Here is a 143162-nt window from a genome sequence, read left to right as displayed (position 1 = left end):
GTTGGGTCAGCAGAGTTAAGGAGTGGAGGCCGCTGGTTAAGAGCCTCTCATGTTATCTGTGTGTTAACGCTGGGTGAGTTGAACTGTTGTAACTCACCTCCTCTGAGCGAGGCTCCCAGGACCCCCTGTGACACGTGTGCATCCAGAGGTGTGAAAAGTCTGCGAGCTGAAGCAGTCTTGATTACATGGGGGGAAGTATGTTGTAAACAGAGAAAGAGGAAGGGGGAAGGAGATCCTGCAGAGCCCCTCCAACCCCCTACTGGGTGCGATGGACAATCACATTCCTGAGTTCTTTTTCATGTCATGGCTGCGTCTCATGACAAATGGAGATTTTTTCTGCCAAAGATTAACAATCCTTCTGTGATCCTGTGAAATCCCAACATTCCCCCTGTGGCCTCAGAAGCAGTGTCGACATATGATTCTGAGGACACACATGTTCAGTCCACAGATAAGAAAGTTCATTTATTAGTTCATTCGTGTGGTATCATCTGGACACCTGGTAAACAGTTAGGCCTTGTCGGTACAATCTATCTCTGCTATGCAATAGTAGTACAAAACAATCCTTCAGGTTATGAAACACAATTCGGAAAAACCACAATAATACTGGCATGATGTTAAATAACTAGCTTGTGTCCCAGTTAATGTTAGTGAGACAGGGTTGGTAGTTAAAATAGGTTGAGGTGAGAAAGAGAAGGGGGGTCACCTCAATGAGCACTGTATGTGAATGTATATATATGACTATGTATAAGTCATACTGAATCCTTACTAGTGTTTCAACGTATCTATGTATCTGACAAAATTGTGCACAAAATTTAATACAAGTGTACTTGTTAAGTGGACAGCGATGTTTTAAGTCCATCTGAGGTTAATAGCAGGGTGTCTTGCTACTACTTGTTTAGGAATCGAATTCCTGCTCTTGCAGCTCAAGTCTGCCTGACTGCAAAAAACAAAGGAGCTATATTACAATACCATTTGTATCAATGTTGACGCGGGGGTGGTCTATGAACAAACCCTGGTTGTTGGAGACAGAGAGACAGTTAGAGGCATTCAAATTCATCACATGCCGCTAAAATGTCCCTCAAATCCATTTCAAATTCTTCACTTTTTCCTTCATTCTCATACAAACTATCCCATCTCTCCACAACACTCATTTCTCTCATTTGCTGGGCTAACTTTTTCTACCTGCCTTGTTCCTTTCTTTCCATAATAGCCAACAAAATAACATAATTTTCCTTCAAAACACACTTCCTCTTCTCCTTCAATATAAATCACATTTCTATTTCTCGTCCTTATACTTAAACCACTTTCTACATGAAGAGGGGGTTTCTGCTTAACTTCTCCCCCTATCCTGTGTCTGTCCCTTAGCTTCCTCCACACAAACAACAGAGCACATGTAGCGTCCATTTTGTTTTTTATTTTATACTTTAAAATGCCACTTTTTCAGTTACAAAGCTGAGAAATGTCTCACTTCAAACTGCCTAAAGATCTCCAATAAAAGGCTGTCTTTACTCCACTAGAATAACCGCACCATAAGGTTTATCAGTCATCTAGTGTTTCAATTCGGACACTTTTCATTCACACAGTCATTCACAGTGTTATTCTCGGATTGAAAACTACTTTTTCCCACTTATGATAAAACAACAACACAACTATATCAACTCACAATATCACCCACACAATTGTGTATTTTACCAGAACATGAGCCTGATGCAAACGCACAATACATACAAACCACTCACACAATCTCTTCATGCTTATAAAATATTAAAAAATGACTGCAGTTTCCCATAATTAGCGCTTTCCTAGTCTAACGCGTCCCGGACGCGGGGCAAAGTTTGCAAGTGATAAAGCTCCAAACTTTGCGGGCCTTTAACCCTGTTATAGTTCCTTCTGAACTTAGACTACAGCGATCTCCAGATCCTTATTTAAAGTTCGAGGAACTTGTATTTATAGTATGAGACTTTAAAATCTCTATTTAACGTACCCAGTACGGTTCTTTGTTTAGGATTTATAGATCCAAAGGTCCCAGACCTTCCTCAGCGTGCTTTGTTATCTCCATGTGCTTGACTAGGGGGAGGAAAAGAAGAAAAAAGGGACAAAGACACAGGATAAGGGGAGAAGTTAAGCAGAAACCCCCTCTTCATGTAGAAAGTGGTTTAAGTATAAGGACGAGAAATAGAAATGTGATTTAGGACTCTAGAAGGTTTGCGTACACTCAATAAAAAAAATGATTCATCATCATCATTCAGGAGTTGATACATCCATGTGGGACGGTTTGGCTGACATGTTTGGTAATTACAAGGTTTTGGTAATGTCTGTGTTGATTTCTATTGCAGTGTTCACAGCTATTCTGACTGTTTGTGGTTGTTGTTGCATTCCATGTAATAGAGAGCTTCTTACTCGTTTGATTAACACTGCCATCTCCCCTGACAAACGGGATGTAGTAAATATGGCATTGTTAACTTCCACAGGTGAACCAGGTCATTTTGATCCAGAAGATGAAACTAATCTGTTCTCTTTTAATGTTTATTTGTGATGTGATAGAATCACATCAAGAGAGCTATTGTTAGAGTTATGACGTTTTCTTTGACCTCCGAACTGTGACGCTTCCTGCATAGACTTACTTAAAACTGTTAAAATGGCGGCGGACTGTTTTGCTATTGAGCTGTAGATGGTGGACAAATACTGAAATGCATCATGGGAAGCGTAGTTTGTTCTGTCTGTGTGAAGGTCTGCCAATAGGAGATTACGTTGCTTACGCCTCTTTCTAGCGGTGGCCAATGAGAAGAGGGGATTGAGCGAAGCGCGGGTTTGAACTCCCGCCTGCTTTGGCTGGCTCCTTCTTCTGGTTTCCGCTCTACGACTGACCTGACGCGCGTTTATCCTCAGCTGCTTTAACGGCTAAGTATAAGGCGATTCTCTGGAAGGCCAGTGTTTCTGTCTTTTGTAATAAATTACTGTGTTAATCCAATCTCAAGGTTTGTGGAACTGTGACTTAATGTTCGCCGCTGCTTCCCTTCATCAAGAGATCTGTCCTCTCTTCTGTGTTGGGAAAAGACACGACAGGACAAAATCGATCGACTGAAACAATTCAATAAAGTGCAAGATCATTCATTAAAGTGCTCTGTTTAGGCTGATAACAGCTTGTGGAAAGAAGCTGCTGGCATATCGAGATGTCCTGCATCTCAGCGAACGATATCTTCTGCCAGATGGAAGAAGCTGGAACAAGGCTTTTCCAGGGTGGCCAGAAGAGTCATTGACGATTCCAAGTGCTCGGTTTAAAAGTCTGGATTTGTAAAGAACTTCCAGAACAGGAAGCTCACAGCCCACAGTCCTCTTTGCAGAGCGGAGCACCTTGTTTAGAGCTCTCCTCTCTTTGTCTGTGGTGTTACCAAACCACACAGTCACAGAGCCAACAAATAAACTTTCAATGGTGCAGCGATAAAAATTATGCAGAATCTTAGAGTTAGTGGTAAATTCTCTAAGTCTACGTAGAAAGTAGAGACGCTGACGAGCTTTTTTAACAACCCGGTTAGTGTTTTTGACCCATTTCAGGTCTTTAGAGAGAGTTAATCCGAGAAACGTGCACTCCTACAATCTGCACCTGGGAGTTATCAATAATTACAGGTGTGTGAGAACTGTTCCGGCTAAAGTCAAAGACCAGTTCACATGTTTTTGATGCGTTCAGCTGGAGGTTGTTAGCTTTACTCCACTGAACCACATTTTGGATCTCTGCTCTATAAGAGGAATCATCATTATCACTGATGAGACCGATGATGGTGGTGTCATCAGCATATTTGATTATCAAGTTAGAGTCAGAGGAAGATACACAGTCGTGAGTGTACAATGTAAAAAGCAAAGGACTCAAAATACATCCCTGAGGAGATCCGGTGCTCACAGAAACAACATCTGAAAAACAGTCATTGATTTTCACTCTCTGAGATCTGTCAGTTAAAAAGCTAAAAATCCACTTACACATGGCAACACTCAAACCGAGAGACATGAGTTTTTCAACCAGTTTACCTGGGACAAGGCAATTAAAAGCAGAGCTATAATCAATGAAAAGCATTCTCGCGACAGATTTGTTATTGTCCAAGTGACTGTACACAGAGTTCAGAGCAAAGGAGATGGCATCCTCAACACTCCTGTTCTGTCTGTAAGCAAACTGGAGCGGGTCAATACTCACAGGGATCTGGCTCTTAATGAAGTCCAACACGAGCCGCTCAAAAGTCTTCATAAGAACAGACGTGAGGGCCACAGGACGATAGTCATTAAGGCAAGACACAGGAGTTTTCTTAGGAACGGGGATGATGGTCGACTCTTTAAAGCTGTTCGGCACAGTACAGTTCCTTAGCGACAGGTTGAAAATGTTTGTTAAAACAGGGGCAAGTTGCTCAGAGCACAGTTTCAGGACACGAGGAGGGATGCCGTCCGGGGCTGGGGCTTTCCGGACTGTGGTCCTGGACAAGACCCGCTTGACTTCCTCCTGAGTCACGGTGAAGGCACCTTGATTGAAACAATCAGGGAATACAGCAGGACAGGCATCCGCAGATTCAAAGCGACAGTAGAACGTGTTAAGCTCATTTGGCAGAGCTTGGCCAACAGATGCAATTTTCCCAGCATTAGGTTTCCAGGACGTGATGGCTTTTATACCGTTCCACATGCGGCGAGGGTCAAAATCAAAATAACCCTTTAATCTGTCCCCGTAACTGCGCTTTGCAGATTTAATCGAACGTTTCAATGAGTAGCAGGATAACTTGTAGGCCACTATATCATTAGATTGAAACGCCAAAGCACGCTCATGAAGTTTCAGTTTCACTTCCGCGTTCATCCATCGGTTCTGACTACAGTGATCCTTAATGACCTTCTGTGGGACACAGCAGTCAATGCAAAAGTGAATGTATCCAGTCACAGCGTCACAGAATTCATTAACATCCTCTGACTGAAATACAGACCAGTCAGTGGCATCAAAGCAGCCCTGTAGCTTCATGTTAGTCTCCTCAGACCAGCACTGCACAGTGCGAGAAGTTGGTTTATGTTCCCTGCTCCTCTGAGTGTACGAAGGAAGAAGGAGAACAGAGGAGTGGTCAGACTTCCCAAAAGGCGGTCTGAGACTGGACCTGTAAGCTCCCTTCACATTGCTATAGCAGTGATCCAGAATTTGTGCTCCTCTTGTAGCTTGAGTCACATGTTGGTGAAAGTGTGGGAGTACAGCTTTTAAATTACACTTATTGAAGTCACCAGCAACAATGATGACTGCATTAGGATGAGCAGCCTCGTGTTTGTGGAGGATCTCGCTCAGATCATGAAGAGCTTCAGTATAGTCCGCTCGTGGGTGGATGTAAACGGCGCATAAAAATATCACCGAGAACTCCCGGGGAAGATAAAAGGGGCGACAGCTTAAAACCAGGCATTCCAGATTGGCAGTACATGTTTGGTTCATGACTCGAGTGTCCGTGCACCAGCTCTGATTAATTAAAAAGCACACACCTCCACCTCTGGATTTCCCCGTGGTTTCCTTTTCTCTGTCCGCGCGGTGAGCGGTAAATCCTGTACGGCTGAGTCCGGGACGTTCGTGTGGAGCCACGTCTCGCTGAGACAGTACACGGCGCAGTCTCGTGCCTCGCGCTGGCTCTGGACCCGACACAGGAGCTCGTCCGTCTTGTTCGGCAGAGACTGGACGTTTGCCAGGTACATGGAGGGCAGAGCGGTCCTGGAAGAGCGGCTTCGAACGAACAGACCGCCTCGTTTACCCCGGTGTCTGCTTGGTTGAAGCTCTCAGTTTTTGACACCTCCGAATCCACACGTGGAACAAAAGGCATTCAGCCAGCCTCCCCACTCTCTTGCAACGAAGACTCCGAGGAGGTGAGTTGCTGCAGGCAGCTCATCCAGCGTTAGCACACAGCTAACACGAGAGGCCTGCAACGAGGGGCCTTCACTCCTCGACTCCTCTGCTGACCACGAGGGTCAGACCTTCCCCTGATCCAGAGACCAGCGCCCAGAGTCTGCTCTCCAGGGCAACCAACCGGTTCCTCCAGGACGGACCAGGGAAACAACGCCTCACAGAACTTCTTTGTGTTTTCCTCCGAGCAGGAAAACCATCACAGACCAAGCGACCAGCTCCTCAGTCTGGACAAAGGGAACAACCAGGAGCTGCAAAGAAGGACTCCTGAAACATCAACTTCATCTTCTTCTCCTCAGCCTGCAGAACCAGCAACCACAGTTAGCAGGAGGTGCTAACTACAGGAGAAGACACCAGCTTCCCTCCAGCAGGACAACAACTGAACTCCTTCAAGGAAGTGGTAACAACTGGGCATTACTTGAGATTAGTTAAACCTGATGCTATGCATAGAACTGTTTAACTTCATGAAGATGTGTTGATTCTATTACAGTGATTGAGTTCTATAGATAATGATATTAGGAGCAGTTATCAACCTGTAAACCAACGTTAGCTCTGCCACAGACACAGGGTCTGCATGCTAATCTTTGCTTTACTAACTTGTTCACTCACAACCCTACACATATCACATCAAAGACAACATCACACCATAACCGAACACCATCTGATGACTACTGACGTTTTACAAGACAAATCACATTCACATCAACTCATTCTAGAAATGGTCCTTTAGCAGAGACACACAGAAGCAGATGCTACGGCTAGCTTCTATTGTTCTTTTGCTATCAGCACATGGTGGAGACCCAGGACAGACTTCCTGCTCTCTGACAACCTCCATTTGTTTGAATGTAGTTTCTTGTGATCCGCCATCTTGTTTTGTAGTTTCATCACACGTCTCTCACATACACACACACTCCCTCCACCTCTCTCTCTCTTTCTCTCTCTCCACACACACACACACCTACACACGCCCAGCTGTATATAGGCAGTTAGAATCTGTGTTTTATTTGTTTTCATTGTGAATAAATGTAATTTTTGGAATCATACTTGTTGTGTTATTAATGAGCACAAAGGTGAATGAAATGTCGACCTCTTCTGTGTCAAGAACTCCAAAATCCTTCAACCTTGACTGTTAATTCTGGCAATTGTAATTAATTTAACTATTAATTAAAATTCCTGATTAACTGTTTAGTATATCTTATGAGAATCATATAACTGAATTGGCTATCATTTCCTGTTTAGACATGTATCTGATACAGATCAGATTAAATTTCAATAACTTTATTAACAACTATCTTGGATAATTATTAATTATCGATAGCCAACCAAACATAAATAGTGATCCATATGAGGTAAGAAATCCCTACAATACCATAAACAACAGTATGCCGGTCAGAGGAGCCGAGGCACAAAAGAGAAGGAACAAACCCAAACAAAGCTGTTTCAGGTTTTGGCAGAAGCGGACAATTACATACATTACATTTCCAAACCAATGAAAATGTTTGTGTCAGAAGTTCTGCAGCTTTGTACAGGTCCAAAATAAATGAGTCAGCCAGCACTCTGCACATTTTACAGCGATCACATAAAAGAGAGGTGGAAGGAAATATTTTATGCAGTATAGTTTTAGAATAGTGGAGTCTATGCAAGACCTTAAATTGAATTAACTGATGCCTTGCATTTATAGAGCAGGATTGAATCTTGCCTCGGCTCTCTTCCCAGACCTCGTTCTCAATCTGCAAGCCCAGCTCCTGCTCCCATACGTTCTAAGTGAAATATTACACCTCAACTGACCAGAAAAGAAATGGACAAATCCAGAAACCAGTTTCTTTGAGTCAGGTGAGCTCAAAAGAAGATTAAAAAAGTGACCTTCTCCTGGGAGAGACTCGAATTTTGGGATATTTTGACAAATAGAGTTCCTGATCCGTAAATATTGGAAAACGTGTCGTGGGGAAAGAGAATATATTTTTTAGTTGAGTGAATGAGGCCAGTTGTCTCCTCTATCCTCTCACCCCAACCGGTCAGCAGAATGCCGCCACATCCGAGTCTGGTTTCTTCAAAGGTTTCTCCCTGTTAGAGGCAGTTTTTCTTTCCACAGTCACAAATAAACCTGCTCGTTCATGTGGATTTGTTGGGCTTTTCTATTTTCTCTGTTTAAAAAAGTAAAAGAATGTCGTCCGCATACAGCAGGACACAGTGATGGATGTTCCTCGACCGGACCGGAGTAATAGATGGCGTATTCCTTATTGCAATGGCTTGAGGCTCAATTGCAATTACAAAAAGTAGTGGCCTGAAGGGGCAGCCCTGGCGTGTGCCTCGATGCTAAAGAAAAGGAGATGACCGTTCTTGGTTGGTTAAGAATGAAGGAAGATGGGTGCTTCTAGAATCAAGTGACCCAGGAAATGAACCGGGGACCAAGACCAAATCTTCCCATGGCTGCTACCATGTGAGCCCATTCCACCTGGTCAAAAGCCTTTTCTGCATCGAGGCTAACAGCTACCTTCTCAGCTTCGCAGTGTTTATGACAGATAATGTTCAGCAATCTTCTGACATTAAAAAAAAAAAAGAAAACAATTTGTGCACAAACCCAGTTTGGTCGTGTTGGACGATTGGGCCAATGTAGTTGTTTAATCCATCCACCAGTAGTGTTGTAAAGAGTTTCATATCTCTGTTTAATAAAGCAATAGGACAATAAGATCAAGGCTCCGTTTCATCTTTTCCCTCCTTTAACAATAATGAAATATTGGCCTCATACAATGTGTGAGGAAATTCTTTTCTTTATTTTTTAAATGACTGGTTAAAGATTCTGAGCAGCAGTGGAGCTATTTTGTCAGTATTTTATTAATATAGTTCCACGCCGAAACCATCCGGGCAGCAGTTTTTCCACTGGAGAAGGATCTATTGATGGATTTTCTGATCAAATATTCACCATCACATGTTACAGTGTTTCTTTACTAACACGTCTGCTTCAGGAGAAGCGATCAATATGACTGATTCACCTGCTGGGCGTCAACTGAGGACCAGGGTTGGGAAGGTTACTTAAAAACTGTGAGCCGTTACAATTAGAAGTTGCTTGTCAAAAAAATGTAATCAGTAACTTACTCCAAGTACTAAAATAAAAAAGTAACGTACCAGAGTACTTTTAGTTACTTTTGGATTACTTCACCAGCAAACAAAAAGTAAAGAGAAGAAGGAATAGAATGTGTGTTGACACGTCTTATACACTAATCACTCTGAACAAGTTTTGAACTAAATCAAAACTCAGGAACCAATCAGGTGTTGAACACTGACTTTATTTGTTTTAAAGAATCAAAACTACAATACAAATAAAGATTTTAATTTCTATTCAAGAAAATGTGCCCATCTTTTCCAAAACTCGACAACCTGCTACTCAGTCAACGAGCAGACTTGGGGGGGGGGTATTGAGTGCTGTTTTCAAAATAAAATGTATTATTATTGTTATTATCTATATTTGCATGATCGAAAAGCAAAAACCTGATTGGCTCCTCCTCAAAGCCTCCTACATCCCAGTCAACCAGCCAGTCAATAAAGTTCTTTAAACTTTAATTTACCACCAACAGTCACCGATGCTAATAAACGCGGCTCCGTTTTGATGCAATATTCAAACCCTCACAACTCTGAACCTCAACAATCAGTCCTTTATATGCTTTTTTTTTTTTTTTTAAACTGAGTTCTACTTGATATTTCTTTGATCTCCATTCTTAATTTTTTTTTCCACAGCTTCACTCCACAGACAGTGACACGAAACTTTTCAGAGTAGCCGGAATAAAAATGTTTGCTGTGGTTCAAATCCCGCCTGGACGTCCAGCTCACTGGCATTTGAAGCTTGTTGTGGCCTAATGGAAGTGGTGAACAGGCTCCTGAGAAAATACCTGGAACCATTGATTCCTTCATTCTGTAACGGTCCTAATGCTCTTTATTATGACTGAGATGTAGAAAACTAGATCACAGGCAGTTTAAATGAAAGATTCATCACTGAGCCTTCATTGAAACAAACATGTGGGCCTCGATCGCAAAACAAGGAAACTAAACAAAGAATCAAACTTCATTTTCCACTGAGACCTCTTTTCTTTTTTTGTAATTTAATTCATTCGTGATTCATTGTTGAACATCTGAAAGTCAATATCACCCACAGAGAAATATCATGTAACTGCACATAATTTGAAATAAAATGTAAAGTCGAGCTTTGATACAAAGAAATGTCACCTTCATCTTTTTGCTTTTTTTTTTTTTTAACTTTGAAAGTAAAAGCTCGCCAGGGTTCACTGCACAAGTTGTCATTTCTACAGGACAGGGACATCCAGACCACAGATCCAGGATCAGTATCAGCATCAGGCCCAGGAAAACCTGGATCAGAGCAGTTTCATGACATGGACTTGTTTTTATGGTGCACCTGACCCTCTGGACTCTCCTGAACTGAACACCAGTGGAACATGGAGCAAAGTTTTATCAACCACATGTTTGAAAAATAGCCAAAGCTGTCCACCGCCGTCTGGTCCGTCCCCTCCGTCCCCTCCGTCCCCTCCGTCCCCTCCGGGAAGCCGTGGGTCTGGTTGCGTGTTGGTTCTGCTTCAGGCAGAGGTTGTTTCCTGTCAGATAACTCGATCTAAAACGCCTCTACTTTTATTTCAAATACATGTGCATGCATGACAGCATGTGTGCAACTTTAGGCTGTTTTTACACTTTTTATGTGCAGAACGTTTGACACGTTCTACAATTTGTATCAGGAAGTCCCTTTTAGTCTACACTTTGACAATATTTGGATTTTGCCCCCCCCCCCATCACTGTCATTGCCAAAACTTAAACAAAATATAAGAATCATTCAATTCATATTTTCCTGATATTAAATGAAAACCATCAGTTGTTCACGTTCTTGGTGTACTTTTGAGACAAAGAGGAGCTGCAGCTTGCCAGGAGGGGTTTCGGTGTGTGTTCTGAGGCTGCTGCTCTGCACAGTAACAAGCGTCCAACGACTGTGATGAGAAAGGAGCAGGATGTTTGAGGAGACGCTGCAGCGCTGCTCTTCTCCGCCGCGGTCAATCACCCACACAGCTTTTGTGTTTCTACCCTTTATTGCACGACAATGACACACGTTGACACTGGACGCCGCCTGGGAGGCGAGAGGAGTCCGGCTGAGGCCCGGCGGGGCTCAGTGGGGGGTCCGGCTCCAGCCCGCCCGCTCCCGCGTGTGCAGCCGGAAGTGCGTGTTGAGGTGCGCCGACTGGTTGAAGCACTTGCCGCAGACGTGGCAGCGGAAGGGCTTCTCCCCGGTGTGGATGCGGTGGTGCCTCTTCAGCATGCTGACGGTGGTGAAGCTCTTGCGGCACACGGCGCAGCTGTAGGGCTTCTCCTTGGTGTGCCAGCGCATGTGCACCTCCAGCTGGCAGGCGAAGCTGAAGCCCTTCCCGCACTCCTTGCAGCTGTGCCACCGCTGCACGGCGGCGCCGGGCAGCGAGGAGCGGGCCAGGGGGGACTTCAGGGACCTCACGTTCTTGATCTGCAGTATGTGCGCGTTCTGCTTGGCGTTGGAGCGCAGCGGCGGCCGCAGCGGGCCCCGAGGGCCCCGGGCCGGCGGGGCCCGGGGGTCGGTGGGCGTGGCTCTGTAGTGTGGGGGCGGGGCCGGGGACGCCTGCTGCTGCTGCCTGCTGCCCTCCGTCTTGATCTGCGGCGCGGCGAGGGGGGGCGAGGACGCGGCGAGGGCCGGGGCCACGCGGCTGCAGGTGCCCTCCTCCGAGTGTGTGGTTTCTGGAGGACGGTCGTGGAGAAGGTCTCCTCTGTCGGGCTCCTCTTTGACGTGAGGGAGCAGCTCCACGCTCCTCCACTCTGACTCACACAGCAGGACGTCATCCTGGGGCGCCGACGGAGGACCTGGAAGAGGACCACACACACACACACACACGCACACACGCACGCACGCACACACACGCACACACACACACAAAAAGAGGAGCACTGCTGGGAGAACATCACTGCATTTACACCTACCAACCACCAGAGGGCGCTGCTGTGATTTAACATACTATCCTCATGCCATGAAGAAGATTAAAGAGGAGGCTGATCAGGAGGAAGTAGAGGAGGAGGAGGAGGAGGAGGAGGAGGAGGAGAGGAAGAGGAGGTGAACTGTCACCAAGGCCTCAGTAATAATAATGGAACAACCTGATCCAGGTGTTCAGTGACGACGTCGGTGGCAAGATTTTGACTCAATCTACCCCCACCTCCTCCATCTACCCCTCCCAATTCCTCCATCTAACCCCACATCTTCCATCTATCCCACATCTTACTTCTACCTCCACCTCCTCCATCTACCCCACAAATTCCTCCATCTACCTCCACATCCTCCATCTATCCCACATCCTCCATCTATCCAACATCCTCCATCTACCCTACAAATTCCTCCATCTACCCCACATCTTACTTCTACCCCCACATCCTCCATCACTCCACATCTTACTTCTACCTCAAATTCCTCCGTCTACCTCCACTTCCTCCATCTACATCCCAAACTCCTCCATCTCCCCCACAAATTCCTCCATCTACCCCACACCCTCCATCTACAGCCCAAACTGCTCCATCTACCCCCACAAATCCCTCCATCTACCTTCACATCCTCCATCTACCTCCACATCCTTCATCTACCTCCACATCCTCCATCTACCTCCACATCCTCCATCTACCCCCACAAATCCCTCCATCTACCTCCGCATCCTCCATCTACCTCCACATCCTCCATCTACCTCCACATCCTCCATCTACCTCCACTTCCTCCATCTACCTTCACATCCTTCATCTACCTCCACTTCCTCCATCTACCTTCACATCCTCCATCTACCTCCACATCCTCCATCTCCCCCACAAATTCCTCCATCTACCCCACACCCTCCATCTACAGCCCAAACTCCTCCATCTACCTTCACATCCTCCATCTACCTCCACATCCTCCATCTACCTCCACATCCTCCATCTACCTCCACTTCCTCCATCTACCTCCACATCCTCCATCTACCTCCACACCCTCCATCTACCTCCACATCCTTCATCTACCTCCACTTCCTCCATCTACCTCCACTTCCTCCATCTACCTCCACATCCTCCATCTACCTCCACATCCTCCATCTACCCCCACAAATCCCTCCATCTACCTTCACATCCTCCATCTACCTCTGCATCCTCCATCTACCCCCACAAATCCCTCCATCTACCTTCACATCCTCCATCTACCTCTGCATCCTCCATCTACCTTCACATCCTCCATCTACCTCTGCATCCTCCATCTACCTCCACATCCTCCATCTACCTCCACATCCTCCATCTACCTCCACTTCCTCCATCTACCTCCACCTACCTCCACATCCTCCATCTCCCCCACAAATTCCTCCATCTACCCCACACCCTCCATCTACAGCTCAAACTCCTCCATCTACCTTCACATCCTCCATCTACCTCCACATCCTCCATCTACCTTCACATCCTCCATCTACCTCCACATCCTCCATCTACCTCCACTTCCTCCATCTACCTCCACATCCTCCATCTACCTCCACTTCCTCCATCTACCTCCACTTCCTCCACATCCTCCATCTACCTTCACATCCTCCATCTACCTCCACTTCCTCCATCTACCTCCACATCCTCCATCTCCCCCACAAATTCCTCCATCTACCCCACACCCTCCATCTACAGCCCAAACTCCTCCATCTACCTCCACTTCCTCCATCTACCTCCACATCCTCCATCTACCTCCACATCCTCCATCTACCTCCACATCCTCCATCTACCTCCACTTCCTCCATCTACCTCCACATCCTCCAACTACCTCCACATCCTCCATCTACCCCACACCCCCCCTCCAGCCCCCAGCTGCCCCCCTCACCCGGCTGCAGCAGGAGTCGCTGCACGGCGACGTTGAGGAGGCGCTTGAGCCGCTCGTTCTCCTCCTTGGAGCGGAGGATTTCACTCTGGTACTCCGCCACCGTGTCTTTGACGGCGCGGAAGATCTCCTCCGCGGCGGCCGTCAGCCGGTCGTTCAGAAACACGTTGAGCAGCTCCAGCTTGGTCATGTTTTCGTCCCGCTGTCTCCAGAGGAGGATCGTCCTCTGTTTACATCCACTCACCCGGAAGAACAGCGCCGGGGCCGGTGGCCGGCTCCCGCTGCGACCCGCTGAGCGCTGGACAGCGACCCCCGGTGGCCCGGAGGCCTACTGCAGGTCTGGAGGTAGTCTGGACAGGGGGACCCCCCCCCCCCAAAAAAAAAGAAAAGACAAAAAGTGGGCAGAAGGCATGTTTTGGAGGGACAAGACGGGGCGGATGCGACCATCTGTAAACCCTGACCGTAGACCACGAGGCCAGTAAAACAAAAATATTGAATATATAGCTTATATATTTTCAGGAAGCACTGAGAATTACGTAACCGATGTCTTTACTTATGTAAGTAAAGCACACATTGAGACATTAACATTAATAGTCCATCTTATTAAAGCACTCAAAAGGCCTAACGTTAAAAAGTAGCCTAACTCCAGACTTTCAAGTATACAGGCCAGTAACCAACAGGCCTATTTGCTCTTCTAACACACCCCATACTGACAGAATTCAACTAGGGCACTGTGTGAAAATCTGAAATAAAATCTTGGCTTAAATAAAATGCCAGTGCCAAAAAAAATATATATATCAACATACTTGGGCATAGGCATGTTTAACTGTAATATAAAAAGGAGAAGAACAAGTCTGTCTTTTCTCTAAATAGCTCAGCTTCTTCCAGCACCGTGGATCAGCCAGAGGGCACGTTTCTGAAACAACAGAAGAAACAACAGCAAGCAAACATTAGCATTATTAGATATATGTACACAATAAAACATGTTTGTTGGACCATTTAAATAAACGAATAAATATATGACTCTCACCTTTGTTCTTCTTGAATGTATACATTTTGTTTGACCTCACAGACTCCAGGAAGGTCCTCTCTTTCACTGCATAGCTGTGGAATGCTGTGCAACTATAGGCAAAGTTGCTGCAGTCATCAAGGAGAACACTCTTTCCACAAATGCATTAGTGACAGGAATGCCGAAGAGAAAGGATCCAAGAGCAGTCAGATCTGAAGTCTTTGTGTCCTTTGAGCAACAATGACCATTTCTCCACAACGGGGACTGTTCCTTTTGCAGTGTCCTGCAGGCGTGGCCGTGTTACACAGTACTATACAGTTCACCCACGTCAAGTTTATCTTGTGTTTGAAGGACATTCACTGCATCACACAGGTGGGAAGATGTGAACTCCGTCTTCAGTTCCAACACTGCCACATGCTTTTGCACATTGCTGTCTGAGAAGTCTTGCCATTTTTGTTGGTAGCTGAGTGCAGCATCATAGAAGGAGCAAAAATCCTCCTTGATTGCTGCTGCGTTACTGTCTGGGAACTGCTGGAGACGTGCATTGGTCTCTGTTCCAAAGAAGGAGTCCACCTGTCTCTGCTGGAGCTTCCTCTGAAGTGTGGACATGATGTCATAGAGCTCACAGACTGTCCTGTCATCACTTTCCAACAGCAGGGTAACATCATGGAAGATCTCCAGTGCATTGTGGAGGAAGGACAGATAGGCTTTTAATTCAAGTGGTTGCCCCTCACTGGCTTCATCCTTCCTAAACAGCTTCCTAAATACCTTTGGGCATCGCTCTCCTCCAAGAGATAAGAAGTATGACTTCCCAGCAGGCCAGCAGCCTTGTGACAGCCGGCCATACACTGAGCCATCTGGTGGACACATGATTCAGTAAGCCGTGGTATTCTTCTTCAACAAATGCAAAGATGTTGTTCAGCTCCTCGGCACGCTTGGATGATGAAGAAAAATGACTGAAAATCTTGTTCACTACACTTTCAATGTCTATGTCCAGTCTGCCTCCAGCGTACTTTGCACAGTTGTCCACTTGTGTGAGCCGTTTATTTGTTATTTGCTTGTGAATGGATCCAGACGCCTCCTTGCTATCCTCATAAAAGTCAAGAACTTTGTTTTATGGACCCAGCTGTGGCGTCCAATATCTTACTGCCAGTGGGTAAAGCTTGTCACTGCCGTGATTTGAGGCATCTGACGCCACTGAGAAAAATGGTGTGAGCCGGGGCTTGTCGTCCGACTGCATCTGAACGTCAATTCACTCAAACTTTTTTTCAACTGACAAATGGGCGAGGCCATTTGTTTTGATGCAGGCACCGTTCGTGCGGCTACATTAAATTTTTAGGGCTATGTCTGAGTCCGGGTAAATGACGGGGGTAGGCTTATTGCTAACCTGTGGACCGGTATGAGTGTGTATGCTTCACTGAGTGATACACGCTGGTAACACCGGCCGCCGTCACCTTATCGGATAAACTGTCCTGATTTGGACCCCAATAGAAACGACTGCATTGATTTAGATGTCTCTCGCTGTCACTGCGGTCAAGCCAGCCGTCCAGTGAGGGGAGGTGAGGTTTATGTCTGGGGAGGCACCGACTCCTCTGGACTCAGACTGACATTGTAAGAAGTGAAAAGAGCTTCTTATTCCACTCTTCATCCAACAGCATCAACTGGTAAAGCTTCATATCATCAGCATTCCCATTGCAGTCACACAAACACAAACATAAACACAAACATAAACACTGGAACATGTTTGTCCAACAAAGAAAGTTTCTTTTAGAGATGGACAGAGCACCTTCTTGTGTCCAAGCAATTCATATTTACTGTAAATAAATGAAAGATGTGTGCAGCACTAATTAAATTTTGACCTTCAGTAATAATTCTGTTATTTTTCAAACTTTAAACTCTTAAACTCTTGCTTTAATCAATTTTAATACAAGTTGTCTATCAAAATGATGAGAAAGAAAGTATTTTAGACCAAAAGTATAGTTATCACATGCTTGAACGTTTTTTCTACTTACTCCTATCTTATTTAAAAAAAACAAAACAAAAAAAACTCTGTCCCAATGGAGACTATGACCAAAGTTCAGTTCACCTGCGCCCCCTTGAGGTGAGGCAGAGTACTGCCGGCCTCACTGGATGTATTTTCTCTGCACTTTATTGTACGATCAGCGAGAACGATTCTCTCACACATACATTAAAGACACTAGAGAGACTGCAGAGAGTCCTGCTGTATAACACATATTTCTGCAAAGTTCATATTGTTGATATGTTGAGGAACAGACACGGGCAGCGTCATGTGACCCAGTGTGTATTGGATCAGTCAGACATGAGGCTCAGCTCTCCACTGCCTCACCCGGGATTTCTGCCTGGATTTGATCCACAAATACTCTAATTCCGCAATTTTTACTCAATAAAATGTCAAAAATGTGGAGAGTCACACTGATACATTAACACAAATTAGTGGAAATATATTTATTTTCTGCACTTTTTTCTACTTTATCATGGTGGCAGGTGAGGCCCCTATTTCTTATTATTTCTGCCTGCATGCTGCCATCTTGTTAAATGTAAAGCCAATGCAGTAGAACATTCAAACTCATGTGTTGACTCTGACTGCAACATTTATTTGTAAAACATGTTTCTATCAGGAAGAAGCAGAGTGAAGGTGTGAAGCCCAGTTCATCCCAAATAAAAGTCAAAGCAGAAGCAGATGTTTGTCAAGAGCATTTTATTTAGACAATCATTCAAACAATTCACTTTAAGATCTTGACCATAAAACCAAGTTCAGCATTCACAATAATAAACACATACGACGACAAAGGAGGAAATGATGTCCTGAACACGACAGTGCTGAAAGAAAATGTTGTTTTCAACCTTTTGAAGGCTCTAGAAACAGGCCAAACAGTCCCTGAGGTGTTGATTAATAAAGACAGCAGATCCCCAGGACAGTCTGAGAACCGCTGGTAACAGTTCCTCTGAGGCGTCTTTTCCTATTCACTCACATTCAAACCGCCTTGCGTTTGCATACACAGTACACAGATACGACCTCTAAAAGCTTTAATTATTCATTATGCTAAGACTCTCCAGATTATCAGACAGTTGGCTTCTCAGAGTTGAGCGGTGGGGCGGTGAGCACAAACACTGGGAATGTTGGAGAGGACATTCGTCCAAAGTGTGAAGAACGATGAGAATGAAGCTGGCTGGTAAGGGTGTAACAATGTACTGGTCCGGTACCATTCGGTCCGGTCCAGAGCTTTACCGCGGTACGGACATTTTAAGAGCAGGGCTGGACATTAAGGCTTGTCCGAACACCCGGGGCAAGTAAAAGCTTTGCTTGAGCAAACGAATTATCCATCCTACTTGCCCCCAACGGGCTCGTGGCTTTTTTTTTTGGTGATAGTTTGACTTTTATTTGGCAAAAATCACTTGTTATTGCAAACGGATCACGCCGTCGCCAGGTGCAGCCATTTCTCACCCCGAGAGCGCCGACGATAGTATGTGAAGACTGCAGCTACGAGTTTCTTCCCGATTCGTTGTTGCCTGTTCAGGTCAGTGACGCACTGCGTCTTACCTGGAGAACATGCACTGTGATTGGACAGCGTCAAGTGATTCCTCGGGAATCCGTCGGGGAAACTCCTCGCCGTTCGCCAAATCTTTCACTCCCGTCAACATTCAGATAGTCCCCAGAACGTTTTAAAACCCACTAGAATTCAACACAAAATCACGTATTTTTCATTATTTTGCCTTTCTAATCCCGAAGTCTCATAACTATTTATGATTCAGAAAAACATTGACTGAGCAGGAAGTGGAGGAGGAACACGATTTGATTTGTTAACATAATAAAGATGCGTGACACACATTTACCATGTCATTAAAAAATGTATATGGATAAAAAGTGACTAACACAATAAATAAGGTGTGGCAGTAGGTAGTAGTGTGGTCGTAGGGTGTGACGGCTCCAATCTTCACACTATCAAATGTATTTCAGACCAACACAACAAACAGCTCAGAAGTCAGCCTCAAATAAACACTGTGGGAGTTCATTCAACTCTGGGCAAAGTTGAAATATATATTATTGTTCCTTCAGATTGAAGAGTATAAAGAGACACACCTTCCCTGAACGTGTCATTGAGATATCTTGATTATTAAACTACAAGTGTTTTTAAAGGTATAGTAGAGGATTTTCTTCTTCCGGGTGGATCATCAAAATAACTGGTCCTCCCAATTGTCAATCATTCTGGTGATATATGACGTAAGCCCGTCGTACGTGCTCGTCCCTGCGCGCAGCTCACTCCACACGGTTCTCATCATGCCGGTGGCCGACCCCACGCATTATTCTCGGACATTTTTACACAGTTTCACCCCCTCTGGTGCAAATCTTCTTGTAAAGTGAGCTTATGTGAGCGATGCCGACTTATGACTTGTAAACAGAGCGTGCACGAGAACAACTGGGCTCGTGCACGTCTCTCGCACGCGTTTTAGTAGGCGTTCCGTCTCGGGAGCAGGTACAGCATTGCGCATGCGCATTTTTTTCAAACGGTGGAGAGGGCGGTTCTTTCCTAAAATTCCTGAAAATCCTCCTGTATACCTTTAAGTAACAAGTTATGTTGGTTGAATTCATACATTGACCAAGATTATATGTTTCCATTAAGCTTTGGGCAAGTACTACTTTTTTTCTTTTCTTTTCATTTTCCCCTTAACTGAGTACCGAACCGAACCGTGACTTCTGTACCGAGGTACATACCGACCTGATGTCTGTGTACCGCTACACCCCTACTGGCTGGAGTCTCAAAGAAGTTGAAGTTTAGAAACCAGAATGAGTCCCGGTGTGACCTTCTGTCAGCCAGCTGGGATTGTCTCTGGACTCTGTGATCCAACGGAGTGATGGATGGAAGGATGAGGGGGGGGGGGGGGGGGGGGGGGGGGGAGGGGGAGGGGCTCCAGGCAGTTCTTAGCTGTCAATCATGTCCGACAGCTCCTGCAGCAGGTCGTCTTCTCCGACGCTGAGGTCCATGTAGCCGTCCATGTGGTCGTCGGTGAACTCGTTGATGAGGTCGTCAAAGTCGTCTACGGCTGAAGAAGAGGAGGCGGCGGTGGAGGCGGAGCGAGACGCTTCTATGGTGGGTCTCCTGGACTTTGGCCGAGTGGGAGACTTGAGGACCGGACTGGAAAAAACACAAAGCCTCTGAGTGACGACGCAGTATGAAAGGAGTCGGAGAGCTTAAAGTATCTTGTTTTTAAAATGGCCCTATGCCTAATGTACAATCTCTCCATCTATCTGTAGGAGTGGTGGGCCGCCATTCCTAAATCCAAAATCTAAGTCAGATTTCCTTTGTATGGCGCAGGTGTTGGACTGGTACCTCTGGGGGACGGCAGCTGGCTGCTTCTCCTGACTCTGACTCTTCCTGCAGATGGAGACGGTCTGGAGCTTCTTCCTCAGCGGGCCGGAGGCGGAGCCAGCCTCCAGCAGGCTGCTGGGACTGCCAGGTACAGCAGAGCTCGGCTGGGCCTCGCCACTGAAGGACTCCACAACCTGACAACACCACAAGAGCGTTTGATGAGAAACCTGCTGCACTGATACACAGGAAAGACAATAAGAAAAGGAAGTGTGTGGCCCGACCTGAGAGTTCCTGCATGCCGTCTCCGTCTCGGTGGAGGAGCTGTTCAGAGGTTTCACTGCAGCCACAGCAGATCGTTTGGCTCCTTTCCTCTTCGGCCCCGGCTTCAGCTGCACCGCAGGCTTCATGACCGACGGCTTCACGTTCAGTTTGGGTCGCACTGGACAATAAAAGCACAGTTGAGCTCATGTTTTTCATTCAGCTGACGATTAGTCGCTACACTGAAAGTGTTGTGTCTTTCTCACAGAAGTGGTAGAAAAGGTTACCTTTGGTTTCTGCAGAGTGCTTGGTCGTGATGTCTGGAGCTCCTGCAGGAGGATCCTGAGGAGCAGGTCTGGGCTGAACACAGTTCCTCGGGGTCTTGCTTTGGGACTTGGCGTCGGGCGTCTGTGGAGAAGACTTGAGCTTCACCGGGACCGAGGCAGCAGCTGCTGACGGCGAAGCGCTCTCTGATTGGACAGCAGGTTGATAAACGGGGCTCTTCTGGGGGGATTCTGGGACCAGAGCTGTAGAGGCTCTTGCTGATGAAACGGGGATTTTAGCAGGAAGCTTCCTCTTGAGAGAAGCAGCAGGAGTCTTGTTCTGAGGAGAGTCCTCACCCGCTGCACCTTCAGTTTGCTCCTTCTGCTTTTTCATGCGTTTCTCTTGCATGATCTCCTCGAAGCTCTTTACCTTCACCATGACAGTGGCCTGAAGGACAGACAATCACATTCTACATTAGTAGGTCAGTACTGAACACGTTTCCTAACTCTGATTGTTTCTGCTGTTTTAAATCTTCCAGCAGGATTTCTACCATGAAAAGGACAAGAGGGGTGAACTTTAGAAGGAGTGAGTAAGATGATTCATGGTGTTATTGACACTGAGACTTTGTGATTTCAGTTAAAACACCAGGAGTGAGGTCACAACATTGAGGATGAACTTTTGACATGATGAACTTCATGTGGCTGAGCTTTTGTCTGATCGTACCTCTAAAGGAGCAGCTGCAGGTTTCACTGGCTTCACCGTCTCTCCAGCAGTCTTCTCTGCTGTCGCCTTGCCTGCTACACAACGAGGAGGATGAAAGTTAAAAAGCTGCACACCAAGTCAGAGTGAGGGTTCTTCAAGTCGACGGCCTCTGCACAGTGACACTTACTTTGGCCTGGCAGCTTGTGGAGGCGCAGTAACAGCGGCTTCTTGACTGGTTCCTCTTTGGAGGCAGAGCTCTTCATGACGTCGAGCTCTGCAGCCTGCTGGACCTGCAGTCTTTCTGCCTTCTCTCTCCGGATCTCCTCCAGAGTCTTGACCCTGATCTCCCCCACGCCTGCGTTCTCCTGAGGTGCTGCTGGTTCCCATGGCTCCTGGTTCTCCGTGGTGCTTTTGGCCTTCTTTGGGCTGGAGCTCTGGTTCGGTTCCTCCTCCTGCCTCTTCCTCTGGGCCAGGCGGGCTTTAGAGACGGTGTTGACGTTGCTGATGGACGAGTCTTTGACGGTGATGGAGCGCTTGTTTAGCTTGGGACCTTTGACCGAGCTGGTTCTGGGTAGAGTGATTTCTGGAGTTGGTAACAACGCAGGAAGCCTCTGATGCTGAGCCTTCTCCTGTCTGATCTCCTCCAGGGTTTTAATGTGAATCTGCTCTGGAGCTTCACTTGTATCAGCTGTAAGACAATAGAGGATGTTTCTGTGAGGGATGTGAGTCCACACGCACGCACACACACACACGCACACACACACACACACTAACGCACACAGTGTAGCTGCTCGGACTCCTTACCTGGCTGAGCAGGAGCAGCGTGAACAGAAAACAGGCCAAGTCTCTCCTTCATAGTTTTCAATACTGAAGACAGAAGAAAAAATACCAAGACACCGTGAGAAAATCATAATGAGTTCAGAGTTAAATCTTGCAGAGTTTGTCCCATCCTCACCTTGCTTAGGAGGCTCTGACGGGAGATCCATGTCCACCACTCCACCCAGTCGCTGTGCCAGACTCCTCTTCAGGGAATGACCTTCTCCGTTCACATCTAAAGCAGAGACACATCATGAGCACCTCATGTCTTCTCCGTTATCACGACAGGGAGCAGTGGAATCAGATCTGGAATCAGACTGTCATGTTACCAGTGGTGGGAATTTTCCGTCCAAGTCTTGCAGTGACGCTGCCTCTTGGTCTCCCGGCTTCTTCCATCGAAAATGATGGGACTGCGTTCAGAGAGAGAAGGAGTTTTAAATGACTTCAACAAGATCAGGGCTGTCAACTCAGCAGTCTGGGGCCAAAACCGGCTGATGTGAGGGTCCACTCAGGACCAGGATGCTAACAAACGTCATTTTTATCATGAAAATGTATTCTCATTGTGGAAAATTGTGACTGAACTACTTAACGGTTCTTTTCATAAAGAGTCATTGGTGCAAGATACGGATTACTACATTAAAAATAAGCTAAACATATTATTTAAAAATTCCCTTTTGAAAAACAGAATCAGAAGTGTTTTTGGCCAGGTCGGTTTAACATGAGGAATTTGACTTTGGTATGAAGAAACAGTGCACGCTCAGTACAAGTGAAAAGCTTAAAAAATAACAACAGACAGAAATATAAACAGTAATTAGAGACTAATATGTACAGGAGCTAAATAAGACAGTGGATGACATTGTTAGTGGATAAGTAGTGCAAGTGATAATGAGCGACATGAGGTAGTGACTATTTACAATATAGAATGGTGTAGCTGGGCATGAACAATAAGTCATATACATAATAGATAAAGCCACAGATTGTTCCACGTGATTCCTGCAGCAGCAGGTCTGACATTCTGTGAAACTCCAAGCTTTAAATGACATTGATACCAATGGATGGATGAATAGGTAGAATGTGAGAGGGATTATTAAGTTGTTCATGAAGATATTCTACCATCTCTGGACTCGTAGAGGGCTGGCCGGAACGACGACTGGACGTTTTCCTTCTCTCCGTTGGCCGGAGCGTCTGCGCTCTGGAAGGAGTAACCAGCTCTCCTCATGCTGGCCTTCAGGGCTCTCCGGAGCCGGATCTCCTCCAGGGTTCTCGCTCCAGAGTTCAGGGAATCATCTGCACACATACAATCATGACTCAGAGGTCCCACACCGACCTGGGGACAGAGAAGTCTCCACTTCAGTGTGTCCTCAGTCTCACCTGACTTGTGGAGCTTTCTGGGAGAAGCACCGAGCCTGCCATCTTCTCCGTCCTCTGAGAACTGATCTGGAACAGAAGCTTCATGAGCATTGAGAGTCCAGGGAACATCCTGCAGGATAAGAGAGACGAAGGAGCTCACCATCTTCATCCTCGTCGTCGTCTGCAGGGTTGATCACCACCGGGGGGTGTGTGGGGCTGGGCACCAGCTCCTGAGTTTCTGCCTTGATGACGCCTCTGAGCTGTGGGTTGGCTGCGGTGGGGAGGGGTGCGGGTGGAGGAGGTGCCGGCTCCTCCTGCTGCTGCTGCTGCTCCTCCATCCAGTTCACACCTGCAACATTACGGCGGTTATTCCTGCTGTTTTTCGCCATTTGGAGCTTCAAGGTGTTTATTCAAAATAAACTCAAGCTTACTTTTACTTGGCGGGTTGAACTCGCCCTCGTTGCAGCGCGGCTTTTGATGAAAGAAGACACAGTGTGGCTTCTGACACCCGGCCGCCTGTTTCTCCCAGTAACACGGGATCTCCTTTCGATTTTTCTGTTGGGAGCAGGGGAGACGGACACGTTGTAAAATAACCTCTACTCGATGTCCGACTGATGTTTGTGTGCAAATGATCTCCAAAAGGCTTACTCGGATCTCCATGTGGCGAAACTTGCACACTTCTCTGAAGCAGCGTCCCTCCAGCCAGAGGCTGCAGACTGTCTCGTTCCCCATCGCTGCCTCACAGTGTCTGAATGGACAGCTGTCTCCCTGCATGATCAACCACAGTTAAGACTCTTCCATTGGCTCACTGACCAACCGCTGAGTGTGTATGAACAGGAAGCTGTCTCACTTTAGTGCAGGTAGAATAGTAGAAGAAGTAGCAGTCGTCTCCGTGGCCCGTCATCGTTCTGCTGGCGTGACTTTAGTGGCGCTGTGAAGAAGTTCTGGACCTTAAACCCAACAGCTGATTTTCTTTAGGACTCTCCCTGATGACAGTAAACAAACACATTTTTCACACATGGAGGCAATTGTACATCTAATTCCAAGAAAACTCAGGAGTACTTTATCAAGGTCAATATGAAAGATTCACAGGCAGGTCAACCTGTACGTTTTAAACCAACACGGAGTAGTGAGTGAAAGTAAACAGGTGAAATGATGCGTCTTTAGTTTGGATCCACTTTTACCTGAGGGGTCTGAAGAGCAGTGTCCCTCCTGCGTGCACTGCTGCTGGGATGTCTCCGTGAAGGTATGGAGTCCTAAAGAACACTTGATCCGTGAGATTAGAGGAAAAGTGGGGTGGGTTTCCCAGAGACACTCGTCTTCCTACGACATCTCTTTTACGAGAGGCCTTTATTCCCAGAAGACCGTTAAATATTACTGATGGCGAAGCAATAAAGTCCTTTGGAAGTTTCCTTTCCTTTCTTTCTTTCTTTTTTTTTTTTTAATGATGGGGCTATCAATTGACATTAATTTCTGAAGGGGACAAGAAACGCCAGACCAAAAAAAAAAAAAAGGTGGGGTGCTCAAATTGATGTGGGAAAAAGTAGACAAAGGTGAAAAAAAGAAGAAAAAAGAAAACTCCTCAGCTTCCTCTTGGGCTCGATGGCCCAAGATTGGACCCGATATTCAGGCTTCAAACAAATTTTCAGCAGAGTGCTGAAGAGAAAAAAAAAAATCTTGTGCCAACGGGGGGAGAGATCCAGGTCCAGACTCCAAAAGAAGGCCAAAGAGATGCTTTTAAACCTACAACAAATCTCAGGGGACTGAAAGGTTTGGTTAAAGACAGACAGACCAAGAGAAACAGCAGACAAACACATTTACAGTGTGGCATTATCCTTTTCTTTTAGTTTCTTAATGTGTCTTAATGAGTTCAACAGCTTCAGTGTTCGTCTTAACAAACAGAAACATTCATTCGTAACTCTAAAACAAGCAGACTGGCAAAAAAACTACTGAAAACCAATGTTACAAACTTCTATTGCATGGATCTGTTGCTGTTTCAATCAGGATCGTTTCTCCTCCTAAATTCTGGAGCAAAAACACTCCTTATCGTCATTCAAATGTACTTCATGACTGCACGAAGAGTCTCTGAAATTGTCTTGGGCAATAAAAAGAACAAAGAAAGTTGTTTTAAGCGTCAGGAGCAACGTCAGGTCACAGACCGGTGCACTGGCTTCACTACAACAGTCACAAATCAAGGAAATATGAAGAAGCAACCTGGTACACGATGAATCTGAACACAATCCTGTCACTAAAGAGTGATGGTGACACACCGGTCTGAGGTTCATGGTGTATTACTGTGAAACCAGCCTGTGGCTCAGCAGTCGATGGAGCCCTGTGGTTCAGGTCACTGCTGCTGGTCCAGTCCCAACTGAAGCACCTCTGCTGGGTGAAACCATGGCCTGCTCACACCAGCAACCACATGCAACCAGTCTACTCTTCATTTTCTCTTTCCAGTCAGTCACCAGTCTGTATGTGAAGCAGCAGCTCTGCGACATTCCCTCCCAGATCACATGAACAAATCGAGTGTTTGGTCAAAGTTTGACACCCAACGAAACAGTCTCATACTTACTGTTCAGAGAAAGTAGCACAATGCTAGGTCGCGGCGACGTAAGGGGGGAAAAAAAATCACAATTCACGTAAGAACCTGACTAATGAGACTCCTTAAAAAAAAAAAAAAACTACTGTTTTGACCGTGTTACTGCTTTAAAAATGACAGTATCAGAGTCTGGAGTTATTTCAGCTCCGACATAACAAAGGCCTACTCGGAGCTCCGCTTCCTCTCGACCAAACTCTGAACCACGGTCGTTACAGTAACTAGCCTTAAATTCAGTTTCACCTCATGACACTACAGCGGAGCGCCTATTATCACGTTAGCGATATATGCAGAGTTCATTACCAGTTTGAAACTTCAAAACGGCACTTGGAAAATAGTAAACACGCGAAACACCGTCCGGAAGGACTTCTTCTTCTTGTTCTTCTGCTGCTGCTGCTGCTTCTTCTTCTTCTTCTGTTTAGGGCGGTTGGGAAACTATGAATTGGTGCGTTACCGCCACCTACTGGTGTGGAGCTGGAAATGGCTTGCAGTTTTTTGCCAGGCTTGATGAGCGTGCCAAATTTGAGCTTGTTTAAAGGGTCAAATATGGGCTCAAAGAGGTGCCAGGAGTAAAAAAAACGAAGAAGAAGAAGAAGAAGAAGAAGAAGAAGAAGAAGAAGAAGAAGAAGAAGAAGAAGAAACATTACAAATACAACAGGGTGCTGCAGGGCCACTGGAAGTAATTTTGAACAAGGGGTGCTGTGAAAAAATAAAATTTTTTTGGGACAAACAACTTATGAGCCTATAGGGCTATTTAAAATACAGTTTAAAAATAAATACATTTATTGAAATTCACTACTTTATTGTCATATACACTTCAGTGCACAGATCCAAGGCGTGTAATGCAAAGTCATCATCAGTTCTCAGATGAATATATGGACTATTAATTAAACTTCCCAATAATGCTATAGCAAGTCAATAGATTTGGTCAGCTGACATGAACCTGAGTCACTGCACCATCTACGTTTACGTCACACCACTCAATTAGCTCTAAAATCCTTTTATGCACACCACAAGGAAACAATCTGACTATTGAAGCACATTATTGAACAGCTCTCCACTTCCATTACGCAAAGAACACATGCACAAAATAAGACTTTCCCTCTCCATCTCCAACCTTTTAATGCAAACCACAAGGAAATAATGTCCGACTAAACGTTATTTAACGACTCTCCGCATCCATTACAGACAGAACACATGATCAAAATAACACACTCCATCTCAATCCCCACCACTTTGTAAAAATATTATAGTGTGACCAGGGGCTGACCGGCCCAAAATATTAGCGCTTGACTGAATGAAGCACTGATTTTTGATTGCAAAGACTAAATCTGACAAAGAGGTCAAAGACACAACATGTGCAGCAGCAGCAGCACAAACCAGCCTGATTTATCAAAGCAAATCAAGGAGACGAGCAAAAACAAATTCAACAATAAACAGCAACACAGTAGCAGCAGATATAAGAATCATAATGGCCCCAATGAACAACATCCCTGTTAACTTACCTCTTCAGGCTCTTCCTTGTTTCCCTGGCTGAGAGTCTTTGATGAGGATGGGAACCCAGCAGACATCAGACCGTTTGTCATTGTCTCTGGCTATCGGACTGGAGTCGAGGGCTTTAATTATGTAAAGAGCACGGCGTACATTGTCCATACCGTATCTTGATTTTACAAATCCGGCCAGATCTGGGTTTATTGTTTTAGGCAGAATGTTTTCCAGCCTCCGAGCCAAGAGCTTTATAATAATTTTATAATCCACATTAAGGACACTGATGGGCCTAAATGAAGAACAGTTTAAGGTTTTTTTTTAATCCTTTGTCAGGATAAGATTAATGGAGGCGTATGCCGCCTCCTCAGATATCGTTAATGGTGGGCATAAGAACTGGGTGAATGTCTGGCCAAAATTTTAGATCAAATTCCAGTGGGAAGCCTTTGGCACCCGGCCACTTCCGGTTTGGCATTGACTTTTGGCATCGATTGAGTTTTGGCCCTAATCGCCCCTCTCTGCACTGTACAAAGATTTATGAAAATCCAAAAATGTACTACTGATAACCACCGGGTCACAAGAGACATCCCCATTCTGTGTTGTTATCATGTTCATTGAGAGATCATCGTCACATTCTTCATCAAAAAGCATTACACACTCTTTATTGTCCACTTGTTTGACCATATTTGAGTTACTGTCTAGCATTTTGGGGAAATACATAATGACGAACATCCAACCATTATTCATAACGCAGGAAAGAGCCTTCAGACTGATACACGACACAGGATACAGAGAACACACTAATGGATTATTCCTAAAAACACCAGGTTTTTTACAGAAAGAAGGGGATTATAATTTAAGAGGAAAACTACATTTCAAGGTGCAATATGCTAGAACAAGACTCAAAAGGATGAGTATAACAATAGCAGGGGTTAAATTACGGAACTGCCTAAAGGATGAAATAAAATAAAGTGCCAACATAAAACAGTTTAATAAACTTTGTAAATCATGTGTCGTTAGTAAGTATAAAAAAGAAGAGCAAAACTTTTACCGAGGACAGCTATAATATATAATATGAATATAATGGGATGCAATTTGTGAATGTGTAATAAACATAATAAAAGGTTTTATTAATCAAGATATTGCCACTGTATATTTAATCAAAATTTGTGTTAACCAGTATAATATTGATGTACATCTCATGTTCATGTGTATGTATATGTGTGTACGTATGTATATCCTTGATTTGAATGTATAAACTGCATATATGAAAGTTGTGCAAAATATATATTGAATGTATATCGTAAAAAAATTGGAATACAAGCTAAATCATTTTCTGTATGTGATATTGTCAAGAACCTTGTTTTGTTGTGATGGGGTAGATAGACTGTACATACGCTTTGCTTCAACCTACACTCTTTCAGCTGAAGAATTACACAATTGATTATTTGTTTTGTATTGTTTTGTTGTGAAGATGGACGAAATAAAAATTCAAAATCAAATTAGGCAGATTGGACATAAGCGACACACTTCAGGTGTCATTGTCTCCCATCGCCCCTCGACGGCACCGTGTCGTTGTAGAGAAACAAGCCCAGGGCTCAGTGATTTGTATTTTTCCTGTACTTTACATTTGTTTTGTGTTGTATCTTATTTTGAAGGCATGTTTAAGTGTTGCATAAAGACCAGAGAGTGTTAGGGGGCAGAGAGGATGTTACACTTGTTTTGTTGTTGGCACATGTCAGGAGTTAGTTACAGTACAAGTAGTGGTTTCATGTTTAGTATTATATTTACAAAATAACAGTTTTTGTGTTGGTCGCATCATTTTATTTTGTTGTATTTGTCCGCCACACCTTAATGGCCGGTCCGTGAAAATATGGTCTGACATTAAACCAAAAAAGGTTGGGGACATACAAGAGATCCAAATAATGAGATTAAAAAAAGGAATAAGTGTGACGGTAGACTGTAACAACAGAGACGAGAGAAGAAAGAAAAAAGGCATAAAGAAGAGAAAGAAAGAGTTGAGTCCCTGGGGAATGTCCCAGGAGCTTCACAGCTTCCGTTTCTTCAGGTCACGTCAGTGATGATAAGAATAAACACTTCTTTATAAAACACATACAAGTTGGGTTTACATTGCAGAAATCTGGTTTTGTGTACAACAAATTCATCACGTTTAACTTTTATCTCCTGAAACACGAGCGGCTCCTTTTAGGTTCAGTCCCACAGTGTAAGAGTGAATTCAGTCTGGACAGGACAGGAAGTGACGACACTCAACGACAGACAAATCTCAATGTTTAATGTGCTCATAGACTAACGTGAACCACAACGACCCTTTAACAACGGGAGATTCACTTTGTACAGAAACAAGAAGAAAACCTGTAAAACCAAACAGTCCATCCTGTTTCTGCCGTCCCGTCCTGTTCCAGTCCTGCTGGTCTGTTCCGGGGCGTCTTCCTGCCGTGACAGCCGAGGGCCTGTCATCTCTTCAGCAGGCTGTTCACTGATCGCAGCTCTTCAGACGACAGCGGAGACAAACTGTATCCTCTTAACTCAGGTTTCCCTACAAAATAAAAAAAAAACACGTCAAGTTGGCTTCTAACGAACCTCCGTCATCATCACAGAACCAGGTTCTAGTTCTGGTCCAGGTCCAGACTTGGCAGCAGTTCTTTGTCTTTCCACCACCAAAGCCTATCAGGGCTAAACGGGTGCTAAACTGGCGTCACGTCGTTACAGAGCCAGAGCGGAGTCTGACACGTCATCAGCTGGGGGCGGAGTTATCTCTGGAGTGATTGTTACCTGCAAGGTGGAAGAGAGGCTGAACCAGCTTTCTGAAACCGACAGTGAACACGGAGCCCCGGAGTGGTTATAGAGAAAATAATAATAACGCCTGGGACCATTTAATAAGTTGCTCCTTGAAGTTAATAAGACGGGAACAAGATCATTTAATCCGCGGCTCTGGAGCTGCAGAGCTCCTCTCGTTTGCTGCGTCGGATAAATAATCTAGATGCAGTTTCCCATTGTTGTTTTTTTTACGGTTTTCATGGTAACATGATTGTGACGAACTTCACTTCCAGGTCTTGTTTCACATTCTGACCACAGGCTGAGGTCTGCATGAGGCTGCGTAGTGAAAAGCTCCACTATTATTTTCTACGCTACAGAACTTTATAATGAAGCGACACTTTTAGTTCATCAGCAACTAAAAAACAAACTACATACTGCTGTAAGTGAAAGCTGGATATTTTAACCATAAAATGAGTCTTTTAATGGCTTCATGTGAAAGAGAACTTTAATCAGTGTGTTTATGTAGGTTTCCATTCTAAACGGCTGTAGAGCTGCGTTCTATCATTCTACACCTCCATTCCTCCTGATGATGAATCATCTGATTCAGACAATCTAGAAATAAAGTGAAAGGAGCAGAAATTCACTATGTAAGGCCCAAATGTTGAAAAATAAGACTCAAGCTCATTCAGGCAGTTTGTTTCTCTCTCTGGCCACTAGGGGCTCCGGACTGAAACAAGACCAATAGAGCGACGAGGAGACTCAATGTTTTCTGTCTCTTTGGTCTGAATCCGAGGTTCAGGACAGACTAGATGACGAGACCTGGACCAGACCATGAATACAGTCCGTCTCCTGGTTCTTCTAGGAGCACTGTCAGTGCTGATCAGTGACGGATCACGTTTTAGAGTGACGTAATGACGTAGCTCTCACTTGACTCTGTTAACGGTGGAAAAAGAACCGGTTCTTTAGCGGTGCTCATTTAAGAACCGGCCCTGAACTAGAACCTGATTCTTTCTGCTGGAAAAGCCCCATGAGAGTCACACCTTGCAGCTGGTTCAGTATATAGCAGTCAGCTGGTTCAGTATTTAGCAGGATGAGTCAGCTGGTTCAGTATTTAGCAGTCAGCTGGTTCAGTATTTAGCAGGATGAGTCAGCTGGTTCAGTATTTAGCAGTCAGCTGGTTCAGTATTTAGCAGGATGTGAGTCAGCTGGTTCAGTATTTAGCAGGATGTGGGTCAGCTGGTTCAGTATTTAGCAGGCAGCTGGTTCAGTATTTAGCAGGATGTGAGTCAGCTGGTTCAGTATTTAGCAGGATGTGGGTCAGCTGGTTCAGTATTTAGCAGGATGTGAGTCAGCTGGTTCAGTATTTAGCAGGCAGCTGGTTCAGTATTTAGCAGTCAGCTGGTTCAGTATTCTGCAGGATGTGAGTCAGCTGGTTCAGTATTTAGCAGGATGTGAGTCAGCTGGTTCAGTATTTAGCAGGCAGCTGGTTCAGTATTTAGCAGTCAGCTGGTTCAGTATTTAGCAGGCAGCTGGTTCAGTATTTAGCAGGATGCGAATCAGCCGGTTCAGTATTTAGCAGTAAGCTGGTTCAGTATTTAGCAGGATGTGAGTCAGCTGGTTCAGTATTTAGCAGTCACCTAGTTCAGTATTTAGCAGGATGAGTCAGCTGGTTCAATATTTAGCAGTCAGCTGGTTCAGTATTTAGCAGGATGCGAATCAGCCGGTTCAGTATTTAGCAGCAAGCTGGTTCAGTATTTAGCAGGATGTGAGTCAGCTGGTTCAGTATTTAGCAGGCAGCTGGTTCAGTATTTAGCAGGATGCGAATCAGCCGGTTCAGTATTTAGCAGTCAGCTGGTTCAGTATTTAGCAAGATGTGAGTCAGCTGGTTCAGTATTTAGCAGGATGTGAGTCAGCTGGTTCAGTATTTAGCAGTCAGCTGGTTCAATATTTAGCAGGATGCGAATCAGCCGGTTCAGTATTTAGCAGTCAGCTGGTTCAGTATTTGGCAGTGAGCTGGTTCAGTATTTAGCAGGATGTGAGTCAGCTGGTTCATTATTTAGCAGGATGTGAGTCAGCTGGTTCAGTATTTAGCAGTCAGCTGGTTCAGTATTTAGCAGTCAGCTGGTCAGTATTTAGCAGTCAGCTGGTTCAGTATTTAGCAGGATGTGAGTCAGCCAATTCAGTATTTAGCAGTCAGCTGGTTCAGTATTTGGCAGTGAGCTGGTTCAGTATTTAGCAGGATGTGAGTCAGCTGGTTCATTATTTAGCAGGATGTGAGTCAGCTGGTTCAGTATTTAGCGGTGAGCTGGTTCAGTATTTAGCAGTCAGCTGGTTCAGTACTTAGCAGTGAGCTGGTCCAGTATTTAGCAGGATGTGAGTCAGACCTTGAAGCTGGTTCAGACGGTTGACTTTGGCCTTCAGCTCTGTGTGCAGGGTGTTGATCTGCTGCTCCAGCTGCTGCTGGTCTACCGGGGAGATCAGAGGACACAGACGTTCAGGAGTCACACAAACATGAAGTAGTTGAAATGTACGAGGTGAAATCTGCACCTTTCTCGATCATCTCTCTTGCTTTGGACTTGGGGAATTTGACGAAGACATTTCCAAAGCAGACCTTCACTTTCTCTGCAAACGTCAGCAGAGGTTGTGTTTATAATTACAGCAGCACCGATCAGACAACAGCACACCCTGGGTCGTGTCAAGGTGTTCCTCACATGAGGGTTTGTCTGGAAGATTGTGTGACAATGTGTGGATTCGTAAACAACGGCAGAGTTGTGAAGTTGTTTGTTGGAGCAGCGCCCCCTGGGAGGTGTTCCTCACCTGAATCTGCCAGCTCCTGTTTCAGTGAGTTCAGAGCCTCGCGGGTCCTGTTTCTCCTGGCGTCCAGGTCCACGATCTGGAACAGCAACACGACATGACCACCTGAGAGGCGTGGCGACGCCGCGGTGTGGTCATGTGGGAACAACATCCCACCAAGACCCGTCACTCTGGCCGTGTTCACACCTTCACCGTGCGCTCTCGTGTGAGTGTTGACATATTCAGCCAATCAGAGTGAGTCCAACTAGGGATGGGCTTTTTTTTTTTTTGGTAATGAAATAACGATTTTATCACGTCTTTTTCCCCATAGATTTTTAAGTTTGTGAACAGTGTGACAAATCATTCCCCGATGTAAAACAGCCCCAACACACAAAATAAGTGTCCAGTTTGTTCTGTTCTGTGGGAAACGGGTCCTCTCACCCTGTCACCCTGAGAGTTTGACGGTCTAACCTCTCACCCTGTCACCCTGACAGTTTGATGGTCTAACCTCTCACCCTGTCACCCTGAGAGTTTGACGGTCTAACCTCTCACCCTGTCACCCTGAGAGTTTGACGGTCTAACCTCTCACCCTGTCACCCTGAGAGTTTGACGGTCTAACCTCTCACCCTGTCACCCTGACAGTTTGACGGTCTAACCTGTCACCCTGTCACCCTGAGAGGTTGACGGTCTAACCTCTCATCCTGTCACTCTGAGAGTTTGACGGTCTAACCTCTCACCCTGTCATTCTGAGAGTTTGACTGTCTCACCTCTCATCCTGTCACCCTGACAGTTTGACGGTCTAACCTGTCACCCTAAGAGTTTGACGGTCAAACCTCTCACCCTGTCACCCTGAGAGTTTGACGGTCTAACCTCTCATCCTGTCATTCTGAGAGTTTGACTGTCTCACCTCTCATCCTGTCACCCTGACAGTTTGACGGTCTAACCTGTCACCCTAAGAGTTTGACGGTCAAACCTCTCACCCTGTCACCCTGAGAGTTTGACGGTCTAACCTCTCATCCTGTCATTCTGAGAGTTTGACTGTCTCACCTCTCATCCTGTCACCCTGACAGTTTGACGGTCAAACCTCTCACCCTGTCACTCTGAGAGTTTAACGGTCTAACCTCTCACCCTGTCACCCTGAAAGGTTGACTGTCTCACCTCTCACCCTGAGAGTTTGACGGTCTAACCTCTCATCCTGTCATTCTGACAGTTTGACTCACTCCGTCACCCCGGAAGTTCACGGTCTCACCTCACCCCTTCACCCCGGAGGTTCACGGTCTCACCTCACCCCGTCACCCCGGAGGTTCACGGTAAATTCATCCTATCAGAGCGACCAGGTGTGACGATGATCAATAAGAGGAGCTGACCTGCTGCTTGGTGGTCAGGACGTCCTCCGCTGCTTCCTCAACCTCCGACAGACGATCCAGCAAGTGCTGAGAGACGGCCGCCATGTCTGCTGTGTCGCTTCAAAACACGTCCGACCGGAAACAACTACTGAAGAATAGTTCCGTTTTCAACACACGGAGGGGGGAAGCCCCTGGCTGCGGGGCTGATCACCCAGATAGATAGATAGATAGATAGATAGATAGATAGATGAAATGACCAATCAATCTGTTTCTTCTTCATTTAATCATTAATTGATAAGCAATACCATCTGTCAGTATTAACGCTTATATTTTTAATGTGTGAAGGTTCGGATAGTGACAATGATGATGATGATGATGATATTTGGATTTTGCCTTCCAGTAGAGACAGAAGTGCTGGAGAAGCAGGGTGACCCGTCCAAAATAGCATAATAATGATATTATAACACTTCCCCTGAAAATAGGAGGGACGTGTTATAAATAGTAGAGTCACTAAGTTTTATAAATAGACAATTTAGATGCATGTGCATCCAAATAGTCCCTCCTATCTCCTTTCCTAGCCACTTCTCCTTAACCCTGAAAGTGTTTACGCTGCAGCCATGATAAGGAGCGTTGGAATTCACACTAGGCTAAGGAAAAGAGGCTCAATGCTTCCTTTAGAGCACATGTGTCGAACTCCGGTCCTCAAGGGCCGCAGCCCTGCACGATTTGTACGTCTCCCTGCTTCCACACAGCTGATTGCAATGAGCAGCTCGTTATCTGGCTTTGTGCTGAATGTGGTGATGAACCATCAGGACATTCAGGGGAGGGAGACGTGGAAAACGTGCAGAGCCTCGGCCCTCGAGGATCTGAGTTTGACACCCCTGCTTTAGAGCCTCCTTTAGCCTAGGAAACATTGATGCTTCCTTTAGCCTAGAAAACACTGATGCTTCCTTTAGCCTAGAAAACACTGATGCTTCCTTTAGAGCCTCCTGTAGCCTAGGGAACACTGATGCTTCCTTTAGCTTAGGAAACACTGATGCTTCCTTTAGAGCCTCCTTTAGCCTAGGAAACACTGATGCTTCCTTTAGAACCTCCTTTAGCCTAGGAAACACTGATGCTTCCTTTACCAAAGGAGACCAGCTCATGCTGCCCCACAATTCCCTGTAGAAACCTGTAGAAACAACATTTAAAGGGCCGGTTCATCCAGATGTTCCGGGAAACTCAGGATGAGTGAAAAGGAGCAGATCATGTCAGTTACCAAAGAAATAATCTGCTGGAACAACTTGAAACACTCTAGAAACCAGATCTCAACTTGTAATGTTCTGGATGTTGTAACACCAACACAGTAAGGTTTTTATGCAGCCTATTCTCACTTTGATTGGTTCTTTACTCACCTGCAGCAGTTTACCTTTAGTTCCTCTTTTCCCTTGATTTACATTCACACCTTGTGATATTTGACATTATATCAGTGGTGAGAGCTGCAGGGGGAAGTGAGACAAATGCACTTTTGTAGTACATTTACGTAAAATTGTAGTTTTTAGTTTTTCATCGCGCAGACGTCACTAACCTTCAGCGCTGTCAGATTATTAATACGCCACCTCATGGAAGTGCGGTATGATTGTCAAAACAATGTGATTGCCTTTCCTTAATTCCGTAAGGAAGCCCCCTAACACCTTTCCTTAACCTCGTGGATGACGTCACGGGTTAAGGAAAAGTGGATAGGAAAGGAAATAGGACCGACTATTGGGACACACCCTGGTCTGGATACGTTCGTGATGAAGTGGGCGGTGCTACAATACATACGGGTGATTCACGCGTATTTAGACTTGAATCAGTATTTGTTCTCCGACGACTGATGTCTCTGGTCAATGGGGGCGGAGCCTGCACCGGAAGCGACCACATAGTGGAGGTCTGCAGCCAGGTCGTCTATTGTGTTGTTGCTGCGCGCAGACGCGCCTCTCGCGCGCACCTCAGCGGCTCACGTCGCGGCGCGTCCTGCAGCATCCCTCCGTGTTTTCACAACCGGTGGTCTTCCGGCCGCTTCGAGGCTCGAGCGCGACTCTGCATGTGAGTCCTGCACCGAAATGGGACGACGGGAGACCCGGAGGAGGACCCCGGACCAGCTGGACCAGCAGACCCGGAGGACGCCGGACCAGCTGGACCAGCTGGACCAGCACACAGTCTGCAGTCCTGATCACATCCCTGACAGGGTGAGGGACTGAGAAAACACACACACACACACACACACACACACACACACACACACACACACACACACACACACACACACACACACACACACACACACACACACACACACACACACACACACACACACACACAGTTGTGATGGAATGTGTTTGAAGCAGTTTTCTTGCAGGATTAGATTTAATCTTCTAAACATTCAGTGAAATAAAGTCCGACGCACAAACGTGAGGATGCGCCAACTGAATGGTTTGTAAAACTGTAGTAACACGTTGTAAAATGTGTGTTTGTAAAAGTGTAATAACCAGGGGCAGGTGGGATTCAGCGCCACCTGGTGTCATCAGAAATGACTGCATGCAAAGTATGTTATTTAAGATTATGTACAATATTTTCTTGTCTGTGAATAAAACGCCCTCCTGAAGTGCACGTGAGGACTGTGAGGACTGTCCTCCCTGGTTCCTGGTCTCATCCTGTCGCTTCAGGTTGTGTTTTCTCCTGATGCAGACTGATGGTTACATGAGCGAGTCGCCCCTCCCTCACCATGTAGTGTGTATTGATGGCACTTAACTGTAAGTGCACACGCTCACGCTGTGGCGGAGTTCCTTTAGATCACGTGACTCTGATGCCAAGTGGAACTTGGAGCCAGAAACCCTAATAACAAAGTCATGTAGAAGCTACGAGCTGATTGGCTGATTGGTCACTAATACCAGCTTGTGAGCAGCAGTTAAGAATTAACATGAACAAGGTCGATTAGTTACTGGAGTTTGAAACTGAAAGTAACTACTAGTAAACTGAGTGACGTGTTGTTAAAAACCTTTCAAGTATCTCATAACAGAGTAACCTTGCTGGCTGGTAGTAGAATGTTCTGATATGCAACAGTAGACACAGGTTCGATTCCCAAACTCAACGTATTTATTTATTTTTTTATTTTCTGATCGGCTATTTCCAGTGCACAACTTTTTCCAAGGGATCAGCACTTTGTCATAATGTTGTGGCTAAAAAGTTGTGCATCAACTTTACTTTGGCATTCAGTGGCCTGAAATAAAATCTTGCCCCGCCAAATATATATATATTATATATATATATGTAGATAAACATCACTGGTAATAACTAATGACATCTTTTGAAACGTGTGTTTACAAAAGTGTAATAACATGCTGTGAAATGTTAAAAATGTGATAAACCTGAGCATAAGCTGGATGATAAACCTGATGATTAACTGGATGATAAACTGGATGATAAACCTGATGTGTCCTTTGTGTAACTGTGTGTTTGTACTTTCAGAAGCAGAGAAGAAAACAAAAGTATCGTTCTTCTTCTCAACAAGGAAAAACTCCTCGTGTCAGGTGACTGTTGTGTTGTGTTGTGGTGGTGTTGTGTTCTGTTTTGGTCATATTGTGATGCGTTGTTGAGTTGTTGCATTGTGGTGTTGTGTCATGTTGTGTTGTATTGTTGTTGTGTTGTGTTTTTGCATTGTTGTGTTGTGTAGCGTTGTGGTCGTGTCCAGAGGTCTGTACTACGACGCTGGATTTCCTCCTAATGAGGTAACTGAGAGGATCAACTCTGGGTTTTCTGTACCATGACGCTCGCTCACTTCTCACCAGGATAAACCACCGTGGTAACTTAGGCTGAATGTGGAACCTGCTCCGGAGCAGGTTGTGTTCAAGATAAACGGTCAGAGCTCCGCCTCCTGGCCAATCAGATCTCTTGGTAAATGACCTGCCCATTCTTTAATGATGGTGTTTGGTGGTCGGGTTCAGCACTGAGCTGCAGCGGAGATAAATCCATTAACAGCGATCTTTTTGACATAATAAGATCAATTATTGTCACTGAGGCTTTGAAGGATGTTTTTGTTCTTGACTCCAGGTCTGTTTATCTCCACGAGGGTTGATCTGTGATGATGAGGTTAATGATCACACCTGACAGAACTGCGTCAACATGGATTTATGAAACCAGAACTACTCTTGTCGTCGAGGTGATGAATTAATGGGGTCTGCTCAATTAATCGAATTTTAATCGTGATTTTGGCTCCCGATGATCTCAGAATTCCTCTGCAGGAGGAAAAAGGATGATGATGTAGAGCCGATGAACGGGAGTCGTTCAGCAAGGAACTCCAAACTTTATCCTCTATTAATCCACACTTCTCAGTTACTCTTCTTTTCTCTCATCTCTCCAACATGAGAGCGCAGTGTAACACCAAAATACTACCGACCGGAAACGCCGCCTCTCTACAAAATAAAGTTCCCCACTGTGGTGATCAGTTAAGGCCATAACTCATCTAGTTACTGTGGGGTGGTGGGGAACTTTATTTTGTAGAGAGGAAGTAGTTTTGTTGTTACACAGTATGTGCTCTGTTGGAGAGATGAGAGACAAAAGAGAGAAAATCAAAAGCGTTTCTGAGAAGTGAGTTTGAATAGAGAATAAATGCCTCCGACTCCCGTTCCTCGGCTCGACACCACCACTATTTTATTTTGGAACAATGTATCAAAGTATTTATGTTGGACTTATTTATCGAAGTACATCTATCTCTTATTGTATTTAATTTATTTCTTGTTTTCAAAAGATTGAGTGCAGTACAACAGTTATTGTTTAACTGCTACATTACAAGATATTTTTATATATTTGACAGGAGTCGTTTTTTTAAACATGTTCAATAAATGCTGTTCCAAATTCAAAGACATAATCATGTAAATAATTGTGATTTCAATATTGCCCAAAATAATCATGAATATGATTTTTTTCCATAATCAAGCAGCCCTAGAATTGATGTTCCAACACAAAAAACTCACGCAAACGAAACTCAGCCTCAAAACAACTGGATGTGAAATCTAACCTAAAAACAGTAAGGAAGTTCATCCCGACACATTTCAGCTGGAATAAAGTGAAACTGACTGATCACTGTGCCGCACGTTTATATCGCAGATTAATTTCTATCACATAATCTGATCAGTCCAACGTTAACAGATCAGGACTGTTGTGGCTTTGGCTGCAGCCGCAGTGTTGCTTTTAGCTGCTGGATGTGTTTTAATTCTTCATTTTATCAGAGAATAATCACTCCTTCAGTCATCTGTAAGCTGCTCTGCAGGAGTTCTCCGTGTGTGACTGGTCAGACGCTGCAAACTCCGCCCCTTTCATGTGACTGTACACGTCGGTCTGGGTTGAACCAGAGAGTTGACAACCTGCTTCGCAGTAACACACATCTGGATAAATCAACCCAGGAAACAGGGAGATCCTGGATATGTTGATCACGCTTTGTAGTACAGGCCAGAGGTCGTGTTGTGTTGTGGCCATATTACGTTGTGGCCATGTTGTGTGGTCATGTTCTGGTGTTGTGTTGTTGTCATGTTGTGTTGTGTTTTTGCATTGTGTTGTTGTGTCATGTGTCGTTCCTCTGCTGCAGCTCTCTGGGCTCCTCGGTGTCTTCGTGTCGTCCGGACGTCCTGACGGAGTCCAGGCCTCGGCTGAAGCTCCACAAACTCTCAGGTGGAAACCATAAGACATCCAACGTCACCCAGTATTATCCAGCGCCATCTAACTTTATCCAACGTCATCCAACATAATCTAACATTATCCAACGTCATCCAACATCTAGTATAATCCAACATCGGCCAACGTCATGTAACATCATCCAATGTCATCCAGTGTCATCCAACATTATCCAATGTCATCCAACATTATCCAATGTCATCCAACATCTAATATAATCCAACATCGGCCAACGTCATGTAACATCATCCACTATCATCCAACATTATCCGATGTCATCCAACATCTAATATAATCCAACATCGGCCAACATCATGTTACATCATCCAACATAATCTAACATTATCCAACGTCATCCAACATCTAATATAATCCAACATCGGCCAACGTCATGTTACATCATCCAACATAATCTAACATTATCCAACGTCATCCAACATCTAATATAATCCAACATCGGCCAACATCATGTAGCATCATCCAATGTCATCCAGTGTCATCCAACATTATCCAATGTCATCCAACGTCACTTCACAATACTTATCTAACGTTATCCAACACTGTCCAGCGTCATTCAGCATTATCCAACATTATCCCAGAGTTATGCAATGTCATCCAACATTATCCAACATCATCCAACATTATCCAAACATTACCCAACGTCATACAATATCTAACATTATCCAACATCATCCAACATTAGGAGGTTTTCCTGAGTGGTAGAGGTCCAGAAGGAAAGGAGGTGAAGCAGCTCCTTCAGTATCAGTGAATCAGAACCGAGTTCAGCTTCGACCTTCTGGTCTCATGATGCGTGAGATGAACTTCCCCAACGTGTTCTCCAGGTTGTGAAGGCAGCAGACACCCAGCAGCTCCTCCTCGCCGCCGCCCGTCCAGCTCCGGTTCTGAGCCGCTGCAGGGACCCTCGGTGGGGACAGAGGCCGGACGACTGAGCCGCCAGGCGGAGGAGGACAGCGGTACCGACCTGTCTGATGGTGAGAAAGGCCCTCCGTCACCCTCCAGCCGTGTTCCTCCACAGCTCCACCTCAGACCAGACGACCCGGAGAACCAGGACCTTCCTTCCCGCAGTCACAGGACCAGAGGGCAGAACCGTCCAGACTTCCTCTTCCCGGACTTTCTCCCTCCGCCTTTTAACTCCTGGAGCCTGAGCCAGCTGGCACTTTTCTACAACGTGGAGGGCCGTGGTTCTCCTGGGCTGCGACCCGTGGGTTCTTTGGAGCGGTACCTGGAAAGGCTCCTGCAGCTGGAGTGGCACCAGGTCCTGACCGTCCAGGAGGAGACCGGCACATCGCTTTCATCCAGCTGCCACCGGCCGGCTGCCGCCGCCTCCTCGCGCCTCAGCTCCCCCAAGTGCATCCTCCAATGTCAGCGCGGCTTCCCACTCTCCTTCCTGTCCGGCCTGGCCGCCGGACACTCGGCCGCCGGCCACAGGGCGCCGCTCTCCGGCGGCGCGTGCGTCCCGTGCCCGAGCCGCCCCTCCTCATGGAGCACGCCGTGCTGCCGCTCTGCGCACGCCCGTCACTGCAGACTGAGCCCCATGCTGGGGGGCAGCAGCGCCATGGTGTCCCTCCCCAGGAGGAGCTACAGCGAGAGCCGGGTTCCCCCCCCCGGCCCGCCGAGGGTCACCAGCCCTGTGAGGACCAGCAGCCACCTGAGGAGGATGCAGGCTTCAGGAAACCAACGTAACCTGGTCCACAGTGCTCCCAGCAGGGCTCCGCCCACTGCCAGGGAGCACAACCACTGCCTGCACCTGCTGGACTTCCAGGCTCCGCCCACTGCCAGGGAGCACAACCACGGCCTGCGCCCGCTGGACTTCCAGGCTCCGCCCACTGCCAGGGAGCACAACCACTGCCTGCACCTGCTGGACTTCCAGGCTCCGCCCACTGCCAGGGAGCACAACCACGGCCTGCGCCCGCTGGACTTCCAGGCTCCGCCCACTGCCAGGGAGCACAACCACTGCCTGCACCCGCTGGACGGCAGGGCGGGGGGGCGCCGGTGGAGGAGCGGCTCCGAGCAGAGGAGGACTGGAGTGGACAGGAAACCAAATGGATCAGGGAGAAGACGAAGCAACTCTGAGTGCAGGACAGGAGGAGGAGGGGGAGGAAGAGGAGGAGGAGGACGAGGAGGAGGAGGAGGAGGAGGAGGAGGAGGACACTGCAGGAGGACAGCTGAGTTCAAGCTCTCAGAAATCAAACCCGATGCCGTTGCTGCAATAAAAGACAATTTGCCCGTTTCCAAACCGGCCCTGGTACCGGTACTGACAGCCAGCAGGGCCAAACATGTGGACTTTGTTACGTAACAGCAGTTCTGTTGTTGTTCTGTAGAATTTGATGCTCATCATGAATGTTCTGTATTTTTTTTTATTTTTAATTGAAATGAGTCTTCAACACTTTGAGCAACATTTTCCATGAACTGTCCTCACTCAGTGATAATTGATCTGAACTGTGGGGATCGGCTGTTTCCATGACGATTCTGTTGAACTGAGCACCAGTGTATGTTCACTATATTCACCATTCAGTGAAAAGACCAACTATTCAAAAGTCTGAATATATGCTTTTCTATTGTTTTAATGAACCTGTGACGTACAAGTGACGAGAGTTAATAATTTGATGTAGTTTCTGAGAAGCATTCAGGCGATGAGCACACTGTCACAATCAAAGAAGCAGAAAATGTTCTAGAAAATAAACACAAAAGGGGATTAATTAATACAAAAAAAAACAAAACCTAAGGACTCTTTCTCAAAGGACTGAGTCCAAACACAACCAGACTGGCTGCCACTGCAACATCTCTCCAGCAGAGGGAGCCACCAGCCAGAACAGCTGCATGCAGGGGGTGTGAGGGCCAGTTCTCTGCTCTGATGTTCTCCGAATACCAGGTGCTGTACTGTCAGTACTTACTGATGCCAGGTACTACTACTGCCAGTACTTACTGATACCAGGTGCTATACTGTCAGTACGTACTGATACCAGGTACTACTACTGCCAGTACTTACTGATACCAGGTACTACTACATCCAGTACTTACTGATACCAGGTACTACTACTGTCAGTACATACTGATACCAGGTACTACTACTGCCAGTACTTACTGATACCAGGTACTACTACATCCAGTACTTACTGATACCAGGTACTACGACTACCAGTACTTACTGATACCAGGTAATACTACTGCCAGAACTTACTGATACCAGGTACTACTACTGCCAGTACTTACTGATACCAGGTACTACTACATCCAGTACTTACTGATACCAGGTACTACTGCTGTCAGTACTGATACCCAGTGTTGTGCTCGGTACTGAAAAATAGTAACTAGTTACAGACAGAAATCCCATCTCCTGTAGTTCTACTCATTTTACTCCATGAGCTCCATCACTTCATGACTCCACCACTGCAACGGCCTCGCTACGTCTTTCTACGTCCTCAATGAACTCCAGAACATCCACAACTCTGCTGCCTGCCTTCTCCCCGAGTCCAACTCCTGTGATCACATCACCCTGTCCTCCAGAACCTCCACCCTGTCCCCCCAAACCTCCACCCTGTCCTCCCAAACCTCCACCCTGTCCTCCAGAACCTCCACCCTGTCCCCCCAAACCTCCACCCTGTCCCCCAAACCCCCACCCTGTCCTCCAGAACCCCCACCCTGTCCCACCAAACCTCCACCCTGTCCCCCAAACCTCCACCCTGCCCTCCAGAACCCCACCCCACCCCCCAAGCCTCCACCCTGTCCCCAAACCCCCACCCTGTCCCCCCAAACCTCCACCCTGTCCTCCCAAACCTCCACCCTGTCCTCCAGAACCTCCACCCTGTCCCCAAACCTCCACCCTGTCCCCCCAAACCTCCACCCTGTCCTCCCAAACCTCCACCCTGTCCTCCAGAACCTCCACCCTGTCCTCCAGAACCTCCACCCTGTCCCCCCAAACCTCCACCCTGTCCCCCAAACCTCCACCCTGTCCTCCAGAACCCCCACCCTGTCCCACCAAACCTCCACCCTGTCCCCCAAACCTCCACCCTGTCCTCCAGAACCCCACCCCACCCCCCCAAGCCTCCATCCTGTCCCCAAACCCCCACCCTGTCCCCCCAAACCGCCACTCTGTCCTCCAGAACCCCCACCCTGTCCCCCCAAACCCTCACCCTGTCCCCCAAACCTCCACCCTGTCCTCCAGAAACCCCACTCTGTCCCCCCAAACCTCCACCCTGTCCTCCAGAACCTCCACCCTGTCCTCCAGAACCCCCACCCTGTCCTAGGGTTGTATGTACAGCAGCATGTACATGAGGCAGTGAGGTGTGGACCGGACCAAACCGTGGGTGTGGTTTGCAGGTGACTGTTTACTGGCGATGGTCAAATGAAGCTTCATGAACCAATGTCTTTATTTAATCACACAGACGGGTTTTGTTTCGGGAGCCGCAGCATGTGCTCTTTACCGGACCACCGTGTGGGAAGATTACATTACATTACAGTGTATTATTTTACAGTAAAGTAGATGAACCTTTATTAGTCACACAAGTGAGAGTTGTCAGTGCGGCAGCAGCAGCATGGTGTACACCAGGGGTCACCAGGTCACCGCCAAGGACCACAGGAGTCGCCCGCAAGACTGTTCTAAAAATAGCACAACAAACAAGAGAACTGCAACTCGTCAGAAGCTTCTGGGTCTGAAAGGAGCCGCCATCGCCTCTCTCCCCCTCCTCACTCATGTCGTCTTTTTCGCATCACTTATTCAGCTGCCGTGGTCCAGTGGTTATGATTCCTACCTGCTGTGTGGCGAGACCAAGGTTCCCACTTTATTTAGATTTGTTTAGTTCATTTTAAACACATTTTTGTTTTGTTTGACCGTATGGTCAGTGGTTGTGGGGGAACACCCGCTAAAATACTTAAGGATGTGGAGATTAAGATTCTTCATTACTTGTTTTAATGTATTTCTTTTATTAATGCATTTCTTTGTAAAGCTGTTTTGTATTTCTTTTATTTCTTTCAAACACAGGCACTGTGAATTGTCTTGTGTTTGAATGGTGCTCTATAAATACATTTGCCTTGCCTTGCCTATTCTTTTTCGATCCACCATTCCTCAGTATTTTTCCACAACACAGAGGTTAAAATCGATATCTGCAGTCTTATCTTCATTTTTATGTCCAGAGGTTTGTGGCTCCAGAATTTCTGCTCAGTGGGAAATGGGGCAAAATGGCTGAGTGTTGAAAGTCGCGACCCCTGGGTGAGTGAAAATGGGACTGTCTTTCTCGAAAACAAATTTTTTTTGCTGAGATTAATAGAAATAAAGTGTTGAATATTGATCTGATCTACTTACCACCTCATTAAGTCATTGTTGATAATTATTGTGAGAAATCATGAATGTGATCGGTGCCTTCACAAAGATGCGTATTAATAATAATAATAATAATGAATGTGTAACTAAAGGAAAACTGAGCAAATGTGTTATTTCAGAGGAGTGTGTCAAACTGGTAGCTCTTCTTATGACTCAGTACCTATGAAGTACAGGGATCGCAAATTGGCAACATTTATTTAGTGGACCCTGGTCCAGTAATCATGCAGTTTTTCCTGGACCGAAGTAACGTTGGATGAAAATATTTATTTTATATGAGGCTGTAATAAACTCCTCTCTAAAGGCAAGTATGAAATGTACAAATGTATGCATGTATTCTCTCAAAAGACAACTTGAGGTTAGTATAAAGGTCAGGAAAGGAAACAGTACAAAGTATTTTTGTTCACTTTGGACAATGTTTGGGTCTGCGTGACGTCATCATCTCATAATAAAGTTGTTCTATCTTTAAAACCTCAGAATCACTGTATTAATTCCTGGAGAAATGATTTATCAAAGCAGCACAAACTGCAGTGTTTCCAGCTCTAAAGCAACACAAATGATTGGGACTATTTCAGGGAGTTTAGGGAGGAGCAGGACTTCACCGAGGTGTGAATCTCCTGCTACAGCCTGGAGGAGCTGCTGTTCATTGTTTTGATGTCAGAGTCGTTCTCCTGGAGAGCTGGAGTTAGTAAAACGGTGACGTCTGGCAGCAGAGCGCCACCTGGCTGTACAGCGGCTTTGCAAACATCCACATCAATGCTTTTCTGGTGTTTTGAGTGTAAAATATGTCCAAACAGCAACATGTTGTCATGAAAAGTATGACAGCCTCAATGCTAACTTCCCCCGCGTCCTCGCTGACTGCAAACTGTGGAATGGATTTCCTGACTCATCACTCCTCTCTCATTGAGACTCTCCTACGTTCAGGAAATCCAGTCCACATTTTGCAGAGCAGCGGAAATCCGAACATGAGACCGATTTTAAGAGGATATTAACCGGACCAAGGGCATTTTTCTCGGGAATGTCCGACTGTCCACATAGTTCACGATCACTGGAAGTAGCTCAGGTTCAAAAGGCTCGTTGACCCCTGGTGGTCAGTCACACAGAGACGCAATATCACAATATAGATAGAGAAGCATCTTTTTTTTTGACAATTCCATATGTATTCATTGTTTTAGTGCAAAGAGGTACAAAAACATTTGATCACATAACTTCTTACAAAACCTGGAAAAGTTCAAGAAAAATAGGACCAATATCGACATTATGCCTCCTGCAAAACCTCAGAAAAGAAAGAAAGATAGATAGATAGATAGATAGATAGATAGATAGATAGATAGATAGATAGATAGATAGATAGATAGATAGATAGATAGATACTTTTTTAATCCTGAGGGAAATTCAAGTTTTCACAGCCCACACACAAGAAAAGGACAAAAAGGAAACAGGTCAGGAGCCAGACTGACATTAATACTAAAAGTCACTACACCAAGCACTTCTACTTTTAAAATCTATAGAAAGTACACGAATAAAACACTCATAATTTTAAAATGTATAAAATCTGCAGAAATAAAACACTTTTGAAATGTATTGAAGCAGTAAATGTATTAAATGAATGTATTTACAGTATTTACGCTATTTCAAGGCAGAAGGTTTAGTAAACTAGATAAGGGGCACAGACATTCAACAATCCATTATGGATCAATGTGAGGAAATAAACTCCAATATTGTTTTGTCACTCATTTCCGAAAGTGAAACCAATTATTCTATAGATTGATGACGCATAGAATGAACGTTTCCTGACTTCACTGCCTGAAGCCAGTTTGCTGGTCAGTCCAGCTCAGTGAGTCACACCTGAACCAGCTTCTGGTTCCTTCCAGCTGCTTGATAAGAGACAATAAATACCTTATTGGTATGTATGTATGTATGTATGTATGTATGTATGTATGTATGTATGTATGTGTGTATGTATGTATGTATGTATGTATGTATGTATGTATGTATGTATGTGTATATGTATATATGTACTGTATGTATGTATGTATGTATGCATGTATGTATGTATATATGTATATGTGTGTGTATGTATGTATATATGTATGTATGTATGTATGTGTGTGTGTGTATGTGTGTGTGTGTATGTATGTATGTATATATGTATGTATGTGTGTGTGTGTGTGTGTGTGTGTGTGTGTGTGTGTGTGTGTGTGTGTGTGTGTATGTATGTATGTATGTATGTATATGTGTGTATGTATGTATGTATGTATGTATGTATGTATGTATGTATGTATGTATGTATGTATGTATGTATGTATGTATGTATGTATGTATGTATGTATGTATGTATGTATATGTGTGTATGTATGTATGTATGTATGTATGTATGTATGTATGTATGTATGTATGTATGTATGTATGTATGTATGTATGTATGTATGTATGTGTGTGTGTATGTATGTATGTATGTAACTATTAATGCAAATTGCATGAACGGTTCAGGGATGATTTGTCATCATCAAGGATCTGATTCTGGGATCAATCAGCTCCTGGTGAGGAAGATATTTCCTCCACACACTGCCGAAGCTACTATTAGTTGTCTGCGAGCACACGGCTAACTCCGCTCCCCGCCCTCTTCTCCACTCTCAGCCAATCACAGGCCAGCTCACTCTAATGGTGCGTTCAACACAAGAGAATGGGAATCAACAGAATATCATTGAACTTTAACATTGCAACATGAAGCAAATCAAACAACCAGGACAAATGATGGAAGCAGTGGTGTGGTGGATCAAATGACCTTGTAATCCCTTGGTTTCCATGGTGACAAATGTGGCGTTGGTGAAGGTATGTGCTCTACCCAGTGCCTGTTCTAGTTTTCTAATTGTCCTGATTAAAGGGAATGAAGAACTCTAAGGGCGAGCGTCTGTTTAGCTTAGCGTTGACCAAAGTGCAAGCTGGTAAATTGTCAGATTGTCTTCTGGAGCAAAAAGTGCAATAGTTATGACTTTCTTTGGGGGAAAATGGTAAGAGGCTCATTAAATAATTCCAGTTGATGATCTCTAAACATGCTGGGCCATCAGTGCTGGATTGTTTCTGCCCCCTGAGAGTGCTGGACTTTACCCTAAAGCTCGATGATGAGCTTCCCCTCATCATCGCTGCTACTGCTGTCCTGGCCCAAGTCCTGGTTGAGGTCCTGGCTCAAGTCCTGGCTTAAGTCCTGGTTGAGGTCCTGGCTCAAGTCCTGGCTTAAGTCCTGGCTTAAGTCCTGGCTGAGGTCCTGGCTCAAGTCCTGGCTTAAGTCCTGGCTGAGGTCCTGGCAGAGGTCCTGGCAGCTCTGCAGTGGTCTCAGACCCTCCACCGGCAGGTGGAGATGGAGCACTTGGGACTGAGCACTGCACTCCTGGGTCTGGTGTTGTGGACGTGTGAAGGTCTTTGGCGGTGACCTGATGCTCCTCCTGGACGTGACCGTCGCCACAGCAGCAGACATTCCTGAGCCAGTCTGGGAAAGAAGATGCTGCTGGGGCAGCCAGGAGTTTGTAATGACGTCTCGGTCTGCTGCCTGTCAATAAAAGAAGAATATGAGAGGGTTTATTTCTGTCTCTCCACCTGGAGGTGTTCAGAGCTCCACTCAAACATTTCATCAGCTTCCTGCAGTCCTCAAACACCACAGACCTCAGTTATTCTCCTTCAAACTCAAAACATGGGGTTTACCAGTCAGCGACATGGCCCTGCTTTATTCGATTACTGTACTTCTACTACTTTATTCTATCTACTGCTTCTCCTGACAATAACGGACTGAGAGTGTGAGAAAGCTTGTGAATCCTCAGCTAACTCAGCATGCTAGGTTGTGTGGTCTCCAATCGGACTTTTCTTAGAAATACAACGGACACCTGGTGTGTGATACACGTTCTGTTACCGTGGGGATTTGATGGATCCTGTCACACACTTTGACAACCCTGAAGCAGACACACTGGCCATAACCTGGACTCCAACCTTCAGCTGGAGTCGGAGCTTAATCTCTAATCTTGCTCTTTACAAGGGTCCGTTCAGTTCCCCACAGTCCTGATGAGTCTTAAACCCCTTTCTGTTCACTCTCAGACTCTCACCATCGTCTCCTGAGGGCCTCTGCAGTCTGACTGTGCGTCACATCTTGGTCTTGGATGGTCTTTAACGGTCCCTCCAGGCCTCCCCTGTACCGCCAGCCCACCAGGCTGACCCCCCTCCTGGCCTGGAGCTGCTCGGTTCGGGTTCCGACACCGGCCCACGGTTTCATCAAGCCTGGGAGTTGCTTCCTCCAGAAGACCTCGGGGAAGAAAAACAAAAGAGCTACAAGGTCATTAATCTGACAGGAACTCCGCCACATTAAAACAATAATCACCAGCTAATTGGATTCTTCTAGAAAACCACTGAAGTCACTTGTCCGGCAGAATTTTTCCTGCATATCAACAGTCTCACATCACCTTCCTTTTCCATAGAGCAACAGCTGCAGCCAAACTTCTACTCTTCTATCTATTCTACCTTTTAAAGTGTGGAGTCACAATCTCCCACCTGGAGGACCAATGTACCATGACAAACCAGGACCCTGGAGACTAGAGTGGACCGAGTCACCGAGCGTCTCACTGCGAGTCACAAAAAAACCCCCACCACGTCACGAATTGCACCAGTTATTATAGCAAAATGGTTGGTTTGGAGTGATAACGAAGCAGAGCTGGTCCTCAATGTGGCGTTAGAATAAGAAACAATACCAGAACAAGCAGCTTTCACTGGATCATTTTCCTCACAGCGTTCAAACTGGAAACACTGTCGCACACAGACGATGTAACATGACCTCAACCTCCGCTTCACCTTTTTAGATTCAAACAGAGACACAGAGCTTTTCTAAATCTCCACTGTGGCCACAGTTTTCCGGAATCATCGTTTGTGGGACTCGTAACTGCGTTGATGGATAAATGCAAGAAACGCAGAGAAATATCATTGTTTCGTAAAAACCGCAGTACGCGGAGAGGTGACCTTAGACTGGAACATGTTGTATTTTTCTATGGGAAAATAGTCCATGGAAAAATATGAGCTGCAAATGAAAATGAATTTTTTGAAATGTAACTATATTTTTCACTCAATCAAATTAAAATTTTTTTTATTTTTAGGCTGTGTGAGAGATGTTTCACTAAATGTGCAGTTTTTCAACATGTCCTTGTTGTTATTTGCACTGAATCATTGTTGTTTCATCTATTCTTATTCAGTGTTTTTCAGTTGAAGGTGGCCCCACTAGTGTAGAGGGGCTGTAGATACTGCATGTGTGCAAAGTAGGAGCACCCCCTGGTCTGGACCCCATGTTGGGTGTCCAACACGTGTTCTACAGATTGTAGTGTCTGGTAAAGTGCTTTAAAGTGACCAGACTGTCTTAAACCTATAACGCTCAAACTAATAGATAACTGTCAGAAAATACCAATTCTTTGACAGAACATTTAAAGGGACGGCTCATCGGATCATGTAAGTTACCAAAGCAATAATCTGCCTTGAACAACTTTAAATCATCTAGAACCCAGATCCCAACTATGAATGTTATGTGGTTGTTGTAAAACAGCAAATTAACGTTTTAGTGCAGCCTATTCCCACTTTGATTGGTTCTTTATTCACCTGGCAGAACCTTTCGTTCCTCTTTTCCTTTGATTTCCATTCAAACCTAAATAATCCTATCCTATAAAATGTGGGTCAGTCCAAGGACCAAAAATATTTATTTGAGGAACTATTGACTTTATTTTGTTATCTATACTGCTCAAGTGTAATCTCTTTGTAGATTATACCACTTTAATTTATTCTAGGGAAAATTGAACACAGATATTTCATGCGGTCGAAAACATAAATAAATAAACCAAATTATGGTTCGATGTTATAATAAATTGTCACTTAGTCTGGGGGAAAACAAACATTATAATATTTAGTATAACAGAAGAAAAGACTAATTGTTTGATTAATATAGATTGAAATTAATAGAGTGGAGAAAACTAAGAGTTCCCATGTCATGGTGGATGAAAATTTAAACTGAAAATCAAACATAATTTATACAAAAAGTAAACATATCAAAAACAATAATTGTGTTATACAAAGTAAAGGACTTGTTGATTGACCTGCCCTCACCTGTCATAGATGGATGGATGGATGGATGGATGGATGGATGGATGGATGGATGGATGGATAAGTAACTAACTAATTAGGACATGGTGCATACGGGACATACATATGTGAAAAAACATGTGTTTGTCGTGTTTATTGTCTTTTATTTGTTGCAGCCTTTGATCATCCTGTCTCCTTTGGCGGCCAGGTTTCTGCCAATGTTCCTCTACTTAGAGACTTTGGAAACCCGCCTGTTGTGTCCATACTGCCTCTGATTTATATACTGAGAAGATATAAACATCCTAAATCAAGCTTTTTCTCCACAGATCCAATTTTTCTACTTTTTTTCTCCCTTTGATGCTATTTATAATATATAAATGTCTCCAGTTATAAAAACATGTTAAATAAGTCACACATACCTTTGTTGGTGCTGTGCGGAGTAGAATGAACATCAGGAATGTCTTTGGGTTTCTCCATGTGTGAAGATTCAAAGGACGATTTGCCCTTTTCTGAGAGAACCGGGCAAATTACATCCCGTGATTCAAACGACAGATGATTTATAGGTTCTACTTTGTCACATGCCATGTTTTTCTGTTTGAATGGAGGTTCTGAGAAAGTTGTTTCCAGCTGACTGCTGCATGCAGAGAGTTCCTCTCCACCTGGTTCCTGACTGGGTCTCTCTCCAACCTCCAACCGGATGTTTCTGGACAATAAACCTTCACCTGTTGTTTCCAATGACTCGCCTTCATTTTCAGGTCTCAGGAATTCTTTGTCCAACTGTTCAGTTTTTGTTATTTTAATGTTATTCTGACATGCTGAGCTTGGAGATAGAGCGCTCCCGTGTACTTTGTGTTGGCAGGAGGCCGATCCACCGACCTCCTGCCCAACTTGCTTTTCAGAACAGCAGTTGAGAGAAAAAGCCCATGTCTCCTCTGAAGTCTGGCTTCTCTCCGACTTCACACCTCCAGACGAAGCGTCAGTGGACATGATATCGCCTGCAGAGCTCCCAGTCTCCATGTTTACAAGAGCGTAGTCATGTGGGTGTAGCAGCGGGCTGAGAGCTTCAGGGGGAATAGATGGTGCTGCCGACACGGCAGCCCGATTAGAAGCACTGCCTTCAGCCAGATGGAGGTTTGGCTTCCCAAAATGTACAGAGAGCGGAGGTGTTTTTCTCAGCAAACGCTCACTTTTATCCATCTGCTTTTGTCCATGCCGTGTATCCATGGTACTGTCTGTGGTGACGAAGCTCTGTCCTTTATTCCCAACATTCTCTGTCAGTCCCTGTGAAAGGCATGAACCTGACGGACGCTCAATCTGTGGCTCGATGAGGGCCAGCTGCTCATCAGAAATGATCTGGAGACAGATTTGGAGGTCTGCCGTGTGGACATGATAAACCCTCTGAGGACTGGGCTGCACTCGGTCAGGTGACACAATGTGACAGCGCACCGCAGGAGAGTTTGAACCAGCAGGTCTGTGAGCAGAATTCAGATAGTCCGACTCCGTTGACACTTGTGACAGAGGGTTTGGGCTGAGACCAGGTAGATGTGAGGCAGCTGTGCCAGCAGCAGGTGTCTGGCTGTTTGCTGTGGTTAGGGTGAGTCCTGCTGGGGGGGTTGTGGGTCCAGCAGGGAGGGTTGTGACTGCAGCAGGGGGGGTTGTGACTGCAGCACGGGGAGGTATCTGCATAGCAGAGGGGGTTGTGACTGTAGCACGGGGAGGTATCTGCATAGCAGGGGGGGATATCTGCATAGGCGCTGAGCCTGTTGCAGGTTTAGACTGTACTGAAGTGCTGCACAGCCCCGCCTGATGATTTTGGAGGCAGCTTGTAGTTTTTGTGGCTGAAGCAAATTGCCTGTGAGTCATAGCCAGACTTGATGTCAGATTCTGACAAAGGGTTGTGACTTTGCATGGCAGGAGGGACTGATGGGGTGCCGTCGTCACTGTTGAGGCAGCGATCGCGCTGTAACTCGCGGCACACCAGGCCATTGAGGCTGGCTCACTTTGAGAAGGAGACACGGTGCAGGTGAAATGTCCCATGTGTTTATCCGACAGAGGAGCTGGAGGAGTCGAAGTGGTCTCCCCAGTGTTTGGTAACTTGAGCTGGTACTTGGGCAGGAAACTGTACTGAGCAGGAGACGTCTTGGACACAGCTGATGAGGTGCTGATACCAGGCAATTTGGAAGTCTTGTCGAGGTTGACGGACGGGATATTTGTGCCGTTCTGAGGCACACTGTCAGGGACGGAAAGAGGAGAATGAATCAGTGTGATTGGGTTGGAGTCTACCTTCAGAGCACTCGTGATTTCACAATCAGTTCTCTGCTTCTTTCTGTTGGAGGGAATGTGAGGTCCAGGAAGCTGTGAGGTCAAGCCACTGTGTTCTTGAATCAGTCTACCAGCCTCTGTTCGGTTCACACTGTCTGTTTTGTGGCTCACAGGTGATCCAACAGAAAGTGAAGGCAGGACTGACAAAGACAGATTCCTTCTCAGAGGAGCCATGACAGTCCTTGTCTGTTGGTTGAGATCCAGAGAAGAGACGATGGGTAAACTGGCAGCAGCAGTGTCCAGGCGGCTCAGAGCAGAAATACTTTTTGAGGAGTTGACAACAGGACCAGATCCCGTCATTGTCTCCTTCTGCGCTGTTGTCGACCTCTTCAGACCATCGTGCCCTGGGTTTGAGGAACATTTCCTGCCTTTGATTACACTGTTTTCACCGCTTTTCTCCGGACCGTAGAGCTTTTTAAATGTCCCTCCTCCGTACATGTACCACTTGTTGTAAGCAAACTTCTGTGTTTTTTTCCTCCGGAACTTTCTGTTGCTTGGCTCCCCACAAATGTCAGCAGTGTCCAGGTCACAGCTGAAGCTGCCGCCCGCTTCCTCAACAGATGAATTAGTGGGGAGAGCATCGGCTGCGTGGTTGCAGTCTACGGCTGCCTGCCGCACCAGTGGGCGGTGGAAAGACGAGTGCTGGTTCATGGGCCTGATTGTGAAAGCTGCTGGGTTGATTTGACCCGAGCTTCCCCTCCGGACTAGTGTTACGTAATCGCTCTGATGGGTGGAGGCCAGGCTGCTCTTCTCTGGCTGCAGGAGGGCAACACTGAAGGGCAGGGAGTTGCTGCGCGTTAACGGGCCATGTTCCACGGTGGAGGAACACTGGGTGGGTACGGAACAGTACACGGCCGGTCTGCTGTTGAAGTTTGAACCGAAAGTCTGACTATTCTTCATTTCGAAGTGAAAGGAGTCCTTGTAGGTGTAAGGCACTGGCAGATCGATGCTTCCCTGCTTTGACAGAACAGTCTTTCGAGGTCTTATGTTCTCCAGCTGTTTGTCTTCTACAACCGCTGTATTTTCTGAAATCAGCTTGGATATGCGCTCCTCCAGAGTTTTCTGCTCTTGCTTTCTTGCAGTGTCTTTGGGCTCTGGCCCATCTGAGCCTGTTTCCACAATTGTTTCGGCAGTCGCCTCGAGGGTCTCCGTGGTGGGTTCAGAGAGGGAACCCTGACTCCGTTCAGGCAGAACACTGCTGGGACTCACGTAGTGATCGCTGCTCTCGCTGAAGCCAGAGTCGGTACTCTCATGACTCTGTGACTTCCCTCTGGATAAGCAGCTCTGCCACTGCTGTGAGAACTGCATGGCCTCTTGTCTCTGGAGTGGAAGGTGTCGACTCACAGTGGGTTTGCCACTGTCCAAATTGTGTTTCTCATTGTCGTTCATTGTGTTTTTAATTTCATTTTGCTCTTTGTTGTGATCGCCGAGGTTCGGATCACCAACAGAGCCTTGTGGGTAAAACTCTGTGAGACTTTTTATCCTCATGCTCTCAGCAACAGGTAGTCCAGGATCCTTGTCAATGCTGTCTGACTCTTCACTGCGCTCATCAAGAGACACGCTGGCGGGACAAGCCTCTCGTGAGCTATTGTCAAGGCTTCCCAGGCTGCTTTGCTCCGACTCGGATGAGAGGCGTGCATGAGCCTGAGTGCGTCTGTGTTTGTAAAGGTTGCTCTGAGTCTTAAAGGAAACTCCACAGGTGGTGCAGGGGTAAGGACGCTCCCCAGTGTGGCAGCGGAGGTGCTTCTCCAGCACGCTGGGCTTCATGCAGTCCCGTCCGCAGTGAGGACACACATACTTCCCGGCAGACTTGGGCCTGGTCGATGGAGCGGCAGCACCCACTGTGCTCAGCCCCGGCTGAGGCTGCAGCTCGCCGGCGATGTGGAGCGTCAGGAACGGGATGGTTTCCTTGGAGTATAGCGGTGGAACGGCCAGATGGAGCGTGGCCGGCTCACAGACTGCCGGCAGCGGCTGGTGGTAAGGCTGAGCCTGCAGAGCTGGCAGCGCGTGGATGTAAACCGCCGTCAGAGGGGCCTGGATGTCCATCCTGTTCTCCGCCTTTGTTGCGACTGAGCTGATGTGCATGGGAGCACTCGCCAATCCCGGCTTGCCAGTCTCCATGGTAACGTTGCTGCTGTCGTGATGTACCAGTTCCAGTTCTCTAATTACCTGAGAGATAAGAACAGTTCACATCAGACCTTTGTTTTGGTTCAGATAAAAGAGGGAAGGTACAGTTTGAGCCGTCTATATCTCACTCAAGGTAAAATGTGCAGTAAATGATAATAATCAGCGAGAGGTAATGATGTTAACAGTGTTAAAGACATTCTATAGCCTTCAGGACAGATGGCTAATAAAACAGTTAAGCCTTCCTGGGGATTAAAGACATCCTAAGTCATCTAAGTGATATCATTGCAGTGAAGAGTGACAGTATCCATGGTAGCTGAATTATGTTCATTTTGTCATTTTTAAACGTATAGAAAACGTATAGAAAAAAGAATCTATAATAAGTGTCTCCTGACATTAGTTGTTGCCTCCGTCTCAAGTCTGTGCAGAGATTACGCTGAGCACCCGCAGCATGTGGCAGACTGTCACTCATGCAGTAATCTAATCAAAGCATGGCGGCGCCGACAGGAAAGGGGTTAGGGTTAGAAGACAAGAGGATGAAACGCCACACTTTAGAGCAGACAAGTGTCACATCCTGTTGCTGCGACGCTTCCTGCGCACTGACGTGAGTCTGTATTGTGTCTGAGGTCCAGTTGGCCTGGGACTCACTCTTCTCTTGGATGCATGTGAAAACCCACATTTCAGACTTTTTATTGGGGTGTAAAGTTCCCTTCAAACATTGTTCAAGTGAGATGAATGACGGGGACTTTACTTTGCTCACCCTTTCGCTTTTGCGCAGCTGCAGTATGTAAACAGGGTTGGGTAGTAACGGATCGCAAGTAATGGCGTTATGTAATTAGGATACAAAATAAATTTAACTGTAATCCATTACAGTACATAAAAAAAATTTATAATCTCGTTCCAGGTATATTGGATAAAAACTGGGATTATTGAGCAGGATTACAATAGAAAATCAGATGGAATAAACTAGAGCTGCAGCTGTCACATACACCGTCCACTGGCATTGTGACACTTCCTGACGCTTTCAGGCTGACCGGCACTGACGCGTTGCCATGGATACTGCAGCTCATCACTGTTTTAAAGTGGGAGGAGTCTCTTAACCTCTCTGTACAATGCTAATGACGCCTCCCAGCAGTGAAAGTGATGTGAACGTCCAGGAACTCGACGTCTCACCTGAAGAAACATCTGGTAGGATAAAATCTGTTAACTTCACTGAAACACACCTGGACTGTCAACTAGTTTTATTAGCTCATAACCTGTCAGTAACCTGCCAATACCAGTACTGGTGCTGATGGTGGGAAGACGTTCTCAATACGTTTAGAGGATCTCATGTTTTAGGGATTAATTGGGGCGACATGTGCCATAACTCGCCCCCCCCCCCCCCAAGTCTGCTCGTTGACTGAGGAGGTGGGTTGTCAATCAGTGATTCATGCTGCCAGATACAGCCTCTCATCAAACATTCATATTTAGTCTGGAAAATAAACAACAACATTAAAACCAACGAGAGAGAGAGAGAGAGCGAGAGAGTGAGAGAGAGGGGAGAGAGAGAGAGAGAGAGAGAGAGAGAGAGAGAGAGAGAGAGAGAGAGAGAGAGAGAGAGAGAGAGAGAGAGAGAGAGAGAGTGAGTTTTGGAAAAGATGGGCACATTTTCTTGAATATAAACTAAAAGCTTTATTTGTATTGTGGTTTTGAGTCTTTAAAAAATAAAGTCAGTGTTCAACACCTGATTGGTTCCTGAGTTTTGATTTAGTTCAAACCTTGTTCAGAGTAATTAGTGTATAAGACGTGTCAACACACTGAACAGACACACATTCTATTCCTTCTTGTCTTTACTTTTTATGTTTGCTGGTGAAGTAATCCAAAAGTAACTAAAAGTACTCTGGTACGTTACTTTTTTATTTTAGTAGTTAGAGTAAGTTATTGATTCCATTTTTTTGACAAGTAACTTGTAATTGTAATGGATTACAGTTTTCAAGTAACCTTCCCAACCCTGTATGTAAATACATGGGGTTGTTGCAGAAGCTGCAGCCTCCACGCAGAAACACGTCTTTCAATTGGCACTCAGTTACAAGTCAGAACAAAGTCTCCAAAATGTAAATCCACAGAACTAATTTGAAGACAATCTCTGAATTATTACGACCTGTAGGACAGTTTTCAATGTAATTAACAGAAAAGTTGTAAAGGAGTGAGATTTGCGAGTGCAGGTGAGAAGGAGGTGAGATGACAGGCGCAACAGTTGAGAGCTAATGAAGTGCCACTTACCATTTGCCTCAGTGAGGAGCGTCCATCCATCCAGGAAGCTGTTCACACTGAGCAGCTCCATCCTCGGGTCTCTGCCTCCGCTCCCCTCCTCTGCTCTCTGACGGGAACGACTTCTTGTCACGAGAGAGAAATTCAAATGGAGAGGCAGAAGATGTTCTGTGAAAGTGAGAGGCAGATAGGAAGGAGGAGGAGGAGGAGGAGGAGGAGGAGGAGGAGGAGGAGGAGGGGGAGGAGGAGGAGGGGGGCTGGATGGGTGGCTGCGTAGCTATCAAACAAAGACATCCGGAGACCAAGTAGAAAACAAAGATTACACTGCACCATCAAGGCCCCGGAGGCAGACAGAGGCTGAACAGTAAAGTGAAACCAGCAGCGAGCTCACGTCTCCTCTGATCCGCTCGATTCAATTCACCACCAACAGCTTTTGGAGCCACTTCCTGATATCTGTGTCGCACAAACACACACGTACACACACACACACACACACGCACGCACACACACACGCACGCACGCGCACACGCACGCACACACACACGCACGCACGCCACTACCTCCGTACTTCCTCCCACACAGTTTCATACACCCACTCAGCCAGTGTTGCTGTCACACGTGCGCCGCTCGCTCTCGCTCTCTTCCACTCCAGCAGAGAGCAAAAGGATGTGAGGAGTGAAGGAGTGAGAGTGTGTGGAGGTTCAATCTCCCACCGTCGACCAGTTTTCAGGGGTGCAGCTGTTCAGGCAAGCACGCCTCCATACTCGCGTTGTGTCGAAGCGCCGAGGGCGAGCGGGTTCAATCTGCTCCAGAGGTGCGCTGGTCCGGCACAACACTGAGAAACAAAAAGCATGACGTGACCTAATTTGAAAAAAACCACAACAAAACAACTCCCAACAACGATAAAAACAAAACACCTGAGTCTGAGGGCATGTACACACTTTAACATACAGACTTTGGCTGGCAATTCGTCCGTGTGCAAACTGTGGTTGACAGAGGGTGTCCCTCTGTACAGGCTCGTGACAGGTCCTGTCAGGAGGTCACATCCTGGTCCAGGTCCCAGACCAGCCTTTGTCAAGTAAGAGTTGGACGTGGGTGAGAACCAAAGGAATTTATACCTTAAATGAATACTGATGGGCTCACATGAATGTCACGATCGGTGCCAAAACAATATTGATATTTTGTTTTGTTTGAGCCGCTGGTTGAGGTTTATGGTCTCGTCTTGTTGAACTTGTAGCTGCTGGATAGCAAACAAACTGTGTCTGTGTGGCAGCTCGTCATGAGGTCCAGGACGAGAAACACGACGTGACTCCGTCAGGGAGCAGAAATGTGCACTGAGACGATATTCCCACCAACACCCACAAGCAACAAAACACAACTCCAGCTCTGGATGTTTTCCACAAACAAAACTGTCTGATTGGACTCATCTATCTGTGCACACAGTACTGAGAAGCATTCCGCCAAGTACAACAGCTTTGTAAATGGTGTCGGGGGCACACATGACGATACAATCAGTTTTGTTAGGAAGGTCCATAATATACAAACTGGGTAATTTCCTGTACTGGACTGTCACATATTCAAACCTGGCTTTGTAGGTATGCTGTCAAATGTTAAAATGGCTGATTCTGTATCAATAAAAAGCCTGATTCAGCCTGGAAACAAAGCACATTTGAAGTGTTGTGCAACCGACTCTGACCTCACTCTCTTGAATCAAAGTCCTGCAGAAAATTCAATCCTTCCCTTCAGTATGTTCTATCATGCTGCACACAAGAAACATTGTTCTCTTTTTATCTCGTGCTATAATTACCATAAGCCACACAAACAATGCAACTAAACTGAATGTATAGATTTGAATGTATTTCAGTGGAGAACAGAGTCAAACAAACTGTAAGGTACTGAAGGGCAGCTCTGTTTATCATTATAAAGCACTTATTTCTCATAAAATCCATCATTATCACTCGGAATACATTCTTAGGAGTGCACAGGAGTTTTTTTTTTGTGTCTATGAAAGTAAATGACTAAATCCTTTGTCGAAGTGATGTGTTGCTTGTGAGAACATCATCGTGTGTTATTGACTATGCAGTTATCAGATGACATCCGCTGAGAGAAAAGAAATAGTTCTCCCATCATCTTGCTGGTACAAACTCCAGCTGGTCTCCAAGGCAACTGTGGACTGGTCCAACAAGAGCATGCTTGCGGTCGTCGTGGCAACCAGACACCTCCTACCATACACAGTTGCTGGTGTTCTCATAGGCATCTCCCAGCCGATGCAGATTGGACGCACGTTTTCAGACATGTGTTTGTGAATCGTCTTCTGGAAGTTCATCGTCTCCAAGGCGCTGCGGGGGTCGGACATTATCCCCGAACCAGACTGAGTCACGTTTATTGAGATTTCACGCTATGTTCTTTTAATGTGGTAATGCTGCTTGTCCCTGCCATTTCTTTTTCTTTTTTCACAAATGTTGGCATGCCTAAGCTTTAGAAAACCGACTTGACGGTAGGTGTGGTGCTTTCTGGTGTGCGGGAAGTTAGCAGTAGCGTTAGAACTACCAGGCTATCATGATCGTAGTCTGCAATGTTGATGAGGTGGTGATTTCTGCAAGGTCACTTAGGTAAGATGATCTCGGTTGCAGCATTTGGCTCAGGAAGTGAGCGGCAGTATTGTCACTACTGCCTCTTATATACTACATGTTTATATGACATATATATTATATTACATATTTTACACGTTTTAAATTCAATTAAAATGTATTTGTTGAGCAACAAATACAACAAAGTCAGTTTGGTGCACTTTGACTGAGAAAACCAACAATTCCACCGGAGCAAGAATAAGTAAAATAAATTTAATAAAAAAAAAAAAGAAAAATCCCCTTTCTGGAGGAAGAAAAATGCTGAACTAGGCCCCGTCCACATCATAACGCTGTTTCATGTAACCGTAACTTTTGCCGATCATCTGGCGACGCAACGTTTTAGGCCTGAAAATGAATTCCAGAATGGAGACATTTGAAATCACCGGCTGGGCTTTGAGGCATGGGCGGACAAGACGTACATTTGCTGAACCCAATGAGATGTGCACCCCCCCAGGCTGCATGACAATCTTCAAATGTCACTTAACAACAACAACATGGTGGAATACCTGCTCCAGGTTGAGCGGCAGAAGCTGCTGATGCTTGTCGCTTTAATAAGGCCAGAGAGTGGATTTGTCGAGTGCGAGACAAGCAGGAGGATCCTCGTGTCTTCTTCTTTGTTTTTGGTGTATTTGCTGAGTTACAGCGCCACCTCAAGGCCGAGCACCTGTGAACACAGCACCTGTGAAATTAGCATGTGAGCCAACAGTGTGTGTCACGCGGGGGCCCACAGCCACCGGGAATCCTGACCTGACCCATGGAAAAGTGACCCACTCCCATTAAGTCATGGAAAAATGACCTATGTCTCAACACCGCAATGCACAAAAATAGTAAAAATGTTCCTCTAACATTTATGATCTAAGTAATAAACCTTTAGCATGGTTTAGTCTTTAAATTAAATTTTAGGAATACATTTTTAAAATATTTATATTTATATTTTGCATACAGACGTCATTTCTGTGGATGTGATAGGATTTAGTAGTGCCTTATTTTGAAATTGTATATATGGAAGAAAAGATAATAATAAATAATACACAAAAGCAGAGCGAACCCAGCTACCAGCATCAGAGCTAACCAGGCTATCAATATCGGAGCTAACCAGGCTGCCAGCATCAGAGCTAACCAGGCTACCAGCATCAGAGCTAGCCACGCTACTAGTATCAGAGCTAACCAGGCTACCAGCATCAGAGCTAACCAGGCTACCAGCATCAGAGCTAGCCACGCTACTAGCATCAGAGCTAACCAGGCTACCAGCAGCTGAAGGCTCAAGAAGGTAAGTATTTAACAGCAATATTCGTAAACATCATGATTGATTAACAAATATATATAACATAAAGTTCAATTGCTCTTTGACATAATGTTACAGGGTTTTCTTTTGTTAAACTGTCTAGTTCAATATTCACAATGTTTTGTAATTAGTACCTGAACGTCTCTGAGGCTCCTTCAGTTTCAAACTGCAGCTTGGTCTGTGGCATCATTGCTGATGTTCTCCACTGTTCTACTTTCTGCATTAGAAACCACGTGAAGACGCTGAAAGCCACCGAGCTGCTTAGAACCTGGATGTTCACGTAAAAGAAGACAGGATGAGTGGTTTTATTGTGAAAAGACTTTATGTTCCGTCTTGCTTTTAAATGGGGAATCACCTGTGGACAAAAGCTGTTCACCTTTATGTACATTTGACTGGTTTATAAAAAAAACTTTATGTACGTCTCCGGCTGCACCATCTCTCTTCAGTGTGTATTTACTGATAAATCAAAAGTGAGAATCTCTACAGAAAAGCTGCCTGTACTAAATACTCTCATTTTAGTGTTATAGTTGTAAAATCCACGTTCACATACAGCTTCGTGTGGCTTTGGAGCTTCTTGATATTTCCCTCATTGTGGACTGGTGAGTCGAACAGAACGTAACAAAGCATTTTAATGTAATGGCGCCATCCAGAGGACAACGAAATATTTACTTTTACAGGATTTCTAAAAGAAAGGAAAAGTTCTATGTATTGTGAAACTGTGTGTAGAAGGAGAGGACAGTTTTAGCATATTGAATCCTTGAAGAGTTACAGTCTGGGTTCCTGCTCCTGTATCGTCTTTAAAAAGTCTCCAAGGAATTTCTGCTGATTGGGCAGATAAATATCTAATATGTTCTGGCCATTAGGTCAAAGGCCAAAATCACTATCATTGCAGTGTTTAAGTCTTTACAACATACAGACAGGCTACAATTGTAGATTAAAGTGTTTGTTTCTATGATTAGGTGGAGGAGGTCCTGGTGAAACATCACAGTCGGACCTGCCTCCTGATGATGTCATGATTCTTGACACCAAGGTCACAGTACGTCTCCACTGTTATTTACTAGCTTGACATTACTTTTCATTCTAGATTATATGATTCCTTAAACTCCTCCGGTCTTTTCTCTCACCAGCTTCTTGTTTGGATCGGATAAGACTCCAGGGAGGAGGAGAAACAAGGAGCGAATGAAATTGGTAAGTTAAATTAATGGATATGACCTGAAGAGTCGGTGAGGGAGAGATTTCATCCTACTAATATGTTTTGTTCTGTACTCATAGCTGAATACCTGAAGTCAGACCCCTCCGGCCGTACTGGTGTCCCCATCTGCACCATGAAGCAAGGGGAGGAGCTTGCTATGTTCACCGCTGGTTCTCCAGCGGCTGCTACTGATATTTGTGAAACAACACAAAGAAACCTGGTCACACCTGGTGAACCGCTCTGGTTCTGGTCTGGGGCTTTGACAAACACATCATGTCAACAACCATGACACTCAACACATGATATTTCACTATTGTTCAACAATAAAAGACTTGGTTTGCTTTGGAAGTGGAGCTCTTATAATAAAAGGCAAACAACAACAACATGAGTGTAAAATCATTAATGGGAAAGTTTGGGAAATTTAGCTATTCCGGTTTTCATATTTCATCTTTTTTTTCTGCTTTGTAATGGAGTCCAAGGGGTTAAAAAAACCCACCTATTCCACTGTGTTGTTCATATCCGATGACGCTCAATGAGCCAGAGGGAGGCCAGGCTGGATGCTCATCTTCAGGCCATGTGCATGCGGCCATGTCTGCTGAGTTGCAGACTTGTGGATTAAAGAGCCGGCTTTTAAAGTGACTGCACGTCGTGCCTCCCTTCCACTTCTCTTGCTTCTCGGCCGTCGCCTGCTGTCGGAGATCCACAACAAAGCGTGAGCGGTCAACCATGAACCAGAAGGTGGTTCTCATCGCGGCCTGCTCCTCCGGGATCGGCCTGGCTTTGGCTGCCCGCATCGCAAAGACGAGAAGAAGAGCTTCATGGGTAAATTTGGGTTTGAAAGGCTTTCTTTAAACACGCTGAGAGGATTTCATTACGTTGTTCTTTGGTTCTTTGGAATGCTGTCATGCTTCTTATTCTCTTTAGTTTGTATTTCAATTTCACTGCCGCACCTCCCACAGACAGCACCTGTGTTTTATTTTTTTTTTGTTTTTATGTATTTACTCTCGTATTTATTTCTTAATGTAAAGCTTTGTTGTAAAGCACTTTGGATGCCACCCTGTGATTGTAAAGGGCTATAGAAATAAAATTTGAATTGAATTGAATTTCATCCCTCGTGTCTTTTTGTTTATGAGTCCAGTTTGCTGCACTGCCTTGCCTCAATGTTCAGCGTTAAATTCACATCGTGTAAATATCAGTCGTACAAAAGAGGAGTTTAAGATAAGATAAGATAAGATAAGATATGCCTTTATTGATCTCACAGTGGAGAAATGTACTCGTACATTCAGCTCTTAAGGACAATCATGAGGAAAGGAAAGACAAGGAATGTGCAAACAGTTAGTAGAATAGAGGTATCTTATACACAATGACTACCAAATAGGACTAAAAATAAGATACAAATCACAAACTATAATAAAGTATAATAAGTTCTAAAGTAAAATATACAATGGGATGAGATACAAGGAGAATAAACTATGATGGGGGAACGGCAAAGTGTAGAATAAGTACAATAGACAGACTATAGTAAGAAAATAATAATAGCAGTGTTGGCAGTGCAGGGTCAGTCCTAACAAGTGCTCAATTAAGTGACGTAGATAAAGTGACTTAGATAAAGTGGCACAGATAAAGTGTCATAGATGCAGGGGTTGTTGCGCATACTGTTGCTGTTACTTTTCAGTCCTGTTGTTTAAGTGGCAAAGATGATGCTGCGTTCAAAATAAAATAGGAAAGTAGAGGAGAAAACATGTTGACTGAAGCTGAAGCGACGACTCAGCAGAAACACACTTGAAGAAAAACCACCAAATAAAGTTGATCCACTGTTGTGGACTTGTGAGTTTCACTTGTGCTCCCAAACATCAACAATCATCAGGTTTAAACAATGAATATAAAGTACAACATAATGCTACTCGTCGTATGGTAATAAAAACAAATGATAGAATGACAGTGAATTTTGTTTCTCCATTTTATTGATGATGGATTGATGGAGGTCATTGTTGAGGCGGGACGGCAGCGGGGAGCGGATCAGTCCCGGTGTGGCTGAAGTGTGAGAGTGGTGTGGTCATGACTGGGTGGATGCAGCCGAAGTTGTCAATAAAAAAACAGCAAAGAGGCACGGCTGCGGTCGCCGGAGGGTTTTGAGTGACTTTTCGCTCAGCGCCTCTCCTCCGGGTTCGTTTTTTGCGCTAAAAACAGAAAATACGATTAATCACTCTTTTTAGCAGTTTTCTTGACGTCTTGTGAACATTTATGAGTTTTAGGTGAGGAGAGAGTTCCTACATAGTTGCAGGCGCTCGACCAGCCCGGGTGCCTCTCGCTGTGGAGCTGCGCCTCCAGGTGGGCGAAGTTGAAGTAGCTCTGCTGCTCTTCCTTTGACATTGCCTTCCACTGTGGAGACACGACAACACGTCGTCAGCACACACAACGACAAGCCAGCTTCTAAACACCAGTAATGAATTTGTATCTCCAACATGTAGGAGCCGACAACTCACCCTCTTTCCAACCTCGGCATTGACGGCCGCACTGCCCTTCAAGCCAAGCTCCGCACCAACTGTTGCCCTCTGCTCTCTGAGGTAGAGCATGAAGGCGTTGGGCGGCTTCTTGATGTGCGGCTCGTCATGGCTTACGTTGGAGCGCTTTCGTTTCCTGCAGGGGCCAAAAACAAATGTTCAGAGCAGCATTCAGGAAGACTTCAGACATAAATGGACGTGTAATAGGATGTCTGGTGTTCCACTCCAACATGTGATTCACATTCAGGCCTCACTGACACTTAATAAACGGAGGTTTTGTCGCTGTGCAGTGACTCAGAGCTTGAAGTAAAGCTCTGGTTAATAAACTGAATGTAATGATGTTCATGGAGGTACAAACAGCCAGAAGTGTATTGAGAGCCAGAAGTGGACAGTGGGACTCACCTGGAGCAGGAGGGGACGGGAGGACGAGGAGCAGCAGGGGGGGCGGGACTCAAGCCCTGTACGAGTCCTGCAACACACTGGAGACAAAAGAAAAGTGTTAAAAGCACAAGTTCCACAAGTTGAGACTGTTAAGATCAACACCAGGAGACACCAGGTCACTGTGATTAATCATGAGGCGACACACAGAGTGAGGTGGAATTTAAAGGCTTCTTGCAGGAGGGAAGGTTCGTTTTGTGGACTGATTAACAGGTTAAATAATCCCTTGTATTCAATTCAATCTCATTTGGATCAAATGTGTCTTTTTTCAAAAGCATATTTTGTTGTGTAATTAAAAGAGATGCCATTTATCAATCACATTGCTCTACATCGTCAACGTCTTAACAAGTGAAATCACAGCTCCAAGTTCCAGTGACTGAACGTCTCACCTGTCCCACTCCAGTCTGGACGAGCGTCTGAGGGACAACGACTGGCGCACTTGTTTCCAGCGTGTCCTCAGGAGGATGGAAGACCAGCTCTGCCAGACCGCTCTCAGTTAGAAGACTGTTCAGGTTGTCATTAAAGTCATTCCGAGAGACAGAAAGAGCATTGAACATTAGGATGAGGTTCAGTAAAAAAACTGTGACAAGAATAATGATGCAAACGCTGGAACGAACAGTTATTAACGTCAGAAAAGACTGAATGTATGACTTCTTTCACAGTAGTATATATACAAACAACAGACAACAGAATGTGTAACATACTCAGCCAGAGGATCTGACGCTCTCTCCACCGGGACCGGGACCGGGGAGAAATCCTCCTCCGATATCTCCGCCAACATTGTGAAAAAATCCACTCTAGAGATGGGAAAAGCGTTGAATATTAGAATGAGGCTCACAGTCACTTTAAAGCCAAACATGTTAGAAGAACAATGATATGAACACTGGCACTAATAGTTCTTAACATCAGAAACGACTGGATTTATTTAATGAACATCAACCACAGTTCAAAAGCTGCAGCAAAAACCAATACTTCAGGATAATTCAGTGTAAGATAAATGATTAAAATAAATTGAAATGCAACAAATTGAACTCTTTCTAAAGCTTCTGAGTAAAAATACGGTTTGAAATGTTACTTTTCCCACTCTGCCAGTTAAAACTAGATTGTATTTGGAGTTTCAGTGTCGTTACTGTGTCAAAACAAAGCAGAAATTAACTGGACTAAATAATCTGAGTGTAATTTACAGCATACAGCTTGATTTAAAAACAGAACCGGCTGAAAACATGGAGCCACTTTAAGATAAACTGACAAGAGTTGATCAGATAATTAAAAAAAAACCCTGCTCAAAGCTCCTTGTTTATAAACTTCTGCTGATGAGTGACGGCTCTGCTCTCTGTTTTCACTTACAGTCATGTATTTATGCGAAAACTACAAACACCTTATAAGAGTTCAACCTGCTCACAGGCCTAAAAACACGTCAACACCCTGATCACTTCTGATCTCAATTGTTATAAAAGTATGTCATCAGAGTTTAACTGCATTAAACCATGAAAACCTCTCAGAGATAGAGACTGAATGCAATAAACTTAAAGAAGCAACTTAAAGAATCCAGCATGATGTAAAAACAACAGAATGTGTAATCACATACTCGGTCTGTGTTTCTCCTGTGTCCGGAGGAGGCTCAACCAGGACTGGTGGGGGGTTTTGTCCCTGAAGAGCCTCCCAGTCCGTCCTGAACATTCGGACCATTCTGGAGAAGGAAAAAGCATTGCATATTGTTTGTACGAGTGTGTTTGAGAGACAGATATGATATATTTATATATATAGGTAGAATTCAATAACAACACAATCTCGTAGCAACATTAGCAATGTTAGCAACATTATCACTAAGTGACAGGAGTTGACCAGACATTTAAAAATGAACCTCGTAAATCTTCCTGCATAAACACTTACTTTGATTATTGATGCCTCGGCTGTTTAAAGTCTCAACCAGTGGCTCTTTTTGCTGCTCAGGTGACCGACTGAAGCCGAGTGTCAATTCAGGTCTAACTGTCGGTCAAGTTGCAACGGCTTCCTATTGGCGGCTTCCTATTGGCTGCCACTCCAGCTATGTCACCGTTGATTGGTTACTACCTCCGCCACCCGTGATTGGCTGTTAATGCAGCTACGGCATCATATATCCACGGTGACGTGTCAAAACCACTGGTTCGCTGTTATTGCGACTTCCAACTTATTTAAGGAAAAATTAAACATTGAATTTCATGATATTTCTACCATTTTAGTGTTTGTTAAACAATGTAGACAATTTAAAAAAATTTCACATTTTCCCAAGTTTGTAGATATATATGCATATATTGATGTTTATGTTTAATAAATAATTAATTAGTAATTATAACATATTAGTGTATATATTGATATTTATGTTTAATAAACAATCAACTAGTAATTATAACACATTAATTAAATATATATTTAAATTATTAGGTCATATTTGTTGGACCGCACTGTCAAGTTGGGCGACGCAGCGGCCCGGTGGTTACGGATCAACTGGTTTCCATGTTAACTGGTGACCAACACCAGATATAACAAACCCAACAGAAATCCATAGCTGTCCTCGCCAAGGGTCATTTAACCACATTTACACCAAAGTTTCAATGTGAGTCTTATTTTAGGATCTGCAGTGACGATCAGCAACGACTAAAAGAAGTTGGTCACCAGTTAACATGGACGCCAGTTAATCCGAAACACCAGCGGAAAGTTAGGCGCAATGATTTATAGCCACACGTTATTCCTGCAAGTGAGCATAAAGAACACTTTCCACCAGGTGAAGTTTACCTGCTGCATTTTGTCCCATGGATTCTGGTCAAACTCCAGCATTTAAATTGTATTTGAACTGCTGAAGGACATTTATGTGAACAATGACATACAGAGAGTTTCACATTTATTACTCCTGGAGCTTAATGCTGCTTTTGACACACTTGACTACAACATACGACTTGACATACTTGTTGGGAATTTCTGGCACTGCATTGAATTGGTTTAGATCTTACTTGCAGGACAGGAACTAGAGTCGGTGCATAAATCAAAATAATGAGTAGTTGTGTCGAAATGTTTTCTAAAGTGAAGCATGTCTGGACGTGATTATGGACTCAGACCTAGAATTCAACAATGACATTAAGAAAATAACAAAATCAGTTCACTACCATCTGAACTCTATTGCAAGAATTAAAGGATTTGCAACCAAATGAGATTCAGAGAAACTTGTTGATGCAGCTTTTAGTTTATTCTCCTTTCTTCATTGCTTTGTTTTAATGTGTTTCCTTGTCAAGCACTGTGCATTGCCTTGTGTCTTAATGGTGCTGTAGAAATCAGCTTGTCCTGCTTTAGTGTTAATAGACCTCGCTCTTTTAGGAAAATGTCCGGGCGCTGTCCAAAGGGGTTCAGTCCATCATGGGCTACAAACCAGGCCGTGGACCGTCCTCGCAGGTAAAGCAGGATCAGAAACGATGGCGGGAAAACCTTGGAAAAAACATGGCAACAGAAACAAGAAGGAGAAAGTATCTCCTTCGAATCACGAAGCATCTTGATGCTTGATGAGGTTCATTACTGATCATTTTATCCAGAGTGGAAAACTTTTAAAGTTGACATGTGATTCCAGAGGAATAAGTGTCACGACGTCGGCAGATGAAGGCTTCTAAATCCTGTAAAGACTGAAAGGACCGGCTGTTTTGTTACGGCAGTACATAATCTGCCTTGTATGCTCTGGTGTGAAGATCATGATTGATGCATTCCCTCAACTGAAAGGCAGCTTTGCAGCGTCTGATGTCTCCAGGGCGGTAAATTCATTGTCATTAAAAACTACAATTCTATTGCAGTGAAAATAGCGTCACAGTTGTTGTGATGCGGTTGTGTTGTATGTTCATTACTGAGTTTTCCTCATACAGTTAACATCTACTGAGCTGGACTGTTTAGAAGTAAATGTCTTCATATTGGTGCGTCACTTCTTTACCTGATTTCTACAATGAGCTTGATTTCTGCATCTCTGCAATGTTTCAAAGGTAAATAAACATTTCTTCATTTGTTGCAGTGTGAACTGTGATTAAGACAGTATACATTTTCCAAATGGAATAAAATGTGTGACATTTTAAATTGAGGATGTGTGTTTATATATATATATATATATATATATATATATATATATATATATATATATATATAATGAAAATTGTCAAGTAAACCTCGGAGGTAGGTGTGTAGCAGAGGAGTACTGCGTTATTTTGGTTGAGCATCCACCCAAATACTTTGGGAATGATTATTATCCTTGGTCGCCAAACTCTCTCTCGCTCTTTCTCTCTCTGCTCTCTCTTTCCACTCTCTTTCTCTCTTTGCTTCCTCTCACAAGTCTTTCTATCATAGCTCTGGTTCGTGCTCCTTTTTCTCTCTCTGTCCTTTGAACAGATTCCCGTGCTTTGTCTGCTCTCTCTCTCTGCTATCTCCTCTCTCTCCCTCTTCTCTCTCTCTCTCTCTTCTCTCTCTCTCTCCCTCTAATCTCTCTCCTCTCTCTCTCTCCCTCTGCTCTCTCCCCCCTCTCTCACTCTGCTCTCTCTCTTTCTCTCTCTGTCTCACTCTGCTCTCTCTCCCTCTGCTCTCTCTCCCTCTTCTCCCTCTCCTTTCTCTCCTCTACTCTCTCCCCCTCTGCTCCCTCTCCCCTCTCTCCCTCTGCTCTCTCTCCATCTTCTCTCTCTCCCTCTCATCCCTCTCATCTCTCTCCTCTCCTCTCTCTCCCTCTCTTCTCTCTCCCGCTCCTCTCTCTCTCTCTCCCGCTCCTCTCTCTCTCTCTCTCCTCTCCTCTCTCTCCCTCTGTTCTCTCAGTCTTTCTCTACAGGAGAAGAGCTGCTCTCCTCCTCCTCCAGCCTGGTTGTGGACGTCTTTCAGTGTTCTGGTCCTGGTCAGTCCTGCTGGAGACCCAGTTGTTCTGAGAAAAACAATGATTTTGATGAGTGTGAATCAATGAGATGTGTCGTTTTCTGCAGTTTAAATTAGATACCAAAGCACATTCAGCTCATGTTGGTCAGACTTCAGGGGCTTCCAGGTGTTGGACAGCACAGATGTTTCTATTGAAATCATACATTTGTGTTCTAAAGACTGAAAATGTTCCCAGCTTTTCAATATTTGTCAATATTTCTAACTGTAATATCACAAAAACACAGTTTGGGTTTCTTTGTGTTTAACATTGCATTGATTCCAATCACACTTTATTTCATAATGAATTCAACACGACTTAGACTTCAAGCAGATGGACAATCAAAATGTGAGCAGTACTCAAATATTGTGTTTCAGGAAGTTCAAGAAATCAAGAAAATCAATCAATGTAGGGTAAAGCACGAGCTTTGCAGGATTTCAGACAGCAAACATGTAAACAAACACTCACCTTTCTCAGGTCGAGAACGTCCTGGAGCAGGAACCGGATTCTGGAGGAGGAACTTTTATCATTAATGTTCTTCATATCCTCAAGAACTTTCTCCAGTTGAGGCTGATGGACAAAAAACACAGAGTAGGTGAGACGTAGTTCTACTTTAGTTTCTCTGTTTCATAACAACAAGCAGTGGCTCAATTCCCAACAGAAACCCTCATTAATGTATCTGCAAACTGTGCTGAATCCACAAATCAACTTTTTCAGTCTCACCTTGGCTTTCTCAGAGAGGTCCTGGAGGTCCTGGAGGTCCTGGCCGACAGTTGTGATCAGCCTGCATAGACCTTCCAAAGACTCCTCTGACTTCTCACGGTCAGAGAAGTGATGCCTGAATATTTCACCAGAGGGCGCTCAAACCCCACTATTAAACCATATCGCCAGCCACGCAGGGCTCCAGGGCTCCAGGCCCCGACCCAAGCCGCCAAGCTGAGTCCAGGTGACGAATCCTGCTGCACCCTCTGGGGCTTTCCCCCTTTCACACCTCAAACCCAGCACTACGACCCCAGATAAGCATATCCAGGATATCACAATGTTTCCTTGAGAAACTTATCCAGTGCATGTCTGGTTGACTTATCCAGACACACACGACTCTGATCAGCACTGACATGAAGCAGGTTACCAACTCTACTTCAACCCAGAGTTTCCCTCCAGGATCAGTGCTCACATGCAAGGGGCGGAGCTTGCAGCGTGTGACCAATCACAGAGGGAGAAACCCTGCAGAGCAGCTGACTTTACCATAGAGGAGCAGTGATTCTCTGAGATTGTGAACAATTCAAACACGTCCAGCAGCTCAGAGCAACACTGCTGCTGCAGCCGAAGCCTGACTTGTTAATGCTGAGTTGGTGAGATTAGAACACTTTCATTCACGGGACAATATAAACTTACGGCACTGTGGTCACTCAGTTTCACTTGATTCCAGCAGAACGTTTCAGGATGAACTTCCTCACTGCTCTTCTTTTAGTTAGATTTCACATCCAGTTGTTTTGAGGCTGAGTTTCCTCCGTGTGAGTGTGTTTCATGTTGGAATATTAGTTCATCGCCGTGACGACAGGAGGAGTTCTGCTTCCATAACTTCCTGTTTCAGCATCATTATTAAGCTTAATGTTCCAGATCAACCCTCGTGGAGCGAAACAGACTTGGAACAAGTCCAGAACCAGAACATCCATAGTTCAGTGACCAGGATTTATTTGATTATGTCAAAAAGATTGTTCTAGATGCTTTCTCCTCTCCTCTCCGCTGCAGCTCAGCGCTCAACCCGACCACCAACCACCACCATTTAAGAACGGGCAGGTCATTGCACAAATTAAAAAGTTTTATTTCAAATGTCATGTGTAGGGCTTTGGACAAATCGGCTGTTGTAAAAGTTTATTTTCCCACAAGTTTTGTCTTTGAAAAGCCAGTCAATGTCCCAAGTTGTAAAAGTTTTCTAAATATCTTGTGGAGAAACATGTAACAGGTGGTTTATACTTTTAAAACTATCATGCATCCACAGAATATATGTACCCATTCTATTACTTTGTGCACCTGTTACACCTGCACACCTTCTAGTTAAGTGTTATGCTGACATCTAGTGGTAACATGTGGAAACACATTCCAGTGAAGCCACACGGAAATTAGAGGAATTTCCTCAGGCGTTTTCTTTACTTTGAATCAAAACCTTCTTCATGCGCATCAAACTGTGTTTATTGTTTAATTACTGTTTTTATGCTTCTTTGTGATCCTTTTGGGAAATTATACACTTAAAGTTTGGTCAATGCTTTTGATTAATCAAAAATGCAATGTTTCAATCCTTTACCCTATAAAACAAAATGTCTATGATGCATTTTTTTAAACACCGGGCCATGTTACAGATTCAAACTGTTTATTTTTCACTTTTATTCATCTCAAACTGGGCCTTTGAATCTTTGAATTGTTGGTTTTTGCAGCAGAATAACCATTTTTACTTGTTTTCAGATTGTAAATATGTGCAGTTTCCATGTTCTCCATGTCCATGTGTTTTATTTTCCCCTTTATTCCTCCCAGTCTAAAATCATGCAAACAGGGTTGATCAGTGATTCTGAAATTGCTGAAATTCATCTTTTCTGCTCATCTTCAGTTGTAAAGGAATATTATTTACATTAAAACATTATATGTTGGACCCCAACCTGACAAGCTCTAAGCTTCCATTTTTCTTATGATTTTGCAAGTTCTTTGCACACATCAAAATCATGTGTTGTATATGTGACATGGCGGGAAATAAATGAAATGTAAAGTATTCAGTGTGATTTATGTGACATAAATAAAAAAACACAAAGAGTTTCAGTTCAGAAAAACAAAAAGTGTTTAAACTGTGCAGATGGACACTCAGGAATACAACCAGGTTCAGACCAAGTCTCGTTTAAAGGCTCATCTAAATGTGGTTAACAGGAATTACAACACAAGGACGAGTAAACAGCTTGAGTTCATGTTAAAACAAAAAAAAAACATAAAAACTAAGCAGGTCGTCATGTTTGCTCCTTTTGACACGACGGGTGAAAAGTAAGTCTGATAAGTCACAACAACAATAAATATCATTTTTTTAAAAGTCTCCCATTGAAGTAAAAATAGGAGTTTAGGATGTTCATCACTCTTTGGTTGTATTGATCCCAAACGAGACGTTAGGAAGGTAAAGAAGGTCCAGAATCCAAAGAAGTGATGCTGAAGGGGAAGAAATAAAAATGAAACCTGGATGATCGGATAATGAGGAAGTCGGATTCTCCAGAAAATCAATGTAAAAGCACAAAGGAGTCCACCTCACAAAACCGCATCACTTCTAATGGATTGAGGGAAGAGCTTCAGCAGAAATATCCAATTGAAGCATAAATATGCTTATTATAAGTTCAGACGCTAAATTTAATCATATGTAATATACAGTATAATCTTATGTATATTTCTGAATAGAAAGCCACAATTGACAGGAAACAGTTTGGTTTTGTAAATATCATGTTAGCGTTCAACTAGCAGAAAAGGCTTCAGGTGACTAGAAACTGAACCACAGAGAAAAATCCACACTAAGAACAACCTGAGAACTTTTTGTCAAATCCCATCATTTCCCATCAAGGTCATGTCAATTTGAACTGTTTAAATACTGGAATGGAGAGACGTTCAGCAGTTTGACTCTACTCTCTCATGTCTACGACAGATGTCTCTACGTCTTCTGGCATCTGGTGTTTTGTTGGAAGCTGCTCTCCCAGACTCGGAGCATTTGCGTTCAAATGCTGAAGCAGAGAGGAGGAATTTTGGGAAAATTATAAATTTAATAATTCAAAATGCTGAGGAATTCTATCTGCAGAATATCTATAGACCTGCGATTGAGCTAATTTTTCATTTCCAAAATGTTGACACGTCTGAATAACTGCACATCATTTATGCTTTTCATTGAAGAATAAAATATTCTTTGCTGTGAAAATGTTGATTGTGATTTCAGTATTGACAATCATGTTTGTTCCATCACCAGTTTATGTGTGACTGTGACATTGTAAAGTGTCGGGCGGAGCTGCAGGAGGCCTGCAGAGAAACAACAACCTCTAATATTCAGTTAAAACCTAAGAAGAGGAGAATAGAAACTATACTAGAATAATAGAAGTTTACAGCTGCTCAGTTTAGGGTGCAGATAGAAGCAACGTGAAACTAGGGAGGAATAAACAAGTACATGTAGTGAAGTTTGGAGTGACGGTAGTCAGGTACAGGTACAGGTACAGGTACAGGCACAGGTACAGGTACAGGTACAGGTACAGGAACAGGTACAAATGAAAACCATCACCAATGAAAAGAAGCCATCACCTTAAAAGAATTTTTCTTTTTTTTAACAAATAAGAAAGGATATTAGATGCATCAGCAAATTTAATAGTCCAGAACACAGTAGAATGTCCTATTTATGGTCTATCTCTATCATCTTTTTCTGTACATACAGTACGTATGTACAACATCGTATAAAGATTCATAATATGCTCCAGAATCATTTAGCAGCTTGAATAAGTATTGATCCACCTTGAACGTTTGACCTAGAAGCTTATTTTATGTGACAGAGCAACACGAGGTGACGTGGAAGGAGAATGATACCTGGTTTTCTAATGTTTTCACAAATTAAAAAAAGAAAAACTGGAAATACTTTGTGAGGAGAAGTTCAGTCAGGCTGGATGGAGAGAATGTGAAGGCCTTTTCCAGCTGGATGAAGGTCTGAACTTTGACTCCTTCATTCTAACTCACCGACAAGCTAAACGTTTCTGCCCGTCGCCCACTTTCCATTTTGACAAGAAGTTTTCATTTTCATTTTAGTCTTGGTCACTCAAAGACCGGATTCACTTGAAGTCCCACTATACTCTTTTAGTTTTCCTTAAATTTGACTTGACATGTCAAAAGAAGACATGTTGGAAAAGAATAGAACAAAAGTGCGATACATCTACTCAGCATTATAGTAAAGTCTGTGACGATTCACACCTCACTCCGGCACCGGATCCTCACGGACACTCCTGCAGGCTATCAGGCAATTGATTGCTCCGTGCTCTTAAGCCCTGCAGTGAGGTGGGTCCGGTGCCAGAGGATTGTTTGTCTGCTCTCGACTGCGGTCGCATGTGAGTCTGTGTTTGTCCTCCCCGGGGTGGGTGGGCCCGAGATGCCCCAGAGTCGCAGGGTCCGTTCCAACGGTTTCAAGATGCCCGAGAGCCTCTGGGTCCGTTCCAAGAAGCCCGAGAGTCCCCGGGCCCCCGTTCCAAGATGCCCCAGAGTCCCCGGGTTCGTTCCAACGGTTTCAAGAAGCCTGAGAGCCCCCGGGTCCGTTCCAAGAAGCCCGAGAGGAGAGTCCCCGGGTGCGTTCTGAGATGCCCCAGAGTCCCCGGGTCCGTTTCAACGGTTTCAAGATGCCCGAGAGTCCCTGGGTTGTTCCGAGATGCCCGAGAGTCCAGGTCCCCGTTCCTGTCCAAGATGCCCGAGAGTCCAGGTCCCCGTTCCTGTCCAAGATGCCTGAGAGTCCAGGTCCCCGTTCCTGTCCAAGATGCCCGAGAGTCCAGGTCCCCGTTCCTGTCCAAGATGCCCGAGAGTCCAGGTCCCCATTCCTGTCCAAGATGCCCGAGAGTCCAGGTCCCCATTCCTGTCCAAGATGCCCGAGAGGAGAGTCCCCGTTCCTGTCCAAGATGCCCGAGAGGAGAGTCCCCGTTCCTGTCCAAGATGCCCGAGAGGAGAGTCCCCGTTCCTGTCCAAGATGCCCGAGAGGAGAGTCCCCGTTCCTGTCCAAGATGCCCGAGAGGAGAGTCCCCGTTCCTGTTCAAGATGCCCGAGAGGAGAGTCCCCGTTCCTGTCCAAAAAGCCCGAGAGGAGAGTCCCCGTTCCTGTCCAAGAAACCCGCGAGTTCCCCGGGTCCCGTCCCCGTTCCAGCTCCCAGTGTCCTGTCTGCACAATAAAAACTGACATTTGCACCAATTCTCCGTCTTGAGGTCTGCTTTTGGGTTCAAGCTCCACGCACCGGCTCCCAGCCGTGACAGTCATTAATAAAAGACAAAAAGGTGTTTTTCCTATCAGACCAAGTATTTTGATCAGCAGGAGACGAGTGACGCTGCAGTGATTTCCACTTTCCTCCACTAATGGAAACAGAAGTGAGTAAAGAAGGAACGTGACCTTCCATGGTGGAGACCAATTCCTCCTTTCCGTCACTGTTGGTCCACAGGATTTTGTAAAACCTCTTCAGCTTGGCGTTCCGCCTGGAGTTCTGCAGGTCAGCACAGATTGTTTTCATGAAAATAAGAACAGCCTCGGCTCCTTTTATTATCGTTTTCCATAGCGAGCACTCCTGCGTCATTTATGATATCCAGAAAATTTAAATAAGCTTCGAGTAACTTCAGCATCAAAACCAGAATTTTTTAAATTAAAATTAAAAAACCCTGCAAAATCAAGGAATGGTTGGTCACATATTGAAATTTCAATTCACTCATTGGACATTTTTGGAAAATTCTCCGGCTATAAAACCAGAAAAGATCCACTTTAAAAAAAAAAAAAATTTCAAAATATAGTTAAGAGACCAACAGTGAAGTGACAAAAACTATTTGCAGAAGTTTTGAATTCAAGGTTGGTGGACAGAGATTCTTTCTCATAAAAAAAAAAAATCAAGATATGAAGTGTTGGCTGATAAATAAATATTGTCTATTTATCAGCCAAAGCAAGAATTAATATTTCTGCTATTTTTTATTGCATTCACACAGCACATGATATCTAATCTACTAGCTGAAAAGTCAAAGGTAAAGCAGATAAAATGGACAAAATTATGACATAAATTTTAAATTGGATACGAGATCAAATTGCTTGAAAACAGCTGAAAAGGAGAAAAACAAAACTGTGTAAAAGAGCCCAACTGATTCAGAGCCAACAAAGAAAGACACTAACACTTCAGAAATATAAAATAAAATGAACATGTTGAAGATGAAACACGTTTTATGGCTCCATGATTTCTTTTTGATTTAATATAAAACTTAAGTTGATGTAAAAATTGAAAATTACGAATGCAACTGTAAGTTACGTCTTACAATTGTCATCAGGAAGTTTGATTTGCAATTGTAAATATAATCGCATCACAAAAAGTGTGTGACCGGGGAATGTATAGAGGTATACCCTGTTTCATGTAAGGAGGGGATTTGACAGTAGCCGAAATAAATCCAAAACAATACAAGAATCAATTAGATTAGAATCAACTTAACGCGGTTCAACAGAACGTGGATCAAAGTGCAACGTGACGATGATGTGGAACTTCATGGGGAAAAAAATAACAAGGCAAACGAACACGATCACTGTTTCTTTCAGCGAACCGTCTCATTTCCACACAGCAGGACAAACTACTGTAACACTGAGGAGAAGATCCTTCACTTGGTGCAACGCTTATATTCAGCATTGACAGTGTGGATGCCTTAAAAACAGGTGAATGACGTGATAAACATGGCAGGCCATGCGGATTCTGGCATCCGGGCTGTTTTTTGGCACGACAGCGCCATCTGGTGGAGTAAATTTTTTTAATTAAAATAAAGACTGGTTGATGAAGCCATCATTACCAAGTATGAAACAACACACCTCCAATGAGCCACACATGGTTCCTGGGTGTTTTCACACCGTTCTGATCACACACCTGATCAATCAGCTTGACTCCCATGTCAGTGGTGCCATAAGCCCTGCTTGGAGCTCCAGTATATAGATTCTATACACATGGAAGATAAAAATAGACTCCCCGCTGACCGTACAGGTCCCCGGCCTCGTCCCCCCCCCCCCCCCGGGGCTGCAAATAGCCCTGCTGGGTCTCTGTGCTGCAGCTGCTGCTGGTTGTCTTCCCGTTCCATCAAGACGAGCCCTGGAAGGACAGAACCCTGCAGATCCTCTTACACTTTTGGTGACGGACGTTCCGATGGGTCCCACATGATCCGCTCACTGTTGTGTCTGTGGCCATTCAATAATCGCTGACCAGCACAAATGTCAAGATGGGGTCAGGTTTTATTCACCACACACCTTAGAAACAAGTGTGTCTGGAATAGTGAAAGTGGTGTGGTCACCTGTTTTAACTTACTCTGGTTCCTTTTCTGCACATGCACGCACACACACACACACACACACACACACACACACACACACACACACACACACACACACACACACACACACACACACACACACACACACACGCACACACACACACACACACACACGAACACTCGGCTCCTCCTCTCGCTGCTGCTCGGGTGTATCGCTCCTGTTTGAGCTCAGCTGTTGAACTTGAGGACGTTTCTTCAACATGGCTGACAGAAAGCCTGCGACGAGACGGAGGGAAAGGAAGGAGAAAGAAGTTGACGTGAAAGAGTTGAAGAAGGAGGAGGCGAAGAAAGAGTTGAAGAAGGAGGAGGCGAAGAAAGAGTTGAAGAAGGTGGAGGCGCCGGCGGCGGCGAACGACGAAGGAGCACCGGCTGAGCCTGGTGCCGCAGGTGCTGACGAGCAGAATGGAGACCTGCAGGTTGAAGCCCTGGAACTGCCTCCTTTTGAAATAATCACAGGGTAAGTTTGTTCCACTGCTTCATTCCTCATCCTCTTGCTGGCACTCAGGACATTGGTCATCTTCACCTGCTGCTCTCACTGTGCAGATCTGCAGTAACAGGCATCCCCTGCTCTCACTGTGCAGGAGATCTGCAGTAACAGGCCTCTCCTGCTCTCACTGTGCAGATCTGCAGTAACAGGCCTCTCCTGCTCTCACTGTGCAGGAGATCTGCAGTAACAGGCCTCCCCTGCTCTCACTGTGCAGATCTGCAGTAACAGGCCTCTCCTGCTCTCACTGTGCAGGAGATCTGCAGTAACAGGCCTCTCCTGCTCTTACTGTGCAGATCTGCAGTAACAGGCCTCTCCTGCTCTCACTGTGCAGATCTGCAGTAACAGGCCTCCCCTGCTCTCACTGTGCAGATCTGCAGTAACAGGCCTCTCCTGCTCTCACTGTGCAGATCTGCAGTAACAGGCCTCTCCTGCTCTCACTGTGCAGGAGATCTGCAGTAACAGGCCTCTCCTAGTTCTCTGATGACCTCCTGATTTTTAATGTCTTTGGAATCTCTAGAATCAAGTCTTGTTTATTTGGATAGTGTTGAGCTAGTATTTATATCCTCTAGTATTTGTATATTATATAGTATTTATATAATCTAGTATTTATTTATTTATTATATAATATTTATATAATCTAGTATCTATTCTTTTACAAGTGAGAATTATTTGTTATAACTTCTGTTCTTCATAAACATGAAGAAGGTTCTGGAGGCTCCTCTGTTGTTTTTCCTCCTGATCACATGTTGAAGTACTTTTGTTTTGATGTTCAACATTTCATTCATTCATTCATTCATTCATTGCACTGAGAGGCTTGGTCAGGGTTCAGGCGCTCATGGTTTCTATGGCGACAGCTTGTTTGGATTCCTCAGCTCACGGTGAAACATCCGTCTGGCGGCTGGAACGAGGATCTAGAATGTCAGTGACCTGGATGACATGATGGAGCACTGACCTTCACCAGTGCACCCCCCAGTATATCTACCAGCCTGTCCCCCCCAGTATATCCACCAGCCTGCACCCCCCCAGTATATCCACCAGCCTGCACCCCCCGTATATCCACCAGCCTGTCCCCCCCAGTATATCCACCAGCCTGCACCCCTCATCTGTCCATATCCACGAGTCGCAGGGTGAATCACTGAGCGAGAGAAGGGTGTGTGGAGAGAAATACAGAGTGAATGCGTGTTGAAATCAGGAGACGAGTTAGTTGACCTCTGACCTCTGAGCAGTAGGCAGTGCGGACCAGCTGACGGAGGTTACATTGATACGTTGTGATGCGTTCAGGCTCCATTAGGTAAAACTGTGTACTCGGAGACGGTACGTTCTGACGACGGTTCAGTGTCATCTTGTGTCCATGTCAGTCATTTTCTTCCACACTTAGTTAAACAATCCTCTTTGATGACGGCCCATGAATGTCATGTCGTTAGGGGCGGTGCCATGGATCTGTGGGGGCGGGGCTGTCAATCGGATGGGCAGACCACCCCTCAGGGTTTCTCTTATGGAGAAATACTGCTACACTGGTTCACTTCTTCCAGGGTAAATCACCATGGTAACTGACTCTGAATGTCTAACCCGCTCCGGAGCAGGATATGTTCTGGTTAAGATCACAGTGAGTGTAAAGCTCCGCCTCCTGACCAATCAGGTCTCTTGAAAAATGACCTGCCCGTTCTTAAATGGTGGTGATTGGTGGTCGGGTTCAGTGCTGAGCTGCAGCGGAGAGGAGAGGAGAAAGTATCTAGAACAATCTTTTTGACATAATCAAATAAATCCTGGTCACTGAACTATGGATGTTCTGGTTCTGGACTTGTTCCAAGTCTGTTTCGCTCCACGAGGGTTGATCTGGAACATTAAGCTTAATAATGATGCTGAAACAGGAAGTTATGGAAGCAGAACTCCTCCTGTCGTCACGGTGATGAACTAATATTCCAACATGAAACACACTCACATGGAGGAAACTCAGCCTCAAAACAACTGGATGTGAAATCTGACTAAAAGAAGAGCAGTGAGGAAGTTCGTCCTGAAACGTTCTGCTGGAATCAAGTGAAACTGAGTGACCACAGTGCCGTAAGTTTATATTGTCCCGTGAATTAAAGTGTTATAATCTCACCAACTCAGCATTAACAAGTCAGGTATCTGATGGTTTATACGTACTACTATGTTTTCCTCTAAAGACAGGAGGTGGAGATTTATGTCACGATTCGTGATGTGGCGTTTTTTACTAATTGGCGATCATGGCTTCATGCTTCTAGTTTATTCAATTCAATTCAATTCAATTCAATTCAATTCAATTCAACTTTATTTATATAGTCAGTATATATACAGTCAGAGTCCACCTCATGGTTTCATATCAGGGTGGATGATGACCAGCCTGGGAGTAAAACATTCCTGCTGTGTGTGTGTGTGTGTGTGTGTGTGTGTGTGTGTGTGTGTGTGTGTGTGTGTGTGTGTGTGTGTGTGTGTGTGTGTGTGTGTTCAGAGACCGGATCGATCCTTTCACCTACAAGTTCCAGTTCAAGAATGTGGAGTACTCCTCCGGCCGCAACAAGACCTTCCTGTGTTACCTGCTGGACGACGGCGATGCGGTGGCGGGGCTGCAGCGCGGCTACCTGGAGGACGAGCACGCCGGAACGCATGCTGAGGAGGCCTTCTTCACTCAGTGCCTGTCTCACTGTGACCCCGCCCGCAAGTACACCGTCACATGGTACGATTCCACTCGCAAATACACACTCACATGGTACGATCCCACTCACAAGTGCATCGTCACATGGTACGATCTTGTTCACAAATACACTGTCACATGGTACGATTCCACTCACAAATGCACACGCACATGGTACGATTCCACTCACAAATACACTGTCACATGGTACGATTCCACTCACAAATACACTGTCACATGGTACGATTCCACTCACAAATACACTGTCACATGGTACGATTCCACTCACAAATGCACACGCACATAGTACGATTCCACTCACAAAAGGCACACGCACATAGTATGATTCCACTCACAAATACACACTCACATGGTACGATTCCACTCACAAAAGGCACACGCACATAGTACGATTCCACTCACAAATACACACTCACATGGTACGATTCCACTCACAAAAGGCACACGCACATAGTACGATTCCACTCACAAATACACACTCACATGGTACGATTCCACTCACAAATACACACTCAGATGGTACGATTCCACTCACAAATACACTGTCACATGGTACGATCCCACTCACAAATACACTCACATGGTACGATTCCACTCACAAATACACCGTCACATGGTACGATCCTTCTTGCAAATACACCGTCACATCCAACTCACAAGTACATCGTCACATGGCACAATCTTGCTCACAAATACACTGTCACATGGTACGATCCCACTCACAAATACACCCTCACATGGTATGATCCAACTCACATGTACATCGTCACATGGTATGATCCTGCTCAAAAATACACCGTCATCTGGTATGACCCCACTCACCCGGTAGACCCCGCCCACCAGAACATGGTATACAAATACACCGCAAACACACCACCTGGTACGCAAATACACCATCAGTTGGTCTGAACCCGCTTACACCGTCACCCGGTACCACCCACTTGCAAATACAATGTGACCTGGTACGACCCAGCTCACCTGGTACAATCCTGCATGCACGCACACTGTCACTTTGTATGCACCCTGCTCTGAAATACGTCATCTGGTACACACCCCGCTCACCTGGTACGATCCTGATCGCTTTTTAAATTTAAAAACAATTGTGCAACAGAGTTTAATGATGGGCTTAAACTTGCTAAATAAAAAAAGTTGATAAATAGGGATGGTCCGATTGATCCACTGGATCGGTGTCAGATTTTTTTATCAGAACTCGTCTGATCCGATACATAAGTCAAAACTATCTCATATATCCTCAACTTCACTTTGCGTGACATGCCGTAACACAGACGAGCTGTCGCCATGGTGACCCTGCGTCTGTGGTTTTGTCACGTGAACAGAAGCCTGCAGAGCGGTAGACATGTTTGCCGTGTAAAATTATATTACGCTAACGGAGGAGAAAAGTAAAACACCAGAGTGCAGCGTTTGCAAAACGACTGTCTCAATTTAGAACGATCATTTGACATAGTAAAATAAATCCTCGTCACTGAGGCTTTCAGGAATGTTTTTTTTTTTTTACTTGTCCCAAGTCTGTTTATCTCCACGAGGCTTGATCTGTGATGACGAGGTTAATGATCTCACCTGACAGAACTGCAGAAACATGAATTTATGGAACCAGAACTACTCGTCCCGTCGCGGTGATGAATTAATATTCCAACACAAAAAAATCACGCAAGAGAAACCTCAAAACTACTGGATGGAAAATATAAAGTAAAGTAATCCAGGCCTCAGGTGTATAGCAGTCTAGAGTTGCTTTATTTTGATTGTGTGTCTTAAGAAGCCACGTGTAACTTGTGTCTTCCTACATTATTCTAGTGGGGATGCTATTATTTTATCTTAATTCATAAAATTATTTATTGAAGCTTTGCAATGCCATTGAAGTATAATGTGGCTTATGTTTATGCACTGGAATTATTCAATTTAATTTAAATAATTGCACCAAGTTGCACTTCTATTTTATGTCAAACATTTGAATGGTGCAGCTGGTCTGTTGTGTTTACAAATTGTTTAAAGCTAAGTGAGCTTTAAGTTTTAATAAAGCCACAGGAGTTACGCTTAACTTCAATTGTGGTCACATGTTTTCCTTCTTTCTTTCGGGGACCACAATAGTTGTTGTACAGTGAACGTGATTTTTTTAGATGTCAGTATCGGATCGGTATCGGCCGATCCTCGAGGCTACGGTATCGGTGTCGGTATCGGATGTGAAAAAGTGGTATCGAGCCATCCCTATTAATAATGTGTGGAAAAACATTTTGACAGTGTTTTCCTCATCAACATTGAAATGGAATAAAATGATGACTCAAGTGAAAACGTCTCCAATATACAACCAAATGAAGTGTCTTTGTCCTCTAACAAAACCTCGACCTAGCGATCCTCCATAACGACTGACGCTGCTCCGCCTCAACCATCACTGACACGCTTCTTCCACATGCACCTGATCCCGTCTGTCTGTTGACGACCCGACCAGGTACGTGTCCAGCAGTCCCTGCGCCGCCTGCGCTGCCAAGATGGCTGAGTTTTTGACGTCCAGGAGGAACGTCCGGCTGAGCATCTTCGCCGCTCGGCTGTTTGAGTGGGAGGAGCCAGAGATCCAGGCGGGGCTGAAGGCTCTGCACGCCGCCGGCTGTAAGCTCCGGGTCATGAAGCCTCTGGACTTCTCCTACACCTGGGAGACCTTCGTGGAGAACGAGGAGGAAGCCCTGCAGCTGTGGGAGGACTGCAAAGAAAACTACGAATACTACCACGACAAGCTGGCTGACATCCTGCAATGACCACAGTAAGTACACACCACGAATACCACCACAACAAGTACACACACTACACTTTTTTGAAATGATGGTGGCTCAGCAATAAAGTAGTTTATTACTCTTTACTGAGGACGGCTCCGATAAGCCAGCCAGAGCTGGACAGTACAGGAGTACACAGGAGAGGATTCGCCTTCTAGAGGACCGTTTGCTGGGTTTGCAGTACTTTGAAGATGAGAATAAAGGATGCATCCTCTTCATGGTCATTCTACTACTACATTTGTTTCTTGTTCTTCAAGGGCCTAAAGCAGGAGCAGAAAGATTCAGGTCTAACAGGACAAAGTTACACAGCTGAACATTTTAGTTTGAATCAAAAATAGATGAAAGATTATGTACGTCAAATTTAAACCATGCCTATATGCAGTGGTCCCTCACTATAACACGGTTCACCTCATGGCCTCACTGTTTCATGGATTTTTTTTGGTGCAATTCTGCATGCGTTTTTTTTTTTTAATAGCGTGAACAGTGTTCTGCATCTTGATTGGCTAAAGGAGAAGCTGCACATTGTGTTTTGTGTCCTGATCGGCTCAGGGACTGTAGACCCTTGTCAATCCATCTCTGTGCGGTGTCTCATGTACGTGAATGCGTTCAACCAAATATACGTCAATGTCTGATTGATAGCAGTGAGACTCTGAAGTGCTGCATGTTTGCAAGTTTTGTTCCTGACATACCCACAATGTCGACAAAACATTCTGCACCGAGAAAGGAACCTGCAGTCGCAGCCAAAAGGCAGAGGAAGGTTTATGTTTTAAAATCTACCAAGGTTTGAACTTTGGGAGTGTTTAAACAAGAGACAAATGTGAGAAAATGTTCATTCCTGTCTGAGAAAAGTGCATAAAGTGTGTGTTGAGGGCTTTTACAGCCTTAAAACATATATCATACTTGTACAAAAAAAAGTTAACTACTTTGCGGATTTCGCTAATTATGGGTTATTTTTAGAACGTAACCCCGCGATAAACTGAGACCACTGTACATCGACCTATCAGAAGAAACCCTGTGCAGAGTGACAAAAGCAGGAAGTGACTCGGTTGGTGTAGAGACTTCCTGTGGGCGGAGTTAATGACTTCCTGTGGGCAGACGTAGCAGGTACATCCGAATTGTCCCTCCTTTCTCCTTATCTATGGACTTTACCTTAACCCCATGGATGATGTCACGGGGTTAAGGAGAGGTGTTAGGAGGCTTCCTAAAGGAGTTAGTGAAATGTGATCACGTTGGTGTGGCAGTCGGACCGGTCACTTAATGATGTCATAATAATGCAACGGCTTATTGATGGGAAAGAACTACAAGTTTCAAAAAATGGACTATAAAAAGTACATTTGGATTCTAGATTATTTAAAGTAGTTCAATGTAGATTATTAGTTTGGTAACTTACATGATCTGCTCCTTTTTACGCCATCTTGAGTTTCCCTGAACACTTCGATGAGCCTCTCTCTTTAACTGTTGTCGCTGCAAGGAATTGTGGGGCAGCATGAACTCACCTCCTTTTATAAAGGAACCATCAGTGCTACCCGAGGCTAAAAGAGGCTCTAAAAGAAGCAACCTGCCTCCTTTTCTTTTCTTATTGAGAATTCTGACCGTTCTTATCATGGCCGCTAAACAAAATATTTGCGGGGTTCAGGAAAAGTCGATAGATTAGGAGATAAGAAGGACTTTTCGGATGTACCCAATGATGTACCCAAATCCTGTGGGTGTGGATTAGTCTAGAAGCAGAATCAGAACCAGAAACCAGTGAAGCTTAGTCTGAGGACCAGAAACAGCCAGTGTAGCGCCACCACAGACACCATGTTATTTTTTGTGATGATGAGTTAAAGATGATTTAAAATTGATCAGAACCTTGACGAAAGTCTGTGGAGCAAGATTCAGGAAAAAGTTCAGTGTGATTATTTTCTATCAAATGTTAAAAACTGAAGTCATTTGACAGTCAGTAACATCCTGCTGGCAGCGCAACACCTCGCCAGCAGAGGGAGCCACCAGCCGGCACACGTCCTCCTGCTATTAGGTGCTACTTCAATCAGTACAAACTGATACCAGGTGCTACTACAGTTAGTACCACAGTCAGTACTTATTCATACCAGATGCTACGACAGTCACCACTTACTGATGCCAAGTACTACTGCTTTCAGAACTTACTGATACAGGTACTACAGTAGTACCTGATATCAGTAGGTAGTGACTGGCAATAGTAACTACAGTCAGTCAGTACCTACTGATACCAGGCACTACTATGGAAAGTACTTACTGATAACAGGTACTACAGTAGTACCTGATATCAGTAGGTCCTGACTGGCTATAGTAAGTACAGCCAATCAGTACCTGCTGATACCAGGTGCAGTCAGTACCTACTGATACCAGGTACTACTGCAGAAAGTACCTACTGATACCAGGTGCAACTACAGCCAGTTGGTACTTATAGGGACCGGTCGGCTCAGTACCCTCCACACTTTCACCAGTACCGTGGCACATGAGTACAACACTTAGATCCAGGAAGTAAAGTTGTTCCCAAAGCAAAAGAAATTTATTTTTTGTTTGTTTTTTTAAATCAATAGTTACACAGTGTGTAGATGGTTATAGTGTACACAGCTAGAGGGTGTAGGTAGTTATAGTGTACACAGCCATGGTGTGTAGGTAGTTATAGTGTACACAGCCAGAGGGTTTAGGTAGTTATAGTGTACACAGCCATGGTGTGTAGGTAGTTATAGTGTACACAGCCAGAGGGTGTAGGTAGTTATAGTGTACACAGCCAGAGGGTGTAGGTAGTTAGAGTGTACACAGCCAGAGGGTGTAGGTAGTTAGAGTGTACACAGCCAGAGGGTGTAGGTAGTTAGAGTGTACACAGCCAGAGGGTGTAGGTAGTTATTTCATGGTAAACCAGTGTTTTTAAATCCTATATTGATCTGGAAGTGTATTCTCTGACTATGTGATGTTTCTGTATGCTTCTCTTCCTTTTTCTTTCTCTGTCAACACAGGAGCCAAGTGGAATCCCAGCAGTCGCCCAGCAGTCGCTCAGAAGTGGCCCCTGCAGTCAGAAGTCTTCTCAGCAGTCCCCCCAGTAGTTACCCCAGCAGTTACCCCAGCATTTAGAAGTTGCCCCAGCAGTCAGAAGTCACCCCAGCAGTGGGAAGTCACCCCAGCAGTGGGAAGGCACCCCAACACTAAGAGGTTTCCCGATCAGTCAGAAGTTGCCCCAGCATTTAGAAGTTTCTTCAGTTGTGAGAAGTTCCTCCAGCAGTCAGAAGTCACCCCAGCAGTTTGGTCTTCTGCCAACATGACTTTGCTGTCAGATGTTTGATTATCATCAAGTCCTTCTGTGTGGAACCTCTTGGTGCTCAGCAGAATCAGAATCAGAATCAGAAGCTTTATTGTCATTGTACAGGTACAATGAAATTGCACATGTGGCTGCAGTAGAAAATTCCTATTCAAAGTGTTGCACACAGAACCATTGATGGTACAGATCAATAATTGATTCACAAATTGAAATGACGGATTTCATGTAAAAAGGGTTGATTGTGGTGGAGGACTACTAACCACCAATGTTAAAAACCACACCAGCCTTGTTCAACAGGCTGGAGGTAAACTGTGGAACAGAGACTTGGTGGAGCGGAGCTGAAGCTGCTGTTTCATCTTCTGAGCCATTGTGAAGGTTTCCATGGTGACAAGCTCCTCGAACCAATCAGGAACCAATCAGCCAGTGATGAAGAGGAAGGAAGAGAAGAGGAAGGTCTTCTGCACTGAGCTGGTTCTCTTTGCATCACGATAAAGCTCAATGTTGTATAGTATTTATACTCTCAACTGCAAAGTCTTCATTACAACCCAGCAGTAACTCAGGTACACAGTTACTCAGATAGTAACTCACTGATACTCAGATAGTAACTCAGTTACTCAGATAGTAACTCACTGATACTCAGATAGAAACTCATTTACTCAGATAGTAACAGTTACTCAGATAGTAACTCACTGATACTCAGATAGTAACTAATTTACTCAGATAGTAACAGTTACTCAGATAGTAACTCACTGATACTCAGATAGAAACTCATTTACTCAGATAGTAACAGTTACTCTGATAGTAACTCACTGATACTCAGATAGCACTTCAGTTACTCTGATAGTAATTCAGTTACTCAGATAGTAACTCACTGATACTCAGATAGAAACTAATTTACTCAGATAGCACTTCAGTTACTCTGATAGTAACTCACTGATACTCAGATAGCACTTCAGTTACTCAGATAGTAATTCAGTTATTCTGATAGTAACTTGCTGATACTCAGATAGTAACTCAGTTACTCTGATAGTAACTCACTGATAGTCTGATAGTAACTCAGTTACTCTGATAGTAACTCACAGATACTCAGATAGTAACTTACTCTGATAGTAACTTGCTGATACTCAGATAGTAACTCAGTTACTCTGATAGTAACTCAGATAGCAACTGAGTTACTCTGACAGTAACTCTGATAGTCTGATAGTAACTCAGTTACTCTGATAGTAACTCACAGATAATCAGATAGTAACAGTTGCTCTGATAGTAACTTGCTGATACTCGGATAGTAATTTAGTTACTCTGATAGTAACTGATATTCACAGTGCAGGTGACATGCCGTGTCTCAGGAAGACCCTCCAGCAGAACATTTCCATCTTGATTCTTCTTCTCAGCTGCAAGTTACTAAAAGACAAACCGGCAGAGGAAGACGACCTCTGACCTTCTGTACCGCAAATCAAAAATCAATAAATGTTCTGTTGCATCAGTCGAGTCGCCGTCCAGGATGATGGATTTCCTGATCAAAGATTCACCATCACATGTTACAGTGTTTCTTTACTAACACGTCTGCTTCAGGACAAGCGATCAATATGACTGATTCACCTGCTGGGCGTCAACTGAGGACCAGGGTTGGGAAGGTTACTTGAAAACTGTGAGCCGTTACAATTAGAAGTTGCTTGTCAAAACATTTAATCAGTAACTCAGTAGAGTACTAAAATTAAAAAAGTAACGTACCAGAGTCCTTTCAGTTACTTTTGGATTACTTCACCAGCAAACATAAAAAGTAAAGAGAAGAAGGAATAGAATGTGTGTCTGCTCAGTGTGTTGACACGTCTTATACACTAATTACACTGAACAAGTTTTGAACTAAATCAAAACTCAGGAACCAATCAGGTGCTGAACACTGACTTTAATTTTTAAAGAATCAAAACCACAATACAAATAAAGCTTTTAATTTATATTCAAGAAAATGTGCCCATCTTTTCCAAAGAGAACTTCTTCCTACCATCAGCACCAGTACTGGTCTTGGCAGGTTACTGACAGGTTATGAGCTAATAAAACTAGTTGACAGAGTCCAGGTGTGTTTCAGTGAACTGAGCAGATTTGATCCTACCAGATGTTTCTTCAGGTGAGACGTCGAATTCCTGGACGTTCACATCATTTTCACTGCTGGGAGGCGTCATTAGCATTGTACAGAGAGGTTAAGAGACTCCTCCCACTTTAAAACATAGTGATGAGCTGCAGTGTCCATGGCAACGCGTCAGTGCTGGTCAGCCTGAAAGCATCAGGAAGTGTCACAATGCCAGTGGACGGTGTATGTGACAGCTGCAGCTCTAGTTTATTCCATCTGATTTTCTACTGTAATCCTGCTCAGTAATCCCAGTTTTTATCCAATATACCTGGAACGAGATCACACATTTTTTTTGTATCCTAATTACGTAATGCTGTTACATGTAATCCGTTACTACTCAACCCTGCTGAGGAACATGGTGAGACCAGCAGCAGCCTGCTGGGACAACCGATCATTGGCAGTAGAACCAATCATTGGTTCTACTGCAGTAGTGTTTCATTCTACTGCAGTAGTGTTTAGAGCTCCAATAATAAGCGTGGAAGTTCACGTCATCTGGTTTTGTTCAGTCAGTTGAAATTTTCAGATTTCCTGGGAGCAGTGTTACCTCAGCTACCTTGAAAAAGTAATATGATGTAACTTCGTTACTTTACTGATTACTTGCTTTTAAAAGTAACAGTTCGATTACAAGTAACGTTGTAGTTACTGTCATCAGCTGCCGACAACATCCCCCACCATATCAACAATATTAGTCAATATATCTTTTTACTGAATGAAATTACAAAAAATAGTGTATCATCTCTGCAGTTGCTGCAATGATTCAATGACGATGTTTGTTGGTTCCTATTATTTTATGGTCCTTGAACGCACCATCAGAGCGAGGTGGCCTGTGATTGGCCGGTCAAAATGCCTGTCTAGTCATCATGGGGGGTCTGAGTTCATATTCCAGCGGTGCCTCATATCATTTGGAAAGTGACTGTAGGTCTTTATGTGAACACAAGAGATTCAAGTTTATTATTCCTATCATAGATGAAAATATGATTTTAATTTGATATGACAATGTTTAAGACTGGGTATGGTTTTCTGCCGAACATTTACTGCCCAGGTAATCTGGTATTAAAGACATAATGAAGTAGTGTGTAGCAGGTCAAGGCTGTTTATTTTCATAGCCTCCATTTGGTTTATGTATACGATCCGTGCTTTGTTTTGTTTCAACGTCCATCTCCATCGTCTCTCTATATTCTCATCCCTTTCTTATCAGCTGACAGGTGTGGACATCTGAAGAAGTGATGGTGGTATAGTGGAGAGCAGTGGATGTGGGTTTGATTCCCGGCCGTCGCAGAGGATTGAGTTACTATTTACTATCAGGATCTAACAACCTGCTCTCCCGTCACTTCTTTGTCAACATGTGATCAGATCTGACTCTTCCTCATAGTGTGAACTAAACAACTGCTAGTTTTGAAAAGCAAGAGGCAAGAGGCAGAGTCTCTGGTCCTGGTTCATGTTCTCTGATCCAAATTGATTATGTATCCACCTGTTCTGTTGTCCTTCACATCATGTGTGAGATTTTTCTTCATTTCATGTGTCCTGTTTTTGTTTACATAATGTATTTTATTGTTCTGTTCTGTTGTGATTGTTCTATTGTTTTTAACATCAGGTGTCCTATTGTCTTGTTCACATCATTTTGTTTTTATTGTTTCATTGTTGTCATGAACAGTCACAAACAGAAAGTTGTTTTCTCATGAACAGTCACAAATCGAAAGTTGGGACGAGATGAAAGGTGAACATGAAATGCGTGTTGAGTGTGGATGATGAGAAATCTGATCCGGCTGCAGCGTTGGGGAGGCGGGGCTAAAACCAAACAGGACAGGTTTGTTGGGTTGGTCGAGTTCTGTGGAAAGTGGAGGCGGTGGAGAGAAAGAGGTGTGACCAGCTTCACCTGGAATTCCCCTGACTTCACCTTAGTCTGGCCCCGCCTCCTCCACAGCATAAAGCCTGCTGCTGCTGGGAGAAAGTAACAGGTGCTTGTTTACCTGCGAGGAGGAAGGTACAGAGACGGCCAAGATCAACCAGGATTACAGTCTGGATCCACTGGACTCTCCCTGTCCTGTATCACACTGTGGCTCCACCTGTAACCAGGTGAAGGACGAACCTGTCTCCCGGCGTAGCTCTGGTAGAAGTTTGTGGAACGTGTGGAGCGGTCGCACCAGCATCTCCATGTCGTCGCCGTGCCTCAGCAGCGTCCTGACGCACGCCAACCTCACCGTGTACCAGACGGGTCTGACGGACCTGTTCCAGCCCAGCCAGCAGGCCAGCACCCCCCCGGGCTGCTCCAGGACCAGCGGTAAGGTCTGCAGCCCTGTCGCCGTGGTAACGGCTTAGAGCAGAACTACGTGTGGTTAACCATTACAGCCGGGCGAGGCCAGGTTTCAGGTGAAGACTAATCTCAGTCAGTGTTGATCTTTCTCTGTCAGACGCTTCGCTCTGACCTGTTTCTCTTCGTCAATGTTTAACCAGGCAGCCAATGATTGACCAGCAGGAATGTGATGTCATCGCACTCCTTTCTGCTGGTCGACCTTTGAGACAGAATGGAAAAAGGGTCAGGGTGGGATCGGTCAGGCTGCTCACCGGAGCTCTTTACACGAAGTGACACACCCACAATATAAAAGAGGTCGGAGGTCAGAGTGGCATCAATCAGGCGAGTCTGAGTTCAACTCAACTTGTCGAAACCAACATGTTTAAGTTGAAGTCACTGTAGGGCAGGGTTCTCCAAATCTGGGCCTCAAGGGCCAGGGTTCTGCACATTTTACCTCGTCCCAGCTTCAGCACACCTCAATCTGATGATGATGATGTCATCATCAAGCATGTAAAAAAAAGCAAATAATGAGGCCATTATTTCATTCAGGCGTGTTGCAATTGGGAGGAACCTAAAACATGCAGGACACCAGCCCTCGAGGCCTGGAACTGGGGAACCCCGCTGTAGGGTCTGCTCCTTTCGCACCTCTCGAGTCTGCTCTACTAGGGTCAGCTCCTTTAGGGCCAGGACCCTTAGGGTCACGTTGGCAAACAAAGTAAGCATCTGTGATACAGGGCCAACACCACACCCTATTTACACTGATATCATTTATGAACCAGAGGGGTTTGGTCCGGTCTAGTCTCGTCCAGTTTACTCTAGTCTAGTATAATGTAGTCTGGTCTAATCTAGTCTAGTCTGTTCTTGTCTAATTTAGTCTAGTGTATTCTAGCCTAATTTAGTCTAGTGTATTGTAGTCTAATGTATTCTAGTCTACTATGTTGAAATCTAGTCTAGTCTAGTGTGAAGCAGGGGGAAACCTTCTGAAGTTTGAGTTAATCAAATCACCTTGTTAAACAAAGACCAGTGAGTGCATGAATCTCCAGTCGGAATGTTTGCAGAAACAGAGACCTGAGCAGACCAGACTGGTCCAATCAGAGCTGGTATTTCTTTAAATTCCCTTAACAGAGACCTGTGAGCAGGCGACTGAGCTTGTGGTTTCATTAATGTAACAAATGAAAACACATTAAGTGATGAATCACTATGTGTGTGTGTGTGTGTGTGTGTGCAGCTGCATCATACAAACTCAGCAGCCCCCCCTACTGGTCGGAGGACCAGGTTCTGGAGTGGCTCAGCGACCATGTCGAGAGCAGCCGGCTGGACGCCAGTGGACTGAGTCTGTCCCTCTGCGCTGTGGATGGATTCACGCTGTGCCAGATGAAGGCTGAGCAGATGGTGGCAGTGTTTGGCCCACAGCTTGGTCCACAGCTCCACCAGAGTCTCCAGGACCTCCGGTCCAGACATGGTGACTTCCTTCATCCCCTGTCTAGTCTCTGTCTCTTCACACCAGAACAAGAATGGAGTGTGACTCAACAGATTCCTGTCGTTGTCTCTCCACCCTGTTCAGAAGCACAGAGCTTGTATGGACCGGAGCTGAACGAGACCTGCCAGCTGCTGGACACCTTCCTGGACAACCTGAACTTCCCTCTGCTGAGCACCATCAGGATTGGTGCCGGTACGTTGACCCTGTCAGACAGAGCAACAGTGGGACCTGGTGACCCAGCTCATGTTCCTGCTCTTTGATTGGCAGTTGAAGAATCCGTCTACAGGCACGATCTTGACCTCCAGGATGACTACGACCTGACCAGTGTGACCCTGGAGCCCCTGGCAAACGGGTACCTCTCAGACGGGGACATATCCTCCTCCAATGGTGAGTGCTCCGACTCACATGTTTTCATTCTGTTGGTTTTGCTTGATGACATGAAGGTCACACGCTTTTTGACCTTCATCCCTCAGAGTCTGGCAGTAACGAGTCGGACCCGGAGCTGTCCGGTCACCTCAGTGAGTTACTGCTGACACAAGTTCTCCTCAGCCCCTGCGCAGCATGTCTCACACCCTGTGTCTGTTGATAGAGCTGCGCATCAAGGTAGAGAAGGAACAAATTCCAGTGAAGCGACCGAGGGGACGACCGCCCAAGGCTGTCCACCAGCGCGGCAGCATCTTCAGCAGTCCGAAGAAGACCAAGCACGGTGAGGCTGACGAGGAACTCTTCCACACCGCTGTCTGTCAAACTAGAACCAGCTCACACACCTTTGTATCAGCAAACATATGAATTAGCATTTCCACCGCAGCGGCGTTCCAGAGGAACAAGAGACAGAGTGCCCGGTTGTACCTGAGCCAGGCTCTGGAATGAGCTGCTCGGACATTGAAAACACATGAGATTTGTTCAGGACCTGCAGTGAATCTGTGCTTTTCAGGAAGGACTTCATCACTGAGTGTTTCTAACTCAGTTTATTAAAAGTATCTCGGCACCAATCAGAACATCATGTTCAAATCACTGTGTAGTACATAGTCCACTGATTCACAGTAAAACACCTACATTTAATATTGTCTTTGTTATCTCTGGCGGTAAAGACAAAGGTCTTATCTTTGAAGTTTCAGGAGCTAAAAAAAAAATCCTCCAACATCAAAACACATAGTTTCTTCTGGAGGTACTAGACATACTACCTTCAGGATGTGCTGGTCTTGATGAGCTGGTTCTGGGTCTTCAGCTGATCGGGAGTTTAATAAATAAATGTCCTGGATCCACAGCGCCTCGTGGCACTCACCTGTGGGAGTTCATCCGAGACATCCTGATCAACCCCGAGAAGAACCAGGGCTTGATGAAGTGGGAGGATCGTCATGAGGGGGTCTTCAAGTTCCTCAAGTCTGAGGCGGTGGCTCAGATGTGGGGCCAGAAGAAGAGAAACAGCAGCATGACATACGAGAAACTCAGCCGAGCCATGAGGTATGTTGAGTTCTGATTGGATGCACTTCCTGTCACTTCATGTCACTTCCTGTTCAGCCCACCAGAGACTCACCTGGGCAGCAGGTGGTTCCTCCTGGTGGGCTGGATGCCAGAACCTGCTGTCAGCTGATGGACAGCAGGCTCCGTTAGTGGAGGCCACCGGTTCATCCTGGACTGCCTTGTCCTTGCAGGTACTACTACAAGAGGGACATTCTGGAGCGGGTCGACGGCCGCAGGCTGGTTTACAAGTTTGGGAAAAACTCCAGCGGCTGGAAGACTGAGGAGCTCGGCCTGCACGTCCACAGCCACCATGCAGGAGGGAACCACTGAGCTGGCAGCCGGGGCAGCTAGTAAAGCTGGACCTGGACCTGGATCTGGATCCGGATATGGATCTGGATCCAGACCTGGACCTGGATCTGACTTGTCTGTCTGCCAGATATGTTTAGGAACAATTTCCTTTTACAGAAGGAAGATATTGCAGAAAATGTAAGCCACTGTTTTTGGCTTTTGTAGGTTTTGTAAACCAACATCCTTTATATACATATATATATATATATATATATATATATGTGTAATTTTTTTTTCATTGTTGTGTAACTAAAACAATTAGTAAAAGGTACATCGTTTGGATGCTTGTTATCGGCTGTAGAACACGACTGGTTTTAGTTTGATCTGCTACACGTCATTAAAACAAATCGGATTCCTCACAATCAACATTTATCTTTCAGTTTAAATAATATACTTACTCTTGTGCACACAATATTTCAGTGAGCTTGATGACGTATTTCTCTTTTCATATTTGTAAATTGTATCTTTTTCTCGTCTCAGTACTTCCTTTGAATGTATTTCTACTTGTTATGTTTTTACTGGAGTTGACTGGTATGATTGTAATGTTTACAGATGGTCCCAACTGTTCCTTTGCTGAATCACTGGTTGTATTTTAAACTGTAACTTTCTGTAGAGAATGAAACTATGACAGACATGTTTAAAGACCTGTAACTATCAGATCAGCATCACACAGATTCCAGTTCACCTAATAAAGACAAAGTTTTACATCAAAGTCCAGAAGAGAAAGTCTCAATAATTATATTTAGAATTTAATGGCTCCGGATCTTCATTTGTAATCTTGTAAATGTATTCACTGTTTTTATTTTAAATGATTTCAATCAGAAACTACAGCAGAGGGTGGAGAGGAAGTTCAACAACCAACGCCTGAAGAAGTAAATAGGTTTGAATATAAACAGGCAGTGACGAGAAAACCGGAGGATGATGAGGATGATCATCATTTCATTTTCCAATAAAAAGACGAGCAGCTGAACTCTGGACCTGACGACTGACACATGTCCCACTAAGACTGTCTGTCGTCCCACTACGAGTACGACTGTCAGTCTGGTGAATTGATGAAGAAGTTACAGTTTCCATTAGTTACTTTCGCCACTGAGTAGCACTCTTTAAGAACCTTGTGACATACTTGGTGAAATCATGTGGGCGGAGTCATGATGGCGCTAATTAGATTAGATTAGTCGATTGTGTTTCTTGGTTCTCAGCTCGTGAAGCAGGATGAGTCCAGGGACGAGTCCCGAGGTTTCAGGGAGTCCTGACAGTGTAGAAGGACTAGTGTACGCAGTTGAACTCATGGACTTAGCAGGACTCGTGTCGGTAGGACTCTCCAGTTCGATCGCTTCATCATCACAGGAGAAGGACATATTCCCCTGCCCCCACCACCACCAGCACCACCACAACCACCACCACCAGTCAATCAGGTGTATTTCCTGTCCAACAGGTATATTTGGCAACCAGCCAAAATGTGTGTGCGGCACGTAGCTTACTGGAAACCTGCTGCACTCTGCCAGGAAGACAAATACCTGAGGAGAGGGGAGGGGCCAAGTTTTACTGCAGTAATCTCACCTGACCAGGGTGGTGGTGGTGGTGGTGGGGGTGGGGGTGGGGTTCTGCAGTAATCTCATTGCACCATCACTGAGCAAACAAACCATAAACCATTGTTCTTCATGTCACCTCTCACTTTGTGACCCAGAGCTCACTGCCACTGAGCAACACTACAATTGTACTGTACACTGAGCAGTACAATACTTCTACTGTTCACTGACCAACACTACAATTGTACTGTACACTGAGCAGTACAATACTTCTACTGTTCACTGACCAACACTACAATTGTACTGTACACTGAGCAGTACAATACTTCTACTGTACACTGAGTAACACAACACTTGCAGACACTTTGGTCCTCTGATAAACCTCAGGACCGGCATAGCCCAGCGCCACCTATGATGGCAGCCCCCCCCCCATGAGTAATTAAGATCAATGGATAAAAAAAAGATAAATAGAGGGTTTTAATTGCTTATATTATTATTCTTTATCATATCTTTTTCATTACATCATTTAACAATGTTTCACATGAGTCCAAGTAAACATGACGATAACCTATCTAAAACTAGGCCCTACTTTCTATTTATCAGATGTGAAGGACACTCATTGACACATGATAAACAACCATTATTATGTCAAATAAAACAAAGCCTTCGGGAGCCCAGGGGCGAAAGAGAAGAAGAGAAGAGGAGGAGAAACATTATAAAGAAAGAGGTAATCTGCCTTATTTTATTCATCAATTACATTACATCAAAACTCTATTCACTATCTGGTTAAAAGATCTACAGTGTTTCGTCACTCTCAATCTCAAACAGGCAATATTGTTGTAACGTGGTTTATAAAGACACTGTACCTAAATGAAGTTAACATGGGTTGAAATTAAATAATAATGAAGAGCCCCACCTAAGAAATGTATCACCAGCCACCACTGTTTATGACCTTATGACCTTCAGGTAGAAGTACTGTTTATTGCTGGTACTTATCTTTTATTACCAGTGAGTGTCGTAGCCCCAGAGTTCAGACGTCGACTCCTCCACTATCAGCTCTTATCAGTTCAACAACCACTGACAGGAAGCCATCACAGGAACTCCACAGCATCTTGTGCTACTTTGCAAAGTTCAAGAACTGATGTAAGCATCGTAAACAATTCACAGTCGCGTGTGAGGAAGGGAAGTTGTGGTTCCTACAGTCACTGGCCGCCAGAGGGCGCCAGCTGTAAATCTCCTGACTCAGCACTTTCTGCAGGAGATCCTGCTCTCCGGAGGGAAGAGTGTGAGGGCCACTGAAAGAAAAAAAAAATATTACGATGTGAAAAGAAAAAGTCCTCAGGCACTTGAAAACAAATAAAAGACGCAGATTATAACTACCTATACATGGTGCGGTATGGTATGGTACAGGATTGGATGGTACAGTCCGGTACGGTATGGTACAGTACGGTACTCTATGGTACGGTATGGTACAGGATTGGATGGTACAGTCCGGTACGGTATGGTACAGTACGGTACTCTATGGTACGGCATGGTACATGTCTCTCTCTGTGATAGCTTGTTGATGTCTGGAATCCTTCCACGGCAAGAGAAGTCTCATTTTATGGATTTCTTTTTCTGGACGATCCAGTTTTTCTTTGGTTTGTCTTTCTTCTTGTAGGATTGTGAGACAAAGTTGTTTCTAAAAAAGAAACAGAAGTGTGTGTGAGTGTCATCGTGTGACGTGCCGGACACATTGTCATGGTCTATATTTGCTCCACACAGCTGTTGAGGACGGTGGAGGTTGAAAGAGCAGCTGTCGCTGGTTGCTGCTCAGACAGAGCGGCCAGTCGGACACCAGCCTGACCCACTGGCGAGCTGCTCCTCTACCAGGAAGTACTCTCCGGACCCGAGTGGGACTTCAGCAGGACCGAGACAGACCGTGAACGCTGCTCCTCTCCTCACCGCCATGGCTGACAGCGGCAGCCCCCCGCTGTCGTCCTTCATCATGGACGAGGAAACGCTGAAGAGGAAGCAGAAGGAAAAGCTGAAGAAGCTGATGGCCACCGGAGGGAACCCCCGGCCCGCCCGCTCGCTGCTCGTCCTCAATCTGAAGAACCCCTTCCGCAAGGCCTGCATCACCATCGTGGAGTGGAAGTATCCTGAGAGAGAGAGAGAGAGGGAGAGAGAGAGAGAGAGAGCTTGTGTGTTTATGTGTGTTGGTTTGTAAAATTCCTATGAAAGGCTCCCAGGCCGTTTGAGATCATCATCCTGTTGGCCATCTTTGCGAACTGCGTGGCGCTGGCGGTGTACCTGCCGATGCCGGAGGAGGACAGCAACAACACAAACAGCAACCTGGTACGGCCTGGTCACGCTCACTTCCATTGGCTGTTGGGGCATGACCGAAACGTGTGTGTGCGTGTGTGTGTGTGTGTGTGTGGCTCATCATGCGTGCAGCATTGAATATATTGTGGTAGAAACGTAAAGTTACTTTACTGAACCAGCAACAAAAACATGTTGTAAACTGGTCGAACTTGTATTTCCTGGATTCTGGAGCCTCTCATGCGGAATCGCTGGATCTGTGTTGTACGTCTTTATTTGGCGAATCATTTCTCAAAGTGTATCCTCAGTGTAATCCCTCTGAATATTTTTTAATGTCACATATATTAAGAAACATATTAAATAGCTCTGAGTATTTCGCACACGTTGGAATTCCTCCACTAATCTGAGAGCTGTTTATTTTTCTACTCAGTTTGCTGAATATGACGATTCGAGACCAGAATATCAATGTGAAGTGTAGTGTAGTGCAGTGTAATACAGTGTAGTGTAGTGCAGTGCAGTTATTTCTGGACAATATGAGGCTGATGTCAGGTGTAGCACCACTGAAGGCCAGAGTGGCTCTAGAAGAGGCTCCACTGCCCGCCTGCTGAAATAAGAGAAGCTGTTAAACATTGTTGAAGTGTACAAGCTGCTCAGCTCAGTGATATGAATAGACAGGGATTATTGTCCTGCTCCAAGTTATGAGAAGTAACAGACCCACAAACAACCTCGTCATGTCTCCACTCCACTCCACATCATCTTGTCCCCACTTGGTTCCAGTGTTCCTGGAAGCACTTTTTACAGTTGATCCCTGGTTACTCTCAGTGATCATCAGTAAAACCACATGAGCTCAGTGAACTGCTGCTGTGTTGCAGGAGAGTCTGGAGTACATCTTCCTCATCATCTTCTCCATAGAGTGCTTCCTGAAGATCGTTGCCTATGGATTCCTTTTCCATGCAGATGCATACTTAAGAAACTGCTGGAACATTTTGGATTTTGTCTGTGTGTCTGTTGGGTGAGTACAACACTGTACTGCTCTTTTCTAGTGAAGCTCTGTCAAAGATCATTGATCAAGCAGTGGTACCATCTTTAGCTCCTGAAGTCCCCCGAATGCTGATGTTAAATATTCAAAGTACCAAAGCTCTGTGACTCAGTACTGAGAGACAAAGACTCGCAAAGACCTCTGGTTTGTGTTTGCAGACTGTTCACAGTGGCTGTGGACGCCATCAACCACCTGAGTGGGGTGGAGGCGCCGGTGGGTGAGAAGGGTGGGGGCTTTGACATGAAAGCTCTGCGGGCTTTTCGAGTCCTGCGGCCACTCAGGCTCGTGTCTGGAGTCCCCAGTAAGTACCAGCCTCAAGGAAAGTAGTACCAGTATCACAACATCCTCAGGCTTGACGTCTTTGTTTTGACTGTAAAGTGTCTAATCCTACGAGATCTCCAGTCAGAATAGATCTTGTTGCTGAGTGACAACAATACTAATCAATAGCAGGAAGCACCCTGGTCATTTCCAGCTGTGCTGCCTGGAACAAGGAAGCATGTGAACATAACCACATGTTTGTTGATAGCAGTGGGAGCTGAGCAGAGCCCTGGTGTTTGTAGGCCTGCAGGTGGTGATGAACTCCATCCTTAAATCCATGCTGCCCCTGTTCCACATCACGCTGCTGGTCCTCTTCATGGTCACCATCTATTCCATCATGGGCCTGGAGCTCTTCAAGTGCAAGATGCACAAGACCTGTTACTACATCGGCACAGGTAATGCAGAGACTGCCCCAAGACTGAGACCCTACTGGAATGCAAGGAATAATATATTTATTCTTATTCTTATTCTTATTCTTATTCTTATTCTTATTCTTATTCTTATTCTTATTCTTATTCTTATTCTTATTCTTATTCTTATTCTTATTCTTATTCTTATTCTTATTCTTATTCTTATTCTTATTCTTATTCTTATTCTCATTCTTATTCTTAAGTAGTGTCATCATTGGCACCAAGTTCATCTCTAAAGTGTTTCTTCTGCTGATGGAGGGAAGGCCAGAATCAGCTGATAGAGATCTAGAATATGCTAATGGTAGGAACTCCAGAATTAGGCTGCATGAATCTAGAGAGATGGTTTGAGTGCAATATAACCATTGATTCAGGGTTAGGGTAAGCAATGCATAGCTTTTCATAGAATTAGTCCCCATAGTACCCCTTATTGCATCTCATAGTATTCCCCCAGCTTCTCTCCATAGCATCCCCACATAGCAGATCAATAGGCCAAAATACACTGTCAGTCATAGTGCCACCTGCAGGACACGTTTCCAATGGCGGACCAGCAAGACCTTGAGGACCCGCCGGGCGTTGCTCGCAGCTTTAACTGAGTTTGGTTCACATTGTGAGAAGTGGACTGTTTTTGCACATGTTCATGAAAGATCACGACCAGCGTCTGCACTTGGGCTCATGAGCGAGTGTGACGGGCTCCTCTCTCTCCTCACCATCAGACATCGTTGCTACGGTGGTGAATGAAAAGCCAGCGCCGTGTGCACAAGCAGGGAACGGCCGTCGCTGTGCCATCAACGGCACGGAGTGTCGCAGTGGGTGGCCCGGCCCCAACAATGGAATCACCCACTTTGATAACCTGGGCTTCTCCATGCTGACCGTCTACCAGTGCATCACCACACAGGGATGGACCGACGTCCTCTACTGGGTAAGAGATCTCCACCTCCACCCTCAGTCTGCTCTCCACCTCCACCCACAGTCTGCTCTCCACCTCCACCCTCAGTCTGCTCTCATTCTATAAATTCATATTTCTGCAGTTCTGTCTATTTTACTATTTCCCCTCCACGTTCAGAAAAAAAAAAAACTTCTTTACACAGACCTGCGTATCCAGCTGATTCAGGGCTGCTGTGAGCAGCCACACCTGTAGGGGGCAGTGTAACTAGCAGCATGAAGCCATGATCGCCAATGAGAAAATAAAACACCACATCACGAATCGTGACATAAATCGCCACCTCCTGTCTTTAGAGGAAAACATAGTAGTACGTATAAACCATCAGACACCTGACTTGTTAATGCTGAGTTGGTGAGATTATAACACTTTAATTCATGGGACAATATAAACTTACGGCACTGTGGTCACTCAGTTTCACTTGATTCCAGCAGAACGTTTCAGGATGAACTTCCTCACTGCTCTTCTTTTTGTTACATTTCACATCCAGTTGTTTTGAGGCTGAGTTTCCTCCGTGTGAGTGTGTTTCATGTTGGAATATTAGTTCATCGCCGTGACGACAGGAGGAGTTCTGCTTCCATAACTTCCTGTTTCAGCATCATTATTAAGCTTAATGTTCCAGATCAAATCTCATGCAGCGACACAGACTTGGAACAAGTCCAGTTACCTCGTTAAGAGAAAACTAGAGCCTTGAAATACAATCCTCTATCGTGAATCAGATCAGGCAGAGCCTAAAAAAAATTCCGTTCTTACCTACTGGCTTTAGCTTGGCTCTGACCTTCAGTTGCCTCTGTTAAAGCCAGAAATGCACCAAGAAAGCACCTGTTAGTTCACGTACGCCCCCTTGAGATGAGACAGAGTACTGCCTTGCCTCACTGGCTTGACTTTTCTCTTTACTGTACGATCAGCAGCAACAATTCTCTCAAACATACACTAAAGACACGACAGACTGTAGAGAGTCCTGCTGTATAACAAATATTTCTGTAAAGTTCATATTGTTGATATGTTGAGGAACAGACACGGGCAGCGTCATGTGACCCAGTGTGTATTGGATCAGTCAGACATGAGGCTCAGCTCTCCACTGCCTCACCCGGGATTTCTGCCTGGATTTGATCCACAAATACTCAAATTTGGCAATTTTTACTTAATAAAGTGTCAAAAATTAGTCATACTGAAAATGCATATTTAACAGCAATCTGTGGAAAATATTCATATTATTTTATGTACTTTTTTTCTTTTGTATCATGATGCCTGCCCAACCATACACATAACTGAGTTACACTGCAGCCCTCCTTCAAGCTCTCACTGTCTGTTCCAACTCCAGAGGTTTCTGTTACCATTAAGCCTTGTTTACTTTTGTATGCTTGTAAAAAGCAAATACTTGTATAAAGCAAATGTTTGACTCATATTGATCGTCTCACTTGACTAAAAGGAAGTAAATGTGATGTGACTGATCCAACAGGTGAATGACGCCATTGGAATGGAATGGCCCTGGATCTACTTCACCACTCTCATCCTGGTCGGCTCTTTCTTTGTGCTCAATCTGGTTCTGGGCGTGCTCAGTGGGTACTTACCTTCACTGTACTGCAACTGTACTGCACCCGGAACATGGACTCCTTCCCTGAATTCAAACACGCACTCAAAACCCACCAATTCAGATTAACCTATCTTGTGTGACCACCCCCCCAACACACACACACACACACACACACACACACACACACACACACACACACACACACACACACACACACACACACACACACACACACACACACACTGGTGTGTTGGTGTCCAGTGTGATCAGTGGTCACGTGACTCCACCTTGTGTTTCTCCTTCAGTGAGTTCACCAAGGAGCGAGAGAAGGCCAAGTCCCGTGGAGAATTCCAGAAGTTACGGGAAACCCAACAGCTGGATGAGGACCTGAAGGGCTACATGGACTGGATCACTCAGGCTGAAGTCATCTACCAGGACCTGGACCGACAAGGTGAGAACACCTGAAGTCATCTACCAGGACCTGGACCCACCATTACATTACATCACAATGCATTACATTACATTACATTACATCAATATGTAGGGATTTCCTACCTCATAAGGATCACTCTGTATCATTTATGCAGTGCAGTCTGCACACGGGGAACCAATTATCTTGCGTTTGGCAGGTTGGCGATCGATAATGATTCATAATTATCAAAGATGGTTATTCATTTTGTTATTGAAATTTTAATCTGATCTGCATCAGATACCTCGAGAGCATCATCTGTCTTAACAGGAAATTATAGCCAATTCAGTTATATCAGTCTCATAAGACCTACTCAACAGTTAATCAGGAATTTGAATTAATAGTTGAATTAATTACAATTACCAGAAAAAACCATAAAGCTTGAAGGATTTTGGAGTTCTTGACACAGAAGAGGTCGACATTTCATTCACCTTTGTGCTCATTAAAAAGATGTATGATTTTAAAAATTAAATTTATTTACAATGAAAACAAATAAAACACAGACTCCAACTACATACAGTAAAACCTCTGATGTAGGAACGCCCTAAAATCCAAGGGCAAGTGTCCCCTGAAGACAGGTGTCCTCTCTTCAGAGGGACAGGGTCACGAGGACAAATTGATATTGAACAAACCAAACACCAAATATGTTCTGGTTATTTAAAAGCAAATAACTGAATCAATACAAGATGTATACAATATAAGTACATATATACATGTATATAAGATGTATACAAAATAATTACAAAATAAGATTTAATGTACATACAGTCCAGTTTCATCCTGAGTGACCAGACTGGTAAAATACTGTTATAATAACCTTTAAATTTACACTTCAGAGATTTTCTTTGTTGTGGTCACAGTGTGTGTAATAAAATTGTCTATATTTTTGTAAGATCAAACAGTCAGTACTGAAAATGATTACAATTTCAACATAAAGTCAATTTTACTGAAACATTCTGGTACAAAATACAATAAAATGTAAAACAAACTAGTATAAATCCTCTATAAGCTCCTTGCTTGGTGGGACCAGGTTAGAGCCTCTTGGTCGGTTTTGGCCCACGGGCTTTACGTTCTCTGCTGTGAAGTGAAAGTAAAAGTTAAGTTCGCATGACGTCTAAATCGTCATCCACCCTATGCGCTCAGCTCCGACCCTCTGCTGGGATTTTTGGGATCGTTAGGTTATGTTCTGGAACGCACACAAAGTGAAGCCAGAGTGTAGTATGGAGGCAATCATGTATCACCCGCGACCTGAATATGAAGTCCAGCACAAATATTTTGGCCATCTTAGTGTCCCCCTCAGCTTGAAATTTGCCGGGAAAACCGGTCCGTTGTCCACATTAGGCAGGTTGTCCCCCCATCGTGGTGTTTTAACAGTTAAATATGTGTCCTTGCACAGTGACGTGTCGCCCAGTGCAGGTTGTTCACTCTTACCAGGTCCCCTCCTGGGGGGGGGGGGGGGCTGACCTTGGACGGAACTTCAAGACAAGATGGCGGATTACAAAAAAGAACATTCCAAATGGAGGTTATAAGAGAGCAGGAAGTCTGCCCTGGGTCTCGGCCATGTGCTGGAGAACAATGGTACATGGAAGCTAGTCTTTAGCGTCTGCTTCCTGTGTGTCTCTGCTAAAGGACCATTTCTAGAATGAAGATTGAGTTTATGTGAATGCGACTTGCTTCGTAAAAGGTATGGAATTATCAGATGGTGTTGAGTTACTGTGTGATGTTGTCTGTGATGTGATATGTGTAGGATTGTGAGTTAACAAGTTAGTAAAACAAAGATTAACATGCTGACCCTGTGTCTGTGGCAGAGCAGGTTCATAACTCCTCCAAATATCATTATCAATATACCTCAATAACTGTAATAGAATCAATACATCTTCATAAAAGTTAAACTGTTCTATCATAGCATCAGGTTTAACTAATCTCAAGTAATGTCCAGTGGTCAGTTACCACATCTTTAATGTCTTTGAAGAAGGAGTTTGGTTGTTGTCCAATCTGGAGAGAAGCCACTGGGTCCTGTAGCAGTTAGCACCTCCTGCTAACTGTGGTTGGCTGGTTCTGCAGGCTGAGGAGAAGAAGAAGAAGCTGAAGCTGGTCTTTCTTTGCAGCGTCCTGGTTGTTCCGTTGTCCAGACCGGAGGAGCTGGTCGCTTGGTCTGTGGTGGCTTTTTCTGAATGTTGAGAAAAAAGCACAAGGAGGTTCTGTGAGGTGTTGTTTCCCAGGTCTCTTTCCTGGAGAAACAGTTTAGATGCGTCCCTGCATGATGAGATCAGACGCTGGGTGTTGGTCTCTTGATCTGGGGGAAGCGCTGACCGTTGTGGTTGGTCAGAAGAGGTGTTGAAGAGTTGAGGTCTTCGGCCGCAGGCCTCTGGTGTTAGCTGTTAGCAGGCTGGGCGACAGCTGAACTGCTGGGATGCAAACCCGGCCTCATGTGGACGATAGGTCAAAAACAGCACATTTAGGTTAACCGGTTTCCTGGGGTGGACGGCCCCTGAGTCAGACTCCACACCTTAAAGGGTAACTGAAATGTTTTTCAGATTTCATCTTTAGAAAGAAGAATAAATATGCTTTCGAAAGGTATATAACATTCCCAGATAAAAGTCCGAATTCCGACCCTTTTAATTGACTTTACATGATGCAGCAGACGACGGTATATTTGCGGGCCATAAATGTGAGCCGCCTGAGCTAGACCGGATATGACGTACGAGGGGTTATATGTCCCAGCCAAAACAACATCAGCTGATTGAAGAATGGAGGGGTTTGGCGATACAGAAGCACCTAGGAGCGATGTTAGCGAAGATTTAAGTGACGTATCGTTGGTTTTGGACGAAGATGAAGGAGAGGAATCATCGGAGGAAGAATTAGAAGAAAATCAAGGCGTTCAACCATACATGTTTGAGCCGTGAGAACATATTGTGCGTGACCGGGTATTTACCCGTGTGCACATATTGTGCGTGACCGGGTATTTACCCGTGTGCACATATTGTGCGTGACCGGGTATTTACCCGTGTGCACATATTGTGTGTGACCGGGTATTTACCCTTGTGTCAGAGTGGGTGTTTTGCAAAGTTTATTGGTCTATTTGTCTTAAGTTTTAGCAGGTTTTAAAAAGACTTACTGAAGGTTGGGTTTAAAAATCCGTTAAAAAGCCGTTTAAAAATGGTGGGGACAGAACCAGGTTTCAGGATACGTTTCCTCTTCACATCAAAACCAAGTGACTCTCGGATTGCGGGTGCTGTTTCGTAACAGTCATCCGTGAAATGTTGACTGCAGAGATAGGAGGCCTCTGTTGGTGTCCAGTTGGAGCGAGTGCGCTGCACTTGTTTTGTCCATAATCTCCTCAAAGTTTCATCTTTTGGGAATTTATGGACACTTACAGACGGACTGGGCATTTGGGAACACCCAGCCGCAACACAACGCTTAGGCATGACTCTAAAAAACTGCTAAATAACGCGATAATGCAGAGCACATGTAAACAAGACACTACGATCAGCTGTTGTGGGCGGAAGTAAATAACCCCTCATACGTCACAGCGCAAAACTACGGCAAGTTGGGAAAACTAGGTCAGATTCACAGGGCGGGAGATTTAAAGGCATTTTTAGACGTTCGGCGCTCAAGAGCAAGATAGTGGTGTGATTGTCATTGGTGTGTCATATATCATTCGAAAGGGGGAAAAATAATGCTAAATACTGGTGTATTTTAATAGAATTATTTCAGGGACCCTTTAAATCATGACAAAGTAAGATCGTCTTTCCTGAGTCCAACCTTTCATTGATCTTGTGAGATCCCAAAAAATACATCACATCACATCATTACATCACATCACATTATGCCAGGTCATCATTACATTACATTACATTACATTACACTACACTGCCTCAGAACGCTAAGCGTCCATCAAAGTACAGAAGCAATTACCGTACCCTGTGTGTGTGTGTGTGTGTGTGTGTGTGTGTGTGTGTGTGTGTGTGTGTGTGTGTGTGTGTGTGTGTCAGGCCTACTCCCGCTGGAGAGCGAGGGCTCGGAGACTGGCAGCGCCGGGACCATGGACACGATGCAGCGGATAATCTACTACTAGTCAGTGCCCTGGTGATGTTGCTTGTTCTGGGGGGGTTGAGCAACAGGTTCAATCTGTACTTCTGGACCGTGTTCACTCATTGAAATGCTTTTACATTGGAAGTAAAACCATTGTTCCTTGAATTACGTTTTTTTTTTGTGTGTGTAGGAAAAACAACAAAATTAAATGTTCTCTTCAACTTAAACTGAATGTGAACCTTTAAAAAAAATGAGAACCAGTCACTGATCTGACCTCATATTGAACAAACACAACTCCTCACTCAGGAAACATGACACTCTGTTTAATGTTTTCACTGGACGACTCACGACCGTCCCGGATGTAAGTCGTTCAGAAAAGATTAGAATCACAAAACACCTCCAGCTAATTGGCCCCCGTCTCTTCTTCTGCAGCAAGCTGGCCCGCAAGTGGAACCGCTGGTTACGATGTCGCTGCAGAGTCTACGTCAAGTCCAGACTCTTCTACTGGTGGGTGATCCTGCTGGTGTTCCTCAACACGCTGGCCATCGCAACGGAGCACCACAACCAGTCTGTGAGGCTGACCAGCTGGCAAGGTCAGAGGTCATCCTGACCTTCCCACGCCTCATTGTCAGCTTCTGCTGTGCTGCAGGGGGAGACGTCCGTCTAGTGAGAGCCTGCTGCAGTGGTTCAGTGATCATGACCTCTGACCCCTGAGAGAAGCTCTGATACGCCCTCTGGTCAATTCACTGTGATATTTTCCGTCCTCTTACATTAAAAATGGTGCAGAACATTTTCTCTCACTTCCTAATGAGTTATTGTTGGTTACTGTAATGAATCCACTGACCAAGGACAAATAAGCAGCTCTCTTGGTTTTGTGTCTTTGTCTCTTCTTCTTGTTTGACCATGATGACATCATCAGATAGCACCAACAAGCTGCTGCTGTCCATGTTTGCCTTGGAGATGTTCATGAAGATGTATGCGCTTGGCTTGCCGTCCTACTTCATGTCTCTCTTCAACCGCTTTGACTGCTTTGTTGTTTCCACTGGCATCATGGAGCTTGTCCTTGTGCACATGGGTGTCATGTCCGTCATGGGAATCTCTGTGCTGCGCTGCATTCGCCTGCTCCGCCTGCTAAAGGTCACCAGGTGAGTCCGCCATGACATGACGGGGCTGCACACTTCCTGCCAGCATGTTGTCACCTTCACTTCCTGTGAGGATGTTGTCACCTTCACTTCCTGTCAGCATGTTGACACCTTCACTTCCTGTCAGCATATTGACACCTTCACTTCCTGTCAAGCATGTTGACACCATCACTTCCAATCAGGATATTGTAACCTTCACTTCCTGTGAGGATACTGTGACCTTCACTTCCTGTCAGCCTGTTGTCACCTTCACTTCCTGTCAGGAAATTGTGACCATAGATATAAAACACTAGATGCCTCCGCGGCGCGGCCTGTGACGTGCCTACCCTGTGGAAACCTCACAGAGGAATTATTGGGAGGTGGAAATCTTCCACAGGATAGAGCAATTCCTCAGCTTTAAAATGAGGTATTATTTGTGTTGCTACATGGTATTGATGATCGAATTTAAACGAATCGTTCAAAATCCATGAGTCACTTTACTGAACAGTGGTAAATGTCACTGTTGTGCTGCTGCTAGTCGAACTGCAACTGTATAAATATATCACATTACTCACTTTCGTCGCCCTGTGGGAAAAGCAGCTGTAATGCTACTGCTAATTGTTGCTAAAAGCAGCTAGTTGTCACGCTGCTAATGCTAGCGGCTAAGCACATCAGCTACTGGCTAAGGTCACATGAGGCTTTCAGCACGCTCGAGTCAGCTCATAGGTGTACTTCAGCATGAATGCCCAACTCACCTCATTCCAGTGGCTCAGCTCAAATGCCCGAGTCAGCTCCAGTGTTGCCAGATCAGATTGACAGTTTCCAGCCCAATCACATCTTTGAACCCACCCATTCCAATAAAAACCAGCCCAAACCATGAAGTTGCATGTACCATGACGCAGCCCAATGCATTTTCTTCCCGCCTGACGTAAACAAAAATAGCGCAATTGGGCGGAAAACTGCCCAATCTGGCAACACTGCTCAGCTCGCTTCAGTGGTTCAGCTCGAATGCCCGAGTCAGCTCGAAACTCGAAAGAGTCGTTCACCTCCATTGAATCGGTCAGCAGCACTTATGCTGTGTCGTTCACCTCGTGAGCGGCGAACCCTCCGCCCCTCCCTCACCTGAAAGTCTGCAGCTCTGCACACATTGTTTCAAAAAGCTTGTAGAGATAAATAAATAAATAATACGTGATTAAATACACAATAAATAATTTAAAAATACGAGTGTAGCGTATATTGTGTTACATTTAATATTGTCCCCTATAATTAGTTCTGCCCTACGAACATCACATTATTTATTGATACGAGTAAAAACGAAAGTCAGAATGTCGGAGGAAAAAAGTTAACTATAAAATAATATGTATATATTAATATATACTGTATATCTGCCATTCTGAATGCCCGGTATTTATTCAGTTTAATCATTTATTTAATTTATTTCCCGTTTCTCATCACTACTACGTGGAGCAAGGGAGCTACGGATGTTGTTGTGGATTTCCTAGCCTGAGATCTACAGTATATGTTTAGCACAAGTGGGAGACTGCGCCAAGATGGTGGCGCTGTCGACACGTTGACAGGTGTCAACAGGCACTGATAGGCCATGCGGCATCTAGGTTTTATATCTATGGTTGCTACCTTCATTTCCTGTCAGGATATTGCCCCCTTATCTCATACCAAGGTTGCATCTTGTTAGGATTTATGAAGTTTATTTGGTAACTTAGATGAAATCAGCAGTTAAAATCAGCAATGTGATCTCCAAAGACTAAATTGATCGATTGTACTCAAGTGAAGTTGTGAAGAACGTGTATTCACGTTCTGACCTTGTGTTTTGTACAGATGGATATAAATCTCATGTTGATGCCTGATCATTGATGGTTTATGTTTCTACTGCGAGGAAGATGTTTGTTGATTGGGAACAGTGATATGAATGCACCTGATGTGTGATCCAGGTACTGGACGTCACTCAGTAACTTGGTGGCCTCCCTGCTGAACTCAGTGCGCTCCATCGCCTGCCTGCTGCTCCTCCTCTTCCTCTTCATCGTCATCTTCTCCTTGCTGGGGATGCAGGTCTTCGGAGGGAAGTTTAACTTTCCCAACAGACCCAAACCCCGCAGCACATTCGACAGCTTCCCTCAAGCACTCATCACTGTGTTTCAGGTATGGGCTTTTATTTTCTGTGATCAGAAGAAAGTAAGAGGACAGGCTTCATGCAGCTCTTCGTGCATATGAAAGCACAGTGAAAAGTGTAAAAAAAAAACACAGTAAAAAGTATTAAAAAAACCAGTAACAAATATATATATATATATATATATATATATATATATATATATATATATATATATATATATATATATACAGTATATATATATAAAATAGAAATAAAACAAAATGTATAAAAACAGTGAAAAGTATGAAAACACTGTAATAAAGTACCAAAATGCTGGTACGATGCTGGAAGTTTCTCAGAAAAAATTATTACACTGGATGTATTTTTTAATTTATTTTATTGGATTGATTTTAATTTGAGAATGTATTGGATAAATGGTTATCGGTCTGAGAGAATGACAATGTGAGGATGTTCTTCAGATCCTGACTGGTGAGGACTGGAACGCTGTGATGTATGATGGGATCATGGCTCATGAAGGACCCAGTATGCCTGGAATACTGGTCAGCCTCTACTTCATCATCCTGTTCGTCTGTGGGAACTGTATCCACACCATGTGTGAGTGTGTGTGTGTGTGCGTGTGTGTGTGTGTGTGTGTGTGTGTGTGTGTGTGTGTGTGTGTGTGTGTGTGTGTGTGTGTGTGTGTGTGTGTGTGTGTGTGTGTGTGTGTGTGTGTGTTGCTCCCTCCTTGACTGGCCTGCTTCCAGTCATCCTCCTGAACGTCTTCCTGGCCATCGCGGTGGACAACCTGGCGGAGGCGGAGTCTTTGACTTTAGCCCAGAAAGAGAAGGCTGAGGAGAAGAAACGTAAGAAAGCACTCAGGTCAGTGTGTGAAGGTTTGTCAGTGTGTTTGTTCTCCACCTTGTTGGACTCCTGCTGCACAGGAACGAACACTGATGATAAACACATGACGGACTCAGGCCTTCGTGGCAGTGTGTCTTCTTCGTGGTCTTCCTCATGGTTGACTGCACCTGCAGAAGCTCCCGTGTCCTGGTGTGGTGGTATGGCTGGTAATGTGGGAGCTTCCAGAAGTACTGAGCCTCTCTCCAGCAGCATGTGATGATTCTCTAACGGCAGATGACCAGTAGACAAACACTGGCATCGAACCGCTGTGAAAATGTAACATGGAACGTTTCTTCTGCCTCTTCAGTTCTCTGGACAGATTTGAGCTCACATGGCTTCAGCTCTGCCGAGTTCCTCCCGAGAGGAAGAAATAACATGGTGGACATCACTTCTATCGTTTGTGGAAAATATTACATTTTAAGATTTACTGTAGCTTTAGCTTCATTTTGAGAGCTGTCCTAGCAAGAAACTTTATTTTCATAGTATCCATTTGGTATAAAATCCGTAATGTTTTCACTTTGACATGTATTCACACACCACTCTCACCGAACCAAGGATTTTCTCTGGTTGCCATGGTGTTGCTATGGACACTAATGACAAGTAACCAAGGTTTTTCTCTGGTTGCAATGGCGTTGCTATGGTGTTGCTATGAACACTATTAACAACGAACCAAGTTTTTTCTGTGGTTGCTATTGTGTTGCTGTGGACACTATTTCCAACATCCAGTTTTTTCTCTTGTTGCTATGCTGTTGCTGAGGTAGGGGGCCAGTGAGGGAGGTATAATATCTGGGTGGGACAAATGCACATGTCTCAGACATTTGGAGGAGCATGGCAACCCCCACTCATCCCCCTCCATTCCTACGCCTTTGCCAATGTGTAACTGTTAACTACTCCTAGTGTAGCGTGTACAGTTTGGTATGATTTTGGTCACATTTTGAAGACTTGTAATTTCTTGTCAAGCCTTGCCGATATTACAATATTGAGGTATACCCAGTGAATTCTGAACACTCGGTGTAAATAGATTAAAATGATCAAGCGGTGTGGACTGATGTTTTATTTTTTACTTTAATGGATTGGATTGTCTTAAAATAAACGTTTCGTGTTGAGCTTTGCATATTTCCCAATTTAAAAAATCCAGATCAGTGCTTCAGGTTTGCATTTAGATTACAGCCAGAGCAGACTTGGACACTGCTGTTCTGTCTTTGAACTTTGCACTTCAAATAATTATAAATGGCCTTCTGGCACTGAGCCTGGGCTCAGTGGGCTGCCCTGCTGTGTCATAGCTGGACTATCGTCTCATTGAGAGAAGGCGTCTCTGTGTGGAGTTACGTTTCCTCCCACAACCTCACAGAACATAGATAGGAGACAGGCAGCTGATGGTGGCCTGTAGCTGTGAATGTCTTCGATGAAGGACCTGTGACCCATCCAGGGTGTTTCCTGCCAGTCAGCTAGAATCAGCTCCGTCCACCAGCTACCCACAACTGGATCCCATGGAACCGAAAACAGATGTATGTGAAATTAAAATGCACACCCAAAGCCTTTAGATCGTTAAAGAAAAGCAAAACAAAAGAGTCATTCCAACCAGTGGGAAAGTTGCATTTTTTGGGGGAAAGCTTTGCTGTAGCTTGTGTTCAGAGAGGACGAGACTCTGCATGGATCACGTTTCACTACGGTTACAGTACTCGTCCAGAGCTGCAGGCTGGGACAGACTTGTTTTCTCTGCAGGTCACTTTCCATACATTTACTAGTGTAATAGCAGTAAACGACTCTGGGGCTGATTCTGCGCATGTTTGATCTGTGGTGGAATGCTGATGTCAATTACTTTTAGACTCGTTCAGTTGATAGAACGATACTGCTGAAGTCAAGTACTTTAAGATTTGCGCAGTTGAATGAAGAACTGTACTATTTTCTCATGCCAGTCTGCAGGTGATAACAGTAAGTCAACTTGTGTTGTCTGACCAATGTAGCCTGATGAAACGTTCAGTTCTGTAAAAGTCACCCTGGTGTGATTTACAGAGCCAACATGCCTGACAAAGCCAGTGAGGACAAAGCCAATCTGGCCAAGAAGCTGGCCGAGCAGAGAGCCAAGGGGGTGGAGGGCGTCTCCACAACCGCAAAGGTGAATTGTCCAAACACATGTAGTGACAGTTCCAGTGAAGTGAGAAAAACATAACTGTCCCTGACCGCTATAGTCCTCTCCAACTTCTCTGTTTCTGTCTTTGCATCTGCAGCTGAAAATCGACGAGTTTGAGTCCAATGTCAATGAGGTGAAAGACCCCTTCCCTCCTGCAGACTTTCCTGGTAAGCCAACTTCCCTCATGGCTGCATCACTGCACTTGACAGAATGTGGCTTTTGTAGTGATTACATGATGGTTGGTCAGGTGATGACGAGGAGGAGGACCCTGAGATTCCAGAAAGCCCCCGACCTCGTCCAATGGCAGACCTTCAGCTGAAGGAGGAAGCCGTCCCGATGCCAGATGCAAGCTCCTTTTTTATCTTTGGACCTCAGAACAAGTATGATGCAAGTCATTAGGACAGTGGCTGCATGGTGGTTATAGCATGTAGATTCCTTATTTTTAGTGAATGTGGGACTCATGGGTTCTGCTTCATTGGTTCTTTGCTGTAACGTTGTCTTTGGTGACGAGTCTTGAAAGCGTGACCAATTTTCTTGTCAGTGGTGCTACATTTGGTGGTCGCAAAATTAAGACCAAGTTTCATATTCAGAGGCTGTAAGGGGCAGATCCAAAGAGAGAATCTCATGATAAAGGTCCCCTGGTCCAGTCAGAGTGCAGAACAATAAATTCCCTCCACAGGTCACCAGTCAAAGAGTGTGGGACGAAATACCTGACGCCTCTGTGAAGACACGACCCTGAACAGATTGTCCAAACTGACTGGTCCTCATGGTTACAACCATCCACACTGACTGGTTGTCGCGGTTACAACCATCCACACCGACTGGTCCTCACGTTTACAACCATCCACAAAGACTGGTTGTCACGGTTACAACCATCGACACTGGTCAACTGTTGGACAACAAACACAACCTGTGCACAATTGTCGCATTAAAAATGGTGGTCCAGATTCCTCCTGCAGCACAGAACACAAAATCCGACAGAGCAGTGAAAAAGATGCTGAAAACCCTTTATAACTGATGAATGAATGAATCAAATCAAACTTTATTTGTTTAGAACTTTTCATACAATTAATTGTAGCAAAATATGCTTAACTTACTTTTAAAACCAGAAATAAAACACACACATGCACGACTGCACACAGATGCATACATGGCGAGAAGCCACAGCCTATAGCTATGACTGAATGAATGACTGAATGACTGAATGACTGACTGACTGACTGACTGACTGAATGAATGAATGAATGAATGAATGAATGAATGAATGAATGAATGAATGAATGAATGAACTCTAATTGCTTACACCCGGTCTCAGTGTTTCAGAGGATAAACTCTGTGGCCCAGCATTGCAGTGTTATAATTTCATGTTCTTCAATCATTTCAGATTCCGGAAGCTTTGCCATCGCATCATCAATGCGACCACTTTCACAAACATCATCCTGCTCTTCATCCTGCTGTCGTCCGTCTCGCTGGCTGCTGAGGATCCCATCGACCCCATGTCCTTCAGGAACCAGGTGACTTCAGAAGCATCACCACGGAGGAAGCCACTGTTGCAATGTGTTTTTGTGTAATTTAGAATTTTTGTCCCACTTGTTGTGATATGATGTTAAAGTCCCGGGTGTGTCGGGGTGTTTCAGGTGTTGGCCTACGCCGATATCGTCTTCACGTCAGTGTTCACCGCAGAAATTGTTCTCAAGGTAAGAAGCAAGCCGACAGAATGTGGTCGCAACCTCTGCATCAGCAAACACGTTTTGAAAGGTCTTGGGGAATTATGATGAGTTTTTATTTTTTTATATTTGACACGATTCATGCTATTGTTGATTTCCACACATGTTGGGAGGGGGGAGGGACAGGGCGTATTCTGGTCCATGTGCAAACACACCAGCATGGACCCGTGTTGGGTTTGTCCCATTTGTATGGGTGTGTGTGTGTGCGTATGTGTGTGTGTGTGTGTGTGTGTGTGTGCGTGCGTGCGTGCGTGCGTGCGTGCGTGTGCGTGCGTGCGTGCGTGTGTGTGTGTGTGTGTGTGTGTGTGTGTGTGTGTGTGTCTGTGTGTGTGTGTGTGTGTGTGTGTGTGTAGGGGGTTCTGGTTAATGGGCACGGCATGGACCAGTGAACGTGAGCCAACAAGCCTGTATTATGAATGTGGGAGGAAACTAAGTTAGCCCAGACAAGTTGAAGCAGGAAGTGTCAGCTCAGCAGCCAGGAGACATGACTCCAGAGGAAACCCAGCGGGTTCTTGTCAGAAGGTTACAGTCAGCAGGTTCTACCAACAGTTTACAGGTGGCAGGCTTATGAGATGATACAATCAAGAGCAGGGGTGTCCAAACTCGGTCCTGGAGGGCCGGTGTCCTGCATTATTTTAGTTCTCTCCCTGCTTCAGCAGACCTGAATCTAATGATGATGTCATCACCAAGGTTATGAAAAAGCCCAATAACGAGCCCCTCATTGCACAGGCGAGCTGGAACTGGGAGAGAGCTAAACCCTGCAGGACTCCGGCCCTCCAGGACCGAGTTCGAGACACCTGATCTAGAGCTTGAGATCGTTTGTGTTTCAGATGACAACGTACGGCGCGATTCTTCACAAAGGCTCGTTCTGCCGAAACTCCTTCAACATCCTGGACCTGCTGGTGGTCAGCGTGTCTCTGCTTTCCATGGGCATGGAGTCAGTCCTCTTCTCTCTTCGTTCTTCTCTGCAGTTCCAGAACTCCATCTGGTCTCTCAACAAGATGTGTGTGTGTGTGTGTGTGTGTGTGTGTGTGTGTGTGTGTGTGTGTGTGTGTGTGTGTGTGTGTGTGTGCGTGCGTGCGTGCGTGCGTGCGTGCGTGCGTGCGTTCGTGCGTGCATGCATGCGTGTGTGTGTGTGTAGGTCCAGTGCCATCTCCGTGGTGAAGATTCTGAGGGTGTTGAGGGTCCTGCGGCCCCTGAGGGCCATCAACAGAGCCAAAGGACTGAAGGTGTGTGCGTCTGGGAGCAAGCGTCCAATCACTGAGCTCCTTTCATCCCTGCTTCTCCTCTGATCCCTCCTCCTCAGCACGTGGTTCAGTGCGTGTTTGTCGCCGTCAAGACCATTGGGAACATTGTTCTGGTCACCATGCTGCTGGACTTCATGTTTGCCTGCATTGGAGTTCAACTTTTCAAAGTAAGAGAACATTTGATTTATTCTTCCTACTGACATGAGCAGAGAGTTGGTGAGTCCGTCCCTTCGCTGTAGTTTAAAGATGTCGCATGACGAGCGATAGAAACTCTCAGGAGAGACTGCCAGCTACAGAGTGATGTTCTCCGTGTTACAGACACACAGCAGGGAAAAGCAGCACCACAATAACAAAACACAATAACACAATGCGTCCGCAGATCAGGATTTGGCGGCACTTCAAACTGATAAAAAGATGTTAAGTAGTTCATTTGTGAGATTAAGTGTTTCTCGTGGTGATTCAAATATTTTCTGGGTTTCTAGGGGAAATTCTACGCCTGCACTGATTCAGACCAGATGACTGAGGAAGCATGCCGGTAGGAGGTTCTGCAGTCACACTCTGTACTCTATTGAACTACACAACAAACACTACACAACAAACTACATAACAGGTTTAAGGTTAAGTTTAGGCTTAGGCTCAATGTTAGGGGTTAAGGGTTAGTTCTGCGGTTAGGTTTAGGTTTAGGGTCACAGTTATGGGTTAAATGTGAGGTTTAGAGTCATGGTTAGGAGTTTAGGGTCAGTGTTAAGGGTTAGATTGGGTTAAGTTATAGAGTTAGGGTTATGGTGGTAATTGTAAGTTATGGTGAGCGCTGCAGAGAAAAACATGGAGAGAAAATATCTTAATGAGCAACATCGATAAAAAAGGTAGAAACAGATTTCTCTGTAAAGCTTCCATTTTTATTGAAAATTTGAGTGAAATTGATGAGTTTTCTTGCTCTGCCCACTGCGGGGTCAGTGGTCAGTATATCAAGTATCAGGAAGGAGAACTTCATGAGATGGAAGTCCACCAGAGGAAATGGATCAATTCAGAACTGAACTTCGACAACATCCTGAACGGCATGCTGACACTCTTCACCATCTCCACCTTCGAAGGATGGCCCAAGTAAGTCCCTGCTGATCAATTACTTCTGATCAATCATACTGACGGTGGAATACACTGTATATTCAGAATTATTGAGGGAAAATTAATCCCTAATGGAATAACACTGGGAGACTTTACAGTTACAGTAATCTGATTACAGATATGTCTATGAATATCTCAACGACAAACTTTCAGCACCAACCAGAACCAAAGAATCTACGACGAGAGTGTAGTGTCTCTCTCATGTCTCATGTCTCTTTCTCTCTACCTGTCTTTCTCTTCCTCTCTCTCTCTACCTGTTTCTGTCTCTACATGTCCTTCTCTACCTGTCGCTCTCGACTTGTCTGTCCAGGATATTGTACAAGGCCATTGACTCTAACCGGGAGGACACAGGTCCACTGTATAACAACCGCGTGGCGATCTCCATCTTCTTCATCATTTACCTCATCCTCATCGCCTTCTTCATGATGAACATATTCGTGGGCTTCGTCATTGTCACCTTCCAAGAACAAGGAGAGCAGGAGTTCCAGAACTGCGAGCTGGACAAGAACCAGGTCAGTGAAGAAACAGTCAGTTTGTCAGTCTGGTTCAGTAAGTCAGTCTGCCTGGTCCCAGTCAGTCTCTCGGGTTCAGTCAGTTTGTCTTGTTCACTCACTCTGTCAGATGCAATCAGTCCAGTTAAAGTCAGTCAGTCTGTCTGGTTCGGTCAGTCTGTCAGTCAGTCAGTCAGTCAATCAGTCAGTCAATCAGTCAGTCAGTCAATCAGTCACTCCAGTTCAGTCAGTTTGGGTCATTCAGTCTGGTTCAGTCAGTCTGGATCAGTCAGTCAGTCTGGTTCAGTCAATTAGTCGAGTTCAGTCAGTCAGTCCAGTCCTGACAGTGTCTCTGGTTCAGTCAGTTTGGTTCAGTCAATAAGTTTGGTTCAGTCAATAAGTTTGGTTCAGTCACTCTGAAACGTCACCTTCCAAATCGTTCTCTCAGTCACTTTACTTCCAAGTTAGACCAACTGAGCTTCTCGCCACAGGAAGTGAATGCATTTCCACTTTACAGTCCCACGAAAAGAAACCACTACATTAATGTCCAAGAAGTCTGCTTTCTGCTTGATGAACAGATTCAGAAGAATGAATGAACGAAATCATGTATTCAGTGCAATGGGATTTAAGTTGAGAGATCTGAAAACACACCAACACAGCCCGAAGCCCCCCATTTTCATGTTCATGTTTTTAATCTGTCTTATCAATGCACCGTTCAGTGGAAGCTGTTCATATCTCTGCCATATCTGATGACAATAAAGCCATCTAATTAAATTCAATGAACTGATAGGTTCCGTTGTTTATCACCTTTCCAGCGGCAGTGTGTCCAGTACGCACTGAAGGCCCGCCCACTGCGGTGTTACATCCCCAAGAACCCGTACCAGTACCAGGTGTGGTACATCGTCACCTCCTGCTACTTTGAGTACCTCATGTTCCTCCTCATCATGCTCAACACCATGTGTCTGGGAATGCAGGTGTGTGTCCTCGCCTCACACACACAGTACGCACGCACGCACGCACATACGTAGAAAAACAATGTTTTTTTAAAATCTTAGAACAAATCATTTAAAGGAGTTTGACTTGTTCTGACACACAGAGGTTTAGAGGACCCTGAGGTTAATGCTAGGGTTAAAGGTTAGGGTTTGGGGTCAGACGATAGGGTCAGCGGTTAGGGTTTATGGTCAAAGCTTCAGGTCAAGTTTAGAGGTTAGGGTCAGAGATTAGGGTTAGGGTCAAATTTTGGGGTTAGTGTATTGTTCTCTCTACCTGTTATACTTCCGCAGTGTTCACACAGATGAAAAAGTCATCCAAACTCTTTTGAGAGCCAAGGAAGTGAGCAGCCTTGATCCTTTAATGGCGTCTTGCTGCTAAGTCACTGACAATCAAATATAGTCAAAATAGAAAAAATAAAAGACAAAATCCTTGTTCCACAGATACTAAACTGTTACACATCTAAACATGCAGATTAACATGGCTAAAGCTAGCATATAGCAACAACTGCCACATGTAATTATCACAACATGAACTCTCCACATTAGCACATTTGCTAATTAGCATGGATGTTAATTCATTCACTCTTAAGTTATTGCCATAGTAGGCCAACACACAACTTACAGTTATTGCCTCTTGATTTTGTTCGTATATATAAAAACTTGTACCAACAGGGTGCGTGATATCATACATCTGTTGTACATTAACTGCTACTGAATAATAGTTGTTACTTCTGGTGTGTCACTTCCTGTGTCAAAATAAAGGCACGATGTCAAAGATGAACAATCATTGACATAAAATACATTCCAACCAACTGGAAGTCTGAAGCTATCAATTTACAATTGAATAATTGAAAATGTATTATTGAAGCCAGAAAACTTTCTTCTGGCATTGACTGATGTCACGTAATGACCGTCCATACCTTAAACCTTCCTTTAACTGTCCTTTGGCACGAGCAAAACTACACCAGAGACAGGACTTAAGAAGATGACCTTGTGGTCGTGAGTGAGTGGGTGTTGGAGAGTCTGGGTGTTGGCGAGTGACCAGGTGTTGACAAGTGAGGTTCTTAACGAGTGATCGGGTGTCAGCAAGTGACAAGGTGTTGGCAATTGACCGGGTGTTGGTGAGTGACCGGGTGTTGGTGAGTGACCGGGTGTTGGTGAGTGAGGGTGCTGGTGAGTGACCGGGTGTTGACGAGTGACCGGGTGTTGGCCAGTCTGGGTGTTGGCGAGTGACCAGATGATGACGAGTGAGTGGGTGTTGGTGAGTGAGGGTGTTGACGAGTGACCAGGTGTCAGCAAGTGACAAGGTGTTGGCAATTGACTGGGTGCTGGCGAGTGACTGGGTGTTGGCGAGTGACCAGGTGTTGGCGAGTGACTGGGTGTTGGTGAGTCCGAGTGTTGGCGAGTGAGGGTGCTGGTGAGTGAACGGGTGTTGACGAGTGACTGGTTGCTGGCCAGTCTGGGTGTTGGCGAGTGACCAGATGATGACGAGTGAGTGGGCTTTGGCAAGTGACCGGGTGTTGGTGGGTGAGGGTGTTGTTGTGTTATTCATGTTCGGGGCGTGCTGACCTCCACCTGGTGATCCGCAGCACTGCAACCAGTCAGACCATGTCACCCACCTGTCGGACATGTTGAACGTGATCTTCACGGTGCTCTTCACTGTGGAGATGATCCTCAAGCTGATGGCCTTCAAAGCCAAGGTGAGTTTATTCATTCTTTTTAATTCCATTGTTTGTATAACACAGAGGGTCTGGGTCTGATAATGTGGACACATTGCAATTCTGTCTACATCTATGTGAGTAATCTTTTGATTTTATCATGTGCAAGAAAACGAGCATGATCTGAAATATGAATTGACCCGATGGCACATTTTTCAATCAGTTCAACTGAATTTTGTGGAACTATAAAGAAATCAATTTGTGAATGGGAATTATGAGGGTTTGAATAAAATGTGAAGTTTTTATCTTCTGAGTTTAATCTATGCCATTTATCAAACATCCCAGTTTCCACAAGTAATTGATGTAATGCTTTCTGTCTGGGTTGCAGAGAAGTTCTTTTATGACAAGGATGGTTATCTAATTTTCCATCAAAAAGGCTGTTCTAGTCACTACGTATAATGTGTTTTGTTGTCTTTATATTCATGTGTGAGCTGTGCTCTGCTCATGAACCTGGTTTTCTGCTTCAGGTTTTAACTCAGTGTCTGTTCTTCTCAGGGTTACTTCAGGTTTTAACTCAGTGTCTGTTCTTCTCAGGGTTACTTCAGGTTTTAACTCAGTGTCTGTTCTTCTCAGGGTTACTTCAGGTTTTAACTCAGTGTCTGTTTTTCTCAGGGTTACTTCAGGTTTTAACTCAGTGTCTGTTCTTCTCAGGGTTACTTCGGAGACCCCTGGAACGTGTTCGACTTTGTCATCGTCATAGGAAGTGTTGTGGATGTAATGCTGAGTGAAATCGATGTGAGAGACACACACACACACACACACACACACACACACTGCTCTGTGAAGGGCAAGAGAATCACCATCACAGCTGCGGTCACGTAAAGGTCCGGTGTTCGCAAAGGGTGGGAAACAGGCTGGGTCCGCGACTGGGTGTATATATCGCTATACATCACTACACATCACTCCTCATTGCTCTACATCACTAAACATCGCTCTACATCGCTAAGTGACATTAAGATTGTGTCAAATGATGAGAAAAGGACATTTGTAGCGCATGGTGTCTTTGTTTAAGTAAGAAATCTGCTTCACCTTGATAATAATGCGTCACGCAGAGGATTATTGTTCCAACAGAAAACCTGCTCACACAATGGGGGGTGTGGGGGGGGTGGCACAGGGGATGAGCCTCACACTGGGCGGGGACCTTGCCGGAGGAATGAATAGTGTAAATACAGGATGAGCAGTGAGGAAGCTCTGCTTAAACCTCTGAGCTGTAATGAAGTGAACTAAAGATGAAACTTGTTCCCCTGACAGGCGGCACTGGCCTCCTCTGGAGGACTGTACTGTCTGCATGGCTGTGCTGTAAGTACTCTTCTTTATTTCTTCTGCTTCAATGTTCAGCTTCAGACACACTTTGAGCTTCAGCATTAATAAACTTACCTCTACTTGCCTGTTGCCTCAGACTGCAGGTTTGTTTTTGGTTCTCAGGTCGCTCAGATTTTTAAGGATCAAATGTAAAGAAACTCTTGATGAATGTCTCAGTTCAGGAACAAACAGGTATTTCCAGTGTTGGACTGATTGGAGCCGGGCTGCACCGGGTTCTGGTCCCGGTTCTGACTCTGATGACTGAGACTGACAAAGAGACCGAGGACGTCCAGAAGAATGAATTTCATGAAACTTTGATAATAAGAAATGGTTAAACTGACGAAACCTGCAGATCTGTACCAGCTTTTTGTAACTGACGTGTTAATGAATATGAGGTTGACACACGAGAGCTTGCTGATATTCAGCATCAGTTTGCTAATGGGCGAATCCTGTTTGTCTCAGAATCAGTGATCAACTCCTTGTTGACTGAAACATTTGCAGTCTTGTTCTTAAAAAGAGTGGAATGTTTGTGTGTGCAGGACGTGGACCCCATGCAGGCCATCGCGGTGAGTTCCTCCACGGCTCCTCTGAGCTCAGAGACGTTCACTTCTCATGTGGACTCAGCAGACGTTGGGTTGAAGAACCGTCGCCATGTTGACTGTGTGTTCTGCTCCTCCAGTCCTCGGAGAACATGAGCGTGTCCATCACTTTCTTCAGACTGTTCCGTGTCATGCGTTTGGTGAAACTTCTCAATCGTTCTGAGGGGATACGGAACCTTCTGTGGACCTTCATCAAAGCCCTTCAGGTCAGAGGTCACACCACTCAGCGCCAGCAGGCCAGGAGTGTTTCTAACAGTCTCTTTGTGTTGCAGGCTCTTCCTTATGTAGCCTTGCTCATTCTCATGCTGTTCTTCATATATGCTGTAGTGGGAATGCAGGTACACACACACACACACACACACACACACACACACACACACACACACACACACACACACACACACACACACACACACACACACACACACACACACACACACACACACACACACACACACACACACACACACACACACACACACACACACAAAAAAAATCATGAATTGGTCAAAATGGCAACTTGGACAATTTATTGTTAAACTGAATGCTTCTTTCAGATTTTTGGCAAAGTTGCGCTTGTTGACGGCACCTACATCAACAGAAACAACAACTTTCAAACATTTCCTCAAGCGGTGCTGCTGTTGTTCAGGTTAGTGACGGATTAGTAAGAGTGTTCATGCCACTGTGGCAGGACGGGGACCGCTTTCCTTCCAGATGTTAGACAGAAACTATGGAATAATCCTGTTGGTCATTAACAGAGTGATGTGTTGGACAGACGTGTGACGTGTTGGACAGATGTTTAACCTGTTGGACAGATGTGTGACATATTAAACAGATATGTGACCTCTTGGACAGACGTGTGACCTTTTTTTGGACAGATGTTTAACCTGTTGGACAGATGTGTGACATATTAGACAGATATGTGACCTGTTGGACAGATGTGTGATGCGTTGGACAGATGTGTGACCTGTTGGACAGATGTGCTACAGGGGAGGCCTGGCATGAAGTGATGTTGGGATCCATGTATGGAAAGAAGTGTGACCCCAAGTCGGACTACCTGCCGGGGGAGGAGTACACCTGTGGATCCAACTTCGCCATCATCTACTTCATGAGTTTCTACATGCTCTGTGCTTTTCTGGTATCTGCTTTCAATTGTCTGCTTTCAATTCATGAGAAAAATAACAGCTACGTGTCTGCCAGCAGAAGAAACACTAACATGTCAGGAAATACTTGTGACTTAACAGGTATTAGATTATGGATGGATGTTTCCTATCCCAAACTGGGAAACATCCATCCTTTGTCCATTATCCATCCATCCATCCATCCATTATTTACATTGCTTATCGTGCTCAGCGTCACTGGAGCCAAACCCAGTGGACTGTGGGCAAAGACAGGATGCACCTGGCCAGGTATCCTCACCTGTCCTCACCTGTGCAGGTGTACCTTCCATCACCCACTGCTGGGATTGTCCCCAGCACCCTGTGACCCTCAACAGGATATAAGCAGTGTAGAAGATGGACTGATGGAATATAAATGTTCACATTCATGGCACAGTGTGCAAAAGAGCACCGTATGAAAAGGTCCATAGTTAGAATGGGTAAACTGCTGTCATGAAATGTTTAGTAAATCCAAACTACTGAGTGCCTGTAGTGCAGTGAAGGTCTTCTACAACAATGTTTATTCTAACTGTCTTGGTGAATTGACAGACTTGTTTCAGTAAAATGTCCTCTGACAGTTCAGTCTGTTAAATAACTTCTAGAACAACTTACATGTTGATAAAGATGTTAAATATGATGTCTTGTACTTTACAGATTATAAATCTATTTGTCGCAGTCATCATGGATAACTTTGACTACCTGACACGTGATTGGTCCATTCTCGGCCCTCAACACCTGGATGAGTTCAAGAAGATTTGGGCAGAATATGATCCTGAGGCTACGTAGGTGCTCCTGTTGGGACTTGTGTTTGTTTATCCTGAAGAACTGGAACAGTTTGTCGTGAAGTCCTCGTTTATTCTACATAAAAGTCCCCGTGGCATCATGTTGAAGTGTATAGCAGACTATGTTTCTGATAAATGTCCAAACTGCTTCAGTGTTAAGATTTGATGGAGTTATTGACGTCACGTGCCTCTTGTTTCCTTCTTGCCTTTTCTAATTGTGTGAGCACATGATGTGGAACTCTGTCTGTGTTTTATAGAGGCCGTATAAAACATCTTGATGTGGTGACGCTGCTGCGTCGAATCCCTCCCCCACTGGGTTTTGGTGAATTCTGCCCTCATCGTATTGCCTGCAAGGTGAGAAACGGTCGGCCTTATGAATACTTGTTAAATGACTTCATTGAGTTCCTGCTGGGCTGAAGACCACCGTGTTCCACCGTGGGGGGATTGTACTGTTCTGGTACTTTGGTGGAGGACTTTTTAAATCTCACCGTGAACTGAATGTCACATGAACCTGCACACACTTCACTTGCTTTGTCATGTAGTCACAGATTTGAACTCAGCGGTGCAGTGTTCTCTGGTCTCAAACTGTGTTGATGTAGATCAGGGGCCTCATTCATTTTTAAAGGTTGCTGAAGCACAAAACGGGTCCTGAAAGATGCGTCCACCACTTCCCACGCAACGTTTGTGAAAACTTTTAATCTTGCACACACACATTTTGGAGACGGGAGAAACGGGCAGTGCATTCACGAGGTGGTGAATTGAAGCCAGATTCATCTCGTACATTTAATGTCTTCAACTATCAGACTTATTGATCCACGTAATCATAAACAGCCAAGCTGCAGCGTTGTAGATGCATTTCTTTAGGAAGACATTACAATTGAATTAACAGCACATATGTGTCAAACTTTCATCTTCAAATGATCCAGAGCGGTGGATAGAACTGATTGATTATCAACTGTGACAAAGGGAGTAACAATCAGTCCAATTTCAGAGTAAGCATATAAATAGCACGGTGACAGCCGTGAGTAGAGCTGCAGCGTGGAAACGCCGGTACGGCCATGTGCTTGGAATGTACTGGGGCTACAGATGACCTCCTCGTCACCCTCCGCCTCCAACTCTGTAGTGACTAAGGATAAATCACAAAATCCCATGAGCCTTTTTATGAGTGCCTGTTTAAATATTTACTTGACACATTCAATAAACAGATAAAACTGAACTTTGTCAGTCTGCTGTGTTTCCACAAAAATGTCTCCCTCCCTCTCCGACACTCTTTCTGACACACGCTGGCGTCACAACCATGAGGCTGTTTTATGTCCAGCAGTGAGCTCTGGTGCTGCCCCCATGATGTCACTCTCCTCTGTCCTCCACCTTCAGATCAGATGCTTCTTCTCCACCTCTACAGTCACCGATCTCTCTGTGACTCGTACTATTTCCAGCGGTGATGACGAGCTGCCGATCAATGATCTTTTCTTTTATTAGGGATTCCACTACTGTGACACCAAATAATATAGTTTTCCTGACCTCCACCTCCTCCATGACTATTTTATTCTCTGTGAAATCTCTTTTCGTCATCATTTCTGTCAAGATTTAACGTCAAATGCCGGCGATCAACCGGCTTATTGAGATCCAAAAATATTGACGAGGTACTTTTCATTAACAATTTATGTGTATGTGTGTGTGTGTGTGTGTGTGTGTGTGTGTGTGTGTGTGTGTGTGTGTGTGTATGTGTGTGTGTGTGTGTGTGTGTGTGTGTGTGTGTGTTCCAGAGGCTGGTTTCCATGAACATGCCTCTGAACAGCGATGGAACCGTCACCTTCAACGCGACGCTGTTCGCTCTGGTTAGAACAGCTCTGAAGATCAAGACTGAAGGTTTGTGTTCGACTCCCAGTAGAGTTTTATTTAGATGAAGTGATGAGTTCATTCACACGTTCACACGCTTCTTTCATCAATACCTTTACTGACAGAAGGCATGGTGTCTGTTTTCGAGATCACTAGGAGAGTCAGTGGGTTGTTGGACAGCTGGACCGGTCAATCATAGAGTCACTGGGTTGGTGAACAGCTGAATCGGTCGCTAGGAGAGTCACTGGGTTGGTGAACAGCTGAATCAGTCGCTAGGAGAGTCACTGGGTTGGTGAACAGCTGAATCGGTCACTAGGAGAGTCACTGGGTTGGTGAACAGCTGAATCAGTCACTAGGAGAGTCACTGGGTTGGTGAACATTTGAATCGGTCGCTAGGAGAGTCACTGGGTTGGTGAACATTCGAATGGGTCGCTAGGAGAGTCACTGGGTTGGTGAACAGCTGAACCGGTCACTAGGAAAGTCCAGTGATTTGACGGTGTAACGCCACTCTGGTGAACATTTCAGATTGCAATAATAACATGACAAACACTGAGCCTGCACATACAGAGTCTTGTCTGGAGTCGCAGAGACAGAGTAGCGCCCCCTGTGGCAGTAAGCAAAAACTCAAACTGTCATCTGCGGTGTTCCCCAAGGGTCTGTCCTCGGCCTGACCCTCTTCACATTGTACATGCTTCCTCTTGGTCAAATTACCTCCCACTACAAAATATCCAAACACTGCCATGCTGATGACACCCAACTCTACATAAAAATAGACCCTCACCCTCATCTTCTCCCCACCATCAACCTCCACTACCCCCCACCATCAACTTCCATCCAGGCCCCTCCATCACTACCACCTGGCCCCCACCATAAACCTCCACCTCAACCCACTTCACCTCCACCTGACCCCCACTCTCACCTCCACCTCACTTTCTGGCTGGAGTAGATAAAGGTATAGAGATTACCCTCCAGCTGCTCAGCTCTAAAACTGAAGCCACACGAGTCACTCGCCTCATCAGCTCCAGTCATCTTCCATTACGTTCATAAACTTTTCCAGTCAGGACGTCCCTCTCCTCCACTGTCACCAAACTGTGTGTAGTTCGACTCCCACCTCTGTTTTTATATGCACATCAAATACCTGTGCAAAAGTTAATTCTACCACTTCCAAAATATCTCCACCCTCCTCTCGTCACTGACCCTGCCTGACGCCGAGAAGCTCGTCCAAGGCTTCGTCACCTCCAGGTTGGACTCCTGTAATCTGACACTATGGCATCACCAACAAAAACCTTCAGACACTCCAACACATCCAGAACGGCGCTGCGTGGCTCCTCGCCAAAACCGAAAAACAAGACCACATCACTCCAGTCCTGAAATCCCTCCACTGGCTGCCTGTCTCCACCAGAATCTGCTTAAGCCACGTTTCCAAAAAGTGCAGGGGTGGAGCAGTAAGGTGAAGCATGATTGGAGCCAAATCTGGTGCGTTTCCTCCAGAAAGTAGGTCAAATGTAGGCGGGGTTTAGACCTCTGCAGATATTTGACGTTGCAACAGAAATCTCAGCCGGGGCAGCAGATCTGGATCATATGAATCCTCTGTTGTTGTTTACATTCTTCTTAAGTTCTTTTGTTTTACCTCCCCGCTTCGGGGTGCACTCCGGCTAACCGGTTAGCTCCAGTGCCACGCCGCAACTTTTGTGTTGTTTCTGAGAGACCGAACACCTGCCGGCGTTGCAACACGTCACACCGGCCAGCGACGCGACGAGCGGTCTGCTCCCGAGTCCGCAGTCCTCTCGTCTGCTCTTTTGGGAGTAACATAAAAACTGTGCAGCAAAAAAGAAAAAGCAACCAGTGCAAAGCTGAATATGTTAACAACAGAGGATTCATACAGCCAACATATTGAAATATTGAGGGTGTGTAGCAAATCACTGACCAATCAGCAGACGGCTCCTCAAACTCAGACCCATTCCATAGTCCCGAGTACTCTGATGGAAGGGTAGCGGAAAATCCACCGCCTTTGGAGCAGTTGTTTCCGGAAAATCACAAATTCCTGTGGTGGAAACCCGAACCGTAACGGACTATACCGGTCAAATACAATTTATCATCATCATCATCATCATCATCATCATCATCAATGTTATTGTTCTGACAGTAGAGACTGGATCGACGTGGGATGAAAGCAGCTCTTCTGTGCTTGAGTTGTTCCGCACTGTGGAAACTGCTTCCTGCTCCAATGTCACAATAAACACGTTTTTCTTTCCAACCGGAGAGAAGCCATGGGCTCCATGATAAGCAGTACTGGCTAACACCACTGCGGGAACTCGATGGTTAATGGCTCTTGTTTCTGTGGTGTGACTCAGGAAACTTTGAACAGGCCAACGAGGAGCTGAGAGGAATCATCAAGAAGATCTGGAAACGCACCAGCATGAAGCTGCTGGATCAGGTCATCCCACCAATCGGAGGTAACTGCTCAGCAGCTAACGCTACGTGGCACTGAAATGAACACACACACATTTCCATGGTTTCTGTGAAACGTCCAAATCTGTTTAAGGGCGGAGGAGCCTGAACCTAACTGCTGTCATAAAATAAGATGAGCGTGGATTCATATGCAAACCAAATGTTCCACTGTTGCGCCAACAACAGCAAATATAGAACTACGAATGGATCAGTGACTGGCTGACTGGGAACTGAGAATGTTAGATTCTTCTCACTCTATCAGACAGATTGTGTGCATCTTGTTAGACTCCACTGATGTTGAAATCTAAAAATATTGATATCGTTTGGAGCATCATTTGGAGCTAATGAATCAAAGTTTTACGCCACAAGCATTTCTCATCAATTGTTTATTAAATACTTTATTAACCCTCCACTCCAATTTTGGAACTCAAATCAAAAAGAGATACAATATACATTTGAAACTGAACACACAAACATAGATTTAATCATTAAAACATTTATATTTTTGATTACCATTGTGATTTTAATTACATGAATGGAATTATTATGAATATTATGTCATTGTAAAATGTTGAACCAATCATGACTTGTTGGTTAGAAAGGAAATGACTCTTGTCATGATTTAGACTGAGAAACAACTAAACATGTTGCTCCTCCAGACAAAGTGTTGCAGTGTGGAAGTGAAACATTCTGTTTATGATGTGAAGAAGTGTAGACTGGATGGACAAAGATACTGACTCAATTTAATCTTCACAATTTGACTGTACAGCAGCTGTACACCGGAAGTAGATTAAAGACACTATATAACATTTATTCCACATCTCACATTATGTAGTTCTTGTACAAAGTGGGGTAAAAATGACTTTAAAATAGGTAGAAATAGCTTAAAAACCTTCATTTTCAGGGGCTTCCATGGTCTTGGTGTCTGTGTGATTGATAAGTGATGTATTGGTGCTTTTTAAATAAAGTGTCGTTAGCTCACAGTAGCAATGCTACATGCTAATGAGCTTCGGGCCTCACACAGTAGCAGGGCTACATGCTACACGCTAACAAGCTTTGTTGCTCACAGTGGCGAGGCTACATGCTACATGGTAATGAGCTTTGGGGCTCACACGGTAGCGAGGCTACATGTTAATGAGTTTCGGGGCTCACAGTACCAAGGCTACATGCTGATGAGCTTTGGCGCTCACACAATAGCAAGGCTATGTGCTAACGAGCTTTGTTGCTCACAGTGGCAAGGCTACAAGCTACATGCTAATGAGCTTTAGGGCTCACACAGTAGCGAGGCTCCATACGACAAGAGAACATGATCGGGGCTACACAGTAGCAAGGCTACATGCTAACAAGCGTCAGGGCTCACACAGTAGCAAGGCTACATGCTAACAAGTTTCAGGCCTCATACAGTAGCAAGGCTATAGCTTGAGTACATGCTAAGGTTACATGAACCAGCAGGTGAAGACCATTGCCATAGTTTGTTTTGTTAAATTATTATTTTGATTTGACGTGTTTGCTTTTCACAGATGACGAGGTGACTGTTGGGAAGTTCTATGCCACCTTCCTCATCCAGGATTATTTCAGAAAGATGAAGAAGAGACAGGAAGAGTACTACGGGTTTCGTCCCACCAAGAAATCTGATACCCACGAAATACAGGTAACACCAAGGTTTTCCTAAAAACATTCAATTTTACTCACAATTTCAGTCAGCGCAGTCCAATCACTGCTTGTAAGTTCAGATTTAAAAGAATCGAACAATCCAGGAAGCGTAGCAAAGGATTGGGAAAAACAAACACAGCTCGCTGACAGAATGAAGCACAATGAAAATCTGTATACCAAGAATGTGGAAAAGAAGATGACTGAAGAAGATTGGGAATTCTTCGGGATTTTTCAAACCAGCGATGTCGCACAAAGAAAAAGTCTTGATAACGCTGACTCAGCACTCACAATATAACGTCGTGCTTGGGCACAGCAGCTGGAATTAAGAAATTCCAGCTGCTTTTGCTTTACAAATGCAGCAAAGGGAAGTTGTTTTGAAGTTGTGATTCAGGTCCATGCTTCACATCAGGAGTGGGAAGCAGACTTTCCTTCAGGTGGATGGCCAGCGGGTCTGTAGCGTGCTGGCCTTCATCCTCTTCTCAGATCCACCGACTGACATCATTGAGTTCCTTTTTCATTCCATTTGCACGTTCTTTTCTCTCACAGTCAAGAATCAGTGGAGCGGACTGGTTGCACGAAGACACTGTAAAACTGCTGCAGCTGCTGACGTCACATGGCAGATGAAGAAACAGAGACTGACATGACACACACACCTTTCGATCGCTGCTTTTCACCCTCAAACTGTTCACTTTCACTCAGAACTAACAGACGATGACCTGGAGAGAGAGATACGAGTGTTACTGCAGTTTTTCAATCCCAGAGAGGAGCTTAACGATGGAGGAATGGGCCAGTTTTAATTCCTTCTCCATGTTGTTGAGGCCGGACTGAGGAACATCGAGGAGGAGGCGGCGCCGGAGCTGCACCGGGCCATTTCTGGAGACCTGATCACTGAGGAGGAGCTGGAGCGGGGAGAGGAGGTCATCCTGAGGGTACATATCCAGTGCTACTGTGCAGTACTTTCTGTGGCACCGCTGGCTCTACTGGAGTCAGCAGTACTTGACATTGCAGTAACACGTGACACACTCTGCTCTGCAAACTGTAAAGATTCTCTCTCATGTTCCACAGAGGCACGGCAGTCTCTTTGGTAACCCCTTTGCTGAAGAGAGTGAGATGGTGAACGCCAGCCAGGCTACAAGCCAGCGCCCTCTGCAGATGGCAGAAGGAGTCACTGATGACAGCATGAATATTGCCAACGGCACTCACAGGTTTGTATGCCCTCGCTTTGTTTGGTTTTCTGGTTGAAAAGGAATTAACTCTCGCTTCTTCTTCTTCTTCTTCTTCTTCTTCTTCTTCTTCTTCTTCTTCTTCTTCTTCTTCTTCTTCTTCTTCTTCTTCTTCTTCTTCTTCTTCTTCTTCTTCTTCTTCTTCTTCTTCTTCTTCTTCTTCTTCTTCTTCTTCTTCTTCTTCTTCTTCTTCTTCAACTCAAATTGGATGACATCACTAACATCAACGAAGCTGCAGGATCTCTCATGATTACGCCTAAATCTTAATATTTAGGAAAAATCTATAAGTCTATAAATATTTGAGGCTTTCAGAAGAATCATCAATGTCCATGTGTCCTACCTGATTCTTTCTTCTGCTGATGTTGAACCTAGTTTTTGATCAGATACAATACAACACAGTCTCCTACAGTACGCTGCGGTTAGAGCTAGGATAGAAGATGGACAGGTGGATGGAGCGTTCACTGTTGGTCTTCATCCTCCAATCAGCTGAATTCATCATCGGCCTAACCTCAAGTTGATGGAGAGAGTCTGCACAGCAGGATCATCATGCAGTGGACCATGCTCCACTGCATGATGCTGCCTCCACCATGCTCCCCTGCATGATGCTGCCTCCACCATGCTCCACTGCATGATGCTGCCTCCACCATGCTCCACTGCATGATGCTGCTTCCACCATGCTCCACTGCATGATGCTGCCTCCACCATGCTCCACTGCATGATGCTGCCTCCACCATGCTCCACTGCATGATGCTGCCTCCACCATGCTCCCCTGCATGATGCTGCCTCCACCATGCTCCACTGCATGATGCTGCTTCCACCATGCTCCACTGCATGATGCTGCCTCCACCATGCTCCACTGCATGATGCTGCCTCCACCATGCTCCACTGCATGATGCTGCCTCCACCATGCTCCCCTGTATGATGCTGCCTCCACCATGCTCCACTGCATGATGCTGCCTCCACCATGCTCCCCTGCATGATGCTGCCTCCACCATGCTCCACTGCATGATGCTGCCTCCACGATGGTCCACTGCATGATGCTGCCTCCACCATGCTCCCCTGCATGATGCTGCCTCCACCATGCTCCACTGCATGATGCTCCCTCCACCATGCTCCCCTGCATGATGCTGCCTCCACCATGCTCCCCTGCATGATGCTGCCTCCACCATGCTCCCCTGCATGATGCTGCCTCCACCATGCTCCACTGCATGATGCTGCCTCCACGATGGTCCACTGCATGATGCTGCCTCCACCATGCTCCCCTGCATGATGCTGCCTCCACCATGCTCCCCTGCATGATGCTGCCTCCACCATGCTCCACTGCATGATGCTGCCTCCACCATGCTCCCCTGCATGATGCTGCCTCCACCATGCTCCATTGCATGATGCTCCCTCCACCATGCTCCCCTGCATGAGGCTGCCTCCACCATGCTCCCCTGCATGATGCTGCCTCCACCATGCTCCACTGCATGATGCTGCCTCCACGATGGTCCACTGCATGATGCTGCCTCCACCATGCTCCCCTGCATGATGCTCCCTCCACCATGCTCCACAGTGAGATAGTGTGTTCAGGGTGATATAGAGTCTCCGTGACACTCCAGGATCAGTGTTGATGTCCTGTTTTCCAGCTTGTTGGTGTCAGTGATGTATGTGCAAGATTCTTTGGGACAGTATACCTAGTATACACAATATACACATCTTGCAGTATTGTCTGAAGACACTTCCTGACAATTCAGCTTTGGTATTTGTTGGAAGCTCCTTCTCACTTGTCTTTCTCAGGTCAGCTGTTTTTTTTTATTGATACTTTCCAGATCTACCGGGGCCAGAAACCAATGGAGCCACAGAAAACAACGAGGCTACCTAATGCTACCTCCACACAATCTGTCACCTAGTGACGGCCAAATGAAGCCTCATGAACCACTTTCTCTATTTTGTGACTCCACCAGATGGCGCTCTTGGTTTTACAATAGAGGCTTGCAATGACAGTTGCTTTCAAACATGATGAATACAGAAAACAGACAGCGCCATCTAGTGATTTCCGGAGATAAAGACAGTGGTTCATGAAGCTTCATTCGGCCATCACGGCTGTCAGCTGTATTCGCTTATTCAGTTGCTGTAACAGTTGATGTTAACACGGGATACTTGAGTACAGATTGTGAAATATCCTTCAGTGTTGATGATTATCTTGGTCATTACATGACTGATTAATGTTTCTCTGTTTTGTTCTTCAGCTTTTATTAATGGCCATTTAGAAGAGCTGACCACCAACACCAACTGTGTGTTCACCGTCTCGCTCAGGAAAGGCTGGACCTTCACCCAAACCTCCTGTGTCCCACTGACGCTGGCTTCTGTGATCTCGATCTCACTGAGTGGACACAGCATCTCTGTGATGACGAAACCAAATAGGGTTATTTCAAGTGTGCCAGTCCTCTGGATTTGTTCGTCAGGGGTGCATTTTAAATTTGTATTTCATGAGAGAACCACAGTAAACTCTTGAGACAAACTCCTGACATATTGGGAGAAAGATGAACAATTCTTTTTTTTTTTTTTTCATTTACTTTATCTAATCACAAACATTGATCCTCACTGATCTTGTTTTCACCATCAGGTGTCAATAAACAGTCACATTTGGACATCCTAATAATACAACTCTTTAATAAAGTAGTTGCAGTGGTACTTTAAGAGATGTAAAGTCACTAAAGACCAATAGAAATGCAAATAAATTATTGTCACTCTTGTTTTCTTGACTGTTTTTCTTTAACAGTTATAATATGCAGTTACATTCTAGTTTCTCCTTCGGCCAGTTTCCTTAGTTGTGCATAGATAGAAAATAGATTTCACTCATTGAAAGAAATAGTTTTGTGTTTCTGTCAACATAATTTATACATTCATAAACATTTTCAGACAAAGCAATAATAGGCCTTGAACAACTTTCAATCGTCTAAATAACCTAAAACCCAGATTCCACCTATGAATGTGATGTGGATGTTGCAAAAACAAACACAGTAAAGTTGTGCTTTTGTGCAGCCTATTCATCTGGCAATATATTTACCTTTAGTTCCTCTTTTCCTTTGATTTCAATTCAATCCTTGTGATATTTGAGATTATATCAGTGGTTAGAGCTGCAGGGGAAAGTTTGCTTTGTGTCTTCCATTTTCAGAAATGTGTGTTTTTTTTCACCACAGCAGACGTCACTAACCTTCGCCACCATCAGATTATTATTACGCCGCCGAGTTGGAAGTGTGGTCGGATTGTGAAAACAACATGATCGGCTTTCCCTAACTCCTTTAGGATGTTCCCTAACGCCTTTCCTTAACTCCTTTAGGAAGTCTCCTAACCTTGTGGATGGTGGTTGAGGAAAACTCTTTCATCACGACTTATCACATTCTTATTTGCACAGGTTTTCCAATAAACAATAGACTTTACTTAATTTATTAAACTTATCTTAATAAAGCTCTCACCTTATTTATTCTTCATTTCATGCTGTTTTTAAATCCCCTGAACTGACCACAACCACTGACTCACTCCAACCAGAGTTTAATCAGAACATAGACACTGTCTGCAAAATGCTTTGCCCAGCGGCTAGTTCTGGGTACAGGAAGTAGATGGTTGTGGATACAGGAAGTAGATAATTGTGGACACAGGAAGTATCTGGTTGTGGATACAGGAAGTAGCTGGTGGTGGATACAGGAAGTATCTGGTTGTGGATACAGGAAGTAGCTGGTTGTGGATACAGGAAGTAGATGGTTGTGGATACAGGAAGTAGCTGGTTGTGGATACAGGAAGTAGCTGGTTGTGGATACAGGAAGTAGATGGTTGTGGATACAGGAAGTAGCTGGTTGTGGATACAGGAAGTAGCTGGTTGTGGATACAGGAAGGAAGCTGTGGCTGTATTTACATTAAGTTGAACGTTTTGAACGAGTGCACAGTGACTTTCTGGGGTTGAGAGTTCGCAAACGTGCAAGATTCCAATAGTGAAATCAACATTCTGTTAATTAAGATCTAACTGTTCTGAGGGAGGTTTGAGTTTTGTTCCCAAAGTGGACCGTATGGTCAGTGGTTGATTCTTCATTACTTGTTTTAATGTATTTCTTTCATTTCTTTGTTAAGCACTGTGAATTGCCCTGTGTTTGAAAGGTGCTCTATACATACATTTCCCTTGCCTTGCCTTGCCTTTTTATATGAACTTCAATATATGTCAATAAGAGATGTGGATGAACGACAGACGACAACAATAAAAATGCAACCAAACGTTCATGGAATGTATTCGAACAAACTTCAGGATAATAAATGTTGATTCTGCTTCTGACTTCTTTTTTTTTTTTTTTTTTTAGCAGAGAATACAGAATAATGGCGAACATGTGTAAAGATTAGTAGATGCTGTATTAGTGCAAGCTAAAAATGATATATCATTGCTGAAATTGCTTGTTCAATGATACTGTGTGAACCAATGTGTGAAGTGATTATGTTTTGAAGTTATGTGAAATTAAAATGCATCTTTCATTTTGCCCTCCCCTTGTCTGGAACCCCATCATGATTACCTGTCGGCTGCATGTCCTTTACATGTCAAACTAGTTATGAATACATCTACTAGATTAGATGTGTTTTATTGTAATTAAGCGTGTGAGTATTTTCTGTGAAGGCCCAAACTTATTAAAACCTCACAGATGAAAAGGAGACACTGATCATGTTCCCTGCCGGGACGAGGGTCACGGGGTCGCAGCCTGGAACCAGGATCGGGGGTGGTGTTCACTGGCAAGCGCCTCAAGACTGGTGAGCCCACATGGCCAAGCAAGCGATCTGGGGAACTTACATGTTTTTGCTGGGGTTTTTTTTATGTACTTTGCACTTTTTTACATATCAACTTCAGATTATAAAATTTTTTAGCCCGTCAGATGGATTCTACATGATTATTATGATATTGTATTATATATCAGATCTATTATATTACTAACAGCTAAAGGGAGATTCCACTATCGAGATGAACATGATGTACCTGTTAATCCCCAGAAGGTGGAGCCACAGTTTAAATTAAAATACAAAGAAGAAGGAGAAGATGCTTTGAGACAACGTGGGACCCTGACAAGAGACTTTAAGGCCCCAACTGACAGACTTATCAAATGAACTATACAAAATGCAGATATACATTTAATTTTTCATTTTAATATGTCTCTTTGTGTGTGTGTGTGTGTGTGTGTGTGTGTGTGTGTGTGTGTGTGTGTGTGTGTGTGTGTGTGTGTGTGTGTGTGTGTGTGTGTGTGTGTGTGTGTGAGACACCCATACATTCAGTACATACGTACATTCGCAAATGTACATCTATATTTAAGCCCCTTGTAAATAATTGATAGAAATAAGAAAGTATACTATATTGCATTGAAATACACATGAAATAAATAATCTATATGTGTATATGTTAGCAGTTGATGAAACATAATCCATATTTAAAGTGAAAATTACAGTATGAAACATTGTGGAAAATTAGAATGAACATTACAAACAAGAAGCAAGACCTGCTGTGACTGGCAGGGCGAAACACTTCACCACAGTGCCATGATTTGATTACATTATTTTTTACTTGTCACAACAACAACAACAAAATCCTCCTGTATGCTAAATATATGTTTGCTTGAAGAATTTCCCAGACCACCAACCAGGCCTCTTGGTGTTTATGGACCATCTTATCTTTGTTTCTGTTTTGTGTCTTTGGTCTGGATTTCTCTGGACCATTTCACTGAGACGCAGACGCGGATCCACTGAGTGTTAAATGAACCACCTGCTCTTTTCAAGCCTGTTTATCCGGCGCGAGAGTATAATTAATGCATCAGGCGTCAGGGACGAATACATTTGGCTGTCAGAAAGCCTCTCTGTGATTTACACGTCCGACAAGGCCCGTGCAACACACACACACACACACACACACACACACACACACACACACACACACACACACACACACACACACACACACACACACACACACACACACACACACACACACACACACACACTACAATCATCTCCGTGCAACCAGAACAAATGCCCTGGAATCTGCATAGCCTGTAATCTCCATGACACTTCACACATCTGTAATTACACTGCATGTATCAGTGGACGCCTTTCAAACAAGGGAAGACAGTTAGTTTGACTGGCGGCTCAGAGCATCAGTGTGTGGATTATCATGTTTTACATGTAAAAAAAAAAAACGAAAAAGAAAACTATTTTCCTGTAAAGTCTGTTATAATGGATGAGATGGCTGCAGTCTGACAGGGACATGTAATTAACACGAAGACTTCAGCGTACCGACATCAACCTCTCCTCTTCTTTTAACGGAATTATTGTGTTAAACAGAACAAATTCATAATTCAAAGTGGTTCATTTTAAACATATTACAATCTAGCATTTTTGAGCATTTTCATGACGTCACTTTAAACCTCTTGTGTGGGACTGAGGCCCCATTCACACAACAATCTCTTTATTACATACATTTCAACATTTCTGCCGTTTCTGGGTAAACTGACATCGCTTTCAGAATGTTGCCATGTAAAGGCAGAATTTTTCTGAAACAAAGATGCACAAATGACACATTTTCAGTTGAAATGGTGCCTGGAGCCAACGTCCACCAGAAAACCTGCACATGCACAGAGGTTGAAAACAAGCAAACGCCTTGGATAATGTATCGTTCAAAACTCAGGATATTTATTAATAACTTAAGCCACGTCTAGACGTCCCCGGGTTTTTTATTTCGAAAAACACATATTTCTCCCTCTACATTTACAAAATAAAGATCTTCATTTATACTGACCCTACATATCCGCCAGGTTCAGAGCTGCTATGAGCAGTCGAACCAGTAGGGGGCAGTGTAATGGGAAGCATAAAGCTACGATATCAGAATTCTGGAGAGAAAAAAAAAGAAACACCACGTCACAAATTGTGACTGTGGTCAGAGTTTTCAGGAATCCTCATTTGTCGAGACTCATAGCTGTGTTTATGTGTCAATGCAAGAAACGCAGAGAAATATCACAGTTTTGTAAATAACTGGGTAAACGCAGCCTTAACCTACTGGAACCTTCCCCACAACTTCCTCCCGAACCTGCCTGCTGTCTTCTCTGTCACGATTCTGTTGGTTCACAAACAACTAGATTTATTCTGAGACTAGAATCCACACGGAACGCTGTTTACTAATCAGGCGACTTCTGCGGGTTCTTGGTCCACGTGGATTTTATTTAGTGAGATACGAGTACTTTTGCACTCCACGCTTGGTCTGGTCGATTAAAATCCCAAATAAAATCCATTTACGTTTGTTTTTTCCATGTGACAAAATGTGGAAAAAGTTCAAGGGGCATGAACGCCTTACCAAGAAACTGTAAAACATAACTTCCGTTGTTTGCTACTGGAACAAACCTGGCCACGGCGGTATTTTGGGGATATTTCTGCCGGAGTTTAATGTGACAGGTTTTGAATATTCAGCGTGCGTTGAGGCCGCAGTGATTGTCATGTATCCGGAGACGGAGAAGGACGGGATCCTGTCAAGCAAACATGACGGGCCGTGACAGCGGCTGCTGATCCTGATGAATAGTTTACTACCTACCTGCTGTTGAACAGCAAACATCCATCAGCCTCACAAACATGCTGGGTGCTTACTTGAATGTTAATCATTTAGATTTGCAGGTTGAGTTTTTATTTCCTCTGGATTTCGGTCGACGTAAACTTAATTCCATGTTTGGGGTTTTGGTATTTTTTGCCCCATTTACAATAATCCATGTTGAGCACGGTGCATCTAATCTGGACAATAAGTCACTGTTTGTAGCTGTTTTGCTGGTAATGCAACTTATATTAAAAATCAACTTGTATCAAAATGTACTCTTAAATACCACCTGTGATTAGTATCACAGAGTATCACAGATAAACCTCTATTACTACTGTGTTTGTGGAATATGCTGTATAATCTGGATTTCAGTGAGAGGAAAATGCTCTATAATCTGGATGAGCCTTTCAATTGCCGCCTGGGGACAAATCCTTTATTTTAAAAATTAGATATGGTTGGAGTCTGGGCTTGGCTTTTATTTAAGTTTCACACAGCACTGTTTTGAAAACGACGTCCTTTTACATGGCAGAATGTAGGTTATCATGTGGTTAATGTGGTTTTCATGTTGGGCCTTGATTTCTTTTGCGCCGTCGTTTGCTTTTGTAATGAAACCACACACACGCAGCAGAGAACAATATGCTCTTAACATTAACAATGGGAGAACCAGGAGAACATGGACTGGGAGTTCATGACTCTCTGGAGGCAAACACTTTTGTTATTATCTATTTACATGCACATGGGCAGAACAAGCATTTACCAAGGCCGTGGTACGCACGTGCAATAGTAGCATTCCTGAAATCGTGTATATTCCCCCCGTCGCCGTGGAAACAGAGTCAAAGTGTTTTCAAACAGTTGTGTTTCCAGTGGCTCCGAGCGCCGTTGACTGTCTCCCCGTGCACGAGTGCGTTTTCCCTCCAGGTATTCTGTATTTCTGAGACAGTATAAAACAACACTCGAGGTTGTTTGCTGTCTATAGAGTGTGTGATTGTGTGTGCAATGTAAATGATTGGATGAATTCTACCAACCGCCAGCTTTTGTATAAAAATAGGTAAAAGTAGTAGATGTGAAAACGAGTTAAAATATGCACAGAAACGTGTCCCGCGGCTCCCGGTGTACAAACTTAAAAGGAACGTGGAAAAACAGCTTCAGAAAACACACGTAATGCTCACTTTGCTGGCGGAGTCCTGCGAGGCCCGATAAGTCGCTGCCTCTGAAAGCTGAGTGCTGCCCTTTGTTTGAAGTCGCTCAGCCCCTGTGATTTGGATCAAAGAAGAATATCAGCGAGCAGCGTTCCCCCTCATCACTGTGGCGACGCATTATGTGTAATATCCTTTGTCCACGTCGGTGCATTTGTCTTTCTCCTCGGTGAACGTCCGCCCGGCTCAGCGGGGCTCTTCTCTCTCACGTCGTCTTCATTTTCAGATGATCTCTACCCTCCTCGTCTTTCAAAGCTAGAAAGACGTTTCCTCAATGAACTTCACACACAAAGAAATGCTGCCATGAATTCCTCTCTGCCACACGTGAGCACAGACTGTCCTCCGAAAACAACCGTCTTCTTCACATTATACACTCTTATTAGAGATTGACACTGCAGATCAGGTTCTTCCTTTCCACCGACTGGAGGTCACAAGATAAGTGAATTACCCCCCCCCCCCCATGCAAAACTCAGTGAAATAGGTTCATCATAAGATGATGACGTCACTCAGCCCCGCGACGTTGAGCGTGTCCGAGCGTTTGAGCTGCGTTAGTGTTGGTTTGTGCTGAAAGAATTATCGTTTGTGCTGCTTAGGTTTTTAAGATGAAGACCACAGACAAGTACGAAGTAAAACAGGAAGTAGAAAAAGACACAGGGTAGACGAAGACACGCCGGGAGTTGTGACAGTTGGATCTTAAAACCAAAGCAGTAAAAATGATCATTCTTTTAGCTCAAACTGGGCACGAACGATTGGCACCATTTCTGTTCAATTTGGAGAATGTGGGGGGCTGAGTGACATCATCATCATCATCATCATCATCATAATCCTCATCATCATCCTCATCATCATCATCATCATCATCATCATCATCATCATCATCATCATCATCATCATCATAATCCTCATCAT

At 44.7% G+C, this 143162-nt stretch overlaps 6 protein-coding genes across 8 annotated transcripts; 3 read left to right on the top strand and 3 right to left on the bottom strand.

Moving 5' to 3' along the window:
• Positions 1-10979: 10979 nt before the first annotated feature.
• LOC308128706 (uncharacterized protein) lies at positions 10980-14013 on the bottom strand. Its single transcript, XM_080494369.1, has 2 exons — positions 13788-14013; positions 10980-11785 (listed from the first exon to the last, which is right to left on the bottom strand). Exons 1-2 carry the CDS (start codon positions 13972-13974, stop codon positions 11067-11069), a joined length of 906 nt encoding a protein of 301 aa, XP_080350495.1. The 5' UTR covers positions 13975-14013; the 3' UTR covers positions 10980-11066.
• Positions 14014-18190: 4177 nt separating this feature from the next.
• Positions 18191-26481, bottom strand: zc3h11a (zinc finger CCCH-type containing 11A). 2 transcript variants are annotated; one of them, XM_080494950.1, is made up of 17 exons: positions 26083-26481; positions 24698-24769; positions 24364-24499; positions 24162-24281; positions 23945-24068; positions 23674-23862; positions 23535-23600; positions 23277-23450; positions 22493-22573; positions 22303-22398; positions 22152-22214; positions 21535-22035; positions 21369-21442; positions 20669-21092; positions 20405-20562; positions 20145-20317; positions 18191-19949 (listed from the first exon to the last, which is right to left on the bottom strand). In XM_080494950.1, exons 3-17 carry the CDS (start codon positions 24415-24417, stop codon positions 19736-19738), a joined length of 2511 nt encoding a protein of 836 aa, XP_080351076.1. In that variant the 5' UTR covers positions 24418-24499; positions 24698-24769; positions 26083-26481; the 3' UTR covers positions 18191-19735. The 2 variants fall into 2 exon arrangements, with proteins under 2 accessions (XP_080351076.1, XP_080351075.1); XM_080494949.1 differs by having other exon boundaries at positions 24698-26481.
• A 3386-nt stretch (positions 26482-29867) lies between these two features.
• On the bottom strand, positions 29868-34621 carry pdrg1 (p53 and DNA-damage regulated 1). Its single transcript, XM_080495542.1, has 5 exons — positions 34530-34621; positions 33187-33262; positions 32917-32991; positions 32754-32834; positions 29868-30148 (listed from the first exon to the last, which is right to left on the bottom strand). The coding sequence occupies exons 1-5, from the start codon at positions 34611-34613 to the stop codon at positions 30066-30068; spliced, it is 399 nt and encodes a 132-aa protein (XP_080351668.1). The 5' UTR covers positions 34614-34621; the 3' UTR covers positions 29868-30065.
• Positions 34622-79531: 44910 nt separating this feature from the next.
• apobec2a (apolipoprotein B mRNA editing enzyme, catalytic polypeptide-like 2a) lies at positions 79532-90535 on the top strand. The gene is made up of 4 exons (XM_080495934.1): positions 79532-79840; positions 82344-82568; positions 85012-85320; positions 88315-90535. Exons 1-3 carry the CDS (start codon positions 79584-79586, stop codon positions 85313-85315), a joined length of 786 nt encoding a protein of 261 aa, XP_080352060.1. The 5' UTR covers positions 79532-79583; the 3' UTR covers positions 85316-85320; positions 88315-90535.
• A 2196-nt stretch (positions 90536-92731) lies between these two features.
• elf3 (E74-like factor 3 (ets domain transcription factor, epithelial-specific)) lies at positions 92732-97025 on the top strand. Its single transcript, XM_080495945.1, has 8 exons — positions 92732-93022; positions 94263-94496; positions 94599-94706; positions 94782-94901; positions 94988-95032; positions 95104-95220; positions 95783-95978; positions 96170-97025. The coding sequence occupies exons 1-8, from the start codon at positions 92896-92898 to the stop codon at positions 96306-96308; spliced, it is 1086 nt and encodes a 361-aa protein (XP_080352071.1). The 5' UTR covers positions 92732-92895; the 3' UTR covers positions 96309-97025.
• Positions 97026-99642: 2617 nt separating this feature from the next.
• On the top strand, positions 99643-136210 carry LOC308129140 (dihydropyridine-sensitive L-type skeletal muscle calcium channel subunit alpha-1-like). 2 transcript variants are annotated; one of them, XM_080494930.1, is made up of 42 exons: positions 99643-99991; positions 100087-100192; positions 101029-101168; positions 101354-101496; positions 101756-101908; positions 102637-102842; positions 104326-104429; positions 104706-104851; positions 108865-108946; positions 109337-109497; positions 109824-110049; positions 111975-112182; positions 112612-112732; positions 112897-113011; positions 115049-115151; positions 115264-115333; positions 115414-115546; positions 116551-116680; positions 116804-116863; positions 117724-117830; positions 118035-118122; positions 118200-118307; positions 118623-118675; positions 119098-119244; positions 119576-119777; positions 120572-120730; positions 122338-122448; positions 123118-123201; positions 123718-123765; positions 124308-124334; positions 124448-124573; positions 124640-124705; positions 124925-125016; positions 125346-125505; positions 126179-126306; positions 126564-126660; positions 128073-128175; positions 130500-130601; positions 132117-132247; positions 133068-133178; positions 133315-133454; positions 135704-136210. In XM_080494930.1, the coding sequence occupies exons 1-42, from the start codon at positions 99804-99806 to the stop codon at positions 135711-135713; spliced, it is 4995 nt and encodes a 1664-aa protein (XP_080351056.1). In that variant the 5' UTR covers positions 99643-99803; the 3' UTR covers positions 135714-136210. The 2 variants fall into 2 exon arrangements, with proteins under 2 accessions (XP_080351056.1, XP_080351057.1); XM_080494931.1 differs by lacking the exons at positions 99643-99991; positions 100087-100192; positions 101029-101168; positions 101354-101496; positions 101756-101908 and having other exon boundaries at positions 102703-102842; positions 104326-104425.
• Positions 136211-143162: the final 6952 nt, after the last annotated feature.

Source organism: Blennius ocellaris, assembly GCF_963422515.1.
Source record: "Blennius ocellaris genome assembly, chromosome: 4".
Classification (NCBI taxonomy): domain Eukaryota; kingdom Metazoa; phylum Chordata; class Actinopteri; order Blenniiformes; family Blenniidae; genus Blennius; species Blennius ocellaris.
The sequence above is the reverse complement of the archived record's forward strand: the minus strand, read 5'-3'. Positions and strand labels throughout refer to the sequence as shown.

Bases quoted from the DNA above. Each gene is read 5' to 3' on its own strand.
- LOC308128706 (XM_080494369.1), bottom strand. From the start codon at position 13,974: ATGACCAAGCTGGAGCTGCTCAACGTGTTTCTGAACGACCGGCTGACG. The intron at 11,786-13,787 runs GTGAGGGGGGCA...GTCCTCTTCCAG, and splicing joins GCGACTCCTGCTGCAGCCGG to GTCCTCCGTCGGCGCCCCAG.
- zc3h11a (XM_080494949.1), bottom strand. From the start codon at position 24,417: ATGACGGGCCACGGAGACGACTGCTACTTCTTCTACTATTCTACCTGC. The intron at 24,069-24,161 runs GTAAGCCTTTTG...TGCTCCCAACAG, and splicing joins TTCGCCACATGGAGATCCGA to AAAAATCGAAAGGAGATCCC. The intron at 22,399-22,492 runs GTAACATGACAG...TCTCTGCTTTAG, and splicing joins ACGGAAAATTCCCACCACTG to ATGTGAACGGAGAAGGTCAT.
- pdrg1 (XM_080495542.1), bottom strand. From the start codon at position 34,613: ATGGCGGCCGTCTCTCAGCACTTGCTGGATCGTCTGTCGGAGGTTGAG. The intron at 32,992-33,186 runs GTGAGGAACACC...TGACGTTTGCAG, and splicing joins ACAGGAGCTGGCAGATTCAG to AGAAAGTGAAGGTCTGCTTT. The intron at 32,835-32,916 runs GTGCAGATTTCA...TCTCCCCGGTAG, and splicing joins AAGAGAGATGATCGAGAAAG to ACCAGCAGCAGCTGGAGCAG.
- apobec2a (XM_080495934.1), top strand. From the start codon at position 79,584: ATGGCTGACAGAAAGCCTGCGACGAGACGGAGGGAAAGGAAGGAGAAA. The intron at 79,841-82,343 runs GTAAGTTTGTTC...GTGTGTGTTCAG, and splicing joins CCTTTTGAAATAATCACAGG to AGACCGGATCGATCCTTTCA. The intron at 82,569-85,011 runs GTACGATTCCAC...CGACCCGACCAG, and splicing joins CGCAAGTACACCGTCACATG to GTACGTGTCCAGCAGTCCCT.
- elf3 (XM_080495945.1), top strand. From the start codon at position 92,896: ATGTCGTCGCCGTGCCTCAGCAGCGTCCTGACGCACGCCAACCTCACC. The intron at 95,033-95,103 runs GTGAGTTACTGC...GTCTGTTGATAG, and splicing joins GGAGCTGTCCGGTCACCTCA to AGCTGCGCATCAAGGTAGAG. The intron at 95,221-95,782 runs GTGAGGCTGACG...CTGGATCCACAG, and splicing joins TCCGAAGAAGACCAAGCACG to CGCCTCGTGGCACTCACCTG.
- LOC308129140 (XM_080494930.1), top strand. From the start codon at position 99,804: ATGGCTGACAGCGGCAGCCCCCCGCTGTCGTCCTTCATCATGGACGAG. The intron at 115,152-115,263 runs GTGAATTGTCCA...TTGCATCTGCAG, and splicing joins GCGTCTCCACAACCGCAAAG to CTGAAAATCGACGAGTTTGA. The intron at 118,308-118,622 runs GTAAGAGAACAT...CTGGGTTTCTAG, and splicing joins TTGGAGTTCAACTTTTCAAA to GGGAAATTCTACGCCTGCAC.